Genomic DNA, 142,883 nt, shown 5'->3' with positions numbered 1-142,883 from the left:
TATTAATAATAAAAGATAAAATTGATATTATATAATAATATACATATATTTTATGCATATCTGAGTTTCTAAACTTTTTTTAGCCTTCATATGTTGTCTACAGTTTCTGTAAACTTTCAAAAAATTTACATTTAATGATAAATGTTGGAGGGGATGTGGGAAAATTGGAATACTAATACATTGTTAGTGGAATTGTGAATTGATATAACCATTCTGGAGAGCAATATGGAACCAAGCTCAAAAGTTTCAAAATTATGCATACCCTTTATACCACTACTGAATCTATATCCCAAAGAAATGAGAGATAAGGGAAAAGGCTCTTTACCTGTACCAAAGTATTTTAGCAGCTTTTTTCTGGTTGTTGTTGCTGTTTAAAGATACTCTATTTTCCAAATTACATGTAATAACAAATTTAGAGCATGTTTTCTGAAATGAGAAGATAATGATAAGATATTGTCTCCCTTTCCCTCCTGTGAATTTTAAAAAGTCTCCATCTTGGTCTAGCACCCAAAAAATTGTGCACACCCACACTACACGGGCATGTGCTAGTCAATGACAAAGCAGAAATAACTAACTGCCCACCTGGGCTGTCCTAAGCCAAGCTAGAGCCAACCATTGGATTTTGTGAGACACAGGAAGTGAGGTAGGGAACAGCCTCTGGAATTCGCGCACTTCCTGTGGGGAGAGCGAGACGCTAGTTGGTGTTAGGAAGAGTTGGTGTTAGGAGCTTGGACAGAGAGGACGCCCGCAGACAGCTTTCCTTCAGATCGGTCACGTGAGTTAAGGACTGATTCTTTCCACCTGGGCCTTTGGGCCTAAAACTCCCTCTGCCTTGGTCAGAGGTTGAGTAGCCCCTTTCCCTTTTTCTCTTCTCTCCTTCTCTCCCTATCCTTTTCCCTACTCCCAGTGTTATTAAACCTCCATAAACTTCATTCTGACTTGAGTGTTTCATTTTTAGGAATTTCATAAGTAAATTCCTTGGCGGCCATTGTTTAATATTACATAAATCCTGTAGCCACATTCTTAACCATTACAATATTATAACCTCTCCCATCTCCCCTAAATTTCCCATTACACTCACCCTGCCTCAGAGACAATAAGCAATTTGATCTGGATTATACATGTATTATCATGCAAAACATACTTCCATATTGGTCATTGTTGTAGGAGAATATTCATATAAAACCAGAACCCCAAAATAAAACCCTAAATAAACTAATATGTATGCTTTGATCTCCACGGTTTTATAGTCATTTGAGCATAGTTCTAAATTTTAGCAGTTCTTTTGATAGTGGCATAGAATTGGAAAGTGAGGGGTTTCGCTTAGGGAGTGGAAAAACAAGTTGTGGAATATGGTTGTACTGTGCCATAAGAAACCATGAACAGGATGAGTTCAGGAAAACATAGAAAGACATGAACTGATGCAAAGTGAAGTGAACAGAACCAGGAAAACAATGTAGACAGTAACAGAAATATCCTATGATGAGTAACTGAAGAACTAAACCATTATCAGCAAAGCCAATCTCCAAGATAACCACAAGGGACTCATGATGAAAATGTTATCCACAGCTGAAGAAGGAACTGTTAGAATCTGAGTGCAGATCAAAGTATGCTATCTTCCACCATATTTCCTTCATGAGATTTCTGTTGTATGTGGGATGTGCATTTTCTATCATGTAGTACATGAAAGTATGGGTATGACCTATATCAGACTATTTACCTCCTTGAGGAGGGAGGCAGAGTGTAGGGAGGGAGAAAATGTGTGCTCTAAAATGCCAGAAAATAACTGTGAAAAATTGCTTCTATTTATAACTGAAAATATTTTTTAACTGGGGAAGAGAAAGAATTAAAACATCCCTATTTAATTTCTTATGCTGACTTGTGATATACAGAAACTGTGATGGGGAAAGTCATGATGTGGAAGGGATCTGTGCTGTTTGGCCAAGGTGTATAGGGTGTTCAGGGAAGACTAATATCTCTGATGTGAAGGCTTGTGGAGCCTTTTTCAGGGCTATCTTCTTGCTTTGGTGTGTACCTGACACCCAGTTCTCACTAATGGCTCCAAGAAACTGTAGCATAAGCAGATGGATTAAATCAGGTTAATGGTAGTAAGCCTCAAACCTGAGGCTTGTTAGAGAATGTCTACTCATTATGTGAAGACTTCTCCAAGTGGAAGGGGCAGATGAGAACAATTTGTTCCAATGGCCATGAAGTGCTCAATGCTCCATCAGACATTGAGGAAACCAAGATCATCTACTGCATCCTGAGTCATCTCTAATCGTCCTGACTTTTGACTTGCTACTGGACTTGGATGACTGGAAGAGTGAGGCTGACAACTTTGTGTAACTCTGTCTCACTTAAATCCAATTTATGTTCTAGTTGAAAGATATCACTTGTAATTTCATTTTGGTCCTCTGAGTAAGGACTACAACCAATCATTTAACCATTTTTTTTACTCTTTGCTTTTACTCTGTTTCTGACTTTTTTTTAGTTGACACTTTCTGATAACAATACAAACATTTAATTTTCAATAACACTTACAAATTCATGGCTTTTCACATGATAGGTGTTCAAAACACAAACATTTGAAAGAATCAATGCAATGAAACAATGAATTCAGCTTAATTCAATTCACTAAATATTTATTATATAGCTTCTTTTCTTCATGCCTGGAAAGGTCTCTGCTAAAATCTGACTTAGAATCCTTAACTTCCTTTAAGATTCCTTTCAAGCACTGCTTCCTGCAGGTCTGTCTCCTGTCTCTGCTCTCCTTTTTCTTCCCCTTCAATTCCCACCTTCTTTCCTCTCTAAACCCACCCTCCATTTACTCTGTATTTATCTTATATTATCTTCCTCAGTAAGATTAAGATCTTTGAAATCAGAGATGATGGTTTTGCCTTTCTTTGGATCCTCTTGCTTGGCACTGTGGCTAGCACATAGTTGGCACTTAATATGCTTACTGATTGATTGATAGAATGAGAGGTTGGAGATGGTGGATGTAGTGAAAAGATCCTTGAATTTAGAATCAGAGGACCTGAGTTTAAATCTTGTTTGACTCCTCCATTTAGTGTCTATATGGGGATTTGAGTAAGTTTCTTTCTATTCGTGGGGCTTAGCTTCTTCATCTGTAAAATGATAAGCTATAGTCTCTAAGGTCCCTTCCAGTTCAAAAGCCTTTGAATGAATGAAAACTACTGAGCCAGGCAATGGATCCTTTGGTAGACTGAAGAATCCTTTAAAATGTAAATCTTTGTTCTCTAGCACACTGAGTTCCCTAAGAAGAAGAGAACTAATTAGAAGTATAGTTTCCATGCTGATTTAATCATCAAGAGGGTAGCTTCATCTTCCTGGCCTTGGCTTTAGGGGACAGCTTGGGTCACATCTCCTCCCTCTTCACCATTCACTAGTGCAAGCCTTCTCTCTCGGTCTTGGAGAGGAACCACCTGCTCCTACAAGACAACCACCCAAGAAGTCCCATCATGGGAAGGGTTGTAATTAAGGGTAAATGAAGACCAACAATAGGACAAACGTTTTTTGTTTGTTGAGAGGAAGTGAGGGAGGTAAAGCAGGAAAATTGGGTAGCTGAGGAGCAAGCCCCCTGGGGTTTTGTGGTAGTTAACATCCTGGCTGAGGAAGGAGAGTCGACCCTGGGCAATAACCTTGCCCTCCTAGGAACAGCAGCTCAGCTCCCCTCCCATTCCTTCTGGCTGCATCTTTATGGTGACCAGAATTCTGGTCACATGATTGAGAGTTACAAAGGATGTTAGAGATCATTCTACTCTAACCTGGACATTTTACAGATGAAGAAACTGAGACACTGGGAGACAAGTCATACAAATTTTTTACACAGATTTAACACTCCAAATAGAGTGTACTTTCAAACACTTAGTCATCCCATAAAACAATTGGCTTGTAGGGGCCTGTACTTTTCTGAAGGAGGAATGGAAATGCAACCAGCCTCCATTAAGTGGGAGACTGGATTAGATGACCACTAAATTACCTTTTATTTCTAAGACTCCCTACCCCCAAAAAAGGAAAAAAAGAAAATTAAAATTAAAGCAAAATCCCTGTAATAAATATGCATTGCCAAGTAACTTCATCCCCACACATGGGCATGTCTAAAACTACTCATCTTATTTTGTATGTTTAATCCATCACCTCTATATCAGGAGATAGACAGAATTCTAAGTTATTGATCCTCTGGAATCATAGTTGATCATTATATTGATCAGAGTTCTTATATGTTTCAAAATTGTGGTATAAATTGCTCTGCTTCTGTTCACTTTGATCTTCATTAACTTAAAGTGAGACTCACAGCACACCTGCTCCTACCAACTTATATTTGTTTGTATAGACATTTACTTGCACCCTCTGGTTATATGAGATGAAACATCTGCCATTCTTTCCCTTTTCTTACCTAATGCTTCCTTTCCCCCTTTCCCTTTCCTTTCTTCTTTTAAGATCATTAAAACATAACAAAAATCGGTTCCAGGCCCTCCATCTTATTTGATTTCCTTTATGATTATCTGTTGACATTACAGTTCTTAGAGGTATTTGCAGTATCATCTCCCCATTAGAAAGTAATCACTTTATAAAGTTTTTTCCTATTGCTCATTTTTATTTGCCTTTTTAATGTTTCTCATTTCTTCCATGTTTGTATTTCAAAGTTTTTATTTACCTATGGTAAATTTCAATAGAAATACTTGGAAATCCTCTGTTTCATCAAAGGTCAATTTCCCTCTGCCTATAGGACTATGCTCATTTTTTGCTGGGTAAGTTATTCTTCATTATATACCTCAAACTTTTATTTTGTGGAATATTGTATTTCATGTACTTCATTTCTTTCTTTGCTCCTTCCTTCCTCCCTCCCTCCCTTCCTCCCTCCCTCCCTCCCTCCTCCCTTCCTTCCTTCCTTCCTTCCTTCCTTCCTTCCTTCCTTCCTTCCTTCCTTCCTTCCTTCCTTCCTTCCTTTCTTCCTTCCTTTCTTCCTTCCTTTCTTCCTTCCTTTCTTCCTTCCTTTCTTTCTTCCTTTCTTTCTTTCTTTCTTTCTTTCTTTCTTTCTTTCTTTCTTTCTTTCTTTCTTTCTTTCTTTCTTTCTTTCTTTCTTTCTTTCTTTCTTTCTTTCTTTCTTTCTTTCTTTCTTTCTTTCTTTCTTTCTTTCTTTCTTTCTTTCTTTCTTTCTTTCTTTCTTTCTTTCTTTCTTTCTTTCTTTCTTTCTTTCTTTCTTTCTTTCTTTCTTTCTTTCTTTTTCCCCCTTACCTTCCATCTTGGAATCAATACTATGTATTGGTTCCAAGGCAGAAGAGTGGTAAGGGCTAGGCAATGGAGGTTAAGTGACTTGCCCAGGGTCACCCAGCTAGGAAGTGTCTGAAGCCATATTTGAATCTAGAACCTCCCATCTCTAGGCTTGGCTCTCAATCCACTGAGCCACCCAGCTGCCCCCTTCATTTCTTTTTAATGATATCTGTTAATACTTTTTGTGATCCTAAATGTGGTTCCTTAGTCAAGATCAAGTATTTGAAATTTTTCTTTCTGGTGACTTGCAATGTTTTTGGATTGTGGGTTGTTTTTTTTCTAACCTGGAAGTTCTAGATTGTGATTGAGATATTCTTGAAAATTTTCATTTTCATAATTTTTTTGGAAGTAACTAATGGATTCTTTCTATTTTTACTTTGCTCTCTGGTACTAAGGGATCCAGGCAGTTTTCTTTCATTATTTCTTGGAAGATGATACCTAGGTTCTTTTTTTTTTTGTCTTGGCTTTCAGATAACCCAATTTAAGAATCTCCTTATTTATTTTCCAGGTTGGTTGTTTTTGATACAAGATATCTTACATTTTCTTCTATTTTTTAATCTTTCGAGTCTCTTACTTGCATAAGTTATTATATCTCTTGAACTAAATGTTAATTCTGTTTTTAAGGTTTCTGTAGTTATAATTTCTTTTCCAATTCTTCTCTTGCTCTAATTTTACTTAAAATATTATTTAGCTAACTTTTAAATTCATGCATAATTTCTTTTAGGAGTTCTAATTGATCTTGTGGAGAATCTATGCTTTTCTATGAGATTTTGCTTATAGTTGTTTTTTAAATTAAAATTTTAAAATTTCATTTCATTTTATTTTAAATTATTTTATTTAGGGGACATGTAGGTGACTTAGTTGATTGAGAGCCAGGCCTAGAGATGGGAGGTCCTGGGTTCAAATGTGACCTCAGATACTTTCTAGCTGGGTGACTCTGGGCAAGTCACTTAACCCCTATTGCCTAGGCCTTACCACTCTTCTGCCTTAGAACCAATACCCAGTATTGATTCTAAGATAGAAGGCAAGGGTTTAAAGATAAATAATTTTATTTATTGTTATTTTATTTTAAAATTTTAAAATTAAAATTTACTACCTTCCATTATAGAATCAATACTATATATTGAGTTCAAAAGCAGAATAATAGTAAGAGCTAGGTAATAGGGGTCAAGTGACTTGCCCAGGGTCAGGCATCTAGGAAATATCTGAGCCCAAACTTGAACCTAGGACCTCCTGTCTCTAGGCCTGGCACTTAATTTACTGAGCTACCTAGCTGCCCCCATTTATAGGTATTTTAAAATTATTCTCTTCTTCTAGATTTGTGTCTTAGGTATTCTTAGACTCATAATAGCTCTTCATTAATTTTTTTAAGTCTTTTCTCAGTGATCTGCTTATAGATGAAATTGGTTGGAAAGAGGACTCACTGTAGTTTCTCCTCTGATTTCCTGATCATTATTAAGTTTAGTATGCTTCTCAGACTACAGAAATAGTTGAGAGTGGTAGAGGAGGAGGTCTGGGCTCTATTCTTTTTTCTATTATATCACCGTGGTTGGTATCCTTTTGGTTGATCTCCCCTCAGAAAACTCTTTAAGACTATAGGTGGCAAAAGAGTTGCCAGTCTGCACCAATAGAGGGAATTATCACATAAGGACTTCCCTATACTAGTAAATCAAAGAGAAAAGAATGGTAAGGACAATTGATTGTAGTATCTTGCTTTATCTCCCCAAAAGCCCATGGTGCCAAGCTACAGGATTCTGGACTAAAACACTATATTTCCAAGGGCTTTGGGACATAGGAGGCTATGGGAGGAAGGAAGGGAAAGAGGTGTGTAAGTATAGTTCCTAGCAGGCATGCACCTCAGCTAACATCACTTTCTATCACTTCCATTTTCTAATCTTGACTCTCTTTGAATCAAAAAGTGAAATCTCCTTGCTTTTAGGTGCCCCATGACTTTATAGTCTTCATTTCCCTTCACCTTCTATCAAAATCTCTCTCTCTTCTTCTTCAAACATCTGATCTCTTCAGTGGATTGAGAGCTAGGCCTAGAGATGGGAGGTCCTGGGTTCAAATGTGCCCTCAGATATTTCCTGGCTATCAAATCACTTAACCCTCATTGCCTAACCCTTTCTACTCTTCTGCCTTGGAACCAATACACTATATTGCTTCTAAGACAAAAGGTAAGGGTTTTAAAAAAAACAAACAGACCTGTTTTCAAGGGAGGACCCTTCTCTATCATTTAAATAGAGTATTTAAATATTTTAAATATATTATATAAATAAAGAATTTAAATAGAGTGTTCTCTTTCATTGTGGACAGGAAGATTTATTAGCCTTTTTAATTTTTAGGTATCAGTGAGCAAAGCCATAACTGAGAAATCTGCAGAGCAAGTTTAGTTAAGCTGAATATGTATAAAGGGTTTAAGGTATGACCACTCCTGTTCTTCATTGGGGGGGGGGGGGTTCGAGATAGAGGTCATGGGCGCTGAGAAACTGGGAAGCCAGGAAGAGAGTAGGATTCAGGGTAAAGAAGACTGTGTCAGGTATCTGGAGAAGGAAGTCCATAGAGGAGAGAAACAAGGATCCAGATTGCATAGTGTGAACTTTAAGGGAGAAAGGGTGGATGCTGAGTCACAGTTCCAGAGGACAGGTCTAAGATCAAGGTGTGCATCATCTCCCCCTCCTGCCTTAGTGAGGCCAGACAGGAGCCAGAGAAAGAGCAACTCATCTTAGAAAAGGCACCAAGAGGTTGGATATCTTCAGAAGAAGACATGGTTTTGGTGAGTCCTGGAAGGTAGAGGGAAGAGGAGAGGGAGAGACTTAGGGTCACAGGACCTTAAAGGGGGAAGGGACCTCAGAAGCCTTCTAGTCTAATCTCCTCATTCTGTAGATGAGAAAACAGGTCTAGAGAAATTAAGTACTTTAAGGTTGAATGAGTACCAAGAGGCAGAGGCAGGATTTGAACTCTCCTGGTCTGATTCGAAAAGCTTGTTTCAGGGTGAAGAGTGGAAATGTCATGACTGGGAGAGGGTTAAGGCTGAATTTATTGGGAAAGTGCAGAGTAGTGGGTGGCAGCTGGTCCCACTGCTGGGAGGAAGCTTTGCCAATAATGCCAATGAAGATTTGCCAAGATATAGCTGATACTGCACTGATTCAATCCCAGACCTCAAGTCAGGACCATCCCCAGACCAGATGGTTCATGTGTGTGAAGCCCTGTAAGGGAGAGCAGTCTGATGGAAGGTGCCCTTCAAGAGGGGCCCAATGAGGCAGGAGTCCTGAGGCAGCTAAGTGGAGTGGTAGATGGAGTTTCTGACTTGAAGTCAGGAAAACCTAACTTTAAATCCTATCTCAGATACTTCCTAGCTGGTTGATTCTGGACAAGTCACTTAATTTTCTGTGTCTTAGGTTCCTCATCAGTAAAATGGGGATAATATTGGTGCCTAACTCCCCCAGTGTTGTGATGATAAAAAAATAAGCAATGTTCTTTGAAGTCCTTAAGGTGATATAGAAATGTTTGTTCCTATTTTAACATGCAATTAGGAAAAAAAATTATTATTTTTTAAACCCTTACCTTCCATCTTAGAATCAATACTGTGTATTGGTTCTAAGGCAGAAGAGCGGCAAGGATTAGGCAATGGGGGTCAAGTGACTTGCCCAGGATCACCCAGCTAGGAAGTGTCTGAGGTCAGATTTGAACCTAGGACCTCCCTTCTCTAGGCCTGACTCTCAATCCACTGAACCACCCAGCTACCCCCAGGAAAAAAAAAATTATTAAAAATAAATGCTAGCTATACTTTTAATTATTGAGAATAAGTATTACTTAGGCAAACAATTATTAATAATAATTACTATTGAGTAAATATTATTGATGTTAATGTTATTAATAATGCTAATATTTAATATTAATAGCTCAAGGGAACTGATATTAAGATTTGGGTTAGATAGGAAACACATTGTTGATAGAGAAGGAATGTCACTTACATTGAAGGCAGGGAGTGTGCTACCTAGGGTGAAGGGATGATGACTCTGGGATGCTGGTATCCAAGACAGGTCTAGTCACCCCATGCTGTCCATGAGTAGGAGAGAGATGTTTCAGAGCTAGAGGCCTTCCTGCAAAGGACTCAGAGACAGATTACCTTCTTTGCCTACTGGTAATTCTAGATTTTATGCTATTCTGGAAGTAGAAAGGATGGATCTTGATTCCCCAAGTCAATCCAAAGAAGATCCTAGTCTTCCTTCCTGTCTCAGGTCTTTTGTGCCAGAACCATCTACACTTGTCCTGTCCCTCACATAATTCATCTGAAGTTAATATCCCATCTCCACCCCACCCCTTCCAAGACCTGGATAACTGGAAAGAGCAAGATAAACAGACAATTGGCAATCCTCTAAATTTGAAGGAGAGGGAAGGAGGAAGATAAATTGGAAGGAGTAATGGATTTAGATGGATCTAAGGACCTGGGTTTAAACCCTAGCTCTGCCACTCATTACCTCTGTGACCTTGGGCACGTCATATCACATCTCTTGGCTTTAGTTTTACATCAAGCAATCTGTGTGTGTATAATGGGGAAGGGAAGGGAAGGGAAGGGAAGAGGCACTTATAAAGCACCTCCTATGTGCCAGCCACTTTAAAGTAAGCACTTTATAAGTCAGTTATGATTTATTTGATCTGAAATTTATGTGATTTAAGAAATCAAAATAATAGGGCATAAAGCAGGGTTTTTTTTTTGTTTGCATAACCCTTCATATACATTTTCTTGTTTGATCCTCATAACAGAACTGTGAGAAGATTCTGTATTATTATTCCCATTTTATAGACAAGGAAACTGAAACTTAGAAAGATAATTTGCCAAAAGCCATATAGCTAGTAAATGACAGAGGTACGATTCAAAGCTGTCATAGCCTATTAAAGCCAGAAGAGATAATTGAATAGATAATACTAGATAATTTAATAGAGATAAGAGTTTAAAGTTTTACACTTGGGTTAAAAAGTGTTTAAAGCTTTCTACTTTCTACTTTATAAAACCTTATACTTTATACAACCTTACAAATACAATATGAGAAAGATGAGACTAAAGAGAAGGGGAAGAGGATGGGAAGGGACTAAATATTTGCATAGAACCTACTATGTACCAGGCACCAGGAAGATATCCATAAACACTTTACATATATCATTTCACTTGATCCTTACAACAGCCTTGTGAGGAAGGAGCTGTTAAAATCTCCACTTTACAGTTAAAGAAACTGAGGTAAAGAGTTTATGTGATTTGCCCAGGGCATGCCGCTAGTAGTGGTCCAATCCCTTCATTTCACAGATGAAGAGACTGAGGGAAAGAGAGAGGTGATTTACCCAAGATCACAGCTATGAAATGGTAGGGACAACTCAAAAACTAGACTTTCAAAACCTTGAACAGGGCATTTTGTACTATTGCTTCTATCTTATATAGAAGGTTAGTCTATGACATATAACTGACACAAATGTAGAGAAAAGCAACATTGAACTAAACTATGAATCAATTAATCCATCACTAATTATTTCCTGAGGACCTACTGTGTGCCTTGAGGTATAGTAGTAAACTAGTTCAAGTTGGAACCACTATATTCTCTGCTATATACTATCTGTTTGACCTTGGTAAGTCACTTAATCTTTCTGGGTCTCGTTTTCCTTATCTGTTGGTTAAAGGAGTTGGGCTAGATGCCTTCTAAGGACCTTTCCAGCTTTAAAGCTATGATCTTCTGTGTCAAGGATTAGATACCATAGAAGAATCTGATCTGTTTGGAGCCTTCAGAAGCTCACTGTCTGGCTGGGGAAGACAGACAGAGCTGGCTTCCACAGAAACCCTAGCTATTAAGGTGTGGATTTACCCCCAATGAACCTAGTAAAGGGATCCAGAGCCCAGAGAGAACAGAGTGGCAGAGGATGCTGAGAGCCAGGAGATGGGCTGAGGTAAGATGTGTGTCTGGGGGGTGGGGAGGAGGGGGGTAGCAGTGATTGGAGGGGGAGTTAGGCTGCAAAACAAGAAGACATCAGACTGCAATTCAAAAGGAGGAAATTACAGACCTTAAACACTTCTAGAAACAAATTTATGATGTAAATCTTTCTTTTGAAATAAAAAAATGATCAGAGAGAGAGAGAGAGAGAGAGAGAGAGAGAGAGAGAGAGAGAGAGAGAGAGAGAGAGAGAGAGAGAGAGAGAGAGAGAGAGAGAGAAAAAAAGAGGCCTTATCCAGGCCCCTCCTTCCCTCAGATGGCCAAGGGGGGAAAAACACATGGAAAAATTGGAATTAGTTGTGACAGCTGAAATTCTCTGCTCTGCAGATGACATTTGACAGGGTACTTAAAAAAAATAATAAGAAAAGGGAAAGTGGTTTGGGCAGCCTGGGGAAGGGGGAGAATGGGGGATTTAAAGTGACACAAGACGCATAATTCAAGCTTCTTAGATTGCAAAAGCTCCCCTTACCTAAGAGGCCCGCTGCCTTTATTTTTATCCAAATGGCTCAATTACCGCAAAGCCCCACAGAGAAAATTACAGATGTTTGCCTCTATTTTTCTCCCCTTGTCTCGACAACTGTAGATATTTTGTTTTCCTTCTTTCTCTTTTTGGGAGGGAGGGTGGTGAAGATGGAAAGGGGGGCTTGGACAGGCAGGAGGGGGACATGGGCTTTTGAATTGCTAGCCCAGATCTCTGGAGCTCTCCCCACATACACAAAATTGGCTTGTTTTTGTGTGTCAGTTTTGACACTATGATTCGTCCTCTATCTTCCCATCTCTCTCCAACCCCAGCTTTTCTGTGACCTTCGCTTCACTTTTTTCTCTTTCCCACCTCTCCCCTAATCTCTTCTCCCATTCCTTCCTCCTGAGGCCTTCTCTTTCCCCTGCTTTCCTCTCTCCCTTCCCCCAACTCTTCCTACCAAATTTCTCCTTCTTTTTATCTTCTCCTATTTTCTATAGAAAAAACCCCAAACATTTCTGGTCATTCCTCCTTCTCAGAAAAACCCCTCCACCATGTCTTCTCCATTTCTCCCTTACCTAGTTTATGTATAAATTCTGCAATAGATATGCCAAATAGTGTGGCTCAAAATGCCCATTCCCAATATTAGGAGAAAAGATATCTCTTCCTATCATCTTTAAAATGAGTGCTCGATGGAACCTGAGGGCCACTTTTATTATGCTTTTGTCTGAAGGTGAGGGAGAGGAAGAGAGGAAGATATCCATTGTTCTAGAACACGACCAGTTACAAGAGAGTTCTGTTTTTTTTTTTCCCAGGGTCTTTACAAATCCCCTACTTACAATCCCCTGTTAGGAGTGGGGTCCAAATGCTAGGTTGGGGGTAGGGTGGCTGTGAGCCTGATTCAGACATTCCAGTGAAAAGCAATGGATGCTGAATGCTTCAGATTCAGGATTCTTCCAGGAGCAGATACATTCTTAGTCTCTGACCAAGTATCCTTAGTTCCACCTAGCTAGTGTGTGTTCAGGATGTTAAAATTGTGTATACTCAGACAAAGGGAATTAGAAAAGTCAAACAGGAAGAAAAGTCAATTTGAACATTCCCAAAACCAACTAGAAATCACTCTGGGATCATATGTTGTTTTAGAATCTTTGTACTATTGTGCCTGTTATGCTGAAGGAAAGAATACATCTTCATTCCCTATATCTTTATAGATAGAATCATAGACATTTAGGATAGGAAGAGATCTTAGAGATCATTTGAGTCTAATCCCATTAAAATTTTTTATTTTTGAAAAATCCTTACTAAGTATTGGTTCTAAGACAGAAGAATGGTAATGGCTAGGTAATTGGGATAAGTGACTTGTCTAGGGCCTCATAGCTAGGAAGTGTCCACCTAGTTACCCCAAACCCTTTATTTAATAAAGAAGGAAACTGAGGCCCTGAAGTGACTTACCTAAGGTCAATTAGTAAATTAAGAGCTGGGACTAGAACCCTTGTCCCTGACTGGCTCATTGATCTTTTCACTATATCATTCAACTTCCCACAACTAACACTTGCTCTACTCTAGTCTTCTCTCTCCCTCCCTCCCTTCCTCCCTTCCTCCCTCCCTCCCTCCCTCCCTCCCTCCCTTTCTCTCTCTCTCTCTCTCTCTCAATCAACAAGCATTTATTAAATACATACTATATATGTGTTATCTTCCTTTATCTCTCTCTCTCTCTTCCTGCCTCTATTTTTTTCTCCTTCTTTCCCCCTCTCCTTTCCACTCTTTCCCTTCCCTTCTCCTCTCTTTTTCATTCTTGAAGTATATTCTTGGAACATACTTCCCACCTTTTCATATCAACTGAAGTTTGATTTTCCTCTTAGGATATCATATTTCCTTCCAAGGATATTAATCTCTCTCCAAGGTAAGCATTCCAACCTCCCTTTCTCTCCATAACTCACAGGGCCAGGAGGAACAACCGGCATTCTCTCAGACTTCCCTTTGTCACGTCCAGACCAATGCCCTCCTGCCACTACTCAATCTCTCTTTAAAGTTGAATTTCAAAACTCCCTCTCCAGCCACCATCTCTTCTTCTCCCATCCTCTACCCATGTCTCTAATCCCAATGAACTTGCTTCTTATAATTTATATTTATTGATCACCTAGCATGTACAAGGATACTAGGATAAGTAGTGGGGGGAAAGTGCTTTATGACATAGTCTCTAGTCTCAAGAAACTTACCGTATAGTTGGAGAGCCAGTTGCATGATAACTAACAATTCACAGTAAGGTGTGGTTGGTAACTAGTGAGTGGTATAGATGCCGAGTATTGGAGGAGGTCAGAGAAAAGAGAACTATATGAGTTGAGAAACTCAGGGAAGACTTCACAGAAGAGAAAGGGCTTAGGTTGGACATTGGTTAGTGTGCAGAACTTTGGAATGATGATGAGGAGGGAAGGACATTTCAGGCTCCAAAATAGTAGACCAAGACACAAAGATGGGAATGAGAAAGACAAGTGTGGGGGAAGTGACAAAATCCCTTTGACTCAACTGAGAGAACATACTGTGGGTAAGGGAAATACACTGAAGGGCACTGTGTGGGCATGTACTAGATGTAATAATGACTTTATTATGTTTGGAAAGAAGAGTCCTTTCCAATGGTAAAGAAAAGCTCTCTTGGTCAGAACCCTCACCAAGGGACTTGTGTGGTCTGCAGAGAGAGGGGTCCTGTCCCCTGCAGAGTAAAGAAAGCAGTGTGTCTTTAAAGGATGGAGATGGCGAGGAGGAGGGGGACATAAAATTGCCCCAATAGGTAGAACCGCTATTTAAGTGCAGTTGAGAAGAGAGTACAAGGAATTATAGCATAGATGATAAAGTCCTGACAGCTGCCATCTGCTGCTGCTAGTCTCTTCTAATGGAGTTCTAATGTAGTGAGCTCTGCCTTGACAGTCGAGCCCAGAGATAGCAGGGTACGTCGGGTGTCTGTGTGACAGATGGGACAGTCCAGCACCAAACCTGTAATCCTTTGATTTCTGCTAGGGCTGGCTGTACTTAACCCATTCATTTCCAAATTGGCCAATAGCCAGACCTAGGGTGCAGGGACAGCTGTCAAGAAGGGAGAGAAGCCACAAAGAGGTCAGGGGCCTTGATTTCCAACTGCATTTAGGAATCTGAAGATGTACTTAACTCTTTTTCTCTATTGGACTAGAGTCAGCTGCTCAATCTGCCAGCCGCAAGTTGGGACTTTCAAAGCAAGTGAGGGGTGGGAGGGAGAGGATTAAAATCTGATTTCATTGTCATTCTCTTGTGTCTCCTACTTCTATAAGATCACCCCTCAGCTGGAAATTAACTTATTATCAACTTACCAACTTGGACATGATAGTTTAAAGTGGGTTCTGAATCTCTCAGGGACGTTCTACAGATTATGGCCACCCATGAGGAGAATTAATCAATGGCAAAGCATCATTGTGTGATGTCCTTCAAATACACACACATAGAGATCCAGCACATACATCTACAACCATAGGTATCTGTGGCACAGAGTACCCAATCAAAGATGCACTTACATGAAGATATGGGTGCTTCAGCACTTAGATAAGTATATGGAGCTCTGCCTTGTTTTTCAGCTCTCTCATCTTGTCACCCCCTCCTCCCCACAGGTGAGCCACTCAGATCCAGGTGGGTATCCTGCAGGAGAGCGCTCTGTGGGAGCAGTCAGGCTTCCTGCCTGGGGGGTCTGAATGATTGCAATCTCCACATGAGCCAGCAGTGTGACATGGCAGCTAAAAAGGTTAATGCCAAGACTTATTTCAATCCATTCAGCATCCAAAACTCCATGGAAGTGGGCACCCCCTCTGTGGATGCAAATCCCAACTTCTTTATGATTGCCTCACAGGTCTTAGAGAATGACCCCAAAGTTCTCCACTTTGACTAGCTTGGTCATGAATGAATGTCTCTGAACTTAGCAAGAGTGATGCTTAAAATGCAGCTGCATAACCATTACCACCCCATAAGCCTTAGCAGCTCAGTAGCACCTGCCAGAGCTTGGAGTCTTCAGGCATAGCCTCCAGTGTCACTTCCTTGCTATAAGGAGCCAATGGGTAAACTCTAATGCAGGAATGCAAGCGAAGGCTAGTTTAACAAAAGCATATTGTTCTGGACAAGAAGTAAAGTAGATTATAAGAGGTGTCTCCTTGTTCTCTATCCCAGCCAAACCAAATCTGCAATACTCAGTTCTGTTCTGAGCACAGTGTTCTTATTAGCAGGAATATTGATAAGCTGGAATGTATCCTGAGAAGGGTGAGCAGGATGATGAAACATGAGGCATATGAAGAATGATCATAACTCTAGATTTAGAAGAGATTCTTAAAGTTATTTAATCCAACTCCCCCATTTTACATATGAGGAAACTGAGGATCAAAGAGGGAAAGTGACTTGTCTAAGGTCATACAGACAATTAGTTGGCAGAGTCAGAATTTAAACCTATATCCCCTGATTCCAAACTGAGCAGTTTCCATTGTACCATGATGTCTCCCTGGTTGAAAGAAGTGGCCTTCCCAACAATAGCAGTGTTCAAGCAGAGGCTGTATGAGTAAATCAAGGATTCTGCAAATAAGATTCCCATTTGAGTTGAACCCGATGGTTTTTTTAGGACCCCTTCCAACTCTGAAAGTATAGGATTTTAATAGTCTCTGATTCTAGAATTCTCCCCTCTCCTTCCTCAAATTTTCAAGTTCCCTTTGTCTTCCAGAGGAAGAAAAACTACTGGCTGGAGCTACCTAGAACCTGATTTTGGGCCAGTTCTTTGATTCTCTCTGGAGCTCATCTCCCTGGACTGGCCTTCCTCCACCCCCATCCCTGGTCTGGGGTGGAGTGGGGTGGGAAGGAGGAGTTGTGTGTGTGTGTGTCTTCTCACCAACATGGGCCTCATCTCTCTTGCCCTCTAGTGGCCACTTCAACAGAGACCTGATTCTGGCAACAGGTGGAGGCTGGGAGGAAGAGAAGAATGGGATTGCATAAATCTGCACAGCTGAGAGCTAGATTATGCTCCCTAGTTCTAGATGAAAGAACCCTTACATGTAAGTGCTTACTGGGACTTGTCAAGCAGGTTCCTTAAGGCTCTTCCAATTTAATAGATATAAAGGCATAAGAGCATATATCTTTAGAGTATTTAGGCAATCTGCAAAAAAAAAAAAATCTGTATTTTATTATAGCTTTCTCCTAAAATGACTGGTACTTGGGAAAGGCTTTTTGCTCAAATATTCATATTTTGTGTCCCTTCCCCTCATATCCCCTCTGTAGGATCACTGATTTAGAAATCTTAGATCTCATTTAGTCCAAACTTCTCTTACAGAGGAGGAAACAGAAGTCCAGAGAGATTCAATAACTTCCACAAGACTGCATGGGTAGAATTTGAATTCAGGTTCAAATGTGACTTCAAGTTCAGGGCTTTTTCCAGTGTGCCACACTTAAAGGTCCTTCTTTGGGGGATGATATATGCATTTTTTAAAAATAAGTTTTCGTTAATGTGTTCTGTTCTTTTACATTATCATAGTAATTCCCAGTATCTCTCTCCTCTCTCTCCCAGTAATCCATCCCATATAGCAAATAATATTTTAAAGACCCCCCCAAGAAGAAAAAATAGCAGTACTAATTAATACACTGAAAAAGTTTGAAAGCTTGCCAATTTTAGTGTGATGTAGAGGAAAAGTTTCTATAGTTGGAAATCAAAAAAGGCCTGGGTTCAAATTCTACTTCTGATACAGCAAGATACTTCAACTTTCAGAGTCTCAATTTTCTCATTTGCAAAATGGAGATAACAACAGCATCTATCTCACGGGGTTTTCTGTGAGGATAAAATGTATGTAAAACACTTTGTAAATATCAAGGTTCTACCTAAGTATTTTTCAGTTAGCCTAACTTGGGATTGGGGGCAATGTGAAGTGACAGACCACTAAAAAAGTCTGCTTCTGAAGCCATTGACACTTGCTTCCCATAAGTAGAGTGAAGACCATTATGGGAGAGTATATTGGAATAGAGGTTTACTAATCTGTGGGCTAGTAGAACTGGATTCTATTCTGTCTGTGCTGTTGCTATATATAGAGTCTGGTCTTAGACACTTACTAGCTATATGACCTCAGTCAAATCACTGAACCCCGTTTGTCTCAGTTTCCTCAGCTGGAAAACAAGCTGGAGCAGAAAATGGCAAAACCACTCCAGTGTCTTTGCCAAGAAAATCCCAAATAGGGTCATAAAGAGGCCGATAAGACTAAAAGGATTCACCAACTATAAGTCATTTAACCTCTTTGGGTCTCACCACTTTACCTTTCCAGGCTTATTTTATGCTAATTTCCTCTGAGTGTTGGGTGTTCCAGCCAAAGGAAAATGCTTCTGTCTCTCAAACTTGTATTGTCCTTTTCCGTCTCTGTGACTGCTTATATGGTTTCATATATCTGGCCCTCTCTAGCTGGTGAATTCCTATCCATCTATACATTAAAACACAGCTCAAATGCTACATCCTCCAAAAGACCTCCCTTTAACTCATCTCACTCTCAAGTAGGTAATTGTCTCTCTTCTCTCCAAACTCACATGGTTTTATCTACTACTTGGTTTTATCTCTCTAGTCAAATTTCCTTGTTACAGTTATTTGGATGTGTATTGTAGCTACTTATGAAGCTATAAACTCCACAAAGGCAGGGATCATATTTTATATAAACTTTATATCTCTTCCCAGGGGGTTGGAACCATGAGTGCTATGCAAATAGTAGGGACTTAATAAATTCTTGTGGATTCTTTTTGGGGAGAGGAAATACCAAATTAGGACTGCTATACTGTACTATATCGTTCTTAGTAAATTCATGGAAAAAGAAGATTCATTTGACAAAAACCAGATTTACCTATTACTTCTTTCTGAATTACCATTTTTATATATGACAACTTAATAAGTAACATAACAATAATGTAATATATGATTTGTTAAAAATGTGTAATAAATTATTATAAATATATGTCCAAGAGTAATAATAAATATATATATATATATATGTACACAAGAGAAACAAATTCTCACATTAGCTATGTCCAAAAATCTCTTTCTTCTTAAAAAATCCATTATTCTTTCTAAAAAATCTTTTATTTTCTTATTTCTTTTTTACTTAACCCTTGCCTTCTGGCTTAAAATCAGTACTAAGTATCAATTCCAAGGCAGAAGAACAGTAAGGGCTAGGCAATAGGGGTTAAATGACTTGTCTAGGGTCACATAGCAAAGGAGTATGTGAGGTCATAATTGAACCCAGGACCTCTTGTTTCGAAACCTAGCTCTCTATCCATGGAACCACCTAGCTGCTCCTTAATCTATTACTTTTTGAGGCAGTTTGGCATAAGGAATAGGATTTTGGATTTATAATGAGGAAGACCTGGGTTCAAATCCTCCTTCTGACATTTTTTAGCTGTCTGATCCTAGGCAAGCCACTCAACCTCTTTGAACTTTGGTTTCCTCATCTGTAAAATAAGAAGGTTGGACTAAATGGCATCTAAGTTCCCTTCCTGTTCTAAATCTACATTCCTATGACTTCATGAACTGTTGCTGCAAGTCACAAAGCATTTGTGAAGTTTCCACATTATACCAGACACTGTGTTGAGAGCTCCTGGTTTCAAAGAGTTTCTAATCTGATGAAGGAGAAAATATGCAAAAAACTATTTATAAATAGGATATATAAAAGATAAATTGGGAAAAATCAGAAAAGGAAGACACTAGCATTAAGGGGGCTTGAGAAAGTCTTCTTGTAAAAGACTGGATTTTAGCTGCAACTTGAAGGAAACCAGGAGTCAGAATCGATAGGGGGAGAATTTCAGGCTTGAGAGATGTCCAGTAAAAATGTATGGAATTGGGAGGTGGAGTCCATGCACATTATTCTAATTCTCAGAAGCTCTAGCACCAATGATGTCTCTGAGTTCAGAGTCTGAAAGAAGTTCAGAGGGTTGTTTGTAGGATCTGTCATTTTTCTCCCAGTATTTTCAACACCAGTAAGGAAAATTCTGATCTCTTTTTAGAGTCCCTTCCTTCATTTACAGAACTTCCTGTCCTCTTTGGGTTGAAAAAAAGAGACTCTAGGTCAGAATGACAAACTTCTAGTCCATGTACATTAGAAATTTTCCAACAGAGAAGAGGAAAGAGAAGGAAGCAGAGAAAGAAACAGAAGAGGAAAAAAAGGAGGAGAAGGAACAAGAGAAGGAGAAGAAAAAGGAGAAGGAGGGGGAACAGGGAAAGGTATAAATGCAAGTTCTGTGCTTTTCTTTCAGCTATACTAATTAGGAGGGCTTCCTGGACAGCCTGACCAATTTCTTTTCCTCCTAGGAGAGTTGGGGTGGAGGTACTTCAGAATAAACTGTTTCCCTTGAAGGAACCCAGAGAACCTGGCAGGAGGCAGCTACTTGGTACAATTAGCTACAAGTGGTTGTTTTGTGTGTGTGTGTGGGTTGCTGCTGATGTGTTTTAAGTGGTTTTTGGAGTGGGAAATGTTAGGTACTAGAGAGACTGACAGACAAAGGGGGGAGAGTGCATTAGGCTTTATTGGTCTATTTTGCACACATCTGACATCACTCTATTAAGCATGTTCTGCTTAGCTTTGGTGAAGATGAAAAGAAGCAAGAGGGGAAAAACACACACACACACACACACAATTGCACACGCATACACAATCTTGTCCAAACAGCCAAGTGGAAGCATAATGGCAGGAGACATAGGAGCAAACTGTCAAACAGATGGGGTCTGTGTTCTGAAGGGGAGGCTTCAAAAAAGAATCTTGAAGTAAAATATAATAACAGAATTAGCAAACTATTGTACAGTAAAAGGATAATGCACTTAGCTTTTCCCTTAATGGCTACCTATCTGCAAGAGAATAAAACCTTTTCTAGCTGCTAAACCATCCAAGGACAAAAGTCACCAAGTCTGGGAAGGATCCAGGAGGAGGGGGTGTGTGTGGAATCTACAACCACCAGAGAGACTCCAACAAAAGGCCCACTTTTACCTATGTGGCAGCCGCCATGGTTTTGCTCCTAGTTTGGTTAAAAGCAATAGGCATTAGAATAACTACTTTGGGAGACAAGAAGGGTAATGGGCAGAAAAGGAGGAAATGCTCAAGGTTGCTATGGATTCTCTTAGCCCATATTTGGATCAGCTGCTGCCCATATTGCAAAGGCAGTATAGTGGGAAGAGTATAGAATTTGGACTTAGTTAGAGGGTCTGTCCTCAATTCCTAGCTCTCACTTTCAGTGGCCTTTGGTAAGATACTTTCTGTCCTCTATTTCTTTATCTGTAAAATTAGGAATAGGGGTAAGTGGTCCTTAAGGATTTTTCCTAGATCTAAATCCTAGAAGGCCATAAAATCATCCTTCTAATGTTAGTATAGGTGTCCAGTTCTTTGCTCTCTCTGGGTCTCAGTTTTTTGAATTGTAAAATGAGGAGGGGGAATGGACTAGATGATCTCTGAAAAAAAAAGTGTGCTTCAAATACAGGCTGTATCACATCAATAATGCAGAGTATTCATCATTGGAGTTCAAGCAGTAGCAAAAATATAGCCATGCAGGTGCAAAAAGAGAGAATGGATGTGAAAATTCTTTCTAACCACAAAATGCTCTATAAATGTGCACCATGATTATTATCTGAGTGCAGTGGAAGGAATACTGGATTTTAAGTTGAAGGGTCTGGGTCAAAATCTTGGCTCTGATACTTGCTATTTCCTTTTTGAAGTGGGGCAACTCACTTTCCTCATCCATGAAATTAAGGAGTGGAACTTATGGTCCAATGATCATATCAGGACCTTAGCATTGAGACTCATAGTTTCTTGTTCTTTTAAGCAAATATTTGTGATTGCTGGCTGATGAACATAGTATGAAAGCTGAATCAAACTGAACTCAGTCAGTCTAGGTTCTTACCAACTCCTGCTGAAAACTTCAAAATAGGGCAAACTTCCTGTAATGTTCCTAATGGATAATACCAATGAGGCATTTCTTCTCTCAGTAAAGATCTCATCTTCCATGTCTAAGAAGAAATTTATCTGGTGGAGCTGTGCAGATCTTGGAGCTGAAAAAAAATCTCAGTAGATGATCCAATCCAACCCAGAATTTTTTGTATAACAATGCATTTTATAGAAAAATGCTTTATTATCCCCATTTTGTAACTGTAACAATTGAAAGATAATTAGAATTGAGACTAGGAAATATGAGTTCATATACCAAATTTTATACTTAATAGCTATGTATCTTTGACCAAGTCATCCCATCTCTCTGACCTCCTGCTTCCTTATTCCTTATTCGCAAAATGGAGATAATATGTTCCCTATCCTCACAGGGTTGTTGTGAAGAAAGCACTCTGTATATCTTAAATTACTATAGAAATATGAGGAAGTTGTTGAGTGCTAGGATTAGAACTGGAATCCTGGTAGCCTGATTGCAGCTTCAATACTTCCACTACAGAGCTGGTGTCATTTCTTTCCCTTCCATCCTAGGCAGAAAAATTTTCCCATCTCTCAGGGTTAGAAATGGGGAAAAGGTGAGTTCAGGTGAGACAGAGAACATACTATTTCCTCAATCCCTCCTTAAGTTTAGGCCCTAGACCCCAGAATCTTGAGAGAGGAGAGAGGTAAAGATGAGAGCTCCCCAAGGGCAACCCTGACCAGAGACAGGAGGGCCTGTCAGCACCCACAAGGTGGACAGCGCCACAATCCCTACTAGAACTAGCTCTTTTTCCCAAGGCTATCTGGTTGTTGTTCATAGAATTGTAAGATTTGGAATTGTAAGGGAACTTAGAGGTCATTTAGTCAAATACCTTTATTTCCCAAAGGAAGAAACTAAAACCACAAAAGGGAAAATCATTCATCTAAGATCATGAAGCAAGTTAGTGACAGAGCAGGGACTTGACCTACTCCCCACCTTTCATCATATATTGGCAACATATAGCTGGTTATTGTACAGGTCAGTGAAGTTATTCTGCCTCAGCTAGAGCATCACCCTAACATTAAGGGAGCTATTGGAGAGCATCCTCACCTACCTCCCTTCATTCTCCCTGTTTGGGGACAGGCATAAATAATTTGCCAAAAGCTGCACTTAGTTTCTTAGGATATTGATTTCTCATTTTGCAAGCAATGAAATAACACAAATGGTTGAGATAAGGAGATTACAGTTTCCTACATATTTAGCCTCCCCAGCAGATGAATTGCTGTGTTCATTAAACAAAGGTTAACACAATTGGGATGGGTTCTCCATCTCCCTTCCCCAATTCCCTAATGAGCTCATGGTTCTAGTCTCTAGGGACAGACAGCTATTTTCCAATTGTTGAGTCCCTCCCAATTCAAAACTTCCTGACATAATGGAATCACATAATTGGGGTAAGAAGTTTCTACAGGACAGGAACCATATTGATGTCATTCACTCTGCAGAGAAGCACATTATTTGCCTCCTATTTTTTATAGTTTACAAAGCACTTTTGTATACATTATAATATGTGATCTTTACACTAGTAGGGATGGGATTGATATTTTCATTTTGTGGCTGGGAAGAGTGAGGTTCAAAAGGATGAAGTGAGTTATCCAAAGCCACACAGTCATTAAGTATAAAAGCTGGAATATCAACTCAGATTTTCTAACTCCGGGTATAATTATTTCTTTTACTTGTTTGGATGAGATCATCTCTTGAGGTTTCTTCCAGCTCTCTGATCTGTCTAGCTCTATTAGATTAAATCCCTTTTAGAATCTCCATAAGGTGGGAGTGGAAACACCGAGGAAAAGCAACTGCCTGAATACAGCGGTTGAGGGGACATGACAGAGGAGAGACTCTAAATGAACACTCTAATGCAAATATTATCAACATGGCAATGGATTCAAATCAAGAAAACATGTAATGCCCAGTGGATTTGCGCGTCGGCTATGGGGGGTGGGGGGGTGGGGGGGGAGGAAACGAAAATGATCTATGTCTTTAATGAATAATGCTTGGAAATGATCAAATAAAATATAATTAAAAAAAAAAAGAATCTCCATAAGGCATTGAAGACCAGACTAGCAGAACTAAAACTTCTAACTATAAGTACTAAGTTCCTTCACTTTTGCCTCCCAAGCCATGAATGAAAAACTCAGGATAGGCTTTTCTATGGGCTGATGGGAAAGATGGCAGGGGAGGGGGTGGTCAAAAATAGAAAGAAGAATGTACAATGCAGGGGAACAACCATAGATCTGTGTGGGTTTAATTACAGGAAGAATTGTGTTCTTAGAGATGCATTTCTATGCTTTCTAAATTTGACTGGGCTGATCTTTAGTTCTTCTCCAACCTTTTCAGCGTGGTAGGTTTTGCTAGAGCCTGGGGTCTAAAGTCATGGCCTTTAAGAACTTAGAGTCACTTTCACAGCATGATGATGTATCTGAAGAGAACTTTTACAGAGGATTTTAGTGGCATCTTTTCTTGTATCTATAATCAGTAAGTCTCTATATGGGTTTTAGGAAGGAAACAGGAACAAATATAAATAAAAATAATTGTAGGCCTTGTACCATGCTGTAATTATTGTTATTTTATATTTAATATAAAATGGTCACAGTACATACATTCAACTATAGAAAAGGACTTTCTACAAATAATATTCCCTGAAAACAGTAAGCAAAGCTGCCTAAAAGAGGTGTTGTTGTTGATAGAGCCATGAATTGGGGAAACCATTTCAGAGAATAATTTAGAATTATAGCCTCAAAGTCACTCAATTGTTCAAATCCTTTGATCCAGTAATGCTACAACTAAATCTATAGTCTATACCCCAAAGTGATCAAAGAAAGAGGAAAAGGAGCCACATGAAGAAAAATATTTCTACTAGTACTTTTCATAGTAGCAAAAAATGACAACTTAAGAGGATGCCCACCAACTGAGGAATGGCTAAATAAATTAGGATACATGAATGTAATGGGATATTATGGCACCATAAAAAATGACAAAATGGATAATTTCAGGAAGACCTCTATGAAATGAAACAAAGTAAAGCAAGTAGAAATAAGAGAATAATGTATACAGTGACAGCAATATTATAGAGAAAAACAATTTTGAAAGGTTTCAGAACTCTAATCAATGCAATGATAAATCATGGGCTCATAGAACTAAAGATGAAGTATACAATCCCACTTCTATCAGAGAAGTGATGAACTTAAAATGCAGAATGAGATATTCCTTTTTGGATATGTCTAATATGGGAATCTATTTTGATGGACTATGCATTTTTTGTTAGAAAGTTTTTCTTTTCCTTTTATTTTTCATTTGGGAGGCAGTGACAAGAACAGATATATCCTTTTTTAAAAACACTTACCTTCCATCTTAGAAACAATACTAAATGTTGGTTCTAAGACCGAAGAGCAGTAAGGACTAAGCAATGGGGTTAAGTAACTTGTCCAGGGTCATATGCCTAGGAAGTGTCTGAGGCCAGATTTGAACCCAGGAGCTCCCAAAGAACAGATAAGTTTTTTTTTTAAAGAGTGGTTGTGATTCTGATAGTCTACTGTGGACATTTGTTCTTTGCTAACAAAGATTAGTTGAATGCTTTAATTCTAATCATTTGCATGACAATTCCATTAGAAAGTGTCCTCTTTTCTAGCCTTGAGAGTGATAAGACAGTGATTGGGAAACTCTAGGATAGATTTGAATCCAGAACTCTAGACCATTCTTGTAACCTTCCCTCTTAGAAGAAGGATGATTGCTCTTGTCAAAGGGAGTAGTCTCAGCATAGGAGCAGATATCAGGATCTATGTATAGATAGAGGAAGAAAGTTCCACTTATCAGGATTTGGAATCATATTATTGGAAATCTGTAGTTTGGGGGCATTTTGCCTGGAGTCAAGGGAAGAGAAGATGACAGTCCTTCAAGTTCTCATCTAGTCTTCAATTTAAATGAAACTTTATAGTAGGCAACTAGTTTAGCAACAGAAATTCAGGACTATCTTTCTTCCATAGAAGTAGATGATATCGATGCATTGAGAATCTAAATGGCCAATACATTTTTGTAAAATAATGATGGTAGGAGGTGGTTTCACATAGAAATATAATGGTAGTCTCTAGAAAGGAAGACAGAGACCCTGCCATATTTTCCATTGCTACCATGGGTTGGGCAGAGACTAGGCCTGCCTTGACATAGACATAGACTCTGGTGGGATTTTTGGAGGCCCTTCATTTTCACATCCCACCCCTCCCATCTTTCTAGCCTGCCTGAGTGGAATTGTTTTTTATGGGGTCATCGATCCAGCTAAACCAGGGAGATGCATTACAACTCTTGTTGAGGTCAAGAGTTCGGCAGTCCAGCTGGTAAATCCCCCATTGGCTCCATTTTAAAGGCAGGCCCCTGCCCCCTCTTTAAGGCCAGGATAGGGAATGGTGGGATTAGGGAGATGTGGCTGAAGTTTGATATGACTCTGGGGGAGGGAGTCGGGGGCCAGAGGGCTTTAGCCAAGGGAGAGCCAAACAGATCAATGAGAGGCAGCCGTGACATGGTGACCTTCTGGCTGGCTCCAAGCCATGTTCTTAACATGTCACAGTAAATCTGTGAGTTGATCATCCCATGGGTTTGCAAAAGGAGAGCAAGGACATGAATGGGGGGAAGGCAAGACGGAAAAAAAAAGGGGAAATGAGAGAACAGGAAGAATATAGGCTAAATGATCAGATACCTATAGCCAGCATTTGGAAAGAATAGTTCCAGATTTCAACTCAATGACCTTTCCAAAATGGTTCCCAAGTTGTCTTTTATGCATAAATCTGTCCTTTATAGAATTTGTTCATTTCCTTCTTTGTCTTTCTTCTTTGATTATGCTTTCCAGGAAAATTTTAAAACTACTCATTGCCTATTTTATTTCTCCCGATCAGTTCTACCATGGTCATGCCAATTTGCTGGCTATATCTGCCCTTTTTGACCTAGACCTATCATGCACATAACTCTAAAATTTCTAGTGATATCTTGGGAAATCAACTCACCCCAGGTTTTGGTTCAATTTTCTTTGTTCCTTTTAATAGCACACGTGAGGCTTATGCCTTACATAGTGCTAAATGGAAAGGGATGGGGAGTCCAGACTATGGGATGAAATACTCAGAAGCAGTATGGTCAAAGAAGGTTTCAGGCCCAGTAGAAATCCATACCATAGAAGGTCATTAGAGACTCTGGTCCTTTCTGGACTACTCCAACCTTATTTAACTTTATGAGGTAGGCTGAGCAATCTCTTGAGTTTTGGCCATTGATAATCTCCTAGTTTTTTAATTTAATCTAAAAATCGATCCCTTCAGCAGTTACCACTTAGACATAAACAGAGGAATGAAGATATTGGAATATCCTTATTTAACGTCAATGTTGTATGGTAGAGAAAGAACCTTGGTGCCATTGAGTAGAAACTCATAGCTTATGAGGAAACTGTCAGGAGAAGAGGAAATTGTTTGACAGTCTAGTAGCAGGTGAGTGAAGAGATACCTCAGTGACTGCCAATCTCAAGAGGAGAAAACTGTGTCCAGAAGGAATTGATTCAAGGGCTGTTTCTTTTTCCTCTTCCCATTCTCTTTCAATTTGTATCCGCTTGCCTTCCTTCCTAATGTTTCATCTTCTTATACAGAATTCTGGGAAATGTTGTTCCAACAGAATATGACATCATTCCCAACCAAGGAACACATCTCTCTTCTCCCTCCCAAGATGGCATTCTCAGTGCTAGCTGGTCTCTGGGAAGAGAAGGTAAAGGGACCAGAGCAATATATATAACTACTCTCTAGGTTATCAGGGAGAATGAAATTATCTTTGAAAGAATAAAATAAGTGCCTTAAGGAGGAAAAGAAAAGAACATGGATGTTTAGGGGCAGAAGGGGAATCCTAACCTGGGTCACAAGGTAATCAAGTAGAAAAATGTGACACTGAAAAGGAAGGAAAGAAGGATGACTAAATATTTGGAGCTAAGTAATAGGAATGAAGGACTTTCTATGGGGGGGGGGGAAGCTGGATTATCTCTAGAGGAAGCAGTTTCTTGTGCTTCTAGGAATGTTGATATGGATCCATAGGTGCCATAAGGTGAAAGGTCATCCAGTAATGGTCAAAGGAAGAACAGCTGAATAATGATGGTTGATGACTCCCTGTTGAGCAGTACCAAGGTGGCTATTTATCAATCTGACATTAACAATAGTGAGGTCTGCTGTTCTCCCAGGGTATGTAACTGAGACATGATAGGAGACTCCTGACTCTTGTCAAATATAATGATCACTACCCACTCCTAGTAGTTGGGTTCAGTTCAGGTTACCATATTTTAGGAAAGATAAGCTTGAGTGAATCCAGAGAGGGAGACCAAAATGGTGAAGAGACTGGAAACCATAAAATGATCTATTAAAGAAATCTAATTGGATTTAGTTTGGAGAAGAAAAGATTTAAGGAAGACATTATGAGTATCTACAAGTATTTGAAGGGCTGCTAAGTGGATTTTGTGGGTGCTTCTCTCTCCTGGTTCTCTTTCTATATGTCTGGTGACTTTCTCAGTTATTTTTGCTCATTTTTCACCTCATATCTTTCTATCAACACTATATATCACTAAGACATATTCTCTTGATGATCTCACAAGATCCTAGAGCTAAATATTAACTCTATGCATATGATTCCCAAAGTTATATATACAGCCCTAATCTTTCTCCTCAGCTACAGTCATGAATCACCAACTACTTATTGGACAATTTCAACTGGATGCCTCATAGACATCTCAGACTCTATGTCTAAAATAGAGCTCATTATCTTCTCCCCTCCCCAATCCACTATTCTTGAAAGACTATAATACACAACAATCAACACAAGTTGTTCCAAAAGTCTTGTGTTAGTTTTAAGATGTGGGCAACTATATAAAATCCTCTTGATCAGATTGTCTTTTTACTTGCTAAATGTGCTTCATTCGTGGCCAAAACACATTTCCAGGGTACTGGAATATAAGTTGGTGGGCCAGAAATCCAAATTGTGTTCTCAGATACCATCTTCTTAGATACTATTAAGTTTCCAGTTGTCATTTCCCAAATCTACCTTCTTCTCTAAATTCTGTGCCTCCAATTATGAATATTAATGATAGCAGCGCCTGTGCTTCTAAGATTTTCAATTTTTTTATCTAAGAATTTTGTAGTCCTTATCAATGTTTCTAGGTTCCTTCTGGTAGTATCAATCAGCAAACAGGTACTAACTGCTCCCAGACTTCCCTGTTACTATCAAGAACACTGCCATTCTTCCAGTCCCCCATGTTTGTAGTTTCAAATGTTATCTTCAACTCCATTGACACATATCCTACACATCTAATCAGTGGCCAAATCTGATAATTTCTAACTTGATGACACCTCTTATGTTTATCCCTTCCTCTCTATTCACATGGCCACTACTCTAATTCAGGTCTTCATCACCTCTCCTCTGGAATACAGCTTTAGCCTCCTATTGGATCTCTCTGGACCTCAAGTCTCTTCTCACTCTAATCTCTTCTCCATCCAACTGCCAAAACAATTTCCCTAGAATGCAAGTATGTGCAAATCATGTCACAAAGCCCTCTTCCCACTCAGCAAACTCTAGTGGCTCTTTATGGCCTTTCGGATCATGTATAAACTTTTTACAACCTGGTCCTTTCTACCTTTCCAGTTTTCTTATAGATTACTCCTCTCCCTGATCTCCACAGTTCAATCTGATTTACTCACTATTATATGAGCTCCATAACCCATTTCCACACCTTTGCTTTAGCCATTTTTCATGTTTGGAACGTACCCCTCCTCACCTCTACATCTTAAAAGCCTTGTTTTTTTTCAAAACTCCAATTAGGTGTCACCTCTTTCTGGTTCCCTCCAGGTACTAAGACACTCCCTTCTAAAGATACCTTATATTCATTTTGTATATATTCTGCATTTATCTCTGTGTACATGTTGTGTCCCCCATTAGAACATAACCTTTTTAAGGACAGGGACCCTTTTAGTTTTTGCCTTTGTATTCCCAATGCTTAGCATAGTGCCTGGCACCTAGGAAACAGTTAATGCATGTTCATTGATTGATTCATTTTTCTTGGCCTCAGAAGGTGATAAAAAGATGCAGAGGCAGTCTTCTGCTCAATAGAAGGAAAAACTTCCAAAGACTTAGAGCTATTCAAAAGTGGGATGGACTGATAATTATGGAATACTTTTGTACTATAAAAAATGACAAACAGGATAATCTCAAAAAAATCTGGACAGACTTTTATGAACTGATGCAAAGTGAAGTGAGCAGAACCAGAAAATACACAGTGACAACAATCTTCTTGAACAACTGTGAATGATTTAGTTATTCTCAGCAACACAGTGATCCAAAACAATCCCAGAGATTCATAGTGAAAAATGCCATTTGCCTTCCAACTAAGACCTGATTGAGTATGAATTCAGGCTGAAACATGTTATATTTCATTTTCTTTTTTTTTCATTTGTGATTTCTTCCACAAAATGAGTAATATGGAAAAATGTTTTACCTGATAGTACATATAAAATCAACATCAGATTATTTACTATCTCAGGGAGGTGGTACAGCAAGGATTGGTTCAGAAGAAGGGAGAGAGTTTGGAACTCAACACTTAAAAAAAGAATGTTAAAAATTGTTTTTACATGTAATAGGGGAAAAAAGAGTAGGATGGGCTGCCTCAGGAATAGTGGGGTCCTTTTCATAGTAAGTTTTCATGAAGAGCTGAATGACTACTTGTCAAGGATATTATAGAAGAGGTTTTTATTCAGGTACACATTGAATAAAAGGCTTCTGAGTTTCCTTCTGACTCTGAGGTCCTGTGACAGTAATTTATGAAGGGACAAATGATACTGCTAGAAGGAACTAGAAAACACTGATAAGGTTTATAAATTCCTAGGTAAAAAACTGTAGACTTCTGGAGCACAGGTGTTGCTTTCATTATTACTGATTATTAGAGACACAGGATTTAGAGAAGAAGGTAGATTTGGGACATGGTAGCTGGTACCTAAATGATATCTAAGAAGATGATATCTGAGAACACAATTTGGATTTCTGGCCCACAGTTTATATTACAGTACCCTGGAAACATGTTTTGGCCAGGAATGAAGAACATCTAGCAAGTAAAAGGACAATTGTCCGGAGTCCTGAGAATCTGATCAAGAGTACTTTATACTTATTACCCACATGCATCTTAAAACTACCTGAAGACTTTTGGAACACTTTGTTTTTGCCTAACCTAACGTCATAGAAAATCAGTACAAAGCAGAAAGAAGGCAGCAGAAGAGAAGATTGGTAATTCCAAGGGACTATTTTCAAGAAGTGAGTCAATCATAAAACCTGCTGGGTTCAGATGTCTTATGTACAAATGGACAAATTTTAGGTAATAAAAAGGGTGGGTGAAATAAGCTAAAGCAAGGAGGCTAATATGACCATGTCTGAGTCATAGTGGGAGGAGATTAATGTCTATAATATGGCCATGAAATGGCATAATATACTTATTCAACAGGAAATAATAGATAAAAGGGACAAGAGAGTATTCTATATTGAGAACATATATGAATGAAAAAATCCTTTTTATCAGAGAGTGCTTTGGTAGCTGTTTGGTAGCTGTAGAAGTTTTCTTTTGCCAAAACATTATCAACTAATGGGTAATTAAACATTTTAAAACATCTATATTAGGCACTGAGATTCAATACAGAAATAAAGCAGTCAAGGGCAGCTGGGTGGCTCAGTAGATTGAGAGCCAGGTCTAAAAATGGGAGGCCTGGGTTCAAGTTGGCTTCAGAAACTTCCCAATTGTGTGACCCTGGGCAAATCATTTAACCCCCATAGCCCTTATCACTCTTCTGCCTTGAAACCAATCACAGTTCTGATTGTAAGTCAGAAGGTACAAGTTTAAGGAAGGAAGAGAGAGAGAGAGAGAGAGAGAGAGAGAGAGAGAGAGAGAGAGAGAGAGAGAGAGAGAGAGAGAGAGAGAGAGAGAGAGAGAGAGAGAGAGAGAGAGAGAGAGAGAGAGAGAGAGAGAGAGAGAGAGAGAGAGAGAGAGAGAGAGAAGAAAGAAAGAAAGAGAAAGAGAGAAAGAAAGAAAACAGTCCTTGTCCTTGAGGAGCATACAATTCAGCTAAAGTGAAACAACATGTACACATATGACATATATAGATAAGACAGAAGTGCCAAGAGGAATCAGTGTCCTGGACCTAATTCTGACCAACAAGGAAGCATGACATATTAAGTAGATCCAGAAGTAATGGTTGTCTTGGGGACAAATGACTACTCTATCACAAAGTTTGTGTTGGAGAAGGAGGAAAAAGCCAGGCAAAGACTGGTGAATATATATATATAGTCTTGGAATCAATACTTGTGTATTGGTTCCAAGGCAGAAGAGCGGTATGGGCTAGGCAATGGGTGTTAAGTGACTTACCCAGGGTCACACAGCTGGGAAGTGTCTGAGATCAGATTTGAACCTAGGACTTCCCATCTGACTCTCAATCCACTGAACTACCCAGCTTCCCTGATGAATATTTAGGGAAGCAGATTTACTATTTTTTTCTCAGCAGGTATTTTTGAAAATGAAAAACAAATGAGTATTTTGTTGACTATTTATTATTAGTTTCATTGCCTTTGCATTCTTTCAGTAACTATTGATATTTTTTGTTTTTACATCATCTTCACTTCCAAAGATATGCCTTTCCCTCCCTCTACACAGAAAGCCATTCCTTGTAAAAAAAATAGGAAGAAGAAAGAGGAAAAAATCAGTTCAACAAAATAAATACATTATCCAATATGACAGTTTGTGCAATATTCCACATCTAGAGCCTCCCACTGCTGCAGAGAAGATAGGGAGGTATGTTTTTTTCACTTCTTCTTTAGATCCAAACTTAGTTATAACATTCAATATTCCTATTTTTTAAATTTATTTTTTATTTTTTATTCAACTATTTTATTTTCCCAATTACATGTAATAACAACTTTCAACACATGTTTTCCAGAATTATAAGCTCCAAGCTTATCTTTCTTCCTCCCCTCTCTCCTCTATCCCCCAAATGGTAAGCAATTTGATCAGGATTTTACATGTATTATGCATTACATACGCCCATATTAGATTCGGTATTCCTTTTTGAAATAAAAAAAAAAAGATTTTTTTTTTTTACTCTTTCCATATATGGGAGAAGTAGATCTCAAGTGTTCTAGAGAAAAGATAGATAAAACCAATGGTCTGATCCTCTTCAGGGGATATTGACCCAACAACAAAAGGAAGGGCTTGAGAATAATATCTGAAATTCATAAATGTAAATGATTCTTATAAGAAGGAAAGCTAGAGATCCATATGACTGCATAGAGAATTTAACACTCACCAGCCACCTCCAATGTTTGTTTTTTTATTTTTTTTATAGGCCATGGGGGGTAAGTGACTTGCCCAGGGTCACATAGTTAAGAAGTGTCTGAGGTCAGATTTGAACCCAGGACCTCTCAGCTCTAGGCCTGGCTCTCAATCCACTGAGCCACTAAGCTCACTGCTTTTCAAGGCAGCTCCTTCCACTTTTGGACATTCTTTATTTTGACAGGGTTACCACAATGGTAGATTGGAAGAATGTTGTATACCTACATAGCATATCTAGATTTTGGAAAAGCATTCAATAAAATTTCTCATGCTAACCTCACAGACAAAATGGAGAGAGGCTAGATAAATAGGTTTGAAACTGACTCAAAAATAATCGTTAATAACTAGTCAATATAAATTTAGAAGGAGGTTGTGAATGCAGCATCCCAGAGATCTGTTCTTTGACCTACGCTGTTCAACACTTTTATTAGTGACCTGGGTGAGGCTTATTTAATGATTGTTAAATCTGCAGATAGCATGTATCTGGGAGGGCTAATGTATTAGATGTTGGTTATCTATAGTGTGGTACAGTGGACTAAAGTCAAGAAGACTTGAGTTTAAATCTAGCCTCAGACACTTATTTAGCTGTGTGACCTTGGGCAAGTCACTAAACCTCCTCATAGGTAAAATGAGCTGGAGAAAGAAATGATAAATCATTCCAGTATCTTTACCAAAAAACAACAACCCATGTGGGGTCAAGAAGAGATGGATACAATTGAAAATGACTCAACAACAATAGCAATGTGTAAAATGACAGAATAAACATCCCCCCCAAACTGTAAAATGATGAACCAAATAGAATAAGATGTAATTTAATAAGAATAAGCATGAAGATCTACCCTTAAGTGGAAAAATCCAACTTTTTGCGGCACAGGATGGGGAACAATGGCTGGACCATGTTTATAGGGATCACACCGATGGGTTTTAGTGAACCAGAAGTTCAAGATGTTTTCTATACCTAAAAATAACCACCCAAAAGGTGACAGTATCCTTGGCTTCATTAAATGAGCCTTAGAATCCAGAAGGGAATGATAGTCCTGCTATGCTCTGCCTTGAGGGATCATGCATGAAATAGTGTGTTTAGCCTTGAGTTTCACATTTAGAGAGGACAAGGGCATACTGGAGAGTGTCCAGAAGAGGATGATCAAGACGTTGAGAAGATATGCTATATGAATGAAGGTTCATTCCCTGGAGAAAATGCTAGATGAAGGAACCGGGGACATTTAGATTGGTGACAAGAAGACTCATATGGGAATAGCTGTATTCAAGTACTCGAAGGGATATTGGGTGGCAGAGGAATTAGACTTGCTATCTTGGTCTCCAGAGGACAAACCAAGAGCAACAGGTGGAAGCTGCCAAGAGACAGATATAGTTTTGAAGCAATTAGAACAATTAGAGTTCTCCCCAAATAGAATGGGCTGTCTTGAGATGTAGGAGGTTCTTTTTTATTGGATCACAGATGGCGTGACTACTAGTTAGGCAAGTGGTAGGACAGAGTCCAACTCAGCTATACATTGGGCTAAACGTTCTCTAAAGTCCCTTCTAATGCTGAGATTCTGGGAAATATCTGTGGAATGAGTGATTACTGGGTACAGTGTGACTTGCACAGAAAAAAAGCTCGAAACAATTTCCCATGAGTCCCCACTGTCTTACCCAGGGTCATCACTCTCTGATACTGCAGTGTGCTTTGGCTCAAGTGCTTGCTTCTAACAGTAACTTCTGTGCCTTGGACTGGGGCATTTCACAGAGGAAGGTAATGGGGAGGCTGAGCCTGGAAGGGTGACAGCTATGGGCAGTGTACAAACAAGCCAAACTGAATAGACCATAAATAGACACAGCATGTGCTAGTTTGGGGAGGGAAGGGTCAGAGAGGGGTGAATGGGGAATCCTGCTGTTTTCTTTTAAGCCCGTCTTTCAGAGGTCCCCAGGAGGCACAGGGCAAGGCCAGGGTTGGGTTTTCTGAGGTAAGCTGTACAATCCCCCCAAATGCTGGGTCACTAAGGAAAGCTTCCAAGGGCATTTCTGATACTCTCTCTTACCTTCTCTACAGAAGTTTGCCAAACCATACTTTTTTTTTTAATATATTTTATTTGATCATTTCCAAGCATTATTCATTAAAGACATAAATCATTTTCTTTTCCTCCCCCCCCGCCCCCCATAGCCGACTCGTAAGTCCATTGGGCATTAGATGTTTTCTTGATTTGAACCCATTGCTTTGTTGATAGTATTTGCATTAGAGTCAAACCATACTTTTTAATCCCAGGCAAAAAGTTAGTTACTCTCTGGGGCTAATGTAGACTTAAGTGGTTTTTGTAAGAACTATTCTCTGTATTCTTAGACAAGCTCATTAACATCTCATTAGAATGAAGTGCTATATACTCTCACAAATTTTCTGACCAGTCATTAAGAGGCAGGTATGGCATAAGAGAGAGAGCTCTGGACCTGAAAGTCAGGAAGACCTGAGTTCAAACCCACCTCAGATCTACTTACTAACTGTGTGACCCTGAGCAACTTGATTAATCTCAATGGACCTCAGTTTCCTAATGTCTAAAATGAAGGAATTAGACTAGATGATCTGTGATCAGAATAACTTATGATTAAAAGGTCTACCTCCGTGATTTTGGGAAAGTCCCTTGAACTCCCCATCTGAAAAAGGGTTAGACTTGATGACCTTTGAGTTCCTTTCAAACTCTAAACCTTATGATTCCCTTCAATTTCCACAAAAAAGTTGTGAGGTAGTAGTTGTTGTTCAGCCATTTCAGTTGTGTCTGACTTTTCATGACTCCATTTATGGTTTTCTCTGCAAAATGGTTCAACATTTCCTTCTCCAGCTCATTTTACAGATAAATAAACGGAGGCAAACAGATTTAAGTGACTTGCCCAGGATCATACAGCTAATAAGTGTCTGAGACTAGATTTGAACTTATGAGGAGTCTTCCTGATTCCAAACCCAAGGCTCTATCCACTGTGCCACCTAACAGTGAGGTAGTCAATCTTATTGCCCCATTTTCACATATGAGCAAACGATGCCCCTTAGAGGCTAAATGACTTACCCACGGCCAAAAATGAGTTAACAGTAGAGCCAGAACTCACTAATCTCTCCCTTTATTATACCATACTGTCTTACTCACTACCCTCACTAATCTGTGTTAGTCAGCTAACTGTCAATGACCTCATCTGAAAACTGAGGTTATACTTGAACTACCTGTCTCAAGGAGTTATTTAAGGCTAATACTTTGCAAATCACAAAGAGCTCCATAAATATGAGTCATTGTTATGTCAGTATTTCAAGTATTTCAAGGCTCTGTGATTTTGTCAGTCTAGATACTCATCCACAGACACACACTGGAACCTCTCAAGGACTTAATAGTGTTTGAGAATTGTTGAGGCCAAAACAATCAGCATTTAGCTCATTTGGCCATCAGACAGCCAATACACAGTTGATCACAAGGCCTGTGCTATAGTTGATAACAGTAATAGAAAGGCAGGGTGGCAGAAAGTATAGCAAGTAGACCTTGGAGCCAATAAGACCTGCATTAAAGCTGCACCTCTGACATGTCATATGAGTGATCCTAGACATATCACTTAACTTCTAAGTGCCCCAAGCAACACTCTAAGATGTTAAGTTGCTAAATAATTGCTGATCTCTTTAAGTAGAGAGAATTTCCTCACTGTAAACTCTCTATACCAATGAAATCAAAGGTCAGGACCAAAATTATCCCTCCATCCCAATTAATAAAGAATATCTGCCTTTGCCACTGGGATTAGGAAGGATTGGCAAAGGATGTCCTGGCTTCTCTAAGTCTACTTCTAATTCAAGGCATTATCTCTAGCCACCGAGCTGAGAGGACAGAACCAGAGGAGAATGCTTATGTCATTGGAGAGAGATTTAGCAAAAAGCTACTTATCCGTGGTGGGTGGCAACTCTTTGCTGGTGAATAAGATATAGATACATTCTCCAGTATGTGCTGGGCAGAGGGCCAGGTGGTTGTTGAATCTGTAGCTCAGTACATTGTGGGATTTGCTAGCAAGGATAGATTAAAGTTGTTGTGATTTTAGGGGTCAGAGGTCAATCAAACAATTCTTCAACAGAACCAGAGATTGCCAGCTAGGACTCCAGATAAAGGTCTAGGGGCGAAATGACTCAAAAGGGAACAAGGACCAATTCAAGGTCATAATCAGAGTCAGAAGTGGCAGAGATACCCAATTAAAAACTTAACAAAGATGAAGGGTTTGGGAGTCCAAGATCAATGTCAAAAGGAAAAGGCCCCTGGAGAGGAACCAAGATGTCAGAGAAGGTATGGGGATCTATCTGATTTCGACTAAATTACCCTCCAAAAGGCAATGATATAAACCCTCAAAATGAATTCTGGAGTAGCATAACTCACAAAAAGCCAAAGTGAAGTAAATTTTTAGCTCCAAACAACTTAGAAGGTGGGCACAAGGGATCTAGTGCACCAGGGTGCAGGTGGAAGGCAGTGTGCCAGTGCAGGCCCCACTGAGACAACAGTATTAGGGCACAGCTGAAGCAGTAGTCAAAGCTTCTGGTACTCTCAGCCACAGATAGTATGGGAGGATTGGATGACTGTTCAGAAGAAAATTACAAGGTTCCCTTTGCTGGCTCTTGGTGTAAGATTCTTGTCATATTGCCCATATGCAGAACCAGATCACAGCCTTGGGGTTCAGTCACAGGGTAAAGAGAAGCACTAGCATACACTAGCATTTGCAGCCACAAGGGAGCAGGGGACCCTGGTCACCGTTCCAAGGGGTAAAAGAGTAATTGGGTTTACTCACATCCAAGAGCACAGGTTGGGAGGGTATTAAACAAACCTCCCCTTACATCACACCAACTTTGGAAGAACTGAAAGCAGATAGGTTCCTCACTACCAACTCTGAAGGCAGCTACATAAAGAACTTGAAGTTTGGAATAGTGCTTCTTTCATCAAAGTTACAGAGCCCAACCTTAACTTTTTTTAAGACTAAAAGGTAAGAAAAATGCAGGAAAATGGGCAAACAACAGAAAAATAAATTTAAACTCAACATAAGAAGTTATTTTGGTGATAGGGTAGACTCAAATTCAGAGGACAGCAAAGTTAATACTGTTGCTTCCAAAGCTTCTACCCTGCCCTGCCCCATAATGGGGGGAACTCAAAAAAGAATTTAAAAAACCAAATAAGAGAGGTAGAAGACAAATTGGGAAAAGAAATGAGAGTGATACAGGAAAATCATGGAAAAAAAACAGGCAAGTGCTTGATAAAAGAGGTACCAAAAATACTGAAGAAATTACTATCTTAAAAAACAGAATAGGCTAATTAGGAAAAGAGGCACAAAAATCCAAAGAACAGCAGAATTGGAAAAGTGGAAAAAGATATACAAAAATTCACTGATGAGAAAAACTTTTGGATAGGTAGAATTGGTCCTTTGGGAAAAGAGGTACAAAAATTCACTGAGGAAAAGAATTTGCAAATTAGAATTGGCCAAATGGAAAAGGAAGTACAAAAACTCACTCAAGAAAATTATGCCTTAATAATTAGAATTGGGCAAGTAGAAGCTAATAATTCCATGAGACATAAAAAAATAATCAAAGTCAAAAGAATGAAAAAATAGAAGAAAATGTGAAATACCTCATGGAAAAAACAAATGACCTGGAAAATAAATCCAGGAGAGATTATCTAAGAATTATTGGACCACCTGAAAGCCATTATTAAAAAACAAACAAACAAACAAACTTAGACATCATCTTTCAAGAAATCATCAAGGAAAACTGCTCCAGAACCAGAGGACAAAATAGAAATAGAAAGAATCCATTGATCACCTCCTTCCTACCACCACCCCAATCCCATCACCACCCCCAGTTCCATCACCACCATCCCAAAAGGGTAACTCCTAGGAATATTATAGTCAAATTCCTAGACTCCCAGATCAACGAGAAAATATTGCAAGCAGCCAAAAAGAAACAATTCAAATATTGTAGAGCCACAGTCAGGATAACACAAGATTTAGCAACTTCTACATTAAAGGATTAGAGGGCCTAGAATATGATATCCTAGAGGACAAAGGAGCTAGGACCTCAACCAAGAATCATTTACCCAGCAAAACTGAGCATAACCCTTCAGGGGAAAAAATAGAAAAAAATTAAGCAAAATAGAGATCTTTTAGACATTTCTGATGGAAAAAAAGACTAGAACTGAATGGGAATTTTGACTCTCAAATATAAGACTCAAGATAATCATAAAAAGATAAACAAGAAAAAGAAACCAAAAGTCACCCAATAAGGTTAAACTGTTCACATCCCTTCATGGGGAGATGATTCTTGTAAAACCAAAGAACATTGTCATTATTAGGAAAGTTAGAAGGAATATACATTGACAAAGGGTAAGGGTATGAATTGAATATGATGAGGTGATATAAAAAATAAATTAAGGCATGAGAAAGAGGAAAGTATTGGAAGAAGGAAGAAGGGAAATATAGAATGGGGAAAATTGTTGCATATAAAAGAGGCATGAAATAACTTAGAGTGGAGGGAAAGATGGAGAAGTTGGGGAGGAGAGCATGTGAGCATTACTCTCCTCAGAATCGGATCTAAGAGTGAAGAATATATAATCATTTGGAATAGAAATATATCTTACTCTACAGTAAAGGAAGAGGGGAAGGAGATAAGAGAAGTGGGGTGGGGCTGATAGAAAAGAGGGAAATTTGGGGCAGATGAAGGTCAGAAACTAAACAGGTTTTAATAGAATGGAAAGTAATACACAGTATAATGGTGCAAAACTTTTTTACAAGTATTTCTAAAAAAAAGCCTCATTTCTCAAGTACTTAGAGAAATGAGTTAAATATATAAGAATACATGTCCATTCTCCAATTGATAGTCAAAGGATATGAACAGTCAGTTCTCAAAGTAACTAAAACTCTCTATAATTATGCAAAAAAAATGCTCTAAATCACTATCGTTTAGAGAAATGCAAATAAAAACAACTCTGAGGTATCATCCCATACCGATCAGATTAGCTATTATAACAGAAAAGGAAAACTGCAAAACTTGGAGAGAATATGGGAAAACTGGGACAGGAGTGCATTGTTCGGGGGAGTTGTCAACTGACTCAGTCATTCAGGAGAACAATATGGATCTATGGCTAAAGGGCTATAAAACAGTATATACATCTTTGATCCAGCAATACCATTCCTAGGTTTGTATCCCAAAGAGAAAAAAAGGGTGGTGGTGGAGGGAAAAGGGCCTGTATGTACAAAAATATTTAAATCAGCTATTTGGGACAAAAATTGGAAAGTGAGGGGATACCCATCAATTAGGGAATGGCTAAGCAAGGTATAGTATATGATTGTAATGAAGTATTATGGTACTGTAAGCAATGACAAGCAGGAAGAGCTCAGAAAATCCTGGAAAGACTTACATGAACTAAGACAGAGTGAAATAAGCAGAACCAGAAGAACATTGTATAGTGACAAATATTCTATGATGAACAACTGTGAATAGTAATTATTTTCAGCAATACAATGATTCAAAGCTATTCCAAAGGACTCAAGATAACAAAATGTCATGTTTCCAGAGAAAGAAGTAAATCTGAATCCAGATCAAAGCAAACTTTTTTCACTTTCTTAATTTTTTTTCTACTTGAGTTTCCTTCAAAAAAGGAATTAAAATGGGAAAATGTTTTACATAATTGCACATGTAAAATGTATATAAGTTTGCTTACTGTCTCAAGGAGGGTGAGAGGTTGGAGGGGAGGTGGAGAGGGAAAGAATATGAGACTCAATATCCTTTGAAAAATGATGAAAATTGTTTTTACATGTAATTGAGGAGAAAAAAATAAACAGGAAAAAAGAAAAGACCCAGAGAAGGAAAGGCAGTGTGGTTGAGCAGGAAGAACACTGGATTGGAAGTCATTAGACTGGGACAGCTAGGTGGCAAAAAGATCCAGGCAGGGAGTTGGGAGAACCTGGGTTCAAATATGACCTCAGAAACTTCCTAGCTATGTGACTCTGGACAAGTCACCTAACCCCATTTGCCTTGCCCTTCTGTCTTAGAGTTGTTTCTAGGACAGAAAGTAAAGATTTTATAAATGGAAGTCATTAGACCAGGGTCCTAATAAAGGCTCTGTTCTTAGGCAAGTTACTTTGTTTCTCTGGGCTGCTCTCTCAAAAGACAGATTTGTATTAGATGATTGTGAAGATCCTTCTCTCTTCTATAATTTTATTTTCCTAAACCAGACTTGGAGAGAGGAGCAGCACATAGTGGGCACTTAATAAATGTTTGTTAGATTGGATTGGAAATCCAGGTGAGCAACATTGATGACCTGCATGGAGCTACCATAGACAAGGCACAGTTGAACTCCCAGAAGTATACAGGGCATCTGCCTCATTTTCAGAAGAGTCTTGACCAGTGACTTTTGATGGGTAAGGAGGAGGTAGAGAACCATAATGAAGTGTTTGACCTTAGTTGTGAGCAGAATAAGCCCTACATTTATAGACATTTATTTAGCTTCTGACGAATAGCTGTCAGGCAGATAATTCATTCAGTAAAAATTTCTTGATTTCCTCCTACTGTGTTCCTAATCCTGAGACTAAACTGGAGCTGGGGAAGATTCAAAGGGAAGGAACAGTTCAGGTTCTTAGTTGGAGAGATGTGACATCCTCACATGGACTCGTGGTATCATAGGATATTAGACCTGGAAGAGGCCTTAGATATCAACTACTCCCACCCTTTCATTTTCCCATGGGGAAACAGATGAGGGCCACTAAAAGACTTGTCTATGGTCACACAGAAGAAGCTAAATAACAATATGAAAGGAATCACAAATCAGCACATGATTCTACCTTTGCACTATCATGTCAACTCTCCTTCTGAAATAGCTTCATTCTAAAATAGTTTCAAATTTCATCAGTTATCTGCATTCCCTGCATTCCCATTCCTTCCACGCTATAGGATCTCAGAATCACAGAATTCCAGAGTTGGAAGGAACCTCAATGATGTGTACATGAAGAAGAATTTTTCTTCATAGTATTCCTGACAGCCACTCTTCCCAATACTTATTGAAGATCTCTGATGAATAAGGTACAGATTACTTCTCATGACAGTTCATGCCACTTTGGGTCAGTTTGGCTTATTAGAAAGGTTTTTTTTTTCTGGCATCAAACAAAAATTCATTTCTTTCTAACTTCTGTACTCTGTTGGTAGATCAGTGGATAGAGCACCAGGTCTGGAGTCAGGAAGACTCCTCTTCTTGAGTTCAAATCTGTCCTCAGACACTTACTAGGTGTGTGACCCTGGGCAAATCACTTAACTGTAAGTTTCCTCATCTGTCAAATTAGTTGGTGAAGGAAGTATAAATCACGCCAGCATCTTTGCCAAGAAAACCCTAAATGGGGTCATGAAGAGTTGGAAATGTCTGATGAAATAACTGAACAAGTAAAACTTCTTCTCTCTGATGCCAAACAGATCTTACCATATTCTTCCTCCAGGCGACAGCTCTTTCTCTACCTAGTTCAGTCTCTTAAGACTAGTTCAGTCCCTCATATCCCAGACCTTTGTAATGACCTCCCAATTGCTCTCCTTGCTGCTGGTTTCCCTTCCTCTAGTAGAAGATAAGCTCTTTATGGTCAGCAACTGCTTTGTTTTTGTCTTTGTATCTCCATCTACTTCCACAATACCTGGTACATAGTTAGCATTTAATGAATACTTTAAAAAAAATTAACCCCTTGCTTTTGTCTTGGACTCAATACTAAGTAAGGATTCTAAGGCAGAAGGATAAGCAGACGAGGGCCAGAACGGGACTTGGAAACCATTTGGATATGGGAAGGCCAAGAAGGAGGAATCCTAGATGTCTCAGATGTTTTAAGTCTGGGTCCTTTCCTGTGAGAATACATTCATTCCCCAAGAACCTTAATTAATCTGAATCCCAGTGATTCAATGCATTAGGAAGCCAGGCTCTACCTTCCAAGCAGAATAACAAAGGCGCTTTGGCCTTTAACTTCTGCAATAGTGTTGTTGATTCCTCCTATTGTCCTGGACCAGAATGTGTTTAGCAAAGGATTCACTTGTCCCTCTACTGATTTTTTGCACTCCTGGTCTCTGATGTTGGGGGTTTATGATATACTGATACTGATGCATTCTGGTCCATGTGGGAAGAAATCTTAGGAGTAGTTGTGGAGGGCATCCCCCAATGATGATTCTTTAGAATATGGATTCCCTCATCTTCTCCACCCATGTCATTTCCCCTGGTAACTGGAGATTGGAGAAAGGGGAGCCAAGGGGGGTTCTGATTACATGAGGTCCCTAACCTTACCTGCCTCCTTTTCCCCATAAGGGAGGGGGTCTGAGGGAGGGGTGAGATACACAAAGCACTAGGTCACTGACCATTGCTATTGAGTGACCAGATGCAGGGGGAGATTGGAGGGGGGTGAGCCCAACTCCTGTGTAGACCTCTTGTCTTCCTCTCCAGGGTAGTGCTTTGACCGACTCTTTCCTCCAGGGCATCCTTTTGTCCCCATCATCTACATCGGCTGTTCTGTGACTCCAACTCAGAGAAATAAGGCCAGGCTGTTCCCCTGCTCCCATAACCCCCCTCCCCCCAGACTCCTTGCTTCCCAACAATATGTCCCAGGGATAGATATAATGCTTCCTTTCAAGTCTCCACGGGCTGGGCTTTGGGAACCTCCTGGGAAGAAGGCAGAAAGATCCCTGTGAAATGTTCAAACAAAGCCACCTTGTTACAGGGCACTCAGAGAAAATGATATCCCGTTAGTTGGCAAGACATTTCCATCAAAGGGGCCACGGCAAGCAAGGAGTCTGCTTTCTATAACAAGGGAGGGGGTCAAGAAGGGAGAGAGATGAAACCTGGGGATGGGAAAAGAGGTTTATTTGGGGGTTCAAGATTATTCAGGCAGTAGGGCCAAAAGGTGATGTTGGGTTCCTTAGGAGTGATAGCTTTTATTAAATCAATTAATCAGTCAACAAGAATTCATTATGAGGTAACTTGGTGCTGTTGAGGTATAAAGGCAAGATTTATCTGTCTTAAGGATCTTACAGTCTAATTATAAAGGCAAGGTCTAAGAATAAGAAGCAACTTGATAAAGATGACAAAAGATAGAAATAGTCATGTTGGAGATGCTGTGAGAAGATAGGCACATTACTAACATACTCACTGTTGGTGGAGCTGTGAAATTGATCCAGCTGTTCTGGAAAAGAATTTGGAATTATGTGAGAAAAGTCACTAAACTGTTCCTACCCTTTGACCCAGTGACCCACCACTGGACCCAGATCCCAAAGAGGTCAAAGAAAGAAAGAGCCTATCTATAGAAATATATTAATAGTAGCACTTTTTGTGGTAGGAAAAAAAAACTGGAAGAAAAGTGACTAGAAATGGTTTATGAATGTCTTATTGCACCATAATAAATGATACATATAAGTAATTCAGAAAAATATGGGAAGCTTTACATGAATTGATGCAAAAAAAAAAGTAGAACGTGGAACTCAATTTATATGATTACTACAATAATATAAAATAAAAACAGACTAAAAAGCCATCCAACTCTGATTAATTGTAAAGATCAATCTTGCTCCTGAAAGACGGATTAAGAAGTTATCTTCCTTCTTTAGTACAGAGACAGAGTACTAAGGATAGGGAATCCTGCTGTGCTTTCAAATACAGTTGCTGGGCAAGTTAACTTTTTTTAACTTTTTACTATTTATTTTGGTTTTAAGGGGTGATTCAATGAAGGGTATATTGAAAATAAATGTGTTAAAAGAACAAAAGGCATCAATATAACTTTTCAAAAAAAAGAAGCAACTAGAGAATAATATCAGATAGTATGTAATCAAGTGTGAGATTGAGAAACTTATTCTTGAAGTACTATAGAATTCAGAGAAGGGAAATCACAATGGGGTAGGATAGTCAGGGGAGGCTTCTTTTTTAACAACATTTGTTTTTCCCAATTACCTGAAAAAATAATTTTTAATATTGGTTTAAAATATTTAGTTCTCCTCTTCCCTCTCTTCCTTTCCCCCTTCCTGAGATGGCAAGCAATTTGATATATGTTATATATGTGTAATCATGCATAACATATATTTCCATATTAGTCATGTTGTAAAAGAAAACACAGACCAAAAAAAGAAACACAACTATTAAAAAAAGTAAAAAAATATTATGCTTAAATCTGCATTCAGATTACATCAGTTCTTTATTGGAGATGGAGAATATTTTTCATTCTAAGTCCTTCAGAATTGCTTGAATCATTCACAGTTGATCATCAGACAATACCGCTGTTACTGTGTATAGTGTTCTGGTTCTTCTCACTTCACTTTGCATTAATTTATAGAAGTTTTTCTAGGTTTTTCTCAAAGCACAGGGGAAACTTCTTTTTTTTTCTTCAAATTTATTTACTTATTTAGAATATTTCCCCATGGTTTCATGATTCATGATTTTTCCCACCCCTCTCCCCTTTCCCCTCCCTGAGCTGACAAGCAATTCCACTGGGTTATACATGTATCATTGTTCAAAACCGATTTCTATGTTATTCATATTTGCAATAGAGTGATATCTTAATGTCAAAAGCTCCAATCATCTCCCCATTGAACCACATGATTGGTTTTTCTTCTGCATTTCTGCTCCTACAGTTCTTTCTCTGGATGTAGATAGAGTTCTTTTTCATAAGTTCCTCTGGATTGTCCTGGGTCATTGCATTAGTAGAAAAGTATGTTACATTTGATTGTGCCACAATGTATCGTTCACTGTACAATGTTCTCTTGGTTCTACCCCCTTCACTCTGCATTAATTCCCAGAGGTCTTTCCAGTTCACAAGGAATTCCTCCAGTTCATCATTCCTTTCAGCACAATAGTATTCCATTACCATCAGATATCACAATTTTTTTAGCCATAAGATATGTTGGTCCTTGAAGAATAGAGATGATTTGGGTCAGTTGGGGGCAGGAGGAGATGGACTCATTCCTTCATCTTGTTGCCTTTAACATTTTAATCAATGATTTGAATGAAGATAAAAAGTTTACTTAGCACATTTGCTAAGGACAAGAAGCTGGGAGGGAAAGGTTAATATACTGGGTGATAATCTGAAACAAAAATCTAGACAAACTGGAAAGACAAACTAAAAAGATAAAATCAACCAGTAGTAAATGTAAAAGATTACATACTTGGGTTAAAAAAAATCAACAACTCAAGTGTAACAGACTTCAAGATCAATGTAAACTAATGTATAATGTGGCATTTTATACTGAATTAATAGAATGACATTTCATGTTGAATTAGTAGAAATATTAGGAAGGAGATAGTCCTTCTGTTCTGGGCTGACTAGACAGAATATGAAATGTGTTCACTTCTGAAAGGGAAGTGATGGCCCATTTACATTCTGCCCTAGCCAGACCCCATCTAAAATGTTATGTTTAAAATGACATGTTTTGGAAGGGACATGAATAACTTGGGGATTATTTACAGGAAGAAAACCAGAAAGGTAGAGGGCCTTGAGATAAAACTTGGTGAAGATGGTCTAAAGGACATAAATGTGTCTATTCCATCTTTAGGCATTTGTGGGGCGGTTGTATGGAGGAAGGAAGAGATTTGTTCTATCTACTGACCCCTGAGTACAAGACTAGGAAAAATGGGTGGAAGTTACAGAGAAGAAATCTGGATTTCATGTGAAAAAAACTTCTTAACAAATACTAATAATAATTAGCATTTATATAGCATTTGCAATATGTTAGGCACTAAATACTTCATAATAATTTCATTTTGATCTTCACCCTGGGAGGCTCTATTTTATAGATAATGAAACTGAGGTAGACAGAAGTTAAGTGGCTTGAGCAGTCACATAGCTAATACATGGTCTGAGGCTAGATTTGAATTTCTGTCTTCTTGACTCCAGGAGCTGTAAACACTCTGTAACCTAGCTATTTCAGAGTGGAACAGATCTCCTTGGGAGGTAGTGGGTTCTCCCTCACAGCAGGTTTTCAAGAAAAAAGTTGGATTTGAACTACTAGCTCTATTGTAAAATGGATTCTTGCCTAGATATGGTTGGGTTATATGTGCTTTGTGGTCCCTTCTTCTCGCTTTGAAATTGTGGGGGTAAGATGGCTTGCTTAAAATTGCTTAGATATATAAACAAGTCAGAAGAAATATGGGACAACTTACATGAACTGATGCCAAGTTGGAATACAATACATGTAACAACTACGATAATATAAGATAAAAGAAGACTAAAAATCAATTAAACTCTGATTAATTATAATGATCAGGTTTGCTCCTGGAGAACAGAAAATGAAATATACAGTTTTCTTAGTTTAGAGATGGGGCATTATGGGTGTGGATTTAAAGTTACAGAGGTGAATTTCAGCTCAACTTAAAGAACTTTCTAGTAATCCAAGTTGCCCAATTGTGGCATCAGCTTTTTTAAGAGGTAGTGAGCTCTTTGTCACTGGAAGGGTCCAAATAGAAACAGGCTGAATGCTTGCCTTGGGAGAGACTTTTGCTTATATAACTTCAAAGGTTTCTTCCAACTAAGGGATTCAGTGATTCTCTGTATTACCCAAATGGCCAATGGTCCCACCTGCCGGTCACCCCCTCATCTATAATGCCTCTGTGTTGATGAGTTTTCCAAAATCTCCAGAGGGTCATATGGCCTCTTCATCTTTTAGGCCTATTTCTCATTAGAGAAAGAGGAACTATATTACAGTTCTCTGTATCTACATGTACCTCACATCTTCGACTGAAGCTGCATCAGTCCTGGGGAGCGTTCAGAGATGGAGAAGGGTCTGAACCTGTAGCCAGTGACATTTGTCTTCATGAATGGGGACCCTGTACAGCAGGGAAGAACCCTGGGGACCTGCACTAGGGAAAATTAATATCATTAGAGACCAGAGATTGTCTATGTGTGTGTTATAAATAAATAATGAGGTGGGGCGGAGATAAACAGCCATGGGGTTAAATCCACAGAGCTATCAATCCATCAGAAGTTTGGGGTGATATCATAAACCACAGACCGCCATTCAAGTCACTTTGTGCCCTAGGATAGGAATTCTGCCTGCTACACAGTTTCATCATTATGGGTTGTTATTTGGGCAGGGTCTAGAAGGGTCTCTACCTCTCTAACTGAAGATTAAATATTGTCATTAATTACTCATAATTATCTCCCAGATGTGGGTTATGTCTCATGTCCCCAAATCAGCTGGATGAATGGAGTCTTTCAAACATGGAATTTTAGGACCTAGAACATAGAATGCCAGGGCTATGAAGCCTCTTAGGACCTAGAAGCGAGAACTGAAGGAACCCTAGAAAATAGCACATCGATGGTCACCTGATTGATCCCACTCATTTTACACATGAAGAAACAAGCTGAGAAAAGTAAAGTGACTTGCCCAGGGTCACACAACTTATTGATGGAAGAGGTAGGACTAGGACTTAGATTGTCTGACTCTCTCAATCCAGTGCTCTTTTCATTACTCCCAATTATGGTGTCTCCAAATGCCCACATGGCCCATCCCCACTCCCTGAGACACCAGGCAGATATCTGATTGCTCTTGGAGGGAATGGCTCTTTTTCATCCTGGCTCTGGTGCTGCCAGGGTGTTTTAGGCCCTTGCTGGGGATGGAACCTGGAGACTGAAGTCTGCCTTGGATGATGTGAAATGGAGCTACTGTGGCTTTAAAAGCATCTCAGCAGTCCCCTGCCTGGCCGAGCAGAGCTGCCAGGGCGAGCCCGAAGGAGGACACCTGCAGAGCTCCTGTACAGCTGGGGAAGATTAGCCTTTTCCACTAGAGAACACCCATTACCATGTTCCAATATGCTATCACTTCCGCTAGGAGAGCCCACAGATGAGATATCGATTGAGGTGACCCCAGGTGAGCCCTTCCCCCTCGCCTGAGATGTGTGCAGATCAGCCTGGCCGCCAGCTCTCCCGCCCCAGGCCAAAGCCAAAGGGATGAAGGCTGGCCCCTGCCAATGCTGCCCCCCCCCCAGCTCCTACCCCCTAACATGGACCCTCTGGGCTGCCATAGTTAAGAGCTGCGGTGCTCTAGTTTTAGCTAACATCCCTGTAGGAAAAAGAGGGGATATCAAAGGTGACTAGTGCCTCCAGTGCCTTCCTATTGGGTTAGCCTGAATGGGCAGGCAGTATCCTGGCTGCTTGCAGATAGGCAACCCTATTTTTTTTAATATGCCACTCTTCCTACCTCTAGCCCCAATTAGGGAGACTTTATCATCTCTCAATCAATCCATATCTTGCTTTCTTCTTCCAAACCCTGCTGAGACTCCATCACTTCTCCCTAAAATCTTCCCTAAGATTCTTCCCAATTCCATTCCCTCTTTGAATGCTAGCAAATGTTGTTTTTTTTTTTAACATGGCCATCCTAGCTCTCCTCTGAATTTTGGAGTTCACATAAGGCAGAGATTATGAGCTTTCTTTACAGATTCCACAGCAATTTCTTGGTGCATAATGTCGACCTATAGAATTAATTATATTATATCTATCCTTCCAGGTCTGAGTCAATTCCCACTTCCTTGTGAAGCTTTTCTTAATCACACAAGTCCTCAGTGATCCTGTCACAGTCACGCTTTCTTTCCTTAAAATTTGTTGGATATTTAGTATGTACCATCTCATTGTATTAGTTATCTTAGGATATATACCTTATCTCCTCCAGTTAGTTTGAGAGCTCCTTAAAGGTAGGGCATGGCATCTTTTATCTCCTCACAATGCCCAACACAGGGGTGGGCATATAGTGGGTAGATGATAAATACTTGTCAATGAATTCAAACTACCTGACCCAGGTCAACTACATTCTTAGAGATTAGAAGAACTAATGGGTATGGTTTCTGAGCTACTGTCAATGATATTTGAAAGATCATGGAAACTGAGAAAGTATCTGCAGGACTAAAGAAAGAGAAATATCATTCCATTTTTTAAAAAATGAAAGACAATGGAATTTTTAAACTATAGAACAGTGGTTCTCAATCTTTCTAATGCCGTGACCCCACAATACAGTTCCTCATGTTGCAGTGACCCCAAACCAAAAAATCATTTTGGTGGCTACTTCAAAACTGTAATTTTGCTACAGTTATGATTCGGAATGTAAATACCTGATATGCATTATGTATTCTCATTGCTACAAATTGAGAGGTTGAGAACTGCTGCTATAGAACAATAAGCTTAACTTGGGTTGTTGGAAAAATTCTATAAAGTTATTAAAGAGATGGTTAGTGAATATTATAAAAGGAAGCAAAAATCATGAAGAGTCAGCATGACTTCAACAAGAGCAGGTTAGGCCATACTAACCTCATATCCTTTTTTGGACAGGGTTATTCATCTAGTAGATAGGGGAATGTTATAGACATAACTTATCTAAATTTTAGCAAAACATGGACACATTTTAGCAAATCATAGTTTTATGAAAAAGTTCTGTGAAAAAGATGGAGAGATAATGGCTAAATATCAATACAATTAAAATTCAAAACTGGTTGAATGCAGAATGTGGCCCAGTAAATATTTAACATCTGGGCTCTAAGTTAAAATATATATACATATATATGCATACACTTTTAAATTTAATCTGTCTTATTAGAACTTTTAAAAAACAAATCAAGCCTAATTTGTAGTGATTGTTTATTTCTAAGGGGCAAATACTCATGCTAAAAATTTAACAATGGATTTTTCACAAGCTGGAAGCTGATTCTGGCACACCCTCACTTTGTAGCTGAACTTGAAGAGTTATCATTAATGATAAAAAGTTAAAGTTTCCATTGGAGAGCCTCAGGATTCTAAACTTGACCCTATACTATTTAATATTTTATCAATGATTTGAATAAATGCATAGATATCCCTCTTTCAAATTTGCAGATGACACAAGGCTGGGGAGAACAGCTAATACACTTTCCTAACATAGGATTGAAAAGACCTTGACATTGTAGTCCATTGGGCTGATTCCAATAAGATAAAATGTAGGGATATGTACTAGACCTATGTATGATTTCATCATTGTTGAGAGCTCCTCTACCAAAGCTTTGGGTACCTTTTCTGCAACTTAGAGATTTATGTAGAACATTGAGAGAGTAAGCAATTTTCCCAGAGCTCAACAGTCATTAGGTGTCAGAGGCAGGACCAGAACACCAGGCTTTCTCTCTCTAAGGCCAGCTGTCTATCCATTATACCATGGTGCCTTCTAAGATGAAATATATTAAGGATAAATGCAAAATCTTACCTTTGGGTTCATAAAATCAACATTTCAAGTACAAGATGGGGAGGCATAATTGAAAAGCAGTTTGCTTGAATAAAAGATCTGGGGGTTTCAGTGGACTTTAAGCTCAAAATTAATCAATAGTGCTATATGGAGGCCTCCATCTTGGGCTGTAATTAAGAGAGGCATTGTTTCCAGGATCAAGTAAGAGATTACTCTAACTCTTGGTCATGCTAGGTCTGGAGCACTGGGTTCTATTCTGGGTTTAGGAAGGACATTGATAAACTGGAGAGTGCCCAGAAGAGGATGATCAGGTTGATGAAGGACCTCAAGTTTGTGTCATATGGCTACTGGGTGAAGCAAATTGAGATGCCTAGTTTAAGAAGAAGCTCCTGAGGGTTGGGGATGGGAACCTGATAGCTGTCTTCAAGTATTCAGCAAGCTGCCATGTAGAAGAGAAATGATATGTTCTGTCTTGAGAGGAACCAAAAACAATGGACAGAAGTTTCAAAGATGCTAATTTCGGCTTGGTGGAAGTAGAAGCTTCCTAACAATGAGAGGTATCTAGAAGTGGAATAGGATGCCTGGGAAAGTTATAGCTTTCTACACGTTGAAGTCTTCAAGTAAAGTCTGGATAATCACCTGTTGAGTAATTCTAGTTAAATATGAACAACTAACATTTAGACAGCATTTTGTGGTTTGTAAAACATTTTACAAATATTTTGCCATTTCATCCTCACAACAGCTCTGAGAGGCTGGTACTATTAATATCCCCATTTTATAGATAAGGAAACTGAGGCAGACAGAGGTTAAATGCCTTGCCCAGGGTCACACAGCAAGTGTCTGAGGCTGGCTTTGAACTTAATTCTTCCTGACTCTAGGATTCTCCAGTGTTCTATCTGCTGTATTAGCTATCTAATTCTTTTTGTGGGATATAGCTTTGACTAGATGACTACTGAGACTTCTTTCCATTCTGAAATACTGTGCTTTACTGACTGCTATCTTAGGTCTTCATTTTGAGCTCTTCGGTTCAGTTCCAGATCACAAGGAGCCCCAGCCTCAGCAAAACAGACAGGGAGATAAGGTTGGTTTTTAGGACAACATCCCAATGACACAATAAGAGTGTCTGTGAGTTGGAAGACATTTTTGCTGTCATTTAGTCCAACCAGTTCCCATCAGGAATCATCTATGCAACATTACCAACAAATGGACATTCAGCTTTTGTTCAGAAGATATCTCACTCATGGAAAATCCATGATTTTCTGAGGCATAGCCCACTTTTGAATGACTCAAGTTGCTTGTTGTTCATTTGTTTCATTTGTGTCTGACTCTTTGTGATCTCACTTGGGGATTTCTTGGCAAAGATACTGGAGTCATTTGCCTTTTCCTTCTCCAGCTCATTTTACAGATAAGGAAACTGAGGCCAACATGGTGAAGTGACTTGGCCAGAGTCACACAGCTAATAAGGATCTGAGGTGAGTTTTGAAATCAGGAAGATAAGTTTCTGATTCCAGGCTCAGCACTGTATCCATCGCACCACCTAGCTGCTAGGAAGTTATGTTTTGGGGACAATCTGAGAAAATCTGCTTCTCAGCAACTTCCATGTATGGCTTCTAATTCTGCTCTTTGGGTCTATCACCATTTCAGTGGCTATTCCCCTTCTTTCTGTCCTCTCCCAACCACATGGCGCCAACTGCTCTGGGACTTTCTTTGAGAGCAATAGAAAGTACCTCCTACTCTCAGACCTGCTTCCCATCCAGAGGCAAAGGCTTCTAGACCTTTCCCCTATGAGTTGCCCTGGGATTTTCTGGGTACTATGTCCACTTCTGAGGACTCCACTTTCAAAGTGACTTCCATGGACTGGGAGGCCAAAGAGGGCCCCCAAAACAATGCCATGGGTAGTTTTAGCTGAAGGAACTACGGATGTTTAATTTGGATAAGAGACTGAGGGAGAGACATGATAGGGAGAGCATACTTGTTTTAGGTGGCTCCTAAGGGCAGATTTATTATTGTAGAGTCAAGTTATAGGGAGGCAGATTTCAAAAGTCTTTGGCTACTAAAGAACAAGCCAAAGCCTTCTAACTAGAGCTATAAAGCCAATGGAAAAGGCTGCTGTGTTTGGTAGTGAGTTCCCTGTCAGAGATACTTCAGGCAAGAGTCCTTAATCTTGTTTCTTGGACCTCTCAGGAAATGTGGTGAGGCCCATGGACTCCTCTCAGAATAATGTTTTTAAATGCATAAACCAAACACACAGAATCATAAAGGAAGCCAACCAAGTATTATGAAAGTTTTCAAAATATTAGAAAAACCTCCCCAAATTCATGGATCCCAAATTCAGAATCCCTGCCAGAAATTAGAATAGATGTTCTCAAAGGTTCCTTCTAGTTCCAAGATTCTTTCATTCTATAATTAAAAATTTCCCAGCCTGGGTCCCACTCCACCCCAGTTAACTAACATTTCCATGTATTTTCTATCTATTTTAGGGCCCTGGAATTTCTTGCCTTTGAAAAGTTCCAAGAATATTCCTAACCTTCTGCCTGGAAATAGTCCAGTCCAGGACCTCACTACCCAGGTTCCCTACTCTAGCCTTGATGCAATTTTCCTTCTTCCTGGTTCTTCCTAAGTGACAGAGTAAAGAAACCTATGGCTCCGCCTTTTTGTGTACAAAGGCACTTCAGCCATCCAAGGTCTGATAGATGTCCTTCATAGTCCAGGAGACAGGCCTCCAGATTCCTGGGGTGGAAAACAGGCTAGGGTACAAAACCAACATTATATCTTGGAGTTGGATGGCAGCAGAGCCCAGACTAGAACCCAGGAGTCCGGGCACCTGGTTTCCTGCCACAAATCCTAGATCAGACTCCCATTTCCCAGGAGGGGAGAAATAACATGCTATTTTCACAGCTGTAAAGTTAGAGCCTCCTTATTCTCCTACTTTGAAGAGAAATTGGATTCATTGGCAGCTTTTGATTTCTGCCTAAGTAATATGTGTGAGCTTGAAGTATAGAGGGGATTGAATAGGAACCCCCCAAACATAAGCTAATTAAAATGCTTTGAAGATCAGAAGTGATTCGCAAGCCCCTGGTGCATTCCTAATAACCTGTAATAATATAATGTCCTTCATATTCTAGACACGACAGCCAGTTTGTGAGGTCACGTGCTTATTGCTAATGATGGTGGTCCCCATCCCAGCAAGTGTGGCAGCATGGGAGAGGCAACAGACCTTGGGGCGAGCCAGCCAGTCCAGGCCCAGCATGGTCACAACATAGGCATCCTTTCCCTAGAAAATACAACGGAATTCATTCCCACTCCTTATGTGCTCCCAGGGGGCAGATTTATGAAAGACATTTAATTACTCAATCAAGTACTCATTGAACATAGTACTTAAAACTATGCCTAGGTCCTGGGGAAGATGACAACATTGAACACAAATGGCCTACTTTTCAGGCTAATAATATTGATATGAGTTACATAATAGAAGTAGAGGGTACCTTAAAGTTTACAAAGTACAAAGTATCTCATCTGAACTTTGCAGCCACTGCCTACCAGAGGTGCTATTACACCCATTGTACAGATGAAGAAACCGAGATTCAAAGACTGGCCACACAGTAATTCTCTGAGGAGGAATTTGAACGAAAATCTCCATAGCTCCAAGTTTCGCTCTCTCTCCACTCTGCTCCACCACACTGTCTCACAGAATTAGAGGACTTGGACATCATCTGGGCCAACCCCAAACTAAGCAAGAATCCCTGACTAGTGGTCATCTAGTGTCATTGAACAGCTCCCATGATAAGGAACCCACCATATCCTGAGACTGTTCATTTCTTTTGGGGGGAAGTTTTCCCCACCATGTTTTAGCCTCCATCCATTGTTCTTCCTGTTTGTGGTTGTTTTCAATCTGGTATAGTGGAAATTATGCTGGTTTGGGAGTGTGAGGAGCTAGGTTCAAGACAGCTCTGTTGTCTTGATTTCCCATATGACCTTGGGCTATCATGCCCCCTCTTTGGACTCGATTTCTTTCTCTTTCTTTCCTTTCCTTTTTATAAAAAGCCCTTATCTTCTGTTTTGGAATCAATCCAGTGCATTGGTCCCAAAGCAGAGAAGCAGTAAGGAATAGGCATTTGGGGTTAAGTGACTTGTATAGGGTCACACAGCTAGGATGTATCTGAGGCCAGATTTGAACCCCAGATTTCCCATATCTAGGTCTGACACTCTCTCCACTGAGCCATCTAGCTGCCCCTTCATTTCTTCATTTGAATAATGAAGGGCTTGATTAGAAGACTGTGCTGAGATAGATCCTTTTTGGCTCAAAATCCTGTGTTCTTAGGCAGGAAAATACCTTATAATCCTATGAGGGGAGAATAAACAAAGGGCTATTTCTTTTTTTTTTTTTAAACCCTTACCTTCCATCTTGGAATCAATATTGTGTATTGGTTCCAAGGCAGAAGAGCAGTAAGGGCTAGGCAATGGGGGTTAAGTGACTTGCCCAGGGTCACACAGTTGGGAAATGTCTGAGGCCAGATTTGAACCTAGGACCTCCCATCTCTAGGCCTGGCTCTCAATTCACTGAGCTACCTAGCTGCCCCCAAACAGGGCTATTTCTGATGACCACAGTAAATAAAATTGCAGGAAGTTATCACCACAAGAGATATCGTAGGAAAGATGTAAAAATGAATCCTTCAAGAGGAAGGTCACATTTCTGGACCCATTTCATAGATGAGCTAAGAAGATAATATATGTCTTATAAATAAAAATTAATCTTGGGAGGTTTATTACTAGAATTATAAGCATTTATTAGTAAAGAGAAAGAAAGAGAGAGTTAAGGTTTCCAGCCTTTCTAAATGAAGGGAAAAATCCAGTTCGCCATTGTAGCCAGCATTTCCAGCAGAGGCTTGCCAGAGATGGCCAGAGAGGGACAAGGGCTCAGGGAGAGAGCAAACCCAGGGATAGAGTTAGGAAAGCAAAGAGGCCCACTCTGCTTCCCAAGCTTCCCCCCAGCCCCAAATCTTTTCTTGATCAATGGCTTCCAAACATCATGGCAACATTACACCAGGATGCTGGTGCTCACCTGCACTGCATGGTCGGACAAGTGACTCTGATTCCTATGTTGATCTGATGGGGTGATTCTTCCAAGGTTGGGCCGAGTTAGAGGTCTCCCAGATAATTTTACTTCACACACACACACACACACACACACACACACACACACACACAAAGTTCTTAGGGAACTTTAAAGTGCCATATAAATATTAGTCTTATTTCTGAAGAGTACCTATGTGTCTACTATTAGAAACTAGAAGAGGGCAGCTAGAAAGCCAGGCCTAGATATGGGAGGTACTGGGTTCAAATCTGACCTCAGATACTTCCTAGCTGTGTGACCTTGGGTAAATCACTTAATGCCCATTTGCCTAACTCCCATGTCTTGTCTGCCTTGGACTCAATCCTTACTATCAATTTCTGAGAGAGAAGGTAAGAAGGGGAGAGACAGAGAGAGACAGAGAGAAGAGGGAGAAAGACGGAGTGGGGGGAGAGAGACATACTGTAGGAGACAGAGAGAAAGACAAAAAGGGGGAGAGAAAGCAAAGGGAGAAAAGGAGGGAAGGAGAGCTGGTGAAAGAGACAGAGAGAAAGAGAGAGAGATATTGAGGGAGATATAGAGAAAGACATAAATGGGGGAAAGAAAGAGAAAAGGGAGAAAAAAAGGGCAGGTGAAAGAGAGAAAGAGAGAAATGGGGAGAGAGAGAGAAATGGGGGAGAGAAAGAGAGAGAGAGAGAGGGAGGGAGGGAGGGAGGGAGAGAGAGAGGGAGGGAGGGAGGGAGGGAGGGAGAGAGAGAGAGAGAGAGAGAGAGAGAGAGAGAGAGAGAGAGAGAGAGAGAGAGAGAGAGAGAGAGAGAGAGAGAGAGAGAACTAGAATTGACCTAACCTCAGATCTTGAGTAGGACAACCCTACCTACTTGCCTAGAGAGCTGATCCTACAAAGCTTTAGTTGGCAGCAAGATCTTGGGCTTCCTGGGACCCCAGGTCAAAGCCAGGGAAATCAAAACTGTTTAGTCTGTCAGGCTGGGGAATCTATGGGAAATCTTGAACTGATTCTCTCCTGTTGATAGAAGGTATGCTCTTTGGCAAAAGGTGGCCTTCAGAAGCAAGAAAAGCTTGATTGACTAATTACAAACATACAAGCAAACACTGTTCCTGGGAAATAAAGAAACTATATGCACAGTAGTCTTTTATGATTATTTTTATTATTATTATTGTTATTTCTACTCCACCCTCCCCCACCCCCTCATAGACCTCTTCTGTTTGCTATAGGAACACGAAACAAAGCCTGGCTGAGCTGCAGCCCAGGAGAGTAAGTAACAATCACAAAATGCCACAAAATGCCAGGATATTCAGTGCCGTTACTTGGGGAAAGCAGCAGCGCCACTAAGAGCTGCTCCACACTATTGATGGCTGCCTAGTCTATTTGGCTGTGACCTTGCTCTGCAGACGATGATATTCCTTTAGCCTGTGAACCAGATTAAAAACAAAAAGAGGTAAATTGACAGTAATAACACATATTCAGTTCATTTAATTCAGGTGGAGCTGGGGACAGCTGTTTGTTAAGACGTAGGTGAAGTTGTCTTTTTTCCCCTTCTCCTCTGCCCTCCTCCCTCCCCCACGATAATGTAATTAATTTATCTTTGGGAGAAAACAGTTCATGTTATTGTTCGGCACAAAGCAGTTAACTGGCAATGGAAAATGAAGAGGCCATTATGAAAATATGTCTTGCTCAATGCAATTTAAAAGGGCTCATCAGGCCCTTATAAAGACACAATTAAGGGGGCAGTGAGGGGGGAGGTTGGGAGGGGAAGAGTGCTCCCAGGGTCGTTGTGGCAATGCTAGACTCAACATAACCCCTAGTTCAAAAAGGCTCACAGGGCCCTAAGCACGGCCAGCACCAGCAAGGATGAGCCAAATGTCGTCTGCAGAGGGATGTGTGATGAGGGAATCAAATATAATCATATTTAGGGATGGACCAGGTAGGGGGCATCATGGTTCTTCTTCAAGCTCTGTGAGAAGGGAGGCTGGCATCTTTTCCTACATTAGAAACAGACCTGGGGACAGTTAGGGAGCACAGCGGATAAAGCCCCAGGCCTGGAGTTGGGAAGACCTGGGTTCAAATTTGACCTTAGACCTTCCTAGTTGTGTGACTCTGGGCAAGTCAGTTAGCCCTCATTGCCTAGCCATTGCTGTTCTTCAGTCTTAGAATTGATACTGAGGTAGAAGGGAAGGATTAAAAAAAGAAAGAAAGAAAAAAAAACAGAAATGGCCTTGACCTGCATGTGGGAGGCTTTTTCATTTTGCTTCAAGTTCTCTACTTGTTATTGTGAAAGGGGGGTAGGGACATGAGTGGGCAGAACAGTGACAAGGGCTCTAGCCTGGGAGTCCAGAGACCAGGGGCCCATTGTTAGAAGACTGGGTCTAGAGTCAGAGGACCTGGGTACAAATCTCATCTCTGATACTTGCTAAGTGTGTGACCTTAGCCCAGTTGTAATTTATCTTTCTTGGATGCCTCAGTTTCCCCATCTGCAAATTGAGTCCTCAATTCAGTTACTGAGAATCCTACTGTGGTCCTGAGGTGTGTTTGGAGCTAAATTTGGAGATTCCCATCATCAGGTTGACCATGAGATAATGAATTTTCAGCCATAGAAACTATCACAAATCATCTATCTATCTACAAAAATCATAGAGAGGTTGTTTCTGCTTGAGTCTGACCCCATTGGTCTAGGGAACTCTCAAAGAGGAAACTTCCCCTACCAAAAGCAGACTGGCACGGGGCTGTGTAATGTTTAGTCTTGAAGTTGCCTGAGAGCATTGATCAGTGTGATATGATCACTCATACAGCCAGGAAGTATCTGTCCAAAGGTAGGACTTGAACCTAGGTCTTCCTGACTCTCATTTTGATGTCTTATAGTTTCTGTGGACCAGTCTCCTTTCCCAACCAGACTATAAGCTCCCATCAGGCAAGAAGCAGGTCTTCTATTTCTCTGTATCTTCCATCCTGCCTCACAATCAGTGTTCACTGAGTGATCATTTTAAGATGGTTCTCCATCAAGTTGCTCCTCACAGCTACTCACTACAGTGGGAAAAGTGGTATAAAATCAACATATTCCAAATGTTCTTTTCCTGTCTCCTGCCCATCCTGGGGAAAAGTGCTCAGCTGGGTCATGTTAAAATCAACAACCCATCTTTGTTGTTTAGTCGTTTCTGTTGTGTCAAACTCTTCAGATCCAATTTGGGGTTTTCTTGGCAAAGATCCTGGAGTGGTTGGCTATTTCCTTCTTCAGCTCATTTTACAGATAAGGAAAACCGAGGCAAACAGAATGAAGTAACTTGCTCAGAGTTATACAGCTAGTGCCTGAGTTTGGATTTGAACTCAGGTCTTCCTGGCCTGGGACTCTATCCACTGCACCAACCTGGTGCCTCCTTCCATGAGATTAAGAGATGGAAGAGACCTTGTGGAGGAGGGAGTCATCTGGCCACTCTCTTGCCTTATGATCACTGAGTGTCCAAGTTACTTCACTCTAGAGGTAGAGGAATAGGCTACCTCCAGAGATGATGGGTTCTTCCTGGTTGGAGGCACTCAAGGAAAGTCCAGATAATCATTTGCTAGATATGTTAAGCTGGGGATTCCTTTCAGATGTGGGTTGGACTGGATAGCTAGTAAAGTCCCTTCCGACTCAAAATCTGAGATTCTATAAGACTTCCACTTTCACCTGGAGTCTACTGAAGCAAGAGTTAGCTGTGGCTATAGGAGGCAAAAGCAACCCTGATGAATCCCTCCAACACCCACAAAGCTTTCCATAGCTGCTCAAGGTTCTGGCTCATATCTCTCTACCACTTTCAGATTCCTCCATTCCCCTAGTGCTGAGAATACTGATGGATACATAGGAGGCACTTGGTCAATCTGTGTTGCTGAGAAATGGATGGATGGATGGATGGGAGGGAAAACTCAAGAACTGATCTTGTGTGAGGACAGAGGCTCATTTTCCCTAACTTTGTAGGGATTAGTGATCAAAACCTAGTGGTCCAGGCTGAGGAAAGATGTGAACTGAACTCGAAAAAGGCTCCAAGCCTCTCTTCCCTACTGGTCTGGGACCAACTTAAAAGCACTCACCTGAGGGAGTTGATATTGATAAAACCAGTGGCATCAGCAGGCTCATAATCACCTTGCACATTCATGCTACAAGAGAAAAGAAGAGAGGAGATGTGAGGGGACCAGAATGTTGGCTTTACTCGCCAGGGTCAGCTCCATACTCTGTAGACCAGGTTCCTCTCAATGATGGAGGCAGTGGATGACAATATTTTCCATTTTGTCAGATGCACAGGCCAGAGATGTGACCCAACAAGTAATCAATCAAAAAATATCGAACCCTTATCATATACCACACAGTGTTATCTGTTGGGTGGGAATACAAAGGGAAAACAAAAGACAAAAAGAGCCCCTCTTCTGGTGATCCAGCCAATATATACATAAATAATAATAGGGGCATTTATTTAATGCTTTGAGGTTTGCAAAGTACTCTATGCTTGTTATCTCATTTGATCCTCACAACAGTACTAGGAGGTTCTATTGTTTTCTAATCTATTTTATAGATGAGAAAACTGAGGTAGAGGAGGTTAAATGGCTTGACCAGGAACACAGAACTGATGTCTGAGACAGAATTTGAACTCAAAATTTCCTGTCTAGCACTTTAGCCACTACTTCACTTTAACTACATTGGTTATATACAAAGCACATACAAACAACAACAATAATAGCATTTATGCAATGTGTTAATGTTTGTAAAGCACATTATATTATTTCATTTGATCCCCACAACCCTATGAAGTGGGTACTCTTCTTATGTCCATTTTTCAGATGAGGAAACTGAGTCTAGGAAATGTCTGAGGCTGGGTTTCAACTCAGGTCTTAGTGACTCCAGGTTCAACATTCTATCCACCATGCCACCTAGCTGCCCACAAAATACCTACAAGATAAACAGAAAGTATAATCTCCCCTTATGTTCCATTCCAGAACTAGCTGTCATCCAGAGATGTGGTTAAGCTTTCTTTAAGCTATTTCCACTAACAGGTTCAGACTCTATATCCCTGGAAGTAATAGTTTTCATAAATTGACTCCCAATTATATAAAGGGAAATAATGCAATATAGTTAGAAGATGCCCTAGAACTATGAGTCAGGATTCCTGGGTTTCAACTCTGTCACTAATTTGCTGTGTGACCTTGGGCAAATGAGATAATAGATACACAAGCATTCTAAAAACTAGAAAGTGCTCTACAAATGGAGGGTTTAATTATTGAATAGGATGGCCTTGGCCCTTTGTTTGTCCTAAAAATCTCTTCAAACTTCGTGTGTGTGTGTGTGTGTGTGTGTGTGTGTGTGTGTGTTTATTGAGGGAAAATCAAATAATCTTCGTTTCTGGGATTAGGTGAATAAATATGCCCTCACCTGCTCCAATTTTCACGATTTTGTTATTTCTATCTTTCCAGAAAGAAAGCACACTAAGGTTGTTTTTATAGTCATCCCTCATATTCACCTTTTTGAACCCATATGTGTCCTCTGGAAGGAAGGGAGGAAAGAAGGAGGGAAGGAAGGGAGGGAGGGAGGGAGGGAGGAAGAAGGAAAGGGGTAAACATTTATTATGGGCCAGGCACTGTGCTAAGTGCTTTACAAACATCACCTCATTTGATTCTCACAACAGGTGCTATTTTTATCTCTATTTTACAGTTGAAATAATGGAGGCAAACAATTGCCTAGAGTCACACAGCTAGTAAGTGTTTCTGGCCAGATTTCCCAGATTCTAGACCCGGTACTCTATCCACTGTGCCACCAGCTGCCTCCTAGGCACTTTGTTAGGCTTCTTCCGAGTCTGAGGAATTCCTGACAGGTAAGAAGTCTGTGTAGGTGTTTCAAAGCTAGAGGGCCCTTTACAGTGCCCGGAACATGATATGCATTTAATAGATATTTTGTTTTTATCTGCTGGAAGCAGTGCAAGGCCCCTAACTCCTCCCCTTCCCTTGGTATTTACTTACATATACGCATCCTTCACTTCACTTAAGACTGTAAGATTAAAAACAAAATTCTTACCTTCTGTCTTAGAATTAATACTGTGTGTATTGGTTCTAGGACAGAAGAACAATAAGGGCTGGCAATGGGGATTAGGTCAAATTTGAACCCAAGACCTCTTGTCTCCAGGCCTGGCTCTCTGTCCACTGAGCCATCTAATTGCCCCTCTTGGTCCAGCTACTCTTTATCCATTCCTCTTCTTTCTTCCCTTTCTATTCCGTCCATCATTCTACACCTCCTCTTTCTTCAACTCTACCTCTCAAATGCCAATAGAGAGCTCCCTCTGGAGCAATTTTCCCTTCTGGGGTAAAATGGTTTTCTCAATAATAAAGAAACAGTTCAGTTGGAGTAGAAATGCAGAACAAAGCATGTGATTTTTCACTTGTTTGTTTGTTTTGGGGTTTTGGTTTTATATGACTATTCTCTTACAAAAATGAACAATATGGAAATACGTTTTGTGTGATAATATTTGCATAACCTAGACCAAGGGAGGAGGAGGGAGGGAGATAATTTTGATCACATAACTTCGGAAAACTTATGTGGAAATTTGTTATAACATGTAATTGGTAAAAAAAATATATATATATCTTTATAATATCAAAAAAATAAAGAAACAGTTGAGTCCAAGTAGCTTGTCAAGGACCACAGAATGGTAGTCCCAGATTTGAACCCAAATTCTGCCTCTAAAGCCAGTGTTCTTTGCCTCTAATGGTGCAGGATCTCTAAACATCCTTTCTACCTTCTGTGACTATTGCTAGAATTTCAGTCCCAGCTTCAAAACTTAAATTGCTCTCTAACCTCCTAATAATTGATAAATGTCACTAGTCTTATGAATTTTCTCTGATTATGTTTCTCCCTTTGGCACCAAAATATTTTACTGGACTACAATCCATAGAGCTAACAACTAATATCTGCAACTCTACAGTTCAGTATAAACTAAGTGAAGGTTTAAAAAGAAACTAGGGGGTTAGCTAGGTGGCTCAGCAGATTGAGAAGCAGGCTGAGAGACAGGAGGTTCTGGGTTCAAATCTAACCTCAGACACTTCCTACCTGTGTGACCCTGGACAAGTCACTTAATCTCCATTGCCTAACCCTTACCCCTCTTCTGTCTTGGAACCAATACAGAGTATGGATTCTAAGATGGTAGGTAAGAGTTTTTTAAAAAGTTTATTGAGTGAGTAATGAATGAAAATATGGAAGAATAAACATACAAATAGAAGAAAGGAGGACTTTGAGACATGATGAGTTGATACAAAATGAGTAAGCAGAACCAAGAGAAGGATTTATACGAAAACCATAATAATAAAAAGGAAAGAAATACCAACAAACTTCAAAATATGTAAGCAATGCCCTGATCTATTGTTAATTTAGAGAGCTGATGGTGAAGTATGCCTCTTGGCTCCTGGCAGAGAGTTAGTGGACTAAGAGTGCAGAATAAGGCATACATTTTCAAACATGAACTTTGTTTTAGTTATCTGCACTCATTTGTTTCAAGAGAGGATTCCCTTGCAGTAGGGGTGGGGAGTCATTGACCAGAAGCTTGGTACAGGGGTTGACTGGGGCAAGAATGTCAATTCTCTTTGGTGGTTGTTGTCTATTTACTTAGTGTCTATGTGAAGTTAATAAAAGGGTTTCCTTACTCATTTAAAAAAAGAGAAGGGAAAGGAGAAGGAAGAATAGCAAGAGAAGGAGGAAGAGGAGGAGGAGGAAAAGAAGCAGAAAAAGAGAAAACTGTCCTATCTACCTTTGCATCTCCTGTGGCAGCTAGCACATGAGGCATTCAACACTTCAGAGGATTTAGAACTACAAAGGCCCTTAGAGATATCACAGCTCAAATTTCTCATTTTTAAAGATTGGAGAACTGAGCAGTTAAATGGCTTGCCTGAAGTCACCCAGGGGCTAAGTAGTGAAGCCAGGTTTTGACTCCTGGCCCTCGACTCTTCCTACAATCCTCCTATTCAAACAGCTGTCTATTCTTGCCCTTTCTACCTCCATAGCATCTCTGCAGACACCACCTCAGTCCAGGCTCTCATCACCTCTTGCCTAGATTCCTGTGACTGCTTCCCCTTCAGTCTCCCTGCATTAAGTCCAATCTGTTCTCCATCCTATGGTTAAGGTCATTTTCCTTAAGCTCATATCTGACCAAGAGGCTTCCTACTCAACCTCCTATTGCTTCTAGGATTCTCAGTTTATCTTTTAAAGCTCTCCATACACCTGTGCCCAACCTACTGCATAGCCTATCTAGACATCACTGCTGAGTCCTGATTAGTGTGAATAATGAATTCCTCTAAAGTCATCACATTTATTTGTATTTCACTATTAGTAGTTATAATTATGTAAATATAAAGATTGGTTCCAGCCCATGAATTTGAATAATTAAGACCACTTCAGGGAATTCACAATTTCCACTAATTGGGACTTCACTGTACTAATCTCAACTCCTGTACTCTCTGACCCAAACTGGCGTCCTCTCTCTGCATATTATATGTAGCATACATATAGCTACATGTTACATATGTGTAACATACATGTTGTCTTCCTCATTGAACTATCAGCTCTTGAAATAGGGACTGTTTCATTCTTTATACTTATATCAATAGCATCTAGTACAGTGTCTTGCATGGAGTGGGTGCTTAATAAATGCTCCCTGACAGATGGGTTGACTCTCCACTCCTCTAAACTTCTGTCTGTTAAGAGAATGAATGCATTTCTTTTCAGACCCATTACTTGGAATAGGGAATATTTGATATTTCTAACGTGCTTGAATCCAATAACTTTAGCTGTTCTCTGGTCCCAAATATGGACTCCCCATTAGCATGTGCCCTATTTCAGGGAGTACCACAGACAGGAACTTAGAGGTAGGCTTCGTTCCCCTCTTCCTCTTCCCACAATTCTTCACATAAAAACCCTCAGAACACTTTTTGCCTCCTGACTTTTTCCTTCTTTCTCTCTCTTCTAAGTTAAAACAAAATAATTTAATAAAACTCGACTCCAAACAGGCCCCTCCCTGATCACTACTGCCGGTCCCCCCCTACCCCAGATTGGCTAAATCTGGGTAAATGAGTCCCCTAATATGACCAAAGAGTTCCAACAGCTCATTTCTCAGGAACTGAAAAACCTTTTTTAAAAATTGGGGTGGAGGTGGGGGAGGGAGAGAGGGAGAGAAAGAGTTTACAATGATTTTTTTTACCTCCCCTGACGGTCTACAGAAAACCTCTGTGCTTTTATTTTTGCTCACTCGAGTGGTTCTGACCTGCTCTATAATTACGTTACTTTCTACCCACTGTGCTGCGGCATTTCGAGCCTCCACTGCCTCTCGCGGCTTCCTCGCTGGTCCCTGTGACGCTGTCACTCAACGGCTTTCAAATCAGCGATGTAGAAATCAGAAAGAAAAGGAAAATGGTCGGAGACACAGTGAGAATAAATGCTCCTGCTTTTCTCTCTATTTTTTTTCCTCCCTTCCCTTTTTACCTTATTCATTTAATCTCCCTGAGTGAGAATGCGAGGCATAATGAAGGGTTGGACAGATTATTAGAAGCTGTTGATTTAGAGGGGGAGGGAAGAAAAAGCCAGAAAGAGAAAGAGAGAAGATAATTTGACATTTACCCCGACTGATCTAAACTGATTCGGTTATATTTATGGCTTATAAAGTGTTTAGAAAGATTGAAGGGGGTTGGGGGGGAACCCAACACGGTGAAGAAAAGGAAAAGGGAAAAAAATATTGACTGCAAAACAAAACTCGTGATTTAATTCTCAACTCGCCTTCATGGAGGCAATAGCTCTGAGTTAAACCAGGGCTTGAGCTGTGTAGCCCAAAACTGACTTGGCTAGGAATGGGCTGTGTGTAAGTCTTTAGTAAAGCCTGGAAGCCTCCTGGGGATCTCGGAGCTTCATGGAGGCAGAGAAGAGACCAGTGTGAGGTTAAAATTTGCTTCCATATTCATGTGTTTGAATATGCACAGCATACAAGGTTCAATATGGGATGACTTCTCTTGTACCTTGTCAATCCCAAGCAAAGAAGCTTGAAGACTACTGTTTAACAGGTGGGGATACCTAATATTTCTGGTGGGGACTCCATCCTCAGCCCTCTCCTTCTAGGCTAGACTTCTGGGCCTGTGTCTGGGAATGAGTGAGATTGGGGGCACACATCTCCTGTAGGGAAAAGTTTGCCTCCTCCAACTGTATCAGGGCCCAAAGTCTTTCCTAATAATGTTCAAAGATATGACTTGGTTCTTTCTCCATTACCCATTTCCGTATGGGCTTTAATTTAGCAAGGTAAGAAGTTTCAGAACAATGAGCAGATTTTCCTACTTCAAGATAAAAAAAAAGGGAGTCTAATAAGAAAAAAGATAAAAGAGAACTAGGGAGATTTCTAAGCCCAGAGAAGAGATGGATCCCAGTGGAGAAGCCAAGGGAGAAGGCTTCAGGGAAAGAAATAAAGACCACAGTAGAGTTCACAGACACTCAGAGAACAGTTAATCAGGAGAGGAAATGGAACTGAGACTCCTGGTGATGGGATGTCACCTTGAATCTGAACCCTGGTTGTCTGCGGATTGGAGGTTAGTAGACCATGAGGCAGTGGGCCTTCTTTTGTTCAGAAAGTTGAGGATGGAAAAGAGGGGGGAGCAGGGCAGGGAGCAGAAAAGAGGTTGCCCATCTGCCCACTACTTACCTCACCAGCTCTTCATTGTACAGTGACTGGGGAGACTCTCGGCCGAGGATGTAGACCTGCCCCTTGAAGACAGACACTTGGACCTTGCCCTCAACCCCTTCTTGAGATTTAGCAATGCAGTGTCGAATGAACTCACACTCTGGACTATGCCAGAAACCTAGAGGGGACAAGATGAAGGGAGGCACCATTCAGTTTTGGCCAGGATGCCACAATCCCTAAGCCCTATATTTATCCTCCCGGCTCTGTTCAAGGGGAAGACCTAGACAAAGCCATAGCTCAAGGGACTGAACCTACCAGGATTTTCCATGCAGTCTGTGTAAGGAAGTGTCACTTTAATGAGTCCCATTCCCCCTCCAAATGGTAGAGAGCCTAGACATTGGCCTGAATATCCTTTCTTACTCTCTCCCCTCCACTCCCAGACATCTGGTAGAGGTGGGTGGAGAAAGGTCAGGAGGCGAGGGAAAAGGGGCAGGGCAGAGCAGATATAGGAGAAAATACAAAAGTATAAACACTGTAATGGATTGCCCTGCATCTCCATAATTAGCTCATTTGTGATGATATCTGTTGCCACCGATTATTTAATGCCTTTTTGTCAAGCATCCATGGTGGGTTCAGCCCTGTGCTGGGCACTATGGAAGAGGCAGGAGACATGGTCTTCTATTGCTATGTTAAGTACCTCCCAGCCTGAATGAGGAGAGACCACTCATGTGCAGCCAACAAGGAAAGGACAATTAAGTGCTAGCCTGGGTTACCAGCTTGAGAAAGACTAGAAGTCAGGGAGGAAGCAGGAGAAATCAAGATGGGCCGAACAAGGCTTCCAGGAAAGGTAGATCTTGGAGGTTACAGTAGGAGGGAAGAAGGGGAGTGGAGAGAGGACATGAAAGATGGGAGGAACAATATCAGGAAGTGCTCAGAGACCGGAATGAGCACAGTATGCACAGGGGACAGTAAGAAGTCAGAGAACCATGGTTCTGGAAGGGGATAGCAGAGGTCAGCTGCTTTAAAAACCTTCAGGGCCAGAGAACTCATTACTAATAAAAATAATAGTAGCTAATATTTATATGGTGTTTACTAGGTGCTAGGCGCTCTGCTAAGCTCTTTCCAATCATTTGAGCTTCACGACAACCCTGAAAGGTAGGGGGATATTATTGTGTTCATTTTAGAGCAGAGGGAACCAGACAAACAGAAGTTAGGTAATTTGCTCAGGGTCACAGCTAGTGTCTAAGGCTAGATTTGAACTCAGGTCTTCCTAATTCCAGGCCCAATGCTCTATCCACTGAGCTACCTAGTTGTCCACTAGTTATTTAGTCAGCCCATTCCACATATTAAACTCTTTTTTGTTCATCTGAAATGGATTTTTCTGGGACTCCAACTCATTAGTCTTAGTTCTGCACTTTGGGGCAAACGAAAGCACATCTCCCTGAAGACTAGCCTGCAGGAGTTTTGGATAGGCCAATAATGAGAAATAGTAGGAATGGCATGTGGGAAGGGGGTGAGGGAGGAGGCCTTAAATGTCAAGAGTGTGGACTCACGCAGCAAGCTGGAATGCCAGATATATCTCTGTCTATGATACTACCAGCTTCATTGACTTTACTTGTTGAAGAAAACCTTGGGTTCAAATCCCTGACTGCCATGAACAGTTGTGATCTTAGATCAGTCGCTTCACTTTTAGGCCTCAATTTCCTTACCTGTCAAATGGGAGGAAGTTCTCAATCTGTCTTCTTATTAACCTTGCCTCCTTCTTTATTTTTCCACAAGAAGCTTTAGGGTTAATAAGCCCTGCCCAATAAGAAGCAGGACTATGGATGCTCCGCCATTCAGAATGGCTTCAGTTTTCCAGCCAGAGAAAACTTCTGTTTACTTTATTAGTAAGAGTGAGAGAAGAGAAGAGAGAGAGAAGAGAAATGAGTAAAAAGGAGGAAAGAAGAAAGAGGAAGAAAAGGAAAGGAGCCTGGAGATAAAGGAAGAGAAGGCAGGAAGGGAGGGGAAAAAATTCCAGGCAAGGTGAAGAAACAGCTTTGACTCTTTTCTCAGAGAACCATTCATTTCAGGAGAAAGCCCCTGGCCCTTGTCCCAGGCCCCAAGAGTCCCCAGTCCTGAACAAGAGCTCAGGGGCCAGGGAGCTGACCTGGGGCCTTTATCAGATCAGGAGATCAGGCTCCATATGGCCCAGCAGCCTTTCAGGTGGGCTCACCTTCCTCACTCCTTTATAAAGTAACCTTATTCGCTGTCACTCTTCTGGCGAGGCCGTCTCCACTTTCTTCCTACCTCCCTTAGCAGGCTCCGATGAGAGATGTGACAAGCACATCTGTCTGTCTGAGCCCCCATTGTTGTCAGGACCTCTGTCTGGGAACCCATCTCCCTTGCTCTTTGCCTGGTGCTGCGGGGTTCCCCTCTACCATCCCCATCCAGGGAGTGACTTCATTCCTACTCCTATGAATAAAACTTTCTCAAAGTAATAAACTTTTTACAGTTCCAGGAGGGACTTGAAAATGGCCTTTGGGAAAAATGATGGGGGAGGATGCAGTGCTGAGGATCTGAGGAGCAAAATCAGACTGCACAAAAGTCCTAGTCCACTGGCTTTTCTCTATGCGCCCTGATTGGTTGTTTTGGGGAAATAAGATTTACACAGCTAGGTGGTACAGTAGACAAAGCACTGGGAAGTGAGGAGTCGGGGAGACCTGAGTTCAAATTTTCCCTCACACACTTATTAGCAGGATGATCCTAACCAAGTCACTTCACCCTGCTTATCTCAGTTTCCTCATCTGTCAAACGAGCTGGAGAAGGAAACAGTAAATTACTCCAGTGTCTTTGCCAAGAAAACCCCAAAAGAGATCACAAAGAATTGGACACAATGGACACAAAGATTGAACAACAAACAACAATAAACACTTCCCTTTTAACAATAAAAAGATTTACACTTCTATAACACTTAGGTTGAGTGGGAGGCTATGCCCAAGCCAACAACACCCAGACTTTCCCCAAATGCTCAGGGCAGGTGCCTGGAAATTTGGGGCTGAGAAAGCAGAAGGTTCATTGAATGGTACACAATAATTGGAGTAAAAAGGGCCTTAGACATCACCTAGTCTATTATGATAAAGAATGCTGTTCACCTCCAGAAAAAGAACTGTTGGAGCCAAAATGCAGATGAAAGCAGACACTTTTTCACTTGCTTATTTGAGTTTATGTTTTGGGGTTTTGGTTTTATAAGATTACTCACTCACAAAAATGAACAATATGGAAATATATTTTGTGAGATAATACACGTATAACTTAGATCAAATTGCTTGCCAGCTCCAGGAGAGGGGAGGGGAGGGAGGAAGGTAAATAATTTGAATCATATAACTTTGGAAAATTTAAGTGGAATTTTGTTATTACATGTAGCTGGTAAAAAAAAGAAAAAAGAAATCATCTAGTCCAGGGCTCAGCAAACTACAGCCTAGAAGCCAAGTCTGGCCTGCTGCCTGTTTTTGTACAGTGTGTGAGTTAAGAATAGTGTTTACATTCAAAAATATAACTGTTTACAATATGAGTTTAAATACAACTTGATTTTAAGCTATAAAAACCATTCTTAGCTCATGGACCACACAAAAATAGGTAGCAGGCAAGATGTGGCCTGGGGAGTCTTGGTTTGTCAATCCCTGATCTGTGCCTAATAAACTTATTCTACAGATGTGGAAATTTGTGGTCCAAAAAAATAAACTGACTTCAGCAGAGACAGGAAATTCAGATTTTCTAACTTCCATTCAAGTTCTGTTTCCCCCTTTCCTCCACACTAACTCTGTTTTGTTGTTATTCATTTGTTTCAGTCATGTCAGACTCTAAACCCATTTGGGGTTTTCTTAGCAAAGATTTCCTTCTCCAGCATATTTGACAGGTGAGGAAACTGAGGTAAACTGGATTGAGTGATTTATCGAGAGTCACACAGCTAGTACATGCCTGAAGTTAGATTTGAACTAAGGAAAATGAGTCTCCTGAACTCAAAGCATGGCACTCCATCCATTGCACCACTTAACTGCCTCACATTAACTATAAGGGAAGGCAAATAAGTCCTCATACTGTTCCACCCCCACAAAGGCACCTAAGACAGAGTGCCAGGGCTACACTGGAGGGGACTCTTGGTTTTCCCAGGAGCAGGCTTTTAACTAAAGATAATTAGCCCATTAAGTTCCCAGATCTGGAAGAAAGGGAGAGAGATGAACACAGGAGAGAGAGAGAGAGAGAGGCATAAAGAAAGAGATTGTCTTTAAGTGTCTGCAATGGCCACCAGCTTCACGTTTATCTTTCCCATCTCCCCAAGCAGGTGTTGTTGTCCTAAAGGCCAGCTGGGAAGAAAAAAGCTAAGCGGTCCTGGGGTAGAGAGTGGGGGGTTGGGGTTGGACCTTGGATTACTCAGAGAAAGGCTGGGGAATCTAGAAGGACTGGCCTACTAACCATGTTCCAACTACTGGAATTAGCTGTATCATCTGCCTTAGAGTTCAGAGAGACTGAGTCTTCACTACAGAGGTACTCCAGCAGCACTGCACACAGATGGGGCTCCTCTCCCAAGTGAATAACCAGAAATGTTTGCTGACTCTCAGCTTTTTGAGGGAAACTGACTCCCCAACCCTTGGTCGCTTCTTTTGCCAAAGTCGGAAGGTGATGAGGTGAAGGAAAGGGGATCCTGTTGGGGACTGCTCTTAGAGGAGGGGCTCTGAAGGGCCCCAATCCAGGGAGTCCCTCTGGACCTCATCCTTCCACAAATGGAGCAGACAGAGGCAGGGACAATGAAGAAGGACTGGGTCCCGAGTCTATGGAACGGATTTATTTAGTTTTTTGCTAAGCAGAATCTCAGTTTCCCCATTTGTGAAATAAGGATTCCCTTGTGGAGAATGCTATGAGAGACAGGATGAGATGTTTGTACTCATAAAAGTTAGAGTGACTCAAAACTCAGAACTATGAGATGTAAGAGGTAGGGAAGGCAGTGTGGTATGTCACACCGTTGTTAGCTTCAAAACAATAGTTTAAATAACTGTGAACTGGGATAATTCACCTCTCTAAGTTTCTGTTTCCTTATCTTCAAAAAGAGAGGGTAGAACTAGATTCATTTCAAGTCTAAAGTCTATGGAAGGAGACTTAGAGACCTCGGTTATCTATAATCCTAGATTTTGAGCTGGACAGAACCTTAGAAGCTCTAGTCCAATCTTCTCATTTTACAGATGCAGAAACTGAGGTCTGGAGAGAAAATAACTTCCTCGAGGTCAGAGGCAGAGCTAGGGCTGGGTTTCCTGATGCCCTGTTCTTTCCATTACCCTCAAGCTCTCTCTGAGTTGTTATTCTAGAATATGGACTGTCTGCTTTGCTCTGTAGCTTTAGGAAGACAGGGAGAAGATCCAGGGGGACTGGGGGTGTTGGGGTCCAGCTGGAGCTACCTGCTCAGACTTAAATGAGCCCTCTCTAACTCATGGTTCCCAAATTAAAAATCCCAATGAATGACTTCCCCTCCTAATTCCTCAGATGGAAGAAGATTGGGGGGGGGGGGAGAGAGAGAAGGAAGTCAGGAGGATCCACGCCTACCTCCTTCCAAACTCTTTCAGTTCCTAAGCAGCTTCTCAAACTCCAGGTGCTCCCGCCCCCAATTCCTGCTCCCTACTCCCCACCAATTGCCTTAATAACGCTCCCACTTTGTAACCAAAATCCACCTTTCAACATTTAAATCCCATGGAGCAAACGAGGTTGGTGGGAAACAATGGCATTTAAACACCTGGCCCATACCTGGGAGGGAGAGGGGGGGGACCAAGGCAGGGGAGTGCTTGGCTTCAAAGCTGCCTCCAGACAATGAGGAGAAAATAAACCCAACTAGCAATCTCTAATCCCCTTAAACTCGGAGACGAGTTACAGTGATTATATGGCTTTAAAAGAAAAAATGGGGAGAAAGAAGAGAAGCTAGAAATAAGTTTGCTTTATCCATCATCCTTTGGGGTTGGTTGTGATAGGGCAAGGGTTTCTGCAGCCCTAAAAGTCACAGCAAAGCCCTTTCTTCTGTTCTAGGAGTCAGTCCCTGAGGTGACAAAATCTAGTTCAGAGATGTTGGCTTTACAGGTTAGGGATGTGTCCACAAATCCTGGGTCCCAGAACTGTAGACTACCAGAGCTGGAGGAGACTTTGGTTTCCATATAATCCAACCTCTGAATTTTACTGGTGAGGAAACTGAGGCCATCAGTAGGGAAATGCAGTCACGATAATTAAATTTGCTTTCATAATGCCCTTTGGAACCTTCACCCAGGAATTTATTTATCTAAATCTTTTCAATTGAATTTCCCCCTTCTGCTCAGAAGCATGATGTAATGGAAAAGGCTGGACACTGTGGGTCAGGAGACTTGAGTACAAATACCAGCTGTTACTTGTTACCTGTGTGACCTTGGGAGGGTTCCATACCCTGCCTAACCCCGTCTCTCCTTGGTAAATAAGGAGTGAAATATGATCTCAAAGGTCCTTTCCAGTCCTGATATTTCTAAGGTCCCCCAGTGGTCTATCATTCCATGTTTTAAAGTGTCTCTCAGACCTAATATTCTATATATTTTTTGCCAGTTAATAAACATTCTAATATTCTATATTCTAAAGGTTCCTTTTAGCTAGGATAATCATGGTTCTAAGCAGGCAAAGGCTGAGGCTCCAGAACAAGTTCAATAAATTTATTTTTTAATAGATGTGGGGAGAAGGGTGACATTTTGTTCTTTTTCAAACTAATTCTTTTAAGTTTCAAGGCCCTCAAACCCTTCCCTCCCACTCAGTTTTAATATTTTAGGCTCTGGGGAAGGGTTAGGGTTAGATCAAGCTGCACCCCCCTACTCTATCCAAGATACACCATTGTTTCCCATTTCCCATCTACCATTTGAAAAGAATCAGAGTTCCAGACTTTAAGCAGGGGCACCAGCACCTAGGAAGTCCTTTCCCCCAACCTGCTCTCTAAGGGCATCCGTGACACTGTCCCCTGCCTGAAGCCTAATCCCAACACTCCTGAACACCACAGAGTTCTGGATCTGACAGGGGGACCTCTTCAGGAACCATCCTATCCAGACCACTGACTTTAAAGATGGGGGAACTGAGGCCCAGAGAAAAAACATGACTTGCCCAAAATAACTCAACAAATTAGTGGCACGCCTGGGGCTTGGGCCCACGTTTTCCCACCAAACTGCACTGCCACCTCTTTCTCTAAACGTCCCATAATTCCACAGCTCCCAGTCAAGAATCCTCACCCCCCCTCCCCCAAACCAGCTAATGCACCTTGAAAAGGGAGTCAAATATGAGGGTGCTGGGAGGAGGCAGGGGGGCAGGCCCCTGTAGGGAAGGTAGCCATTTTGTTTTACTGAAGGCAAAAGAGGGGGGAGAATGGAGGAGGGAGGCATACGCACCATTGTACACCAATTCGGAGAATTTCAAGCCTAGGCCCTGTTTGATTTTACGCACTTCTCGATCCATGGTGAAAGCCTCAATGTCTAAATGAGCATGGTAGAGGATCGTTCCCGCTGGGGTCTCGTAGATACCTAGCCATTTTTCCAGGCAGGGGGAAAAAGAGAAAAAAGACACAAACGCATGAAACCCAAACTGTCAGCAAATGACAAAAAAAATAATGACTTGTCTGACAAGAGAAACGCCAGTCGGACCCATTCACTCCCAGCTTGCTGCAAAATGCATCTGTCATTATACTCATGCTGGGGCCAAGACAGTCCACTCCGCACCTTGTGGAGAAAATGTCTAGATTCTCCTCTTTGAAGGGGCTCTCTGACGATGCTAAATGACAGGGTTTTGGAGCAGCCCCCCTTTACTCCCCCCAAAGCATGCCCACCGGTCTACAGCTGAAAACCTGTAATTAAATGAGTGATGGTAGCGCATGGGCCCATGGATACAAGGCCCCAAATATCCCTTCCTTCCCTCTGCCAGTGAAAAGCAGAAGGGGATGGGCAGGAGAAAATACATAGATATAAATGCATATATGTAGGTATATACATATGTATACATGTGTGTACATATACACATATATATACACACACACACAAACCCAAGGATTGATGGGCAACCTAGGAGATGGAATATTGGATGTGAGTTCAAATCTTGCATTTAGGAATTGTGCAATTCTGGAAAAGTCACTGAACCTTTCTGTCTCAGTTTCCACACCTGTAAAGTGGGGATAAGAATAGTATTCCTTCCAGGGTTGTCATGAGGATCAAAGGAAATAACACATGCCATGCGCTTTACAAACTTTAAAGTATTCTAGAAACGAGCTATTATGATGAGGAACGAGGGAGATAAATTCAATTCTGGCTTCTGTTAATCCTCACAGCCCCACTTTTTTTCCTTAGCTTTTCTGAAAACCACAGAATATAAGAATTAGAATGGTCCTTAAAGGTCATCATGCCTGACTTCATTCACAGAGGAGGAAACTAAGGCCCAGGGAAGGGACTTGCCTAGTGTCGCAGAGCCAGGTTACTGTTCCTTCTACCTCACAGCACTTCCTCTTATGGCTTTTGCCCAAAAGGAATACAATTTTGATGCAGGTATAATAATAGTGTACGTAATGATACCTTGAAAAGTAGGAGGCAGTATGTCCTTGGGACAAGATTTTGTTATTATGATTTAAAATAATAATTACAACAGCAACAATAATAGCAGCATTTATATAGCATTTGGGCTAACATTCTAAGATGCCAGGCAAGTCATTGTCCTTCTTGGGGCGCCTGTTTCATGATCTATAACATGGAAATTACAATCCCTGTTTCTGTGAGAATCAAATAGGAGAACAGAATTAAAGGCAAAACTCCTCCACTCCCCAACTACAAAAAAAGTGTTGTATGGTGCTTTAAACAACGTGATGCTGTTATTATAAAAATTCTGATATGGCTGAAATCATAGACTCTACCAACAGGTTGACCAGGTGACAATTTTTGATTGTTAGGAAGGAAATCCTGTAATAACAACAAAGTATGGTGAATTGTTATTGTCATGCTTTAAAAATGGATATGAATATGGCATAAACTCATTTGAAAACTATGCATGCCATCAGAGATCTGAGTTTGAATCCTATTTCTGGCACTAGCTATGTGACCGCGGGCAAGTCAATTAATCCTTCTAAAACTCAGTTATTAATCTTCAAAATGGAGATAATAATACCTATAATAGCTATTTCATGAGGTTGTTGGGAGAATCAAACTCATTAATGTATATAAAATGCTTTATAAACCCTAAAGTACTATATAAATGGCAGCTATTGTGAATAATAGCAATAAAAGTATATTATTATTACTATGTAGCATATATATAATAGAACATTATAGTACTTAATAAGTACATAAGACTCAGGCTTTTTCCATTCTTCAGGAAACCTGCCTGTCCCAAGAGGATTTGAGTCCAATTCCTGGATTCTGCCAACCTGTACCTGCTATAGGAATCACATTCCTGGGATTTTTTAGAATCCTGGTTTCTCAGAGCTTAGAGGGACCTTAATATAAACATTTCAGCCTTTCATTTTTACAGATGAGGAAATTTAGGCCCAGAAAGGGAAGTGACTTAAGGTGAGCAAGCTAATGGCAAAACTAGGACTAGAACTCAGGTCTCCTGAGCTCAAGTTCAGGGGTTTTTCTACTCTAACCTCAATATCTCTTCTTGCTGTCAGTTATTAACCAAACCCCAAGAAGCTGAGAAGCTCCAATAGCCAGGATGCTGAGCTCTCAGTCCTGACCTCAGGGTCCACAGTCAGACAAAGAGAGAAACTATAAATTTCCATTTGAAATCCTCACATTTTTATTTTCTCAATATGGCTAAGGATTCTCAAGACATGTCAACATGCCCTACTGATGCGCCATAAAAGAAAGGTCAGGGTAGAAGAAAGATCAATTCTATTTCCTAAGTGAAAAAAAGAGAAGCAGAGAAACAAGAAATTTCTTGCCCAGGTTTGCCAACTTTGGGAGGGCAGGTGACTTGAAGAGGCCTCCAGGCTCACCCCTGTACAAGGAACTACGTCCCATCACAGGGCCTATGGCCAGTGGGCAGTACTGGGAGCTCCAAGGACCTGCAATAACTGTCTCCAGAGGTGGATGCCTGTTGCAGCCTTTCCTAGTAGCAGGGCATTTGAAGGCAGACTCAAAGGGGGAGAAAAGTCAGCTACAAAACACATCAACACAATTAATATTCCTACTCCTTTCCTTAGAAGGTGTTAAAGTTAATTGTGACTGATCAAAAAGCTTGTTTTTGGAGCTGCTGCTTCTGTGTATATGTGTGTGTGCGTTTGCGTGCATGCATGCACACATTAAAAAAAAAAGATCTCCCTTCTGTTCTCCACAGGGGGTGGGTTACAGATGATTTCTCTGTGTTTCTTCTGGGGGAAAAAATAAATTTAAAAAAAAATCCATGACAGAAACCTGATGCTAAAAGACTATAGATTTGGGGCTTTTGACAGTCAGTGTATGAACCACTGCGCAAAAGGAAGAAGGAGATGACAGCTGAACCTCTGGTGTCGCCGTGGAGGAGACAACAGACATCTTCAAAGTGACACTCGAAGCGTCTCCAAGTGTCTATTTTCATCTCTCCGTGTTTACAGGAAAAAGACAGGGGTGTCAGCATTTTTGACTAGAGGGCCTTCAATCACACCATAATTACTGTGGAGGAGGGGGGTGTTGGGTAGGGGAGGTGGAGAGTGGACCGGGAAGGAGTGGGGATACAGACAGCTGTTTCTGCTTAAAATGTTCTCATTTGTAACTGCTACTGCCAGTTTAGCTCCAATTGAGCAATTTCCTTGTATTGACTAGGATCTGTCCATTTAATTTGGGATTGGTAGTTTGGGCCTCCATGCCAGTACCAGGAGCTTCCACTTCCACCTTGCCATCCTGTGATGGGCTGGAGCTACAGTAAAACAAAATCCAAAAGCTAATTCTAATGGGGAGGTTGAGTTTTCTGGAGGAGAAATGTACCCCCTTTTTTATCTTCCCTATTCCCTCTTTGAATAGACAGGTGGAACATGGAAGCAGAATGAACACTGATGGAGGAATAAGAAAGAGAGGTAGGGCTGTGAATCTGTAGGGAGGGCAGAGTGAGATAAGAACCTTCTTTCTGGGCATCAGAAACAGCAGGGATAAAGGGGTCCTGGTGGGAGGTGGAGAGCCCCTCAAGTCTGGGTTCTGGATTCCTGCCAGGATCCAGTTCTAGCAGGAGAGAGAGGGAGAGAGACAGAGACAGAGACAAAGACAGAGAGACAGACAGAGACAGAGACAGAGAGACAGAGAGATTATTTTTGGGAGGAATATGCACTGCATGACAGTAAAAAAGGAGTCTGAGTATTAGGGATGGAACCTCTGAGTAAGGGAAAAGAAGGAATCAAAAGAGGAGAATGAAAATCCAAGATCAGAGGGTGCTAAGGGGAGAGAATGGGAATAGAGGGAACAGAAGAACAGAGAATGGAAGGGAAGGCAGAACTGGAAGAGGATGATTTAAAAGAGAAAGAAAAGACGGTGGAAGAGAAAAGGGAAGACAAAGTAAGATAAGCAGGAGCAGAAGAGAACACAAATCCTCCTCTCCCCGTCTCTTCTTTTCCCCCCACTGATTTCATTTACTCCACTTAATTAGCCCCCCTCCGGAGTTAAAAAGATAATTTGATAATGAGGATGTGAAAAGACACAATATTCAGGAAAGCAACTCCATTTGCAACCTTCTGCGCCCCTGCCGGCCCAGCCGAGTGAGCCCTGAGCTCACTGTTGCCAGCAGCCCCACCATCAGGGGTCCCCCCAGCAACACATTGACCCCACTCTGAACCTTTGGACAAGAAAGAGCTCAGCCCCTGAGACCACCAGCTTCACAAGCACAGCCTGGGACAAGCCCACTGCCAACCCCTCCCTCTTGCCTCCCTGACATCAGGCTTTAATGAATTTTCAATTACAAACCTTGTAAAATCAATACAAATGAATTTTTTTTCCACGCTAGGTTCTGGACAATAGCTTCATCCAGATACTGCCCTCGGTGTAACTGACGATTAACCAGTTTCTCTCATTACTTTACACTTAATAAAAACCTCTTCACGGCCGGAATCAGGCACAGCCACATTAATTTATGGTCTTTCTAGTTCATCAGCTAATTAGCTAGCTAAAGCTGGCAGAGAGAGTTTTTTTTTTTTGTGTGAAAATAGCCACAAACCAATTCCTATCTCCCCGATCTTCTTATTCTATATCTATATCTATATTTATATATCTTTATTTAGATAGTTCTATCTATCATATACCCATCTATCTATCCATCCATCATCCCTCTATCTATCCATCTATCACCCATCTATCAATCGATCGATCTATCTATCCATCCCAGCTCCATAGTATGTTTGAACCACGGAAGGGCCCTCAGAGACTATTTATCTGGTCTAATTGAAAAGGAGGAAACTGAGGCCCAGAGGCAGGAAGAAGCGTGGCTAAAGTCACACAAGTGAATTAGTAGTAGTTAATGACCTTGCCTTCCATTTTCAAAATGTTGGCCAGAAACCCCTGCTTCCAGGGCAACCTTCCCTGATCCTGGTTTGGATACCATGTCCTCTAAGCTCTGGATCTTCAGTCTAGTGACCTGACCTAGACCTAGAGGGAAGAGGTGGTCCCCACACCTCTGGGCTAGGTAATCCCACCCCACCTGTTTCTCCTTCTCTGCTATTGTGCATATTTTCTAGCAGCCCATTTTAGAAACCTCAGCTGCCCACACATCATCCCATGTCTTTGGCCTCTTCCTTCGCTGACATGTTTGCCAAGTGATCATCCTCTTCTCTGGTGTGCTCTTGGGGATGGGAGATAGTGCCGACTCCCAAATAAATTGGAGTAGGCCATAAACAACCAACTGTCTTCGATAAAGGGTGGGTTTAGACAGAGGGTCATTTAATTAAATGGTAATATAGGTATAACAAAGGCAGAAGAGGATAAGAGAGGCAGCTAATTAATCATATTGTTAGCCAGCTACAAATTAGACAGGAACAGAGATTTTAAATCGGGTTGTGTCTCATGATCTGTGGGAGACTGTGGAAAACAAAAGAAAGCTATAACCCTACAGCACCCTCCACTTTAGCCCCCACAAACACTGTCTCCTCAGTATTTCCTCCCTTTTGCTCCCTACATTCCTTTTCCATATGTAGAGGCAAACCAGCAATATCCTTCAAGTCTCTCAATTACTTTCATAAAACTAGAACTGGAAGAGGTCTTCGAGATCATCTAGAGAGTTCTTAACCTGGGATCTGTGAACTTAAAAAAAATCATTTGATAAGTGTATTTCAGTATAATTGGTTTCAATAGTTGGGTTAAATAACAATGTTCTGGGAAGGGGTCCATAGGCTTCACTAGATTCCCCAAAGGCTCTATTATGTGAAAAAAGGTGAAACAGCTCTGGTCTAGGCAGTTAGGTGGTACAGTGGATAGAACACTGGGCCTGAAGTCAGGAAGACCTGAATTCAAATCTAGCCTTAGACACTTACTAGTTGTGTGACTCTGAGCAAATCACTTAACCTTGTTCACCTCAGTTTCCTCACCCATAAAATGAACTAGAGAAGGAAATGGCAAATCACTCCAGTGTCTTTGCCAAGAAAACTTCATATGAGGTTATGAAGACTTGAATTTGACTGAAAACAACATACATACTAACCAACAACATACCAATGTTAGCTATTCCCCTCATAAGCAAAGGCACACACTTTGGGGAAGACTGAATTTGTGATTGGGATTGAAGGCTCAGTCTATAAGGGTTTACCTGGGACCACGGTTAGTGAATCAATCTGAGGCTCTGGTCCAACATGGATTATGTTGGATTATATGAATGGATTAAAAGCCATTCAACAATTAGTTAGTTGTTTATCCGGTAGGATACAAATACGTATAACTGATCTGAACTGAATTGAATGTTGGGTAGCTGCTGTTTGCCTTGCCACAGGTCTAGCCTTCATAGTAGGCTTGATAGCTGCAGTCTCAGACTGGTGAACTTAAAAGAGGGAGACAAATGCTGAAGAGGTCAAGACTGTAAGTTCTTCCTATTGCCCTTAGAATCTTATAGAATGGGGCAAAGGAGAGATGCAGACAAAGTATACTCTAAGGAGGTGGTTCTCAAATGTTTTGGGCTTGGGACCCCTTATATTCCTAAAAATTATTGAGGACCCCCTCTCGAAGATCTTTTATTTATTTATGCTATATTGATTGACATTTACTGTTATTACAAATTAAAACATCTTGGTATTATTATGAAAATGGTTTGGACCTTGGAGATTTGCTAAGGAGTCTTGGGGATTCTTATGGGTTCCAGGACCACACTTTGAGATCTACTGCTTGAAGAAAATTTTGGAAGGTATCTGCTGAAACTGAGGAGGCACAAATAGGGACTGATGTCAGCATGGTTTCCTTAGGGCACTTCATCCCCTAAAAACTCCCAGAAGGAACCTTGCACCCTCGCTAACATTACTCCTCTCTCCATTAGGCACAATATTATCTCCTTGATTATTGCCATCTACTGTCAACCCAATGCATCATCACAATTCAAATATGCAATCCTGCTAGTGATATGTAGAGCTTGAAAACATTTTTTTTTACCCTGATAGCTCCCAGATTCTGGGATCTTGGAGGCTACTGGTTATGATTGGGGTGGGGTGGGGGAGATAGCAATGAAGGAGCAAGAAAGCACTACTTTCCCAGAGTCCATTCCTATATTCTTCTCTCCATTTTGAATAAATCCCAAGGGTCAAGGTCAAATATCAACCAGAAATCTCTGAGGTCCCTGGCAACGTTTGACTTCTTGGATTCTGAATACACAAGACTGAGTAGAAAGACTCAAGTTCACGCCTTAGCTTAGATATTAAATTGCTATGTGACCTAGGTTTTTGTTGTGTGGTCGTTTTTCAGTCATATCCAAGTTTTCATGACCCCATTTGGCAAAGATATTAGAGAGGTTTGCCATTTCCTTCTCCAGCTCATTTTACAGGTGAGGAAACTAAAATCAAAGGGGTTAAATGACTTGCCCAGGGTCACACAGCTAGTAAATGTCTGAGGCCAGATTTGAACTCAGGAAGAAAAGGCTCCAGGTCCAGCACTCTACCCACTGTACTCCCTAGCTGCTCTGTATGAACTTAACCTTCTATGGAGGTCTCAGTTTTCTCTGTCTATAAACTTGGGCTAACAGGTCCTGCCTGACCCATCCCACAAAGTTGTTTTGAGGAGCAGCTGGAAGAATGGTTGGGAAAGTACATAGTTGTTTGCATGTCATCTCTCCACTTAGACTGGGATCACCTTGAGAGCAGGGATTGTCTTTGACTTTTCTTGTAGCCCCAGAGTGTGGTCCAAAGCCTATCACATAGTATGAGCTTAATAAATATTTAGAGACTAACTGTCTGAAAGTGATCTGAAATTCATTCTGAACCACCAATGGAAACGTCATAGCAATCAATTACTGGGACACTATACCGAGACTTCAGGGACAGAGCTAGGTGGGGGTAGGATCAAGTACAATGACATAACATAGATAAAGTATTTGATAAACCTGAAAGCACCATATATCAAGATAGCTATTACTGACAACTTTTGGCTGCCTGCTAGAAAGAAGTAGACCCTTAACACTCAACAAAGGGATGGGGAGACCCAGAGACTGAACAAGGCAGCTTCTATCTGTCCTTCTCCATGGCAAGAGTGGGATAACACTAGGTCTAGTAGCATTCCAAGGCCTTTCCATGCCACCTCACCTCCAGCTGCATTTTCCATATTTACAATTCCTGATATACACAATACTTTTTACTCAGTCAATTGACATATGAGGTTTTCAGAGCCACCAGAGTCACCAGCATTCTTCTTCTGGAACCCAACAAGGATGAAGAACATCCAGTTGAATATAAGTTCCCTGGAGGCAGAGATTGCTTTATTTTTGTATCTCCAGTAACTTGCACAGTGCTTAACATATTGCAGATATTTAATAAACACTTAATGAATGAATGATGAAGGAACTAGAGACCATGACATATAAGGATTTTTTGAAGGTAAAATGAAGTCCGTTGAGGACTTAGAGCCCCAAAGGGGCTGAAAATGGATTTGGTTTATTCTGTTTGGATCCAGGGAGAACTAGGAACAATGGGCACATTTATGCTTAGTGTAAGAAAAAAAATGTCTTAAAAGAATGGATCAGTAGTTCAACAGGCTGCCTTAGGAAGTAATGCAGTAGTCCCTCCCTCCTTTTCTTCTTTCTCTTCTTTCTCTTCCTTCCTTCCTTCCTTCCTTCCTTCCTTCCTTCCTTCCTTCCTTCCTTCTTTCCTTCCTTCCTTCCTTCCTTCCTTCCTTCCTTCCTTCCTTCCTTCCTTCCTTCCTTCCTTCCTTCCTTCCTTCCTTCCTTCCTTCCTTCCTTCCTTCCTTTCTCTCTTTCTCTCTCTCTTTCTTTCTTTCTTTGTTCTTTCTCTCTCTTTCTTTCTCTTTCTTCCTTCTTTCATTTCTTTCTTTTTCTTTCTTTCCTCCCTCCTTCCTTCCTTCCTTCCTTCCTTCCTTCCTTCCTTCCTTCCTTCCTTCCTTCCTTCCTTCCTTCTTTCCTTCCTTCCTTCCTTCCCTCCTTCCTTCCTTCCCTCCTTCCTTCCTTCCTTCCTTCCTTCCTTCCTTCCTTCCTTCCTTCCTTCCTTCCTTCCTTCCTTCCTTCCTTCCTTCCTTCCTTCCTTCCCTTTCTATATTAGAATCAATATCATGTATTGGTTCTAAAGTAAAAGAGTAGTAAGTACCAATCAATGGGAGTTAAGTGACTTGCCCAGAGTCATAGAGCTACTAAGTATCTGAGACCAAATTTGAACCCGGGCTCTCTCATTTCTGGACCTGGCTCTCAATCCACTGAGTACCTAGCTGCCCCCTCAGACCCTAATTTCAACATAACGTGTTCTGTCAGAAATGGAGACTCTTAGCCATGTAGAGTGCTGGTGGAAGGACGGTTTATTGATGGCCAGGGGTCTCTGCTAGGAACCTGTTCTTTTTTAGGCAGACTCAAAGACAGCACAAAATCTCAGCATCCTAGAATATCTTAGATCAGGAAAGGAACTCAAAGATCATTTTATAAATGAGCAAACTGAGGCCCAGAAAGGCTAAGTAATTTGCCCAAGACCACACAATGAACAGATGCAATATGAATATATAAGAGGTTTGGATAAATACACAGATCATAACAAAATTCACTATGAGGGTGCTAGGGGCAATATCATTAATCCATGGTTCCCTGCCCATTATCTCTCCAATGTATTCATCAGGGACAGTTTCCTAAACTGTAGAGGGTGTGAGGCTGGCCCAAGAAGGCAATTATGAGAAGGCAAGCTGTGGAGACAAGTTTCCTCTGTTCCTGGAAAATTGCTCCCCATAGCTCTGTGTTTCCCTAGGGGAAGCCCCTGGTTCCCCCTTCGCCCTCTCCACAAGGCAGCTCCGTATAAACTGACCCTGGTCCGATTAGTATTCGAGACTCTCAAAAGGGGATGTGAATTAGCCATCTGAATGAAACCTTTAATGACCAAGAAATCGTCCCTTTCCGTCTTTTCATGGAGACATGAAAGGGGTCGGCTTGCTCCCGCCCCCAAATGAGAGTTAGGCCCCTGAAAGGACACTGGAGAGGCTGACCACACAGGCTCTGATCCTTTAGCTAGAACACCTGGCTCCACCCTCTCATCTCCATGGAGCTCTGTGAGAACACAATCTAAGTAAGACCTTCATGAAAAGCCTTGGCTTTGACCAAAGGAATGAGTCTGCTTGCTACCTATTCCACTGAGGGAAGTCCTGTCCCAAAGCTATGTCTGGGTTTACAGCACACAGTGATCAATAGCTCATCCCGTACTCTGGGCACTACACATTGGTCAGTGATCCTGCATCCCTAAATTGCTGCCACTATAAACATGCCTCCCTATCACCTCTAGGACAAAATATAAACTCCTTTGTTCACCATGTGAAACTCTTCACAATCTGGCTCCAATTTATCTTCCCTGACTGAATAACATGACTTGCCCCCATTTGCTCTATGTTCTTGCCAAACTCGCCTCCTTGCTTGTCCCTGCTGGTGCCATGCCATCTATTGCCTCCATGCCTTTGTTTAAGTGTTTAAGCACTCCTCTTCCTGGAGTGCTTTTCCTCCTCTTACCCCCAGCTCTTGGAATCTCTAGTCAGGTTCAGTTCAATTGTTACCTCTTAAGGGAAATGTCCTCTATTTCCCCATGTTGTTGGTTTTCCCATCTCGATAAAGTTACTTGGTGTACACACACACACACACACACACACACACACACACACACACCATATACATATGTGTGTGTGTATATATATAATATATGCATGGATATACATACATAGATATATTTCTCTTCAACAGAGGGTAAGCTCTTTGAGGTCAGAGACCACTCTTTTCCCCCAGCTTCTGTTCAGCTTCCTGGCTTCTAGATTTCTCCCACTGATTGATTTAAAGAGCTTTAACATGACTTCAGCCAGTTAGAAATAGCTACCACTTCTGGCGTCATCATCATCATCCCCACCATCACCACTCAAGCATACAGTGAGTGCTTTAGTGTTTGCAAAGTGCTTTACACAGTATGATCAAATTTGAGTTTTTATAACAACCCAGCAAGGGAGGCACTTCACTATGACCTTCACTTTTGAGGTAAAGAAACTGAGGCTCAGAAACTGATATAGCAATGTATGAGAATTCTCCTCTTACTAAATACTCCTATGTGATCAGATTATTTGCCTCTCTCTGATCTAGTGAGGCTATAATTTTTAGATTATTATTCATAATAATGTGAGAGGTATGATGTAGTGGACAGAAAGAGCAGAGCTTAAAGGCATGAAGGCAGGGCGTTGAGCTGTGATTCTAATCTGCATTTGCTGTGTGACCTTTATCAAGTCTCTGAACTTCTCAAGACTATAAGACTATAAAATTATAGACAATGTACCATTCTGCATTGTTGGAGGGCATTTCTCATTTGGGAATTTCCTATACCAGTGAAATTAGAGGTCTAGCTCCTAACCTGTTGACAATAATTATAGACCACTCCTCAAAAAAATCCCAACGAACCTCTATTTTAGCACAAACCCCTCCTGATAGGCACATTGGCAGGGCTGTTACCACAGATTTTGCTGCAGTGACCCAATTTCCTCCCTCCCAGGGGACAATGGATAGGCCATCCATCTTCCCTTTAAATATTTGGGCTCTGGGTACTGTGTCTAAGGTGCAAAGGTTTTTAAGTAGCTGAAGCCCCTCAGAGCATGGGCTCTGAAGGCACTCTGGAGGCAAGTTTACCTCTGGACTTCATTCCAATGAAGCGGTTCTCCACAATGTCAATTCGGCCAACTCCATGTTTTCCCCTGTTGGGAAGAGGCAGAGAAGAAGACATCAGGGACTGAGTGACCAGGACTCCCATGAACAAGAGTCATTGCAGCTTTCAGAAAGGAGCAGGACAACCTAACCATAATTTCTCAAATCAGTGCTTTAGAATGCTCTTGCCTTCCTTGGCCCAAGTGCCCTAAGGGCCAGTTGGGATTTGTGGTGCCAGGTGAAATTATTCTGTCAGGAGATATGAAAGAATGAATAAATGAGTGAATGAGTGAGTGAATGAAAAAGTATTTATAAAGGGCTTATTATATGTTTACTATGTGATTTTCATGATGAAAAGTACAGGTACCCATTTCTGCCCTTTCCTTCTTTTCTTGGAAGTGCTAGATGATAAAAAGTTATTGGATCATAGAGTTGGAACAGAAGCAAAATTCCTTCTTTGCCAAGTGAGGAAATTGAGGCATGGGGGTGAGGAAGAAATAATACCAAAGAATTACCGAATCTCAGAGGTCATCCAGTCCAACTCAGACCTAAACTAGCATTCTCTTCAACAACCCTTTCAAGATGTTTCAATGGAATATCTCCATTGATGGGGGCCTTATTACCTCCTGTGATACTTCTATTGGGTTAGAAGCTCCTATTTACCTGTAATTTTCATCTACTACTAATAATAAGAACATCAACTGACATTTATATAGTACTTTAAAGTTTACAAAGCACTTTACAGACACTAGTCCATTTGAACCTTATAGCAACTTGAAATACATCCTTCATTGCTCTGAGTTCTGACTTCTGAGTCCATGAAGAAAAAGTCTTGTCAAAGGTCACACAGTTAGCAGCAAATGTGAGACTTGGGGCCCAGGTCAAATGGTTCTTTTTGCTAACCACAAGGTTTCCCCTGGACTAAGAAAAATACCGAACATGAATCCCAGAGTGCCTGCCCTTTCATCCTTCCACAGTTCTTCCTCAAAAGACAATACTGTGAGGCTCTGAGAGACAGAGGGCTTGGGCAAAGGGCTGATCTCTCTGGGATACCAGTTTCTTCCTCATTTGGTAGTTGCTTAAGAAATGTTTGTTGAGTTTATCCAGTTGAACTTATTGGTTTCAGCCGAGATCAAGGGCAATTACCAAAGGTTATCTAGTTCCTGCCCATTTCCCCAGAAGACCCTAGGACTCTGTGAAGCTGAAGATACATAGTGGTAATAGGCTATGACTGAGAATCATTATTGAGTCCCTAGATTTGCACAATACCCTTGGCCCTGGGAATATGCTTGGTACTTGATCTCAAGGTGGAGAAAATACTCTGCAGGTTACATGTACCTAGGCTGAGCTAAGTTCTGGCAAGTTTCATCTGCATGTGGTCTTTAAACAGTACTCTCCCCACCTACTTACTCTAAGTCCTTTGGCTTAGAAGTTCTGATCAGTGAAGGACAAGCTCTTATCTCTAGTTATCATCCCTGGGGTTCAGAACTAGGCAAGGCAGAGAGTATGGAAAGTAGCTTTGGCTATTTAATTCCATATAGAGATTGCCAATTTCCATCTTAGTATATCCTCCACAAAGTCAAAGCCAACAAAATGAACATGTATATTCTTCATTGTGTCAGATGACGAGCTCTATTATTATAGTATCAAGACAAGGGTAATGCTGGGGACTGTCACACCGATGTCAACAATACCTCTATGGATTAGAAGCATTGTCCAGGGTCCCCTCAACTTTCCAGATGGGGAAATCAAGGGAAGGGATTTTGCTATCCTGGTCAGGACAGTGGTGCTGTAAAGGATGTAGCTGTGTGGTGATATTGAATGGGCAATTTGGCCTTGAGTTCTGGTTCTGGTTTAGTCATGAACACTTTGGGAAAATTGCTTCCTCTCCCCGTGTATCAGTTTCCCTAGCAGTAAATTGAGGGGATTGGGCTAGGTGATCTCTAAGGTCCCTTCCCTTAAATTTCTTTGGATCTATGGCTCTATCAATAGGGACTATGGGGCATCTAGATGCCAATCTTGGAGTCAGGAAAACTCATCTTCATGAGTTTGAATCTGGCTTTGGACATTTACTGGCTGTGTGACCCTGAGCAAGACAGTTAATCCTATTTGCCTCAGTTTCCTCATCTATAAAATGAGCTGGAGAATGGAGTGGTTTGCTATTTCATTTTCTTTGCCAAGAAAACTCCAAATGGTGAACATGAAAAGTTGGACACAACTGAAAATGACCGAGCAACAATAAAATAGGGATTATAAATTCACGGATTGAGAATTTATTTGGCCATTGAGGAATGGTCATTTAATACAACCCTCTCATTTTGCAGATAGAGGACCAAAAAGATTAATAACTTGCCCACAGTCACACAGGTAGGTAAATAATAGAACTAGGATTTGAATTCAAGGTTTCTTACTCCAAATCCTGTACCCTTCCCACTGCGTAACACTAATAAATGGCCACATTGGAGCTCAGGAATAGAGAGGAGAATCTCTGGACTCCTCGTGTCCCAACTCTAAGGCTCTGATAACAGGGCCATCCTCACTAACCGTCTTCTTGGTCTAAACTTTCCTTCATGTGAATTTCTCACTTGCCAGGAGCCCAGACGGATAGCATGTATTCCCTGAGAATGAGAGGGAAGAAAGGAACACAATCTGGAGGGAAGTGAAAGGGTAAGCAAGCAGCACTTACGCAATTTCATTCAGGTAGAGAAAGAGCTCCAAGGATGTACGGTGGGATATGCCATCTTTAACATTGGTCACCTGCACAGGAACACCTGGGGGGGAGTAAAAGGTGCAGATGGTAAAGGGCTGGGGCAACCAAGAGCGAGGCTGAGAGAACGGGAAAGGGGGCTGCCCGGCCAACCCATCCACAATGTCGCTCTCCTGGACATCAGCAACGCCTTAAATGGATGTGACGGATATAGACTCCAAATAACTTCTTAAAAAGCCATGAGCAGGTTGTGGCCGCTGGGGGAAAAGAGGGCCTGGAAAGCCCCTGGAATGAAAGGGAAAATGTAATAAAAACTCTCGACCCCCCCTCCCATTCTTTTTTTCCCTTTTGCATTTAGGGGCTGTGAAATTGCAACCAGGCCCTGAACTAATTGAATTTCACGCTCCACCATTGTCTTACCAGCGAAGCACCTTCTGTCCCACCAGTTAGTGGGGGGCTGGACTGCTGCGGAGGTACACACACACACACACACACACACACACACACACACACACACACACACTCACTCTCACAGCCCCCTGCAATGTCTGTTGGACCAATGATCTGATCCCCTCCCCCTGCTCACACCCCACACAGGGTCCCAGTTATCAGCCTGATGGGCACGGAATGGCTCCCCCACTGGCCAATGGCAGGGAAGGACTGGCTGGAATGGCAGGGTCTCCCATGAATTAATTATAATGGCCTCTAAAAAGTGAGGGGAGCTAGGAGGGAGGGAGGGAAGACAGGCAGTGGGGGTGGTAGCAGCAGAGGGCTGGGGGTGTGTGGAGAGGGGCAGTGGAGGGGGTGGTGTGGGTGGGTGGGTTAGGGGTTGACTTTGAATAGAAAAGGGGCATTTTCTCGAGCAGTGTGAAGTGAGCAATAAATGTATTAGGAGGCTAACAAGAGGGCTGTAGCTGTGACAAAGAAAAGCCGTTCAAAGTTGGAGCCTAATCTCCCTTCCATCTGCCCGTCTCATTACCATGTAGCGAGCTATCAGTTGCCAATCAGGCCTCAATAGCCTTCTTTGGAGTCTTTATTACTGAGGCGCCTGCTAGCGTGGCGACACTGAAGGGTCTGTCAGCATCGCCATTCTTAACCTCCATTTCCAGGGGTTTTATAACTCGGTTGTAAATTGCTATTAAATGTAAGTCTGGCCAATAATGAACCTTAAGCCCTCCTCACCACCCCTCCTCCCCCCGCCTCCCTCCATCCCCTTTCTCTGCCTCTCCTTTTCTATTATCATCCTTAGCCAGGGCATTGGATGAGGTCCACCGGGGTGGAGAAGAGACATTGTTGGGGCTGCTGTTGGAGAAAGCAGCTTATCCTTTAAAATAGTTAATAATTAGATTAAAACTTCAAATAAATTAACTAGGGGATGAATGGGGAATAGCAGAGGGAGGGGCTTTTTCCCTCTATTTTTTTTTCCAGACGCTCCCAAAGTCATTAAAATGGATTGAGTCTCTTCTCTTTCTCTGTCTCTCTGTCTCTGTCTCTGCCTTTCTCTCTCTCCCTCCATAATGTCCTACTTGTAGCTCAAACCCTCTTCTGTCCTTTTTCTCTCTTGGTCCTTCAGGTACCCAATTTCTTAGTAAACATGCTGTGGCTTGGGTCTCCCATTCATGCCAACCAAGCCTTGTAGATGCTTACGTGGACCATAAAAGTCCATTTTCAGCTAAGGATTTGGTCAGTTGGTCTGGCACCCAAAATGGGCTTCTCAATATAAGAGAGAAAATAGCAGACAGAAAGAGAGTCAAAGCTTGGGGCTGGGAAAGTGTCTAGAGTTGGAATCAGAAGACTTGCCCTCAAATCCCAGTTTGCCAGCTTACTAGCTGTGGGACACTGAACAAGTCATTTCCTTCTCTGGATAATCATTTTTCTCATCTGTAAAGTGAGAGTGCTGGAGGACTTCTACCATCCCTTTCAGCTCTAAATCTTGGATTTTAAGACTTAGAAGAGAATCAGGCCCCAAAACAATTGATTATGAAACCTAGAATGTTCATCCTGGGGGCAAAGAAAAGGGTTAAGCCCCATTTTTAGAGACCTGAAGGAGAAAATTCAAGGTCCATCTCTTCCGGACGACTTTCTACTTGCCACAAGACCAGAACATGGAGCCATGATCAAGTTTAGTACTGGAGAAAAAAGAATTCTGGCTCTAGACTAGTGGAGGTTTAAGTGATTAGTGAGGGTGTTAACCATGGTCAAGTTCCCTTAGTCCCAGAATCACTTAGGATTAAAGGTTGAAAGCAGGTGACGGGGGTGAGGGTGGTCTAAGATGCCCAAATCCCCACTACCTCTGAAGGGACACTTCAGGGCAAAGACTTGGATCAACCCTCAGCCCTGGAAGAAGACCTAAGGTAGGAGAAGCTAAAGGACTATTAGATGATAATATAATGGACCCAGATCTGGGAAGTACACTGGAGTTTTATCTAGTCTAGTCCCCTCACTTTACAGATGAGGAAACAGTCCTGGAAAGGAATATGTGGTAAGTCCACGATCACACAGGCAATTAAGTAGCAGAACCAGGATTTCAACCCACATTCTCTGCCTTGAAATAATCATATGAGCTAACATTTATAAAATGCTTTAGGGTTTGCAAATCACTTTACATATTATTAGTACTATTCCACCATACCATGCTACCCTATCCCTCCTCATCCTCACCAAGAAAAGACCAATGACCTTGAGATGCCAGCGAACTGAAGGCCAAAGCATGACCTGCCTTCATCATCTCTCCCTGGAATTCTAAATCACTAGTCATTCCAGCTCCAGATTTTTTCCTCCTCTAATCCAAAACATGGTCATAAGTCTAGGCCCAGAGATAGAAGGGACTTGGAAGGTCAGCTAATCCAATCCCTTCAGAGGAAACTGAGATTAAGTGATTTTTCCATGGTCAAATAGCTAGTGGGTATCAGAGATAGGATTTGATTCTGGGTCTTTGTGTCAGTCTTTCCCATACTCAAGAAATTTCTGTTGCCCTTTAGAGAAGGAATAGGCTGGTTGAGTCTTAGCATTCAAAGCCACTCATAATTTTGTCCCAGCCTACTCTCTGGTCGCCTCTCTCAGCAAGGGAAGACCTATATTCTAGCCAAACTATTTATGTGCCCTCAAATCTGCGCCACTGAAATCCCCAGCCCTGAGACTTTGCTTAAGAAAGTTTCCCATGTGCCTTTCTCTCTCCTCTATGCTAATCTAAATCCAATTTCTCCTTGAACAGGAAGTTCAAGGACCACTTTCCCTAATGCAGTAATGAGTTTCTCTCCTCTAAATTCTTGTACTCAGCCTCTACATTATTCTTTGGGCCCTTATCACATACTATTTTGTATCATACATATCTTTTTACATCTTTGTTTTATCACTCTTCAAGGATGGGGACTGTGTTTTTATGGTTTTGTACCTCCAGTACCCAGCACAAATGTGAGGCTGTTTCAGGATGTTTTGGGGGATGGTGCTTGCCCATAGTAGCTCTGAAGTCATTTGTGTTTCTGGGGATTCAGCTTTTATGTCAGGGATGAAGAAGGAAGAGGAATGGATAAAGAGGAGCTGGACCAAGGGAGACAGCTAGGTGGCTCAGTGGATAGCGAGCCAGGTCAAGAGACAAGAGGTCCTGGGTTCAAATATGGCCTCAAACACTTTCTAGTTGTGTGTCCCTGGGCAAGTCACTTAACCCCCATTGGCTAGTCCTGACCACTCTTCTGCCTTAGAACCTTAGGTAAGAGTTTTAAAAAAAAATATGCTATACTAATTAGGGAAGACTGATTAGAGTCCTAGTAGTAAAAAATTCAGTTTGGTTTGGAATCTGTTGGAAGCAGCTGAAGAAATTTTTTCCCTCCTTTATAGCATATACGACTTCAAATGTCCCATGGGGAAGAGATTAGGACAAAAGTTAACTGTGAAAAGCCTCACCTGAACTATGACTTTCAGAAAGCCAGGAGACAACACTTTCCTCAGGAATGGCAAAGGGGAAGGGAGCTGACTTGAATGTATCAAAAGTTAAGAAACTTTCGGCCCTGCCTGCAGGATTATGGAGTCATATTTGGAGACCTACCTTTCTTGAACTGAATCTCTAAAACATCAGGGCTGTTGGGAGTCTTTGCAGGGTCCTGGGTCTTTGTGTAGAGGCCAGGTGGTGCTTGGTTCTAAAGAAGGAAGAGAAACAGCTTATGGACAAAGGTTCCAGAGCTACCTGGTCTTTCCAGGTTCAGAATAAACCCTGCTTCCCTTCCGTCCCAGTGATTCTTCTTTTGGTCCTAAGGTTAGAACAGAGGTAGGAAGTAGACAGCTCCATTCTTCCCCCCAGTCCATTCTGGCTGGCACTGACCAACAGGCCCTGTGGGTCTGTACCATCATTACACGGTGCAGCACCACTTTCTAGGGGCCCAGGAACAAAGGGCTAAAGAAATCAGACAATTTTTCCCCTCAACTTGATCTCATCTTCTTCTTTGACGCCCCCACAGCTGGAGATGGAATAGCTGTGGAAGAACAAGTCAGGCAGGAAAAAAGTGTGACTTTGAAGGAGTGAGGCATGCACATACTTTCCAGGAGAGAGGGACAGACATATGTGCACACACACCATCACACACATATGCATACATTCTCTTTCTCTCTCTTTCCCTTGTCTCTCCCTTTTTCTTTCTTTTCTCCTCTCCTTATCTCTCTTCCTTTGTCTCTCCCTTCCTTCCTCTCTCTCTGTCTCTGTCTCTCTCTTTCTCTCTCTGTCTTCCACCTCTCCCTAATTCTCTTTTCTCCCTCCCCTTTCTCTCTCTCTTTCCTCTTCTCTCTCACTGTCTATTTCCCTTTCTCTGTCTCTTCCTAATTCTCTTTTTCTCCCTCCCCTTTTCTCTCTACTTTGTTTTTTCCTCTTTCTCTCTTCTCTCCTGCCTCTCTCTTCATCTCTTCCAAATTCTTTTCTCCCTCCCCTTTCTCTCTCTTCTGTCTCTCCTTCTTTCTCTCTCCTGTCCTGTCCTGTCTGTCTGACTGTTTACCACCACCACCACCTCTTTCCCCTCCCTCTCTCGCTTTCTCTCTCATTCTCTATCCCCTTTAGTCTAGAATTGGGGTTTATTCTGTGCTGACCGAAAAGCTAATGACAAAGCGTGACCCCAGCAGGTGCTCCAACAAGCTGCACTCTTCCGCAGTGTCCCGGAGGTTAATACTCAGAGGGGGAAAAGGGAGGAACAAAAGAAAAACCCATTTGAAAACACATCAACCTTTATGTATATTTTTTTCCAGACTTGTAGAAAAGGGGCCTCTCATCTCCCTTAAGCCCTGGCTGCAGCAGCAGTGATGGCCTGTTATAAGCACACTCTTGCTATTAGCTCAGGCCTCAGGATGCCCCAGCTCCGGCTGCCTGCCAGCCTTGGAGGCTAGGGGCAAAATCTTTGAGAAAACCGAGGCCACCTGGCAACTTGGGACAGTAAAAGGTATGGATCCCAGAGGGAAAGGGGAGACTGATTTTTCAAAGTTGTCTATCCTCACTCCTTTGGCCCCTGCAAAAGGCTCTTTGCCTGTTTTTCATGGGTTCAGGCCTTGTACATTTGCTTTGGGTTGTTTTGTAAATTAGAACAGGATCATAGGATTTAAAGATGGAAGGGACCTTGGGTTGTCCAGTTTAACTCTCATTTAAACTCAAAAAACTCATTTAAAAACAAAGTGATAGAAGCTCAGAGAAGGATTGACTTGTCCATAGTTACCCAGGAAGATTTGAACTAATATCCTCCACTCTAGATGGTGAAAAAGCCAGGCTATCCTCCTTATTAGTATAATGGGGGAGTCTTGGACCAGGAGTCAGGATACCTGGGCTTCAATCTCAGTTCAGCTGTCTATTAATTTGCTATGGATCCTTAGGTGAGCCCGTTTCCCTCTTAGCCTTAGTCTCCTCATATCATACAATCATAGATTTAGAGCTATGTGGGATTATCTAGCCCAATCCTTTCATTTTACATGGGAAGAAATAAATACTAAAAAGTTAAGTGACTTGCATAAGGTCACACAAATGAAGGAGCCAAGATTTTTGAAACTAGTTTCTTTGACTCCAAATCCAACACACTTTCCAGGACCTCTGAAGTCTCTTCCAGTTCAAACATCCAATGAATCATTATTAAGCAATACCTTCCCTCCTCACCATAATATCACTACTACTGCTACCTTTTTTTTTTAACCCTTATCTTCTGTCTTAGAATCGGTACTGTGTGCTGGTTCTAAAGCAGAAGAGTAGTAAGGGCTAGGCAATGGGGCTTAAGTGACTTGCCCAGGGTCACCCAGCTAGGAAGTGTCTGAGGCTAAATTTGAACCCAGGACCTTCAGTTGCTAGGCCTGGATCTTAATCTGAGCCATTTGGCTGCCTCCAATACCATTACTACTACTAATCCCTTTGTCCTTCTAGGGACTAGTCCTAGATACTAGACCCTTCTAGGAACACTCCTATCCTTGATTTTGTTTTCTCCTTGCAATAGATCTAATATTATCAAGGCATGGGTTATTATCTCCTGATTACAGATGAGGAAATTCAAGCAAAAAATAAGTGAAATGCCTAAAATCACTCAGTTCAGTGGCAAAGCTATACTTGAACCCGAGTCTCCTGACTAGCTCAGTGCTCTTTGTCCATTCTACCATGCAATTCTCCATGGACTATTCTTTCCATAAGATAATAAAATAAATCACAAGATTGAGATAATTACCAAATGATGCCTGGACAGAGTGCTTTCTGTTAGCTGTTAATGTTTGGGCCCTCTAATTCTCCAAAAGAATCTCACCTCAATGTTCTCTGAGGCATTAAACTCTACAGAGTTAAACAGGGAAGGGGGAATGCTGGGGACCACTAATGGAGATCCCCCCACCCCACAGGTGCCCTTTCTCTTTCCCTGTGTTCTGATGCTCAGACATGGTACAGGAGGAAAAGGGAGGATTAGGAGTCAGAGGACAAATCCTTGCTCTACTGTAACTGCCTATGCGATCTTCTACAAGTCTCTTCCCTTTGGGCCTCAGTTTCCTCATATGTAAAAAAGAGGTTAGGTTAACCAACCTCCTTCCCAGCTCTAAACCCAAGATTCCATACCCTTACCTCTCTCTCTCTCTTCCTATTTTGCTAAGGGCATACCCTAAGTCATCTACAAAGGAGAGAAACCAAGAAAACAGATTTGACTTTACAATAGTTGCCCTTCCTCATCCCTCACCGGTTTACCAAGCAGCAGACAGCCACACAGCCTTTGCTTATGTGGTAGGGGAGAATTTGGTGGTGATGGTGATGGGGGCCAGAGAGAGGCCAAAGGAGGGGAAGCTACACAATGAAGATTATGGTATTTGGGGTAGTTGGAGATCTTAGAGATCATGTTGCCCGATCTCTTGTTTTCATACCAAGAAACGAATGTCCTGAGAAGCTAAATGACTTGTCCAAAGCCAGAGAACAAAGACAGGATTCCTTACCCAGTACTCCTTGCTGGCCAAGACTAAGCCAAGAGAAGGCATCTCTGTGCCCTGGGCTGAGCTGGAAATTACAGCGTCTGGGTGTCCATAGGAGGCATTAAGCCTTCCCTACATAACCCATACAACTGGCACCACAAAATAAATGCTCATGGGCCAAGGAGAGGGGCACTCTTTAGCCCGGTTATATACTCGAGTCCTTCATCGTGCTGCCTCTGTATTTGTGTCAGAGGCGACTAAGTCCCTTGCCTGTCCCTAATCCCAGCACTGGCAAGATCAGTGAATGGACTTGTTTCTTAGGAGGCCACCTTCAAACTCTAAGTGGGAATAAGGGGCAGACAAGGATCCTGATGATCCTTTCTTGGCCACATGGAGAGTGGGCTGCTGCCCAGGCCATTCCCTGTACTCATACTCCTCCGTCTCAGGAAACGAGAAAAGCAGAGAGCACTGTTACCCCTCCCCACCACCAACATTTGAGCCTCAGAAACACAATTTTAGCTCAATCTGTCACAGCTTCCCATCTATCCTCCTCCCTCCCTTTAACCGGCATGTCCCCAAACACTCGCTCCTATGCACACAAACTGGGCGACCCATAGATTTCGATTTTGCACGACCTGGTCTTCCCAATCATACGTATTAACTGGCAGAGAAGATGTTCAAGATAATGAAAAGCTTTGCATGTAAAAAGAGAGGGGAAGGGGGCTCAGGGCTGCAGATAGGAGGGAGGATACCAAGGATTACAAACTCTTTACTAAACATTGGAAGTCGGCATCAGGCAGCTTCCAATTTCCTCACCTGAGCCTGAAAGCCCCTATTAAATAAAATAACTAAATAGGAATAAAATGCCATTTGCCTTGAGTTGTGCCACAGCCATGCATGTGTGTGTGTGTATGTGCATGTATATGTGAGAGTGTGTCACTGGTCTCTTTTACTCTTCTTTCTAAAAGCACAGTTCAAATGACAAATAGTTTGTTGCAGTGTATCAGTGCTATCTATTTATCCAACCCGGTAGGGGGGCAAGTCCTGCAATGTCATCTTTTTTGGTGGGGGGGAGAAGAGAAGAGAGTGTGGAAAAAAGAGAGGAGAGAGAGGGAGAGAGAAAGAAAGCACGAAACAGGCCGAGAGAAGAAGAAATTGGAAGCAAATGGCCCGTGAAGTAAACCGTGATGTAGAGCTATGATCGATGTTGCAAATGGTTTATTCATCCATCAGATATTGTTGTGCCCGGGGACTGAATGAACTCTTTCAGTGTGTGCCATATGAAGTTAAGGCAAGTAAATTTCTATCTTTCTCCGCATTAGATGCCTCATTGCTCTTCAATCAGCCCTCACAGAGGCAGAAAATGGCTCAACCATCTGCCTTCAAATCCTCCCTTTGGCAGATCTCAGGGCGCTTTGGGGGTGGGGGGGGAGAGAGAGCAGTTACCCCTAAGCTCCTTTTCCATAAGCCCCGCTTTGGTGGCCAGCTTAGCAAGGGATGCTGGGGTTCCCCAAAGAGAAGAGGCCCTGGGCCATGGAGCCCCCATCAATGCCTTTCTCTAGGCTTCCACAAAGGGAGGATGCTGTCAGAAGCCAGGGAAGCTTCTATATATAAAGGTCTTTCGAGGGCCCACTTTCCTCCAAGACAACCAAGGAACCAGGGTTTGCTAGCACTGTGGTCTCAGGGCCCACCCCAAAATACTGGGTCACCTTTCAGCCTGTCTCCTTCTACTTCTGGATTCACCCTCTTTGTTCCCCTGTAGGAGGTGGGGTGCTGCCACTCTGGAATAAGCAACAGAGCTCATATATTTCCTGGGGGAAGTCGGAAGGGTCACAGATGTGTCTTGTCCAGAACCCTACCTAATCCTCTCCTGTTGTCTTCCCCAGGAAATATCTCCCTGCTTCTTCTTAACAAGAAATGTATGTGGGGTTGGGGGTAGGAAGGGACACTGGTTTCCCCAGGATTCCCCAAACTGAATTAACTCTCTACCTCCAAGAGGAAACAGGATTTGTTTTACAGAGGTCTCCCATCTAGTCTTCCAAGAGAGAATTACAGAATATTAAGACTGAGGGAGGCCAAATCCCCTGTTTTACAAATGGGGAAACTGAGGCCAAGAGAGAAGGTGGTGTGATTGGGGAGATAGAGGACCTGGACTCAAACCCCGGCTGTTACTTACTACCTGTGTGACTTTAGGTAAATCACTTTATTCCCCTAGGTCTCAGTTTCCTCATCTCCAAAAGGAAGAGACTGTATTAGATCAGCGCTGAAGTCCTTTCTCTTTTAGCTTGAACCAAAGGTAAGGGAGGATGAGAGGAGAAAAGGCAAGCAGTGAAAGGCTCAGAGCCAGAGACAGAACTAATTTGCAAACATACCCTCATTTTTTTTCTCAGGGACAAATAACCCCTCCATTACCTGGCCTATCTGGGCCTGCCTCCATGGATGATTACCAAATGATAAGAATTCTACGCTACCTTTTGCTTTTTTCCTCCCTTTTCTCTCCTCCTCCCATGTTTCCCCTCTCCATTCACCCTTCGGCAGGCCTACACTCCTCTGGCCTCCCTGCCTTCCCCTTGACTGACTAAATAATTAGCGGTGGCCTGCCTAAGTGTCGTGGGGCCAGCAGAGCATGAACTGGAAATAGTCAGGCCAGCAGGCAGCAGCACCACGCAGCCTGATTAGGCCCCAGGGAGCGTGGGCTCAGCGCTAATGAGTGACACACCTCGGTCCCAGAGAGGGAGGGAAGGATGGCAATGGGGGTGGGGAAGCGGGTCAGGACATCAACAAGGGGCTACTCAAAGGGAGCTGCCCACAAAGCAGCCACTTCAAAGGAGCAATGGGGACACCCGGAGAAGGCTCACCAGGGAATGCCCATATGGAAGGTGAGGGATACATCCCATTTCCACAGATCGGACCAACGAGGCTTTACCTCAGCATCCACCCATTGTCTAGAACCTGAACACTGAGGCCAGTTGATGGAGTGTGTCCCATGGATGGGAAAGCCTGGCCCTGAAAACATTTCCTCCTTCTTGAGAAGTCTCATCCTAATTTCCCATTGGAATAGTGGGTGATACAGTGGATTGAACGTGGGGCCTGGAGTTAGGAAGCTAAGTTAAAATACTAGCAGTGTGCTCCTGGGCAAGTCATTTGGCCTCTGTTTCCCTCAGTTTTCTTAACTATAAAATGGGGGTCATCATTGCATCTCTCTCCTAAGGTTGTTGTGAATCTTAAAGGAGGGAATATTTGTGAAAGTATTTTGCATGGCTCTTGGCTGTATGGAAATGTTTGCTTTCACTTCTTGTCCTTTTGGCTAAGACCAAGTATAGTACAGGAATGTCTACTGCCTTCCTGTCTCTTCCCCTCCTGCATGAGTTGCAGGTCTGTTTCTTTCTTAGGATGAGGAGCGGGACAGACGCTGCCAAGCCAGCCACATGCTACTTGGGAAAAAATTGTTCTCTACCCCAAAGGCCAAGTGAACTCAGTTTAGCTGATGCCTGTACCATCTCTGGTCAAGCTCCCCATAGTCCTTTGGGAGACATGACCACAAACCGGCTAGGTGGCACAGCGGATAGAGCACCAGGCAGGCATGGAGTCAGGAAGACTCCTTCATCCCATGTTCAAATCGGGCCTCAGATACTTCCTAGCTGTGTGACCCTGGGCAAGTCATTAACCCTGTCTGCCTCAGTTTCCTAATTTATAAAATAAGCTTACTACAGGGCTTGGCATATAATAGGCAGGTAGGTGGCACAGTGGGTAGAGCACCAGGCATGGAGTCAGGAAGACTCGTCTTCCCAAGTTCAAATCTGGCCTCCTACACTTCCTAGCTGTGTGACTCTGGGAAAGTCGCTTAACCCTGTTGGCCTTAGTTTCCTCATCTGCAAAATGTGCTGGAGGAAAAAAAAAGGCAAACTGTTCCCGTATCTTTGCCAAGAGAACCCCAAATGGGGTCACGAGGCATCAGATATCACTCAAATCAATGAACAACAAAAACCTCAAACCACTCTCAAAGTTCAGAAATCAGGCGAGGGTTGTCCCAGAGTGCTGGGCCCATGTCCTGCTGGCCTTTCTGGCCAGGGACCCTAGATGCTTCTTTCAACAACCCTCTCCCAAAGAGCCCGAGGTGTCATGCCGAGCAGGGGAGCACAGACACCCTTGGCCAGAAGGTGCCAGAGGACAAAGGAAGCTTCTATTCCCATGATAAATCTCCTTCCCACCCTAACTCCTGCACATACCCGCCCCCAACATTGGAGCAGGGAGAGTAGTGGGGGGGGGCCTTTGAGGGGGGAGAGAGCAGACAAAAAGAGAAACACCCCGGGGAGAGAAATCCTAAACTTCAAACAGGGCTGAGTGAGCAGAGAGATCCCAGGCTGAGAGCTCGGAAGAGAGGGCAGCGGGCCATCCGCTTGGTGCTGGAAGAAGACTCAGATAAATGAGCCCAAGGCACTACCCCCCAACACCTCCCCCGCTGGCCCCTCATACAATCACTCCAGACCTGCCCTGAAAGCTGGTGGGCCCAGGACTCCCCCGCTCCCCACAAGTGTCTCATCTGTCTAATTGCCTCTTTATTGTCTCCCGATGACATTTTCTCCTTCTGTGTTGCCCTGAAATAATTCCTTCCCCTATTCATCCCGGCAGCAATTAGAAAAAGAGAGAGAGAGAGAAGGAGACCTTCAAACCCATCCCAGAGAGGGGGAGGTGGGGAGGGGCGAGGAACACAGGCAGGGCCTGGCCCCAGCCCCATACCCGGCCCCCTGTGAAATTTCAAATTAGGCTACAAATACATCACAGCATCGGCCTGGAGAGCGGCCCCCGAAGACGGACAGCGCAAAGGAAATGATAAATTACCTTGGGGTTCTCCAGAATTCCGGCCTCGTAGCTGCAGGAGAAGGAGGAGACAAAACCAGAGAGAAGAAAGTCAGGAGGGAGGGAACATTTTCCCCAAGAAGTCAGAAGAAAGAGGCCCAAACTGGCCCTCTTCCCTTGGGCAGAGCTCCCATTGCTGGGTGATAGTTGACATCTTGGCTTGGGATGGCATTGGAGTCTAGCAAAGCCACATGGGCTCCATTGGGCCTGGGCTAGGAAATGAGCTCTCAGGCATTCCTAGACAGGGCAGGATGTAGCATCTGGAGTTTCTACCCAGGTTGGGAGATGTTATATTCAGGGAATACCCTGCTCTGTGGATGCCTTTACCCCGTCTCCTCCCAGTGGGACCAACAATGCATCCCCATGGAGGAAAGGAGACATCCCTTGTCCACGGCACTCCAAGGCTAGATTTCCAAAGCCTGTTTCTCTCTATGGGTCCCTGGTCCTACCTGATGTGCATAAGGTTCTCATCCATGCTCCATGGGTTCTTGGGGGTCACTGGAACTGGGATTCCATGTTGCTGTAGAAAGAAACACAAGACCCAAATGGGACTGTCTGAAGAAACCAGTGTGGCAGTGGGGTGATATGACAAGGCCCCAGGTGGTCTTTCTTACGGGTTCTCATATATCCAAGTCAATAGGTGCCCCCAGCCCAACTGTAGAAGGCGGCTAATGTCAGAAGACTGACCCCTACCTGCTCTACAAAAGGACCCGGAGCCCTTCTGATGAGGCTTACAATACTCTTGGCTCTCCCTCTTGGCATGTCCCCAGAAGTGTGTTCTCACCAAGGCCATACATGGGAGAGGCTGCAGAGGGGGTTCCCACACTGGGTGGGAGACTCCATGGTTAGTAGAAAAAAGATATCTGCAGTCAGGAGGCCTGGGCCAGAAGATGCTGCATCTGTTACTACTAACTAACTGGCGGACCCAACATAAATCTTCCCCAATATCAGACTTCATTTTTCCGCAATGTTAAATTTGAACTTGGACTTCTTATCTAAGACCTCTTGTAGCTCCAAGCTTTTGTTTCTTTTTTTCCATTTGAATAAGTTTATTTAGTCAATTTAGAACATTATTCCTTGGTTACAATAATCACATTATTTCCCTCCCTCCCCTCCACCCACCCTTGTCTCCCCACCCCCATCCAAGGCGCAATTTCATTGAGTATTACTTGTGTCCTTGATCAGAACCTATTTCCCTGTTGTTGTTTACACTAGGATATTCAGCTCCCAGCTTTTGTGATTACACATTCTCCAAGTAACTAATGGTCCATGAAAAGAAAAGAAACTGAGGCCAGCTGGGTAGTACAGTGATTTGAGAACCCGGCCTAGAACCTGGAGCTCCTGGGTTCAAATCTAACCTCAGACACTTCCTGGCTGGGTAACTTTGGGCAAGTCACTTAGCCCCCATTGCCCAGCCCTTATTGCTCTTCTGCCTTGGAACCAATACACAGTATTGACTCCAAGACAGGAGTAAGGGTTTTTATTAAAAAGAAAGGGAGAGAGAGAGAGAAGGATAGAGGAAGGAAGGGAGGAAGGAAAGAAGGAAGGAAAGAAGGAGGAAGGAGGGAAGGAAGGAAAATAAAATAAAAAAAGAAAACCAGGAGACATAGGTGAAGAATAAGAACTGATACTGAGGCAGTTCCTTAAGATTTACAAAGTACTTTATACTACCCTGAGAAAAAATCACCTTAGGTGTCAGAGAGAGGATTTGAACTTGGGTCTTTCAGATTCCAGGTCTAGCACTCCATCCACTGTGCCACCTAGCTGCTGAAAGGAGCTGACTGGGAAAGGGAGATGCTATAAAAGGTTTGGAAAGAGGAGGTTTCAAAGATCTTTCTCTCTGAACTACATATGCAGAATCAGAAGGCCAAAACAAGACCAGTAGGAAAACATCAATCTTCTCCTTAATTGGCTTTTCTGCTCTTAGACATTTTCTTACCTCCCATAATATTTCTAGAACCAATGATGGCATCTGCTCTTCACCTATATTCCAGTACAAAGGAAGAAGATTCAGGGGAGGGGACATTGTTTTCCCTTTCCCTTTGATCCCCAGTACCTAGGACATGATCACTGGTCTAGATATTCAGTTTCACAGGTATAGGGGACTCTAGTGTGGAGATACCTTCTACCTTGCATATAAGGGATGCTTAATTGGGATGCTTGTTGAATGCATCCAATCATCTCCACTGCTTCTCCAGTCATGCATAGCCCATGCTGGCCTTTTTAATTTGGTCTTTTTCACCCTGAATCAACCTATAAAGACTTGGGTAGTGGAAAGAGCACTTGATTAAGAGTCAGGAAACCTGGGAGGTGGATTTGCTGTAATCCTGGCAATGCAATGTAATCCAATGAAGCCAGAAACTGAGAAAGGTACATATTGAACTAGCACAGATTCTCAGCAGGAAAAAGCTACTACTTGAGTAATAGCAATCCCTTTAAACAACACCCCTGACAAGGTGTCATCACTCAGCCTCTGCTTGGAGTCTTTCTGTAATTTGTGCCCATTCATTGTTCCTAAGGCCCATTCCCTCAGAAACCAAGAAGGACAAGTCTCATTATTTGCAATAAACCTTCAATCGGGTTTAAGAAGACACCCATCATCCCTTCCATAAGTCTTCACTCTGGGGCTCGCTTTTATCTTCCATAAATGATATTAAACTAGCTGATTTCTATGGTTCCTTCTAAGCATTCTATGTCTCTGAATCTAAGGTCATGTTTAGACTCACTGAGTTATTTAATCACACTTCAAGACATGACATTGGGGCATGACAGGATGGATTCAAAGGTCTCAAATTAATGGGAAGAACAGAAATGTCTTGAGTATTAGGCAAGTCTGAAAGTAGTGAGGGAAAACATGGCCTAACATCCTTTCAAAGTCCCATTCGTTGGCTGCCCCAATGGCCTTGGGTGACCAGTCAAGGAGGACCTGGCTAGAAAAAGGCTCTGATTTGATAATGAAGCCATTGAGAGGAGGCCAGGCTGTGTTGATGATGATTATTCATTATTATATCTAAAATTTATATAGCATTTTCAGAGGACCACACATCTAGAGATGGAAGAGATTTCAGAGCCTTCTATTCCAATCCTTTCATTTTACAGAGGAAGAAGCTGAGGCAGACCCAGGAAACAAGTGACTTGCTTAAAGTCATAGTCAGTAAGCATCATAGGTGGGTTTTGAATGCAGCTTTTACAACTTCAGAATCATTGTTCTTTCCACTGTATCAGACTGGTTTACCAAAAATGTTCTCCAAAACAACCTTCTATATGTTAGGTCCCATGAATACAATTATCCCCATTTTACAAATAGGAAGAGCGAGATTCAGAGAAAGGAAGTGATTTACAGAGTTGGAAGAGATCTTAAAGCTCACCTAAACTAATCCCCTCACTTTGTTAATGAGGAAACTGAGGCCTAGAGAGGTTAGGGACTTGTCCAAGGTCACACTGATGGTTTACCAAAGTTCCCTGTCTCCAGTATTCTTTTCCCTAAACTATAGTGCCTGACCTCAGTTTTTGAAATGAGGGCTCACCTTCTTTGAGCACCCACTCAAAGTTTTCCATAAAAGTCATATCCACACTTTCACTGATATTCAAACAAGCCTACACAAGTAGAAGCACATTCTCTCTCCTTTTCCTTCCCTCCCCTTCTCCATCAGTCCTTTTTCTTCCTTCCTTCCTCTTTTTCTTTTTCCATTTCTCCTCTCTGGTTTCTTCTTTCCTGTTCTTTCATTCTTCTATTTCCCTCCCTCCCTCTGTTTCTCTCTCTGGGTCTCTCCCTCCATCTCTGTCTCACTCTCCCTTCCTCTCTCTGTCTTTGTCTCTCTTGGCCTTCCTCCTTAGGTCCCTCCTTCTCTCTCTCCCTCTATTTTGCACTGTCTCCTTGTTCTTCCCTCTCTCGGTCTTTCACCTTTCCTCCCTCTCTGTCTCTGTCTCTGTCTCTGTCTCTCTCTTGTCCTCTGTCTATCTATCTCCCTCTCTTGGTCTCCCTCTCTGTCTCTCTTTCTCTTCCTCCCTCCCTTGGTCTCTCTCACCCTCCCTCCCTGTCTCTGTCTCTATCTCTGTCTCTCTTCCTCCCTCTCTCTGTCTCTGTCAGCCCCTGGGTCAGGAAGCTTCTGCTGGGGCTTGACAGAGAGGACCCTGTTCACACTCTGGCAGCCACACCACGCTAGCTCCTTCGCTCCATTAGCTTTCAAGAGCTGGTTAGCCAATTAATGCTCCCTTTTGTTTATCCTGAATGGGCTGTAATCATGAGCACAGGGTGAGCCCGGAGGTAATGCTCTCTGCTCTCGGCTGGCTCCCCTCCCCTCCCCTCCTCACCCCCACCAGGAGCAGCCTCATTCACTCCTTCCCAAACTTTTCTCTCCCCTCCCAAATCACCCAGATGGCAGCGGGTCCTTTGCAAGGATTGGACGTGAACCTATTTATATGCAAAACTTATGCTAAACCGGACTAATAATGATGATTGACAAACTTGAAGCTTACAAAGTGCTTTACATCTACCATCTCCTTGGGGTTTCTCACCAGCCCTTCCAGGTAGGCACTACAGCAGCCCATTTGACAGATCAAGAAAACAAGGATCAGAAAGGCTAAGTGTTTTGCCCATGAACCCAAAGGCTACTTAGTCTTAGAAGGGGGCTTTGAGCCTGAGTTTGCCTGATTCAACTCCAGCACTCTGGAATTGCATATGCACTAGCCAGTCAGTAAGACTGTATTAGGTGCCACTTAACCAGTAGAAGGGCATAAGCACCCAACAGTCTACAGATATATTTCAGGCATCTCGATTTCACCCTGCATATGTGAGTGGTCCTCTCTACGTCATGACTCACACGAGATAGGAGATGAGAGCCGACACTGGTTGTTTAAGAGAAACAAAAAGTTGCACATCCAAATAAGTCTGGTTCCTGTAAGAGCCGCTCCCTGGGGAAGCCAAACACTTATTCATGCTGGGACTGTACAGGAACACCCTTTGGGGAACTGGAGATCCTGACCAGTTTTTTCCTGGGGGCGGCTGGGTACCTCAATGGATTGAGAGCCAGGCCTAGAGTTGGGAGGTCCTAGGTTCAAATCTGGCCTCAGACACTTCCCAGCTGTGTTATCCTGGACAAGTCACTTAACCCCCGTTGCCTAGCCCTTACAGCTCTTCTGCCTTGGAACCAATACACAGTATTGATTCCAAGACGGTAGGTAAGGGTTTAAAAAAAAAAATCAGACACAACTGAAACTGTAAGATTGCTAAGTAGCCTGGATGGAGAAGTGACTGTTTTAAAGGTTATTTTAAAAGCACTGAAGAACAACCCTTTCTTCTTTGCAGAGGTTGGGGCTATAGGTATAAAACATAGACCTAGATGATGTATTGGTTAGCATTGCTGAACTGTTTGCTTTCTTTTTCTTTTTCTTCTTTGTCATAAAAGAAAAGGGGAGAGGCTGGGTACTTCACATTTTGGGAAATGCAGGTGAAGCAAAAACAAAAAGATAGCAATAAGTTTTTTTTTTTTTTAAGAGTTGCAGAAATTGAGATGCTAACTCCTCAAACACCAGCATCTCCAAATCTCTCCCTCCCACGTCTTCCTAGACCAGAGGTCTCCAGTTCCGGGTACATAGGGAGCCTAGTGCTGGTTTCCTTCTATCACAAAGTGTTTCAATGTAATAAGGACGAAAGAGGAAGAGACTCATTTTTGGCAGGCTGCAGGGGAGTGAAGAGAATAAAATGAAAATACTAAACACTAAAGCCAAAATTATCCTCCCCTCTAATCCACAGTTCTAGAACCCCCCCCCCCCAATCAAATCTGGGTGATAGAGTAATAGAATTACAATTGTGGTTGTTTTCTAACTACCTTAAATTTTTTGTCTTTTTGGTTTTAGAGACACTGGCAAAGACGTATACTTATACATGTATAAATATAGAAGTGTTTTTCCCCCTGGGAAGTAGATGATGGATTTTTGGGCAGAAGAAGCAAATGTTCTGTTTTGTTTTGTTTTACAAGTCTCAAATATCACCTTTAGACTTTGGTTATTTATGAGCCCTGAAAGATGAGAATTTTAAAAGCCCCATTGATTTTCTTCCTTGCTGATTCCTATTGCATGCTGAGCTCTGGGTCTGGACAATGAGTCTATGCTGGTCAATTTCACTGGTGGCTTCTTCGAAGCTAGTGGCCAACCCTCCCGGAAATGCTGAATCACTCCCTATGATTTCCCTTTGGGCTCTGTTATTACTCTCTGCTGCTCTGTTTGGTATGGGAGATTGTGGTCCTCTTGGTGAATGCCTCTATTTCCTCATTTTAAAATGACATTTCAGAAAGATACTAAGGGAAACACCTTTGCTGCCGAGTCCCCTTTCCTCTCCAACCGCTCCTTAGATTGGTCTCCATTGAGAGAATCAGAAATGCCTTTTGTTTGGGGCTTAAAGGGAAAGAAATTAGACAGACTCAAGCCCTCCCTTTACATGGGACCTGGGGGTGTCTGGTCTGCTTTTCTTAAAGAAAGGCACGTGTTTCCTTTTCTGTATGACAGGGGAAACACACACACACACACACACACACACACACACACACACAACCTGGGCTCTCTTAATAACTCTGCTATCTGACAGTTTGTTTGGCAACATATGGGATTGCTCTTGTAAACTCCCCTCTTAATGATAAAACAACAGATGGTGGAGAGATCCTTCGCACACGGCTCTCCACGTCTTAATGGGATGCTGCCGGCAGAGTGGTGGCAGCAACTGCACACAGAGCATCCCCTCCGACTCAGCACCTTGGCTGCAGGAATATTTCACAGCCTGGGTTGCTGACTGCTATTTAAAAACTGAAGCAATTTTCTGGTCTATGCACCGTGTAGCTTTTTTTCCTCTCTGATTGATTGAAGCTGTTTGTCAAGCACTGCCATCAAGTCGCTAAAAAGAAAGGTACCCTGGAGAGCGGCTAAGGATCCTGATGCAAAACTTCTAATATGTTTTATTGCAACTTGTACTTCAAAAGGGAAGGACGACAAAGGCACAGTGTTTTTTGCCTTTGTCTGACGTCGCCCCTTTGAGCCACTACCTGTTCCCTCGGAAAAAGCAGCTGACAATTAAATTCTAGGTAATTACGGCCCTTTGCAGAAAGAGGCCTCACTCTCCCCCCACAAGCTCCCCCCCACCCCGAACCCCCACCCCCAACGACACTGCTGAGACGGCACACACAGTGCTGAGCCGTCATTCCCCCAGGAAAAAGAGAAAGATTAGGAAGAGCACCCTTTTGGCTTTCTGCAATGAGGCCTGCTGAGACGTGGGAAATAGACAAAGGGCCGGAGCCCGTTCAGAGTACATCTGTGGAGCTGGCCCAGTGGGAGAGCTGCCACATGACAGGGGGTGGGGGTGGGGGGCGAGTCTGATCCCCCAACTCATGGGAATCAAGAGGCTGTGGACTCTGAGGCCCTTGTAGGGGAACGATGGCTCTTAGCAGGATCCAAAGCAACATGCCCCCCCCTCCATCCCATTCTTCCTCTGACTCAGATGGGGAAGCCACCAGGAGGTGGCTATTTAAGGGAAGTTATTAGGGGTGTACAAGGGACAGAGAACAGAGGGAAGGTCAAGGCCAAGAGTCAAAGCGCCATACCTTGGCATACTCCATCAGGTCGTTGCGTCCTTTGAACCTGTTATAGAACTCGGGCATCCTCCAGGGAGCGATGACCTGGAAGAAAGGTGGGAATCAGACCCCAGTGATGGGAAAAAACAGGAGCTAGATCGGAAGACCAACCAGCATATGCCAAGACTGCCCCTGATGCCCTGGGTGTTGGGGCTAGAGTTCTGATCAAGAGCTTGGGCCTGCAGCTATAGGTTCTGTTCTCCCAAAAAAGCTGGGCTCCACAGCAGGTAGGAAGAAAGGGAGAGGGGAATACCACCCTAGATAAGCTACCATTCCCACCAGTCATGTTTGTATATGGAGCTTGTTTTATTGAGATTGGGGTTGGATGAGCAATGTCTTTGCCCAAGGACAAAGCTTCCTACGCTCAGTTCAGCCCTCTTCACTCATAAACCTCTTTAAAAAAACGTTACTTACCTTTTATCTTAGAATCAAGACTGTGTATGGGTTCCAAGGCAGAAGAGTGGTAATGGTTAGGCAATGGGGGTTACGTGACTTGCCTAGGGCCCCACAGGAAGTGTCTGAATCCAGATTTGAACCCAGGACCTCCTGTCTCTAGGCTTGGCTCATCAATCCACTGAGCCACCTAGATGCCCCCACTCATAAACCTCTTAAAGGCTCACTGGACTAAAAATCAAGAAACTATTAAGAAAGTTGGCTTGTGATCCTCCTTCCACATACCCCAAGGACCCTGACAAAACTTTCTAGGGGACTACTTAAATCTAGATTGTATTAGATTCATGCCCCTTAAAAGTCTTGAGAGTCAGTCAATGATTAATTAACAGTCAGTGATTAATGAATGCTAGCCAGCTTGAAATCCATTATCAAGGGTCACAGTTTTGAGTCCACATTGGTAATGGGAAGAGCTGGGATGGTGACACTGAGGAAAGACACTGTGTGTCTCACTACCTGAGCCATCCAGGCCTTCCTTCCCTCTGGGCCTTAATACAGAGGGACTAGGAGGCCAAAGGATTAAACACAAGACCAGAGATTTAGAACTGGAAAAGATTTTAAGGCCCATTGAGTCCAATTCCCTCATTTTCAGAGAAGACTAAGCCCCAGAGAGTTTTAGATACTTGCCAAAGTTACCCAAATGTGTAGGATTTGAACCCAGCCAGGCTTTCCTGATTCTAAGCCCAAAGCTTTGGATCCACTAGGTCATGCTGCTTCTCTATTTAATTTAGATGGCAAAAGAGTTGTTCTGAGAGGAGATGGGTATAACTCAGAAGAATACTTTGATCTGGAGCTCACATTTCGCCAAGATCAACAATATTACTCACCTCCTACACACATATACTTCCTACCTGGCCAAGAATCATTGTGGAGTTGAAATAATCAGAATCTGGGGCCCTTTGATCTAACCTGTGCCTGAACAAGAATCCTTCCTAGATCATCCCCAATGGGTGGTTATTCAGCATCTGCATGAAAACCTCCAGAGTCAGAGACCTCATAATTGTATGGAGAGTGGAACCCAAGTTAGTAAGACTCATTTTTCTGAGTTCAAATCTAGCTCCAGACACTTGCTAGCTGTGTGACCCTGGGCAAGTCACATAACCCTGTCTGCCTCAGTTTCCTCATCTATAAAATGAGCTAGAGAAGGAAATGGCAAACTATTCCAGTATAAAGACCCAAAAGAGGTCACAAAGAGTCAGACACGAATGAAAAAAATGACTCACAAAAATGATCTAAGATTTGCAAATTATTTTATAAATATTATCTCGCTGACTCTTACAATAATGCTGAGAGGTGGTGCTATTATTATCTGCATTTTACAGATTAGGAAATTGAAGCCAGGAATTGACCTTGGATGGGTAGAATACTTTATGTGGAGGGTAGGGGCTGGGGTGGGCTTATTGTGGATTTGAGACCTTTGGAAAAAAGTCAGGAAGACTGAGAAGTTGCCCAGTTCATTCTTTATCCTTGGAGTAAACATTAATATGTTCTTTGTCTCCCTTTCCTGGTTACTAGTCTCTTCTGAGCTCCAGAAATATTAGGAGCACTGATGCTCCGACACATTCATAATTCCTCAATGATCTCTTCTTTGGTTGGCACTTACATATTAGCAGTGAAAGCTGGTGTCAGTGCCTATTTCTGTGTTCTGTGGAGGTTTGGGGGCACCCCACTGGAAAGGGAAATAAGAGAAAGTCTATATAGCTCCCCACCTCATCTCCACCACTGTCATTAGGACAGATGACATAAGCCAAGGAATTTTAAAAGAGAAAGGACTTGTATCTCAATCATCATTCATCCTAGGGGGAGTCCAGACTCACCTGCCTAGTCATGGGAAAATGGGCTCCTGCCAGTTGTAGGGGTAATCGTGTAGAGCAGACTACATGTCATAAAACCTATGTCCATTAAAATTTTTTTTTTTGTTCAGGAAATATCCTTTGAGGGAACACTCCACCACCACTAATGCAGAGCAGCAAATATTTGTTCAGGAGTTAGAATTTAGAGAGAACATTGAAAAGTTAAAGAGACTTGTCTAGGGTCACTTGGACAGTATATGGCAGAGGTAGGGCTTGAACTCAGGGCTTCCTAATTCTGAGACTGGCAGTTCTCTAGCCATTGAACTACACTGACTCTCTATGCCTACAATGATGATAACCAGGGCAAATATTTCTACAGAGACTTAAGGGTTACAAGGCACCTACCTACATTAAGATATATCTGGGGGCATCTGGGTGGCTCAGTGAATGGAGAGCCAAACCTAGAGATAGGTAGTCCTGGGTTCAAATCTGGCCTCAGACACTTCCTAGATGTGTGACCCTGGGCAAGTCACTTAACTCCCATTGCCTAGCCCTTACCACTTCTGCCATGGAACCAAATACATAACTATGTATTGTAGTATTGTACTACACACAGAAGGTAAGGATTTTAAAAAAAAAGACCCATCAATTAAGAAATCTTCTGCTAGTAAGATCTCCCAGGGACCCCATGCCTTGCTTTTCAGGACTGCTACCACCAATACCCCAAAGGGCCCTGGGTTATAGATGACTCACCTTAATCTGAGGAGCCATGGAGTAGCAAGTGAGCTCAAACCGGATCTGGTCATTCCCCTGAAACACAAAGAAAAGCAACAATCAGGAGTGAGCCAAAGGACAGCTGAGCAAAAAGGGATGTAGAGAAGGTAGGTGGCACAGTGGATAGAGCACCAGGTCAGAAAACGGGAGGATCTGGTTTCAAATCTGGATTTGGACATATTTTAGCTGTGTGATCCTGGGCAAGTCACTTAACCCTGTTCACTTAGCCCTGGCTTGTCTGTCATCAGAGTTGTTACTAGGGCAGAAAGTAAGGGTATAAAAAGAATTTTTCTAATTAAAAAAAGGGCATGATGAGGTGGGTGAGAAGAAGGGGATATACTAATTTGATTCACCACCATCCTCTTTCTCTTCTAAGGCTTAGGACTTCATGCCTTAGTGATCCCAGCTCCGATCCAAGATGTAGCACTCTCCGGTGGGCTTAGCTCTGGTTAGCACAAGAGTACCACCCCTGAGGGCCTTGGATGCTTCCTTGGGGTGCAACTACTTCCTGCTCATCCCTTCAGGCTCAGAGACGCTCATGGATAGCAGAATGTGCAGAAGAGGCTGGGAGTCAGTAAGTCCTGGTTTCTAGGTGGTTCTGCTCACTGATGCAGTATATAGGAATCTTTGAAATTCAAAGAAGATCAGAGCTAGAAGGAACCTGGGAAGAACTGGACACATAGAACACAGAATGTCAGAGCAGGAAGGAACCTTGGAATACAGGCTGGAAGGGACCTCAGATCATGGAATATGTGTGCTTGGGCAAGTCATTTCCCTTCTCTTGTTCTTAAGTTTGGAACGGAATATGCACGTATGTGGATTAAATGATCTTTGAGATCTCTTCTTGCTCTGATATTCTAATATCATGAATCTCTCTTTCTTATGTTTTAAACAAATAGAATAGACATGTGATGGCAGGAAAGCAGCATCCTATAATGGAAAGAGTATTAGATAGGGTCTGTGTTTGAGTCCTGGCACTGCTCTCAGCTCACTGGGTGACTTTGTGCAAGTCCCTTAACCTCTTTCAATCTCAGTTTCTTCATCTGTAGAATAAGAAGTTTGGGTTAGATGATCCTTAGGGTTCCCATTCCAAAGCCTATGAATGTCAGACATGGAAGAGTCCTTAGGTATGACCTTATCCAACCTCCTCATTTTATATATGATTATATATGATTAATCTGGAGCCCAGAGATGGGAAATGGCTTCCCAATGGCACATAAAGAATTAATGACAGGGTAGCTAGCTGGCACAATGGATAGAGCCACAGGCTCTATGGGAGGACCTGGGTTCAAATATGGCCTCACACACTTCTGAGCTGTGTGACCCTAGGCAGTCACTTAACCCTTTTTACCTAGCCCTTACCCTTTTGTCTTAGAGTTGTTACTAAGACAGAAAATAAGAGTTAAAAAAAAAAGATAAGAGTGGAGGCTAGAACCCAGGTCTCCTGGATTCTGGTCAGGAATTCTGTCACACCACATTATTTTTTGGATGCTACCTTTCAAGGAGGACCCTCGTTGCTCAAAACCATATTCCCCCAATATCTTTTGGGGTTCTACAGAAGGGAGATCATGAAGGGAAGGAAATATTCCTTCTCTTCTGGTGCTATCTCTCCAGGCACCAAAGAGGAAAATGGCAGCCCGCTTCCTGACTATCCCCGTCCTCCAATCCCAGCCCCCCTCAACAGCTCCATCCCTATAGGGAGACATATATGCTGTGGAAATAACAGAGAGGCCTTCCCCCTACTGTGAAAACTGCATGGAGCGCAGCAAGACTTCAGCAGGAATAACATGTTATTTTCCGGGTGTTGTGTCAGGAGACTCAGTAATATAGGTTTGAGCCTCATTATCGTACTGTGCTGCCAGGCCATAGTGATACAGGCGAGGTCAGATCCAGGGCCCGAATGGCCCCGGCTGGGAGACCCTGAATCGATTGGAAACTGAACTCTTGGCTGAGAGGGGACATCCCCCCTCTGCTCATTTAGGGGCCCAGCCTGACGCGGAGCATGGCCTAGCTCTGCCAAGCTGGTGAGGAGAGGGAGGAGGCCCTCCGCTCTTTTCTGCCCCTCTCGCGTGGTCCGGAACCCCAGGCCCCAGGAATCTAGTCCATCCCAACACAGCGGCTTTCTGGGACATCTTCTCCCCAGAGACCAACCATCTGTCCCTTCCAGGCAGCCTGGTCTCTTCACTGTCCTCGCCATCCTCCATGTTCATTCATTCGTTTGTTCCCTTCATCTTTTAGGGTTCCCCACGCCTGGCCTAGGTTTACTGTTTATTATTTAGCCCAAGGCTAGTTGCGGAGGGGGCTAAGAGAGAAGATCGAGTCACTGACCTTGAAGAACTCTCATCAATTCATCACCCCGTCAACAAGCATTTATTATAGGTCTACTATGTGCCTGGCTCTGTGCTAGGCACCAGGAATACAGAGGTGAAAAAAAATGAAGCTGCCTTTGCCCCCAGGCAATTTATGGTCTGGGGGGGGGGGATAACCTCTACATACAATTAAACAAAGTGCCAGGCAGGAGGGCATCAGGAAAGGGCATGTCTGGAAGATGTCACTGGGCATCTTTGCTCCCACTGTTTCTCCCTCTGCCTCAGATGTCTTCCTTTCTGCCCATCTCATTTCTTACCATCTTTTCCAAAATCTTTTCCAAAGCCAGCTCATCTTCCATGAAGCCTTTCCCAACCAAGGAAGCCTCAAATCTTTTCTTCACTCGGCATTAGAGCATTTACAATCTGACCATATACACATTTGTGTCTGTATTATGCTGTTCTCTAATGGTTTCATATGAGTAGAGAGAGTAGGTTGGGGTAGTTAAAAAAGAAAAAAAAAACAGCCTAGAGACAAGAGATCATGGATTCAAGTCTGGCCTCAGATACTTCCTAGCTGTGTGACTCTGGGCAAGTCACTTAACTCCCCATTGTCTAGCCCTTACCACTCTTCTGTCTTGGAACCAACACACAGCATTGATTCTAAGATGGAAAGTAAGATTTGTTTTTTTTAAAGAGAAGTAAAAAGGGGAGAGGGTAGAAAAGGCAGATAGCTAGCACAGTGGACAGAGCACTAGACTTGGAATTGGGAGGACCTGAGATAAAATATGACCCAAATCTTTATTGTATGACCCTGGGCAAGTCACTTACCCTAATTTGTGTTCTTCTGTCTTAGAACTGATGCTACGATAGAAAGTAAGAGGTTTTTTTTTGTTTGTTTGTTGTTGTTGTTGTTTTAAAGTAACACTGGACTTGGAAACAAGAAACTTGGGTTCAAAGGCTATTTTTTCCCCTATTCGAGGTATATAATCATGAACATTACTTTATCTCTCTGAACCTTAGTCTCTTCATCTGTAAAATGGGACTAATGACACTTATACTATCTCATACAAGGAAGGGACAACCAGGTTGATATAGTGAGTAGAACACAGGACCTATAGTCAGGAAGACCTCAGTTACTAGCTGTATGACCCTAAACAAGTCACTTAACCCTGTTGACCTCAGTTTCCTCATCTGGAAAATGAGCTGAAGAAGGAACTGGCAAACCACTCCAGTATCTCTGCCAAGAAAACCCCAGAGTTACAAAGAATCAGATGGAAACATAGGTTAAGGCCAATAATAGATATCATGGTTCTCTTGAGTGGGGACAACGTCTTCCACTTTGCTAGGCTTCCTCAAAGTATTAAAGGACAGGCAGCTCAGGAAAGACTTGCTAACTTGATGTCATTTGGCAAAAGATCTCCAAGTTCAACTGCCTCATTTTACAGATACAGAAACTGAGACCCAGAGAGAAACATCCAAGGCTACAGTCCAATCCAAGGAAATCAAACTTCTTATAGTACTCGAATGACACAAACTTCAACAGATTGGCCTATACTCTGAGCTATTTAAACCTAGATGAAAATCAAAAGGTCCAGAAAAATCTGGGAAAATTTGAGGGTGTGAAATCTTTTTTTTCAGGGGTATATTCCAGAAAAATTAGCAAAAAAAGACAGATTCCTCTCATGAGTTCTCCCATGATTTTTCTGAGCCCTCTCACCTTTAAGTACTCTAAACATAGTCATTTGTGGCAGATTTTGGAACACAGGTGCCTAAAGCAATAGCACATCTTTAGTTCTATGAAAAGACACTAATCAAGCATCCTGGGGAAATTTATCTTTTCCCCCAAATTTTTATCACTTTGCTAGGAAAACATTTTCCCCACAGCACTAAAACCCCTCAAAGGTCTCCATCTTCATTCTAGACAGACACAGAAGCTGGCTTGATTCCAATCAGGCTATTTTCAAGGCTACTAGTTGGATGTTCTGCTGCCTCCATGAGGCCATTGATCTGTTTCTAAGCCAGTGGACTCTTGGAGAAATCAGACATGTTTTTCCAGTACAAAACCCTCCCTAGGGGAACAAGGCAATGTCTTCCTTTAGCTCAATCTCAGTCTTCCCCCGTAAAGCCCAGCCAGAATCTCTGGAATGCCCCAGCCTTTGCAAGTGTGGCCAATTACACACCTGTATGTGTATCCCTGTGAGAGCCCACCCACATGTTGACACATGTGAAGGTGCCTGTAAAGCCTGTAGGAGAGCACGAAAGATGCTCATTTCCCTCAAAGGCCTTGGCGGTCCATCTGCTCCTGGGACAACAGTGATACAGATGGTGCCCATTTAGGCAGCTCCTGCTGCAGCCAGAGGCTCAGGCGCCCCTGGGCTCAGGTTTCCAACTCCTCCCTCTCCGCTTCAGGGCTGAGGGGGTGCATGAAGGGTGGGGGGCCACCAGGGGAGCATTAGGAAGTATAGAATGTCAGAGCTTAGAAGGGATGTTTGAACACAGAATGTTAGAACAGAGAGCACGTAATAGTCACGCTGAATGGGACCTTCGAATACAGGATGTTAGAAGACAAGGCAGAACCTTCAAATGGGGGGAATAGAATTTTTTTCTTGGAGGGAGCTTTGCACATAGAGCACAGTGTTGGAGTAGGAAGGGACCTTCGAACAGAGAACATTAGAACAGGACACAGAATGATGGGGCTGAACAGAAAACACACTGAACGCAGAAAGGTGCAGAGGGTAGGATGTTTGTGCTGGGAGGACCTTCTGAACGCAGAACTCTCCAGACAAGTGTGACAAAAGGTGCTAGAAGGACTCCAGTAACAGGTGGAAAGTAGCTTCCTTCTCTGACCCAAAAGGGATGGAGACATCCCTAGGATATGGTATGTTGAGGCGATCACCCTGGATCCTGTAACCTCATTAGGGTCCCAGACCCATGATGTGATGGGAACCAGGCATCTGGGATATCAGAGAGATGATGAAGAAACAGGACTGGCACTCAGAAAGGGAACCCAGGGCTCTATATGTGCTCACATCTGTAGTTTTGCTAAACTGATAATTTCAGAGATGCTGTCAGTGAGGAATTTTCCCTACTAAGGCAAACAGGCAACTTAAGGGCAATTATAGTCTTGGTTTCCTGAAGCACAAGTTAAGTGACTTACCAAGGGTCATACAGCCAGTGTGTCAGAGATAGGTTTTGAACACAGGTCTTTCTGACTCGTATGTTAACTCTCTATCTACTATACTATGTTGCTTCTCATATAAACAATGAGGCACCAGAGGCTAGGAGATGGGAGCTCTTGATTTTTAGAGGACCTCCCCTTGATACTTGATCAGAAGCTATCAGGGGTTGAGTATTTAGAGGATCCAATGCAAAAGCTAAGAAAGAGGACACTCTATTGCAAAGATTAATAATAGGGAAATAAGTTTTGAACAAGATACATGTAAAACCCAGTGGAACTGCTCTTTGGCTCCAGGAGGGGGGAGGGAGGAAAGAACATTAATCATGGAACCACGGGAAAATAATTTAATTAATTTTAAACAAAAGAGGGCAGCCAGGTGGCACAGTAGATAGAGCACTGGGCCTGGAGTCAGAAAGACCCATCTTCATGAATTCAAATCTGGCCTCAGATACTTACTAGTTGTGTGACCCGGGCAAGTCACTTTACTCTGTTGGCCTCAGTTTTCTTATTTTTAAAATGAACTAGAGAAGGAAATGGCAAACCATTCCAGTATCTTGGCCAAGAAAACTCCATGAAGTCACAAAGAATCACACAACTTAAAATAACTGAACACCCATATAAAACAAGGGTTCCAAATAAAAATAAATTTTAAAAATAAGATAAATTGTGTGTATATGTGCATAGTTCCAATATAATATTTACTATAATTTGGAGCAAATCTCTTCCCATCCTTGGGCCTCAGTTTCCTCATCTGTCAAACAAAGGAGATGAATGCCTGCTTGGCTCAACCACATACAGGGCAGGGATGAGGAGCCACAAGAATGATGTATGAGAAAGGTCAAAAAATCCAACGTACACTTCCGTGTGCTTAACGATAAGGATTATTCTTGAGCAAACACTGAACTGAGAGTTGGGGATAATGTTACTAACTTTTAGGAGACTTTTCTTTCTAACCCTTATATCCTGGAAGCCTCAGCCTGTAAGGCTCTGCCTTCTAACTACTGTCACCCAGTGGTGAGTTTTATCAGGGGGTCCCCTTCCTTTATTTCTCTCAAGAGATGAGGATCTGAAAGTTCAAGGACTCTTCCTTCTACTTCATACTAGACTGCCACAAAATCTTACAGAATCTCAGAAAGTTAGAGCTGGAAAGAATCTTTGAAATCATCTAGGCCACAAGTAACCTTATTTGTGTTACAGACCCTCTTAGTGGTCTGGGGAAGATGATGGGCCCTGCCCTTTCCCAGAATAATGTGTGATGTCGACACTCATAATTGAAGGAAATATAAGATTTTGGCTCAAGGTTAATGGAAAAATAAAGACCTTTCCCCTATTCACATTCACAAATCTTCTGAAATCTATATATATGGTCCCCTAAGAGACCCCAGGTTAAAAACCCCTTTATCTAGTCTGGTCATTCTATGAATGAGAAAACTGATGCATAGAGATATTGACTGACTTGTTCACAGTCACACAGCTATTAAGTGCCTGGTCTTGAAAGTAATCCAGGGCTTCTGACTCCAAGGTCAGTGGCTATCCCATCATACCACGCTGCCTCATCCTTGGGGTCCTTTTCCTATGTCTTCCTTTGTCTCTCCTCATCTCTATCTCTCCTGGGAGATAAGTCTCTGCTGATCTTCTTAAGATATGGTTTCTTCAGGGTGGACTGTCCCTCTCTTTGCTAGGGCTCCCCACCTCCCATCAATAGGGAAGGAAGAAGCATCCCCTAAAGTTGACTGCCACCAAGAAGCCCGTCATTCAGATCTGTCCTATCAGATCATAGACCTAGAGCTAGAAGAGGCCTGAGATGCCACCTAGACCAGCATCTTCCCTCTTCAGAAGAGGAAACAGGCTCAGAGATTTTGGTAAGTTGCTTTATAAGGTCTTACAAGAAGCAAGCATTGGAGGTTAGATTCGAATCCATACTCTCTGACCCAGAAGCCAAGGCTCTTTCTACTGTCTCAGGCTGCCCTGAAAACACACTGAAATGGTGTCCTTCTGGGTTTTACAGAAGTGGCATCATAGTAGAGTACAAAGAGGTCACTGGATTTGGAGGACCTGGGTTCAAACTCTACCTGCCATTTACTAGCTGTATGACCTAGGCAATCTCTGAGCCTCAGTTTTACATCTGTAAAATGAGACGGTAAAATTGTTGTTGTTCAGTTGTGTCCAACTCTTCATGACCTCATGGATTTGTTCTTGGGGTTTTCTTGGCAAAGATACTGGAATATTCATTTAGCTCTAGGTAATTACTTCTTTCAGCTCTCAAGTGACGATTCTATGGTGGTTGAATCCAGGATCCTGACACATAAGAGGAGGGAGAGTTCAGTGTCTCTGGCTGCCTCTGCCAAGGTGCCCTCCCTTACTGACTGCACTTCTGGTCCACACAGTCCCAAAGGCCAAGATGCTCAGAAGGGCTTTAAACATAAGGCTCTGGTTCCCTCTAGTGTCCAAAGGGAGGACACACGGCTGCTACCGCTCCATTAGAATTTAGAGTCTACATACATGGGAGACACAAATCAACCTGAATTTCACATCTTAAACCAAACCAAATTCTATTGCTCTGTCCTATCAGCCCTCACCCTTGCTGGAATTTGTTCCTGTGGGGAGCAGTCTGAAAGGGCTGGTTTCCCACTCAGAAAATGCTGAAGTGTTATCTCTGCACAAAGGAGACATCACAAACACACGCACACATCCCATAGATGATCAAATCTAATGGTAGTGCCGAAAGACAGAAACACTAATGCCTTGTTAATGGAGCTGCGATGTGGTCCAACCATTCGGGAAAGCCATTTGAAATGATGCTAGGAAAGTAACCATGCCCTCTGAGACAGAGATTCATTTGCTAGCCATAAACCCAAAGGAGTCAGTGACAAAAATGAAGGTCTCATATACACCAAAATAGCCATAGCAGCACTTCTCGAGGCAGCAAAATACCAAAAATAGTCATTCTCCTAGGAATGGGGTTGTGGCGTGTGAATGCAATGGGATGGTACTGTGCTTGGTCACTGGCACAATAGTATGCACTTAATAAATCCTTGATGACTGATCAATTACTGCACATAAGAAATGGTAAATGTGAAGAATTCAGAAAAGCCTGGGAAAATTAATGTCAACTGAAACAGAGCAAAGTAAGCAGAACATGGAAAATAACAGGTCATGACTTGTTCAGCCGTTTCAGTTGTGTCTGATTATCTCATTTGAGGGTTTTTTTTTTGGCAAAGATACTAGTAGTTTGCCATTTCCTTCTCTAGCTCATTTTACAGATGAGGAAACTGAGGCAAACAGGGTTAAGCAATGTACTTGCCCAGGGTCATACAGTCAGTAAGTATCTGAGGTAGATTTGAACTCAGGAAGTAGATTCTTCCTGATTCCAGCATTCTATGCACTATGCCACACCCACCTGCCTATGACTATGACAGCGTAACTAGAAACAACAAAAAATACCCTGAAATTGAAAGCTGGATAATAATAATAATAATGTCCACATTCATCATAAAAGAAGAGATGAAAAAATGTAGAAGTGAGGGGCTATGGACATGGAATACTGTACAAAGTGTCAGAGTCAGTTGACATCCTGATAAGTTATGATAAATTGCTTTTTCCCCCTTTCTCTTTAATTCATTGTGTTAATATGTGCCTCTGGATAGGGGAGGTTTTATATATATATATATATATATATATATATATATATATATATATATATATATATATATATATATATATAGAGAGAGAGAGAGAGAGAGAGAGAGAGAGAGAGAGAGAGAGAGAGGAGAAAAGAGAGACAGAGGAGTGGGAGCAGAAAAGAGAGAGACGGGGTGGAGTGAAGGCGATATGAAAGTAAAAGGTAATAAAGAAAAAAAATTTTTTAATCTCATGTTGAGAAGACACACATTGCTTATACTAGAAAAAAGTTTCGGTAGAAAATAAAGAATGGCATTTTTTAAAAACAAGGTCTGCCTCCCTATTGCTTCCCACTGCTGGTCCTCCTTCTTCTTCCACTCCCACAAGCCAAATCAGCTTTGTCCCTCTCCTGTATGATAGATAGCCTTTCAGATATCTGATGACCACTTCTGTTGGCTGACCACTGAGTTCTTTTGACTATTCCTCCCATAACATAGTTTCTAAGCCCAGATGGATAACCTGGAAATCATACTCAAATGTGGCACATTCCTGTCTGATGCATGGAAGGATAAATGTTGCAGAATGGTATGTGTGTACAGTAGACACAAGTGCTCCTTCGATGACCTACTCAGATTCCTCAGAGGTCTGACCACCCCTTTTCAAAGTAACTTGCTCCTCCATATTTCCCACAACTTTCACAATGAACTCTCCTCAGCTGTGACATAGGTGTACAGTGACCCAGGGTTTACATCCCACCGCTGTCCAGGCCTCCAGGAGCAGAGACCAGGAAGGATCAGAAAAAGGGGGTGAAAAGGGGAAAACGTGCATTTTCTAGAATTATAGATTCAGAGGACAGTAGAGCTGGAAAGCCAAAGTCATGTCTCCTCTAAATTTAATGTTCTTATTCTCATCCCTAACCCCAGGATACAACTTTGCCCAGAGCAAAGTTACTTAATCATTGACTGTTGAATTGAGGGCATCTCAGAAATCAATTAGTGCAACTTTTCTCCTTTTACACATGAGGAAACTAAGGCCCAGAGTAGGGGAAGGAACTGGCCCAAGGACACACAGCTACTTAGAGGCAGAACTTGGACTAAACTAGGTGTTCTGACTCAACCCAACTCTTTCTATAACAGGGGTGTCAAACTCAAATAGAAATGGATCCCTATGGGCCATATATATTGACTTAGAAAACCACAAATCAACATTATCTATGCTGTATTGTATCTTTATTTACTTTGTTAAATATTTCCCGATTTTGTTTTAATCTAGTTCTGCTGCCCTTAGAGTTTTGGGGTCATTTGTGGTGTCTGGATATTCACTGCATAACAGGACCACTCACCCCAGACCTGGGGCAAGCAGGATGTTTTGTCTGAATGTCTTCTGACTACATTCATTTCTGTGACTACATTCCCAAGCTATGGAGAAGTTTGGGGCATATTTGACACATTGGATCATATTCACATATTATCACTAAGGCCTTACTTGGCCTGTCTAGGCTCCAGTTTTCTCATCAAAATGAGGGAGTTGGAAGGTCTCTTCCCTCTCTTTATCTATGATCTCATGATGTAATTTTCTTTCTTTTTTCAATTGAACATTTTTATTTAATTAATTTAGAATATTTTTCCATGGTTCCATGATTCATGTTCTTTCCCTCGCCTCCCCGCCCCCTCCAGCCAACATGCAATTCCACTGGGTCTTACATGTATCATTGATCAAGACCCATTTCCATATTATTGATAATTGCACTAGGGTGATCATTTAGAGTCTATATCCCCAATCCTATCCGCATCGACCTTGATGTAATTTTCTGATCTCTCTTAAGGGTTGTAATGGTCAGGCACCATTCATTCAAGATAGTCATCTGCTTCTTCGCCATCTACAAAGAAAGCTCCCCCCAAACCCCTGCCCCCTTCAAATAGCACTGCCAATTCTTTACCTTTCCTGTAGCTCCATGGGACACATACTTGGCACCTTCCCGGCGGGCAATTTCCACCTGTTTGCGAGCAATGCAGGGTCTAGCAAGGGAGGTGCCCAAGAGGTAACGATCTTCATATAAGGCACTAGACTGGACAGCCGGCCAGATGAACTCCTCCACAAATTCCTTACTGATGTCTTCAATGAAAACCTAAGGGATGGAAGCAGCAAAAGCCCAATGGAGAAAACCTGGGCCTAGTCTGAAAGCCTTGCCTTAAAGACGACAGGCACAAAGAACACAATCCAGAACAAAGGTCTAGTGTCAAGTTAGAACAATTTCTGCCCAGAGGTCTGGGGAAATTCCCATAGTGCCTGGAGGTTTGGATCCCAGGGACTAGGATCATCCTTTGAGAGAAGTCATGAAGCAGAGGAGTAAGGCTTCTCTTCTCCAGAGGGCCCCATATGATTGGCTCCCACCCCAATTTCTTCCCTTTCTCTCTGTTGCTTATCTTCCAAAGCAAGATGGGGGTGGGTTTGTCAGTAAATGGGTGGGAGGGAGGAAGACAGACACACAAAAAAGCCCCAAACTAGCAAGAAGTCATTGGGTCTCTCTAGTGGCATCAATTTAAATTCTGGACCTCTAAGCCAAAATTTTAGAAAGGACCCTGGTTTTTCTGCTTACTGCCAAGAGATGATGCCTGTATCCATACTTGGAATGGCTGAGGCTTTAAGTATTAACAAGCAGCCAAAATCTGTGACTTGTCTGCTACCTCCTGTGCCCAGATCCTCCTCATGCCCACCCTCTATGCCCCACCCTTTGCCCAGTTTCCACTTAATGTCTGATCATTACCTTTTTAGCTCCAAGTTTCAATGCCTTCTTCCTGGCCTCTTCAAAGTCCTCCTTCTGTCCAATGTTGGCCTGAAAAACAGAAGTGCAAAGAGACTGTATTAACTTAGGAGTACTCCAAAGGGGGAAAGGATTACCCCTTCAGAAAAAGCAACTGCGTTGTAATATACCCCACCTAGCAAGAAAAGAAGAATCCCCCTATAATAATAGGATGCTCATAACTTTCAAAGCCCTTGCATATCCTTTCCTCATTATAGTCCTTTCAATATCTGTGGGGCAGAATGGAGATTATTATTCCAAATACACCAAATAGATGAGGGAATGTGCTATTTTCCCAGATCTTTATTAAGAGAACTATATTCTATAATGGTTAGGATACTAGACTTGGTGTCAGGAAGACCTGAATCTGAATCACCTTTGAATGAGATGGGGAAGAGAAGAATACTGAGGAAGTCTCCAAAGTTGCCTAGATGACTAGAAGGAAAGTGGCATCTTCAACAGAAATAGAGAAGATAACCTCAAGCACATACTAGTGTGACCCTGGAGAAGTCCCTTAATCTCTCAAGACCTCAGCTTCCTCACCTGTCAAATGAGAGGGTCAGACTTGTTAACCTCTCTTATTCCTTCCAGCTCTAGGTCTATGATCCTATGACCCAGATAAAGATATATGCGATCATTTAGGGAGGAGAGAGAGAGAGAGAGAGAGAGAGAGAGAGAGAGAGAGAGAGAGAGAGAGAGAGAGAGAGAGAGAGAGAGAGAGAGAGAGAGAACACCAATTGCTAAAAGGATCATGAAAGGCTTACTCTAGGGGGTGTTGAAGGAAGTGAGGGATTCAAAGGGGTAGAGCTGGAGGGAGGCCTGGGCTGCTTCCAGAAAAGCTGAATTTTTCCTTCACCAGAAGAAGTCTTCAAGCAGAGAATGGATGTTACATAGAATGTCAAAATGAGGATTCGATCTATGGAGGGTTAGACTAGATTTCTGCTGAATTCTGGGATTCTAATGGCATTCCAAGCAGGGAGTAAAGCCTTGTGAAAAGGCATGAATGCAGGAGATGGAGGCCCAGGTTTGGGGAAATGACAGGAAGGTTAATTTGAATGGAAGGTAGAGTGAAGAACAGAAGAGAGACTGGATGTTGAGAATGCAGTGTAAACCTTAAAATTTCTTAGACTTATAAATGTTGGAAATTTCACCATTGGGAAATTTCATACTTGAAAAATTTCCTACTGATAGTCTATTGGAATGTGAACCCCTTAGGCATGGGAGGGTCCTCCTCCTCCCTTCTTAATATTACTTTAGGACAGAAACCTTTTGCTGAACAATGGAAAGGGCTTTGACCTATGCTTAAGCATAGAACAGGAAGTTCTTTGAGTCATGATTGATTTTAGAATTGATACAATAGAGATACTTGGAATGACAGAACCAGGTCTTGGAACTTCCAATCTCCACCCTGCTCAGGGTAACAGGATTTAGGAAGGGATCCTAGCAGCAAAAGATCAAGATTTAATTATTTGAGAATATGACCTTCAACAGACATGTGCAAAGCCACAGACCTCTGGGCGGTCCTGGGTTAAGCTAGAGCCACCATTGGCACAGGGAAGACATGGACAGTAATTGGTAGGTGTGAGAACTAAGGGGAGGGAACTGAGATGGTTTCCTTAAAGATAGCGGGGTCTGAGGACTAGGGTGGTTGGAGAGGTTTTGCTCTGAGAGGTTGTGCTCTGAGAAGCTTGCTCTGAAGGAAGCTGGAGGTGGAGGCCCCTGAGACTGTTTCTCCATTTTGGTCACGTGAGTGATAGGGACTGATCTCTTTTCTTTGCCTCAGCTATCTAAGGGCTTGGGCCTTTTGGCCCAGCCTAAACAGAGGGGGTATTTAAGCTCTATTCCCTTCTCTCTCTCTCTCTCTCTCTCTCTCTCTCTCTCTCTCTCTCTCTCTCTCTCTCTCTCTCTCTCATACCTTTCTTCCTCCTGTTTGTAATTAAACTCCATAAAAGGTTGACTGCTGACTTGAGTTTTCATTTAGGAATTACATAGCTGAATTCCTTGGCGACCTTAAATTAATATATATCAGTCTTTTAAAGTGATTTCCTTGTCACAGCAGTGAGGAAAAGGTATTGTATATTCCAGATGAGAAATGAGGGAGACTTGAACTAAAATGCCACAAGTAGAGGGAAGTAAGCAGACATGAGAAATATGGTGGAGAGAGAATATACAAGCATTGGTTTGAATGAGATGGGGGGAGAAAAACACTGAGGAAGTCTCCAAAGTTGCCTAGATGACTAGAAGGAAAGTGGCATCTTCAACAGAAATAGAGAAGATAAGAAGAATGAGTTGGGCAGGGGAAGGAGGGAAGGAGAAGATGATGTCTGTTTCTGACATCATCAGAATTTGGAATTATTAGATTATTAAATTTTCATTAAGTTAATTCTTATTAAATTAAATTTGGAATGCCTACAGGTTGGAGAAGGGTATTGGAGACATGGGACTAGACTCAGGAGAGAGACTAGGGCTGGATTTAGAGATCTGGGAGTCATCTGCCTAGAGCTAGTGACTGAATTCATGAGAGTTGATGAGATCCCTAAGAGAAAAGGAAGAAAGAAAAGAAGATGGCCCAGAACAGAGCCTTAGGGGACACCCACTCTCTGCCCCTATCACATCTTATGGCACTTACTCTGTGCATAATCCTTTCTAGTAGAAAAAAATAATAGCTAGCATTTATATATTGCCTTAAGACTTTGCAAAGTGCTTTACAAAAATTATCTCATTTGATCCTTATAACATCCCTATGGGATAGGTGCTGTTATTATTATTCCCATTTTTTTCAGATGAGGAAATGGAGGCAGGTTAATTAAGTGGTAACTCAGTAAATTCTTTGAAGTCAAAAACTACTTTTTCATCACTGAATTCCTAGCACTAAAAATAGTGCCTTATACACAGTAGACACTTGGTAAATATTTGATGAATTAAACAGAATTTAATTCTGCCCTCCATAGTTTTTAAAAAATAGTTGTTGAATGAATGCTGTAAATAAACTCCTAAGTAATTTGGTAAAAAAGGTTGTTTCTTTATTATATTTGTATTGCTAGTACAGAGTACTACCAATCACTTAAATGGTTTTTAATTGATTTGATCCATATCCCCTCCCTGACCAATGACCTAGCTTAGCCCATTGCACATCATTTATTAAGTGATTAATAAATGCTTGAATCACAAATGTTGTGAGTTCCTCAAGGGCAGAGGCTATGTCTTATTTATCTCCATATTTGCCCATATTGTATTCTGTGTAGAGTGTAGAGCAATTTCATTGAATAGGAAATATGCTAGGTTTAAGCTCTACTGGAATCTTCTTCAGAAGCAAAAATATAAAGAATGATTCTTAATTTATGTTGTAGCTTCTAGTGGATTGTAAGCTTCTCTAGGGTAGGAGTTGTTTTTTCATCTTTAGAACTCTACATTTAGTACATGGTAGGTACTTAAATGTCCCACATTTAGTACATGGTAGACACTTAAATGTCCCACATTTAGTACATGGTAAGTAATTAAATGTCTGCTAAATTGAACAGAATTCAATCCAGCTGGAAAGCCCACAGAGATGACTTGACTTGCCCACATAACGAACTGGTGTCAAAGGTAATACTAAAACTAAGGTCTGTTTCTTGGCAGCATATAAGCCAGTAGGTGCTTAGGAATAGAGTCATAATTAGGTCAGGACAACTAGAGCTTTGTCCTAGGGCACTGAATTTAGAGGGTTCCTAATTTAAAGGGTACCAATAGCAGTTAGAATCCTCTAGTCATGTAGAAACAACATTTAACATCTAAATAGACAGAATAATTCATGAAAATAAAAAACTACATGATGAGGGGACAGGATGAACTTCTTATCTATACTTCTCTCTCCTGCTGATGTGACTGCTTCCTCAGCAACAAGATCCAATGTCCAAGAAAGAAAGGTTATGGAAAATTAACTCATACTATGAGGGTATACAAGCAGAAGTCTATACAAAACAAGAAAGAAGGAGAAGGGAGAGCAGGTAACATTTGAACCTCACTCATCTGAAATGGGTCAAAGGAGGAAAGAATACACATACACACTCAACAGAGAAATAGGAGGGAAAGGACAGAAGGGAAAAGGGGGAATAAGAGAGAAGATAGATTAAGAGAGATAGTAGTCCTAAATAAAAACACATTCTAAATAAGGGCATACTCTAGCAGTTCTTTTTTTCCCCATGGCAAAGAATTGTAAACTGAGGGTGTTCCCATTAATTAGGGAATGACTGAACAAGTTATATCATATATAAATGGGATGGAATATGATTGCACTGTAAGAAGTGATCAAGGGAAGATGATTTCAAAGAAACTTGGGTAGACTTGTAAGAACTGGTGCAGGGGACAGCTAGATGGCTCAGAGGATTGAGAACCAGGACTAGAGACAGGAGGTCCTGAGTTCAAATTTGACCTCAGACAAAGACAAGCTATGTGGCCCTGAACAAATCACTTAACTCTCATTGCCTAGCTCTTCTGCTCTGTTGGCTTGCAACCAATATAAAATATTTATTCTAAGACAGAAGGTAAGGGTTTGAAAAAAAAAAGACTGATACAGAGTAAAGTGAGAAGAATCAGGAATTAGAATTAGAATTAGAATTGGAATAAGAGAATCTGGGCTGAAATTCTTTCTTTGCTGCTTAATTTCCCATGTGATTGTGAGTTTTTATTTTCCTCATTTGTAAAATTAAGGGGTTGGAGTAAATTCGAGTGCCATACTTTTTTTTGATATCTTATTTTTAAACTTTAACAAAAGATCATTTCCATGCTTTTCTCTAGTTTTTATTAATTCCATTTGTTTCCAAATGGGAAAAGATGCTTTAAATTTGAATAAGATAACTTGATATTGTCATCACAAGGAGTATACATTCCAAACCTTGGTGGAGATAATGGGGAGATGGCCTGTGAGGTGCTTATATAAATTTGAGGAAACAAAGGCAGAAATCTTCCTTCTTTAACTTTAATCAAACTAGCCAGTCATGGTTAATTTATGTTGTGGTAGTACCATAGTTCTCTATTGAGTTATAACTCAATAATTCTGACTAACTTGGGGGAAAGTTGTCTCAATTAGAGGTTTTGTAAAAGACTGTTCTTTTGCTGGGCTTAGGTCAGCACAGTCTCTCTGAGTTAATAAAATATTGGGTCTTCAGGAGCCTACTTTAATGATTAGTTAGGCCCTGCTTGCAGTTAGCATACACATTGTCTTCAAACATCCATTTGCCCTCTGATAAGTAAAAACTCCCTGATAATTGTATTTGCTCACTTTATTTGCTGGTCTAAACTATCTTCCCCAGGCAAAGCAATGACAGGCTTATCAGGAACTCCTTGGCTTGTTGACTCCCCACTCCAAATAAGGGTGTCCCTTCCCTAGATCCTGACATCTTGCTGCCTGAGTTTTTGGTCCAGTTTTACTGGCTGGATCCTTAGCCTGGTCTCCTGAATGTCTGTGCCCCAGCCAAGGAACTATTCTGAGTTCCTTCTGCCAACAGTATCTGCCTCCCCTTTCCTGCCTTGACTAACCCATCTTATGTATGGTACTTGGCAGCTTCCCCTCCTCTTAGGCTGAACCCTCAGTGCTGGCCATGGAATCATTAGAAAGTTAAGAACTGGAAGGGAACTTCTAGCAATGAATCTCAGACCCAGAAGATTTTCAAAATACATAATACTGGGAGGGCATCTTAAGAAGCATTTACTCCAACCCCCTCATTTTACAAATGAGGAAACTAAGACCCAAAGAGGCAGTGATCCACTCACAATCACATGGGAAATTATAAACAGCAGAGAAAGAATTTCACCCCAGACTCTCTGCTTCCAAATTCAGTGGTTTTGTTTTTCACATTTTCTAGGTCACTAGTTAGTTCAGGTCCAATGCTCACTGAGGTCTAACTTGACAAATATTAGCTCAGTTCTTGTTCCATAAATCCAAATATTCTCAATATGTTACATCTCAATTCATGGGCTTTTATTGTATCTCAGAATCCTGCTTTACTATACTGTAATGAAACAATGTAATAGGTAAGTTGAAAGCTGAACACCAACCACTCTCCACTGTGGCCCTTGGCTAGCTATAAGAGAAATGGAAGGTGGAATCATTTCTGCATCACCAGGCACCAAGAGATGCTGGCAGCGAGAAAGGCTTTGAGAGAACGGGGCATAGGACTGGGCAGCAGTATGGTCCAGAGAGAGCAGAACTTTCTGAGCCTTGGTTTTCCATCTACAAAATGAAGGTTTGGGACTAGATGCTTTCCTAGTTAGGTCCCTTCCAGCTCTGACATTTTCTGTTCTCAGATCTCCTCCTCCTTTATAGCTTCTACTTTCTCTGTCCTAAGACAGCCCCTTCTAGCTCTGATATTTCCTATCCTAAGACAGCCCCCCCTTCCAATTCCTATTTTCTCTGTCCTCGGGCCCCACCCCTTTCCAACTTCTTTTTCTCTGTCCTCAGGTCCCTCCTTCCAGCTTCTACTTTCTCCGTCTTAAGATCCTCCCCAGCTCTGACATTCTGGCATGCTCGGGGCCTTTGCAAGTTTGACATTCTATGTTTTATGTTCTAAATTTCCTCACAGCTCTGATATTATAGGATGTGGCACTCTTGGAGGCAGAGCAGCCCCAGGCTATGCTTCATAGCCTCTATGATTCTCCAGCTACTGACAGCTTGAAAAAGAAAGATTCTAGAGATGAAAGGGAGAAAACGAAAAGATAAAAGTGATTTGCTCAGGAACATTAGGTTTAAGGCAGAGTCTGAGCACCCTACAAGCCTTTGTTCTGGCCCACCCCCAGCTCTCCCCATCCCCAATCTTGGCAGGATTTGTCCTAGCCAAGACTAGGTAAACTTTAATATGGACAGGAAGAGAGGGAGAGAGAGACAAACTGATGTTGACAGAGACAGATTAACGAGGAGATGGATGACACAGCAAATAAATAGACAGACTGAAAGGCTTACCAGGTAGGCAATAACATCATAGCCTTGTTCTTTCAGCCACACCAGGATACAAGACGTGTCCAGGCCTCCGCTGTAGGCAAGAACCACAGTGCCTTTGCCTGACATCTTATCTAGAGAAATCCAGGGAGGGTTAGTGACACTATAGTCAAGGCAGCAAGACAGACTGCTTTGTCTTTGGACCCCAGGGCCCAGTTCAGCTTTTGGCACACAGCAGGCATTTAATACATGCTTACTGATTGATTGTCCTTCTCCTCCTGTAAAGCCAACAACCACTCAGCCTCCTCAGACCACAAGGGCCCTCCCAAGGCCCAGAAAAATGTGACCATGACCTAAAGAGAGGCTACAGGAAGCAGAGACCTGGAGAATCTCCCCTCTCAGGCCTCCCCACCTGCTGCTTAAACTAGCAAATGAGCTGTCCGGCCCCAACTCCCCCTCCCGACCCCAATCCCTCCTCCAGTCCTGGAAGATTGTGATTGGCTCTCTCTCTCTCTCAAGTTCCCCAGGGGACTTTATCTCACAAGCTGAGGCCCTGCAGGAGAAGAAGGTCATTGTCCAGGCAGAGGACAGAACATTCAAATATAATTGGTACCAGTTGAACAGCTTTTAGCTCCCTAGAAGCAGGCGGTGGGGGAGAGAGAGGGTTTAGCACAGTATCTGGCAGGTAGCAATTATTTAATAAATGAGCTATTTCTGCCTATTTATCTCCATGTGTATTTGTAAATATCTATCCATCTCTATTTATCTATGTACATATATATCTATCCACTTACAGCTAGTTCTCTCTGCCTCTATCTATTCACCTATATCTAGCTATCTACCTATATCTATCCATCTATCCACCTGTATTTGTCTATGAATATACGTTATCTATCTGCCTCTATTTGCCTGCCTCTATCTACTGCTCTGTGTGGTTACTGTTCAGCTTCCATCATGTTCAGCCCTGTGACGCTATTTGCCATTTTCTTAGCAAAGATACTAGAGTGGTTTGCCATTTCCTTCTCTAGTTCATTTTAGAGATGAACTAGAACTGAGGCAAACAGGGTTAAGTGACTTGCCAAACAGTCAAACAGCTAGGAGCTGTCTGTGGATACATTTGAACTCAGGAAGGTAAAAAAGTGGGTGGGGATTGAGAGGGCATTACAAATTGCAATTTTGGGTTCAACTGGGAATTCTCTTAGACTTAGATATTTTCTAGCTCTAGAAAAATTTGTGAAGAGTATCTTCTTGAGGATAGAAAATGCCATGAAATTAGCACATGAGCACAGAGCTTAGAATAGAAGGACCTGTGTTCCGATCTCAGCTTTGCTCCTCACTATCTGTGGGCAGATAACCTCATTTCCTGGGCCTCAGGAAAGTGATCCCCAAGGTCCTTCCCAGTTCTAAATCTTCCCAGTGCTTAGAGGCTGTGGTATCCTAGCTCAGGAATGTCTTTCCTCATGGTTGATTGATCTCTACTTTGCAGAGACAGAGGCAGGTCAGGTGACTGCAAGGGAGAATGTGAACAGGGGCCTCCTAGAAACTAATCCCTTTTGAGCAGTATGGGACTGGGCTACAAATCAAAGGCTGGTTGGACCAAAAGAGGCTCTACTCCCTCCAGGGCATGGTCTCATTCATGTTAAGATTTATTGAACAGTTTCCTTAACACTACTCCATGAGGCAGACAGTGCCAGTATTATTGTCTCCATTTTATGGATGAAGAAACTGAGGCTCAGAGAGGAAAGGTGATTTGTTGGATGTCACAGTTACGAAGTTTTGGAGCCAGCATTTGAAAGTGGATTTTCTTAGGTTGAATCCAATATTCTTTCTATTATTCTAGCTTTAGAGTCTGTCATGCCCAGCTTGGGGGGGGGGGGGGTTAAGGGACACAAGGGCTGGAGGTAAGTAAAGATGAGGGAATTGATGGGATCAGGACAGCAAGTGGTTAATTGTGAGAACTGAGTGGACTACACTGACTCCATCTTGTGACCTAATTCTGGAATTAGCTCAGTTCCCTTTGCATTCAATGATCCGTTCAATATTTTATTCAATGATCTAGTCCAAATTCTGTGTTTGACAAAAGTTTATTCAATTGTGGGAATTGGGAGAAAACTTTATTGCATTGTTTGAACCTAACCCTGCACGGCTACGAAACTGGACTACCTGTTCCTGCTGCTTAAAGACCCTTAATTAAGGACCAGGTTATGTTGACCAGAAAGGAGGTCAGAGCCCAAGACTGAGGCAAGGAGTTTGTTTTTTAAAACCTTCCCTTACTTCTTAGAATCAATACTGTCTATTGGTTCCAAGGCAGAAGAGCAGTAAAGGCTAGGTAGGCAATGAAGTGACTTGTCCAGGGTCACACAGCTAAGAAGTATCTGAGGATAGGTTTGAACCTAGGACCTCCCATCTCTAGGCCTGGCTCTCAATCCATTGAGCCACCCAGCTCCCCCCAGGAGTTTTCTTATAATTGTCCATCTCAATACATATCTGGCCCAGATCAAACTGCTTAACCATCTCTGAGTGGGGAGAGGGAAGGGAGGGAGGGAGACGGATTGGAATTTATAATTTCAGAAAACTGATGCTGAAAATTATTATTGCATTTAATTGGGAAAATAAAACATCTTTGAATCTTAAAAAATAATTGTACATCCCAAACAACCTATATGTCTTCTCTGAAAACTGGCCCCATATTGACCCTTCCTTCAGTTATGGTTTCCATGGTCCTTTGGCTATGTTTTATAGGCACTTGGGGGGAGTAGGACACCTTTTCCCCCCCAGAATTCAGGAACTTGTACCTGTTCATTCTCCCCCTCCCATCTTGGAATCTTTCCCTCTATTAGACTGGATTACCTAAAGTTTCCTTTTAATTAACTGGTCTAATTTGATTGCTTTTCAATGAATAAAAAAGTCTGTCTCCCTCTGTATATGGAGGCTGGTCCAAAGCTGAGGAAGTCTGGCCCCGATTTGCTGGGCAAATGGCACACACTACTTAATAAATGGTTGCGTTTAGAAGATCAAGCCCTTGTCTCCCCAGTCATTTCGTCTTCACTCATTACAGGGACCTGGTGCAAGAGCTGGAAGATCACTGAGTGCAGCTTTCAGCCAGGGGAAGACACTGGATATAACCAGAAGGAATTAGGGAGGGGGATTTGTAACCGCCAGTCCAGGGAGTCCATGGAGGATCACCTGGCTCGCACACATCCTTATCACACATTTCCACGTTCATTATTTCTGTTAATCCTCACAGCAATACTGTGATGTAAGTAGGGCAAGCGTTCTCACAGCCATTTTATAGAGACACTCAGGCTCAGAAAGGCTAAGAGATTTGAGTAAGTTCAGATGAAGTGGGTTTGGGGAGAGACCAGGACTAGAACCGGGGTCTTTTGGCTCTTAGGACTCCCCACTCTACCACAGAGTAGAAGATTCACTGAACATTTTCATTGGCCAGATCCGGAACTCTCTCCTTCCTCACCTCCAACTTCGGACTTCCTTTGAATCTCAGCTAAAATCCCACCTTCTGCAAGAAGCCGTTTCCAGTTTTTAATCTTAGTATCTCCCCTCTGAGATTATCCCACTGTATAGCATATATGTCTTGTTTGTACATAGTTGTTTGCATACTGTCTCCTGCATTAGACTGAGCTCCTTGAGAGCAGGGCACTGTTTTGGCCTTTCATTGTATCCACAATGCTTAGTCTGGCACACAGTAGGTGCTTAATAAATGCTTGTTAGTTGACTGACAAATGGGGTGGCTAAGTAGCACAGTAGATAGAGCACCAGGACTGAAGTTGGGAAGTCCTGGGTTCAAATCTGGCGTCCAAAACTTCTGAACTGTGTGACCCTGGACAAATCATTTCATTCTCATTACCTAGCCCTTGCCCTTCTGTCTGAGAATTGATACTACAACAGAAGGTAAGGGTTTTTTAAAAAACTGATTGACAAACAATGCAGCCATAAAAACCACTAGAATCTCCAGAATGACCAACTGTTTTTCATAGAATGGTCTTGAACCCTGCAGAGAACAGTGCGGCACAATGGAAAGGATATTGAAGTCGGGCACTGAGTTTTGATTCCCAGCCCTGCCTCTGAATACCCGTGTGACTTTGGGTAAATCTTTGAATCAGTTTCCTGATCTGAAAAACGAGAGGGATTAATTAGGTAACCTCTGAGGTCCTTTCCAGATCGAATTCTGCTTCTACTTCTTTCATCCTAGTTGTGGTATATATATATATATATATATATATATATATATATATATATATATATATATATATATATATATATATACGTATATATATATATATACATTAGTGTACCTATGTGTGCATTTGTCTGTGCTGATCTATTTACATGCTTATGTGTATCTGCATCATGTGTACATGTCTGTGTCTACATGGAACGGTGGCTGTTGCTTTTGTTCAGACTTTTTCATAGACTGAGGCCAGATTTGAACCCAGGACTTGTCTCTAGGCCTGGCTCTCTATCCACTGAGCCACCTAGCTTAGTGCCCAACTCTTCAGGACCCCATCTGGGGTTTTCTTGGCAAAGAACCAAAATGGTTGGATAGTTCCTTCTCCAGCCCATTTTACAGATGAGAAAAGTGAGGCAAACAGGATTAAGTGACCTGCCCAGTGGTTGAGGTCAGATTTGAACTCTAGAAGATGCATCTTCCTGACTCCAGGCCCAGTGCTCTATACATTGCACCATCTGACTGCCCATATCGACTTGGACACATTTATATATATATATATATTTTTTTTTTGGTAGTTTGTAGTTTATAAGTTAAGAGACTGTATAAGTCATCTAATCTTGTTCTCTGATTTTACAGATGGGAAACTGAGGTTCAGGAAAGAGAAGTGACTTGTCTGAGGTCATCTAGATGGCAAGCTGGAATTTGAACTCACCTATTTATTCTGACTTCGATTCAGAGAGCATTCCCTGCTCCTTTTCAGCTGGTCAGATGTGTCTGCTTGGAAGGAGGAGACAGCCAGCAAGCACAGAAAACCCAGGGGCAGTCTGAGAAAGTGATGCAAATATCTTGGGGATTGCATCATGGGAGCTCCAGTAGTCCCCCAGGGCAGACTGTTCAGAAGCAGAGCTGGGCTCCTGTCTTCTGCATCTGCAGGGCAGGATTCAGCCTGCTTGGCATCCATCCACCCATCAATCAAGGCTCTCTCCTCTTTGTCCATCCCTAGCAGGGGCTACACCAAGCTTTCTGGAAAGGCAGGGGACAGACGGGGATCTAAGAGCCTGTTCACAAGATCTAAGGGCTGCAAGCTGAGACGAGACATTCTCCAGAACTCAAAGGCAAAAAGCCCAAACACTGCTGCAGGTGAATTGCCAGGTGTGCAGTCCTAACAGTCAACATTCAACAGACTTCTACTAAGCACCTACTATGTGCCAGGGAGTGTGGATACAAAGACAAAAAACAAATAACAGGGGCAACTGGATGGATCAGTGGACAAAGAGCCAAGCCCAGAAATGGGTTTGACCTGGGTTCAAATCTGGCCTCAGAGACTTCCTAGCTGGGTGCCATCCTTCCCTCCCCCCAATTGCCCAGCCCTTACCATTATTCTGTCTTAGAACTGATACTGAGTCTCAATTCTAAGATAGAAAGTAAAGTTTTAAAAAAACCACAATTATTTAGCACTTATATAGATTTGCAAAGCACTTAGCATATGTGAATATGTTAGATCCCCATGACAACCCTATGAAGTAGATGCTATTATTCTCCCAATTTTACAGATGAGGAAATTGAGGCACAGAAGGTCTAAGTTGCCTTGCCCAGATGCATACCACTAGGGAGTATCTAAGGGGGGGATCTGAAGTCAGGTGCTCCTCTATTTTGTCCATGATGCAACCTGCCTGCCCTCAAAGAGCTTCCATTTGAAATTTAAGCATAATATGGATATGTACGTAAGTAATATAAATATATATGACAGACCCTGCATATAACATATAATATATAGTAGATAATACTATATCGTACCATAGTATATATGATATCTGCATATATAATATAAAAATATAGCATACACACAAAAAATATGGACCCTCCGTTTGACTTCTGAATTTTTTTTTAACCTTTAGTCTTAGAATCAATGCTACTTATTGGTTCCGAGGCAGAAGAATGGTAAAGGGTAGGCAATGGGGGTTAAGTGACTTGACCAGGGTCACACAGCTAGGATGTGTCTGAGGTCAGATTTGAACCAGGACTTCCTGTTACCAGGTCTTGCTCTCAATCCACTGAGCCACCCAACTGCTCCCATTGGCTTCTGTTCTTTTCCCTACTAGCTTTAACCTAGGCAAACTCAAAGCTTCCATGTTCTCTGTATCCTCAGACAGGGGTCTTATGAGGACATCAGGGGTGACATGTAAGACTTTACTCTAGTGGGAAAAGGAGCAACAAAGACCTTGGGCTCTGGCATGACCTCTTGGCACAGCCATAAACCAGCCATTTTTGTGCCTGAGACCAGCAGAATGAAATAAATATTAGAGAAGTTTCAGGGAGAAAGGAAGTCCAGTCTGGGGAAGAGTTCTAATTCAGGTCTGGCTACTAGAGGGAGGAAGCACATACCATCTAGTAGCCTCCAATTTTAGGTAGTCTTACTGACTAGATACTTTTTGTTTGAAGCTGCAGAAGTCCTGCCAATGCTATTAGCACTCTATATTGAGTGCCCTGCAGCAAAGCCCAAGTCACCGGCTTCCAGCCTAGCTATATGACATGGCCTCAGTTATCTTGCTGGAGGACCTTCTAAGCTTAACAAAACTAGTTTAGCTTTGAGCTGAGCCCCTATAGAAGGCTGGATCTGGTCTTTTCTGTACCACTGTACCATGTTGCCCCAGCCAGAACAAACTTAGAAGGCTCAATTTAGAGGGTGCAGCAGGATAGAAACAGTAGAGCAAGTAGTAGAGTAAAAACAGAAAGCTACCAAAGATCAGAGTAAGTGAACTCTTCATCTGTTCCACTCTACTTCTTCCCCTCATCTAAGGGCAAACTTCCTGAAGCTTGAGGACACAAAAATTCCTCGTCTGTGCCAAGGGTCCTAGGTACAAATATTTTTAGTTAGTTTAGAATTCTCTTGTGAGTTTGAACCATGCCATCAACTAATTACATGACCGGGGACAGATTAAAGCTCCCCAAGCCTCAATTTCCTTATTTATAAAATGGGGCTCTGAATCCCTGCTAGAGTCTAGATGCAGGAGTTGTTGCAAGAACTAAATGAGATGATGGATACCGCAAAGCAAAGTGCTGGTCTAAGCATTTCCGAATTTTCCTTAGGCTATCCCAGTCTCTCTTGGGCTATCTCAGTCTCTCTTGGACTTCCCAGAAAGCTTCCCAGCCTCTCCTCAGCAGCCCTGCTTTTCTTCTCTGGCTAGAGCAGGGAAGGCTAAAATGACCATAACTATTCACCACAGGCTTCCAATTCTTTTTTTTTTAAACCCTCACCTTCCATCTTGGAATCAATACTGTATATTGGTTCCAAGGCAGAAGAGTGGTAAGGGCTAGACAATGGCGGTTAAGTGACTTGCCCAAGGTCAGCTGGGAAATGTCTGAGGTCAGATTTGAACCCAGGATCTCCCGTCTCTAGGACTGGCTCTCAATCCACTGTGCTACCCAGCTGTCCACCAGGCTTCCTATTCTTGAAGATGGATATGGTTATGGAATAAGGGAGGAAAGGAATGGCTAGGTTGGTGCTGAGTTTGGGTGGAGGGATCAGGAAGAGCCATGTGCACACTTTAAAAAAATTTAACTTAAGAAAATTTCTAGGGGTCAGCTAAGTGGCTCAGTGGATTGAGAGCCAGGTCTAGAGTTGGGAGGTCCTGGGTTCAAATCAGACCTCAGACACTTCCCAGCTATGTGACTCTGGGCAAGTTACTTAACTCCCATGGACTAACCCTCCCTCTTCTGCCTTAGAACCAATACAAAGTGTTGATTCCAAGACGGAAAGTAAATGTTTTAAGAGAAAAAGAAATTCTAAATGAACAAATCATAGTTCACTGATAAACAAGTAAGAAGGGTTATTTTCAGGAAAAAGGGCCCAACTCTTCTTTTTTTAGTTGGAACTATCAATAAATTTATTTATTTATTCATTTTAGTTTTAAAAATTTTCTTTCATGGTTACATGATTCTTGTTGTCTCCCTCCCCTCTTCTGTAATTGGCAAGCAATTCCACTGGGTTATACATCTATTATCACTCAAATCCTATTTCCATATTATTCATTTTTGTAATAGAGGCATCTTTTAAAACCCCAACCCCAAATCATATACCCACAGAAACAAGTGATAAATCATGTTTTCTTCTACATTTCTACTCCCACAGTTCTTTCTTTAGTTGTGGATAGCATTCTTTCTCCTAAGTCTGAGGGCCTACTTCTTAAGTGAGTCCATGTTCTTATTATGCTCTTATCCCAGAGGCAGGATGGTAGAACCTTGGGAGACCCAAAGTGGGCCAAACCAAAGCTATGCCCCATCCAAGACAGATGGAAAAAGAAAAAAAGGCATTGCCTTGTCAACCTTTGCCAGAGGCCAGGTGAGAAAATCTCTAGGCCCCCCATCCCAGAGAGTGGAAACAATCAAAGCTAGTGTTTACATAGAATTTGAAAGTTTTGTACAAGAATATTCATAGCTGCACTCTTTGTGGTGGCCCAAAATTGGAAAATGAGGGGATGTCCTTCAATTGGAGAATGGCTGAACAAATTGTGGTATATGTTGGTGATGGAGTACTATTGTGCTCAAAGGAATAATCAAGTGGAGGAATTCCATGGAGACTGGAACAACCTCCAGGAAGTGATGCTGAGTGAGAGGAGCAGAACCAGGAAAACATTGTACACAGAGACTGATACACTGTGGTACAATCTATCTCCATTAGTGTCAATGCAATGTCCCTGAACAATCTGCAGGGATCTAGGAGAAAAAACACTATCCACAAGCAGAGGACAAACTGGGGGAGTAAAAATTCCAAGGAAAAGCAACTGCTTGACTACAGGGGTTGAGGGGACATGTCTGAGGAGAGACTCTAAATGAACATGTTAATGCAAATACCAACAACATGGAAATGGGTTCGAATCAAGAACACATGTGAAACCCAGTGGAATTGTGAGTCGGCTATGGGGGGGAGAGGAAAAGAAAATGATCTTTGTCTCCAATGAATAATGTTTTGAAATGACCAAATAAAATATTGTTTAAAAAAAAAAGAATTTGAAGGTTTAAAAGTTGCTTCCCATACATTGTCTCATCTAGAACCTCATGACCACCTTATGAGGTAAGTGCTATTATTATTCCCATTTTGTAGAGGAAATGGAGACTGAGAGAACTTAAGTGACTAGCCCAGGATTATTTAGCTAATAAAATACCAGAGGCTGGATTTGAATCTATATCACTTAGGTGGCACAGTGGAAAGAGATGGACTTGGTGTCAGAAAAATCTGATTTCAAATCATTAGACATCTACCAGCTATATGACCTTGGGCAAGTCACATTGACTTTCTCAGCCTCAGTTTCCTCATCTGAAATATAAGGGATGATAATAGTACCTTCCTCACAGGGCTGTTTCTAGGATCAAATGATGGAAACTGCTTTGCAAGTCTTAAGGACATTATTATTATTATTATTATTATTATTATTATTATTAGCCCTAGAGCTGGTACTTTCTCTAGGATGATATGTTGCCTTTTACTAAGAAGACTTTGGGCACTGGGTACTACTCTTTCTACATTTTCATTCCTCCCTTATCCTCCCTGTTTATTCTATGCATCCATCTTTAGGCAGATAACTGATGGGGCAGGGAGCAGTTGTAGATTGGAAGCCAGCTCAGCCCAACTCAGCCCAAAGGCGTCCCTCAAACCCACAGGCACACTGTTTTCTCGGGCACACCGTTAGTTAGGGATGGGAGAGGTATTTCCTCTCTTTCACAATGTTTTCAAACTCCATCTCCAAACACTTGTCCTTAGGGGCCAAAGACCACAGAAATTCAGACTGGGGAAAACCCCCTTGGGGTGGGGACCTTTCCTCCTTTCTTGGGTGGCTCCCATATCCTTTTTTATAGTTTCCCTGTGCCAGCTCTTTTGGGAAGTAGCAAAAGAGGGTGGGAGGGAGTTCCTCAACTTTGCCAAGCAGGAAACTAGGGATGGAAGAAGGAGGGATGGTCCCTAGCAGTCTCCAGTCCAGACAGGGCCACTCTGTACTCACTCAGAACCCTGACCCAGTCGCCAAGGTCTAGCAGGAAGGAGGCTGGGTGGCTCCCTGGAAGGTTCAGCAGGAAAAGGAGGGGGCGAAATGGCGCTCAGGGAAAGGTCTGTTTTCGGAGCTAGAGCAGGGCTCAGGGTCCAGGGCTCGAACAGTCCAGGCTCATCCTTCCTAAGGACTCAGGGCACTTGGCACTTTTCAGACCACTGTGTGGGCAGGGACTAAAATTCACTGTGCCGGTACACCTCATGCACTCAACTCACAGCTTTAATTCAGGAGTGAGCATGGGACAGGTTAGCATTTTAAGAGGGTTTCTCTCTTCTTGCCTCAGCCTGCTAGGTCTAAGGTCTTTACAGCTCTGCCTCCTAGCAGGGTGGTTTCTTTTAGCCGAGACTAAACTCTCCCTGCCCTCACCAAGCTGACCTTTATCTCTTCTTGATTACCCCTGTTCCGTCTTTCTTCTCTGTTTTTTTTTCTTTTTTTTTCTCTCTCCCTCATCTCTGCTCTGGGGCTTAAGACTTATGTGATCTTGGGAAAGTTCCTCAACCAAAATGGGCCTCAGTTTCCTTATCTGCAAAATGGGGACGGTAATACCTTACAGGACTCTCGAGAGATGAGAACTTTGCAAACTTTAGCCACGTGGCCTAGTATTATTATCCTTCCGATCTCAACTGCTCTCCGAAGTGCAATGCCTGGCACATTTGTTTGTTTTGTTTTGTTTTGTTTTAATTGACCTGTGATTTTCCGGGCATAGGAAGCAGCTGGTGAATATCTTCCTCTACCAGGGCAAATCTGCACCTCATTTGCTTCCAAAGTGACCTGGGAGCACTCAGGTCTAAGTGACTTTAAAGCAGCCCAGCTGTTCAAAGGCAAAACTAGAACCCCGGGCTTCCTCAATCCAAGGCCAGCGCTCTCTAGATACTACGCCACGCCACCAGTCGCCCGGCACATTCGTAGTACCTGCTGAACAATATTCCATGAATTTGAATTTTGCTTCTCTTTTCTCGGAACCGATCTTCTCCCCATGTCGCTGTTCGTCTCCTTTCCCCCTCCCCAGACCCTGTAAGGTCTTTCCCTCTAGGTCTGGCCCTAGAGTGTCCTCCTCCCCTGAGCCGGACCAGAGAACCAGTCTGGTGGCCACAGTGAGACCGTCAGAGGCGCTGGGAGAAGACTGACCCGGCCTCTTTTCCCCAAGAAATCAAGCCGGAGGCAGCGGGGCATCAGCATGGAACCCTGGTTAGCACCCCGTGCCCTCCTTACCGGTGCTTGATGAAGCTGGAGGAGTCCGACCCGCAGCACAGAGGAGGAAGCTGGATTCGTTCCCTGTGCTCATCTCCTGCGCTATAAGAACTACAGGCTCCCCCCTTCCCCCACCTTCTGTGAGGCGCGGCCCCCTTTCCCCCCACCCAGCGGGAAGTGGCTGGAGGAGGGGGCAGGGGGCGGTACCCGACGTAGAGGTGGCGCACACCTCGGGCCCCGCCCCAACCCATTCATTCACTGCTTTACCCGCTCTCCTTGGATGCTTGGCAGACCTACACTCTGGGCACCGTTCCCTAGGGCCGCCGGCCACGCCCTCCTCGCTTCCCGGGACCTGTTCCTCCGCAGCTCCCAGCTGCTCTCTCGAACCCCAGGCTAGTCGGGAAGGGTGAATCCAACTGTGTTTAGCCTGGAAGGCGCCTCATAAAAACAAGCTCTGCTTGAGCAAAGTACGGGGGTGGGGGTGGGGTTGGGGGTGGGGGTGGGGATTGGGAAGAGGAAGGGTGCTGGAAGCGGAAGGCTCTGACCCGAGCACATTCTTGTCCTGCGTTGGCCAGACGGAAGGCTATGGTAATAGCCTCCTTTCTAATTGGTCTCCCAGATTCCATTCTCTCCAACATCAGAGCATCCATCCTAAATCCAGCAGCTTAATAAATATTCTAAACGCACAAGTCCT

At 42.2% G+C, this 142,883-nt stretch overlaps 1 protein-coding gene across 1 annotated transcript; it reads right to left on the bottom strand.

Moving 5' to 3' along the window:
- Positions 1-57,490: 57,490 nt before the first annotated feature.
- On the bottom strand, positions 57,491-142,633 carry ASS1 (argininosuccinate synthase 1). Its single transcript, XM_001364654.5, has 15 exons — positions 142,211-142,633; positions 130,790-130,899; positions 123,814-123,882; positions 122,986-123,174; positions 111,918-111,974; positions 108,892-108,966; positions 101,749-101,819; positions 101,282-101,312; positions 93,087-93,177; positions 89,021-89,105; positions 86,320-86,384; positions 74,442-74,573; positions 67,048-67,204; positions 60,425-60,490; positions 57,491-57,772 (listed from the first exon to the last, which is right to left on the bottom strand). The coding sequence occupies exons 1-15, from the start codon at positions 142,281-142,283 to the stop codon at positions 57,727-57,729; spliced, it is 1,317 nt and encodes a 438-aa protein (XP_001364691.2). The 5' UTR covers positions 142,284-142,633; the 3' UTR covers positions 57,491-57,726.
- Positions 142,634-142,883: the final 250 nt, after the last annotated feature.

This window comes from Monodelphis domestica, chromosome 1 (assembly GCF_027887165.1).
Source record: "Monodelphis domestica isolate mMonDom1 chromosome 1, mMonDom1.pri, whole genome shotgun sequence".
Classification (NCBI taxonomy): domain Eukaryota; kingdom Metazoa; phylum Chordata; class Mammalia; order Didelphimorphia; family Didelphidae; genus Monodelphis; species Monodelphis domestica.
The sequence above is the reverse complement of the archived record's forward strand: the minus strand, read 5'-3'. Positions and strand labels throughout refer to the sequence as shown.

What these genes read in the sequence shown, in the direction of transcription:
- ASS1 (XM_001364654.5), bottom strand. Translation starts at nt 142,283, where the DNA reads ATGAGCACAGGGAACGAATCCAGCTTCCTCCTCTGTGCTGCGGGTCGG. An exon ending in CCATGGCTCCTCAGATTAAG is followed by an intron (nt 108,967 to 111,917) that starts GTGAGTCATCTA and finishes CCTTTCTTCCAG; the next exon opens with GTCATCGCTCCCTGGAGGAT. An exon ending in TACAATGAAGAGCTGGTGAG is followed by an intron (nt 60,491 to 67,047) that starts GTAAGTAGTGGG and finishes TTTCTCTTGTAG; the next exon opens with CATGAATGTGCAAGGTGATT.